The 128,102-nt window shown below is 40.9% G+C and overlaps 2 protein-coding genes across 6 annotated transcripts; one reads left to right on the top strand and one right to left on the bottom strand.

Annotated features, from left to right (window-relative positions):
* Positions 1-15,735: 15,735 nt before the first annotated feature.
* LOC124238449 (nuclear envelope integral membrane protein 2-like) lies at positions 15,736-39,257 on the top strand. 2 transcript variants are annotated; one of them, XM_046659419.1, is made up of 10 exons: positions 15,736-15,898; positions 23,794-23,909; positions 28,007-28,238; positions 28,376-28,448; positions 29,812-29,905; positions 30,728-30,842; positions 32,454-32,679; positions 35,886-36,062; positions 36,773-36,930; positions 38,914-39,257. In XM_046659419.1, the coding sequence occupies exons 1-9, from the start codon at positions 15,793-15,795 to the stop codon at positions 36,909-36,911; spliced, it is 1,278 nt and encodes a 425-aa protein (XP_046515375.1). In that variant the 5' UTR covers positions 15,736-15,792; the 3' UTR covers positions 36,912-36,930; positions 38,914-39,257. The 2 variants fall into 2 exon arrangements, with proteins under 2 accessions (XP_046515375.1, XP_046515377.1); XM_046659421.1 differs by having other exon boundaries at positions 36,773-36,934.
* Positions 39,258-42,691: 3,434 nt separating this feature from the next.
* Positions 42,692-114,380, bottom strand: LOC124238197 (major facilitator superfamily domain-containing protein 6). 4 transcript variants are annotated; one of them, XM_046658869.1, is made up of 7 exons: positions 114,311-114,380; positions 90,980-92,591; positions 63,388-63,485; positions 49,747-49,908; positions 48,721-48,819; positions 46,963-47,243; positions 42,692-44,970 (listed from the first exon to the last, which is right to left on the bottom strand). In XM_046658869.1, the coding sequence occupies exons 2-7, from the start codon at positions 92,536-92,538 to the stop codon at positions 44,770-44,772; spliced, it is 2,400 nt and encodes a 799-aa protein (XP_046514825.1). In that variant the 5' UTR covers positions 92,539-92,591; positions 114,311-114,380; the 3' UTR covers positions 42,692-44,769. The 4 variants fall into 4 exon arrangements, with proteins under 4 accessions (XP_046514825.1, XP_046514822.1, XP_046514823.1 ...); XM_046658866.1 differs by lacking the exon at positions 114,311-114,380 and adding an exon at positions 113,552-113,788; XM_046658867.1 differs by lacking the exon at positions 114,311-114,380 and adding an exon at positions 113,015-113,146.
* Between the last annotated feature and the right edge of the window lie 13,722 nt (positions 114,381-128,102).

Below are 128,102 nucleotides of genomic sequence, written 5' to 3'. Positions count from 1 at the left end.
CATTTATGGTAAGGTTTTAATCATTTACGGTAAGGTTCTAATCATTTATGGTAAGGTTTTAATCATTTACGGTAAGGTGTGGAAGGGGCTTTAACACAGGATCTTCCTAGACAACAGACCCTTTGCCTCTGATGAAAGTCCGACTTTCAAGTTCCAGTCACATCCCTGTCCTTTGGTTCCATGGGGGGCAGAATCTTTGGTTCTGGGGTCATTTCAGGTCAAGATTTTCTTCTCTTCATGTGCTCTGGCTATGTGACTTGCAAATTTTTGACTTGCCCCTGAAGAACCTTCCGTTGATAAGATGGGGTCAGTTTGGGTTTGGTTGAAACCCAAGGTTACACTCTTGTGGTTTCAAACTGGGGAACTCTTTAGGAGTACATGGTAATATGCTAGGAGGTACTAAGAGGCACTGGAGAAATACTCTAGGTCTCCTTATAACAGCAATTTTACTTGCTGGAAAACACTCTTTTTGCATTCAAATAGCACAGATACATTGCGAAGTAGAATTTAGAAGTTGTATGAATTTTAAGGTAAAATGTTATAACGTAATGGAAGACTCCCTGGAGGCATAGGACAGGGGCCTCCCCTCTGCTGCTCGGAATTCTTGGGAGCAACCATTTGAGAAGTGTTGCCACAAGCACCAGTAATGCTCTGACACTGTCCTTGCACACCTACCATGAATCAAAGCTACTCATGTCCAGCAACATGCAGGTAGAGCAATGCCACGTGGACTTACTCAGTGTGCTGCAGGTCACACAAAGCTCACTGTGAAGCTGATGTTAGCCAGCAGGAAAAGGGAGACCACAGGATCTAGAGTCCGAAAACCTGGGTTCAAATGCCACTCTGTCACATGAAGCCTCTAAGGTACTAGACGAGGCTCTTAACCAGACTGTGAGAGAGCTCTGCCTGCAGCACCTGTCACCCCATGGGTCCTCAAGAAATATGTGACTGGCAGAGCTTGCTAGGCAGGTTCCACTTCCTCCCATGTGCTGTGCAGGAATCTCTCCAAAGCTGAGCCCTCTGTGGAAGAATAAGGTGGAAGAGGAAACCCTTTACGCACAGAGGTGGTAAGATTCCTCCCACTAAAATCTTTAAATCAGGTCATTTGAGTCTTCTAAGCTCAATTTCTTTTTCTGAATAGTGGAACTCATAATAGCAATAACTCCCTAAGAGGGTTATTTTGAGGATGAAATGGGATAATAAATGTGAAAACCCTGTGTAAACACATCTCCTCTTTTACAACAATAAGAATTATTATTTTTTATAATATTCAACTTCTAACCTGCTTCATATCGAAGTTTTATATAAAGTTTGTTTCCATTAATACTTGGAACACCTCCTTTTTTTAACTGGTTCAAGGACACAGAAATTTTCTCTAAGTGTACCAGAAGTAGACTGAAAAATACACTGCTCTTAGAGGATATTATTACATTGAGAATACATTCCCTAAACCCTGCTGAAGTTATAAAAAACTTATCAAACCTTAGGAAGTTATTAGCAATTTATTATTTCCAATTCTTGTGAAAATGTGGATTCTTCTTAAAGAAGAGAATACGTTAAAGCTATTTGGCAGGTTCTGAGAGGATGACTATGCCAGCAGTGTAATTTTGGATCCAAATCTCAACATAAAAATACACAGAGCAAAAACAGCAAAATCAAAAATTCATAGACAGTGTTTACATGACACTAGGTGACAAGACTTCCCACAAACGTTAACATACATGTGAGTGAGGACAAATCAGCAAGAGCCACAAGACCTGAAGAGTATCAGCATCTGAGCAGGAAAAGATGAGAGAAGCACAAAGCTTGCCAGACTTTGACAGGCTTCAGAAGGGGAGAAAATCAGAGCAGCACTAACTCTTTACTGGAAAGCATGTGGGTAGGTTGTGCCCCATCCGGCAGGTGGTGAGTGCAAGGGTCTGTTATATAGACTGAAGGGGCGTGAGCAGAATAGGCCCTAGGAACTCTCTCTGGAGACTGACCCACCAGTCCTTCCTTCCAGGAGAGAGTGCCACCTGGAAGAGAAATGCTGAGAGGAAGACATTTCCTCTACCCACTCTGGGTCCTCCTGGCTGGACAACAAATTAAATTCAAATGAGACAGAATAATAGGAGAAAATTAAACAAAGCTTTATAACACGTATACATGGGAGAGACCCAGGACAACTGAGCAACTCACCAATATGGCAGAAGTTCTCATTTTAAATACCATCCTCAGCTAAAGACAAAGGAGGATGTTGGGGTTGGGGGAGTCACTTATGGGAGATTACCAGAAAATCACACTAAACAAGAGTAAGGTTATTATGCAGATTTAAGTCCTTGCCTTCCACATTGATAAAAGTTTCTAGAGATAAGGTCATCCCCCCTTCTTCCTGGTACAGAGAGGGAGACACCTTTACAGATGGAGATTTCCTTTACAAGTGTAAATATATCTTAACAAAGGGTAACTTCTACTTTTCAGAGTTTCTCTCATGTCTGCAGCTTTTAAAAGTAACCAGCCCAAAATAATCCTCATGCCAAAGAGACATATCTTGGGGTGGCCAATTCCAGTCCCCTACAGAGGGGAAGCAAAAGGGAGCTGGACCGAGACAGCAGAACAATGCATAGAGGAGGCCCTGAGAGAAGTGGGGGAAGAGAACAGACCGAGAGCTCGCATAAGCAAGCTGACCCTTCTTAACACCACATGAAAGCAGCAGAGGAGGGAGCTTGTGACGTTAGAAAAGCTACCCAAAACACATGTCCTACTAAAAGCTCTGGAAGACCATTTTCACATACAAATGAGAAACAGAAAAGTATTGAGGCCAAATCCATTGCAAAGTTACATCTAAAAGAAATAACGAGCAGAATAGCATCCATACACCAGAAAGACATGCTCACAGTACAAATCAAAACTATAAGCTTCTATCTCAAAAGATGCTGAAACATACTAATAAAATGGTACAAGACATGAAATGAAAACAATCAAAATTTTAAAAACTCAGAAAGTTTAAAAAACTCTCCCACTGAGGTGGCAGAACTCAGGAGACAATTGGAAATAAAAGGAAAATCATCTCAGAAGTGACACTAAACTAAGAGCACAAGAGGCAATAGAATAAAACAGATGTGCCGGAAGAGCAATCAAAGATAAAAGGAGGGAGTGTTTTTAAAGAAAAAATAAAGAAAAAGATAAAAATTTGAGAGAATGTGACAAAGACAGTGAGAGAAGATTCCACCACAAATACCTGGACTCCTTGAAGAAGAAATGCAAAACAGGGGACAAAACAGATACTAGAAACTCTAATTAAAGAAAGCTTTCCATAAATAAAAACAATATGAAACTACATACTGAAAAAGTTCACTATGTGGCTGAGAATATAGACCCAGAATAAGCGACATCAAGACATGTTTCTACTAAAATGAATGAACTCTAAAGAAAAACAAAATATTCCATTGAGTAGCCAGTCAAAACCAGCAAGTGACTCGTCAGGCATTTTTGTTTGACAGCTATGCTTTAAGTCAGAAGAAAATGGAATAATACATTTAAGAGGCGCAAGGAATAAAATGTGAGCCAAGGACTTTATATCCTGCAACACTTGCTTTCAACTACAAAAGGCACATAACATTTATCGATATACAAGAACTCACAGAATATTGTTTTTGTTAGCTCTTCCAGAAAAATCTTGCAGAGGATGAGTTTTTGACTATCAAACTGGTTAGAGAGACATCAGTGTAAGGACTGGTGGTATACATTAAAACATAGTTATCTGAAGAACAAATATTAAATGAGGATTAAAAGAGAGCAGAATATGTAAAGACTATATTCTCACATAATGTGGATGTGGCACAACTATAAAAAACAAGGGGAGAGTAGGGACAACCTGGGAAAAAATATTTTAAGCTGTTCTTTGTAATTATATTGGTAGTGGTGACGTGTATTGTTATTCTTTTTTTTTCAATTTTGTGTGTGTGTGTGTGTAAGAAAGATTGACCCTGAGCTAACATCCATTGTCAATCTTCCTCTTTTTGCTTGAGGAAGATTGTCACTGGGCTAACATCTGTGCCAATCTTCCTCTATTTTATGTGGGATACCACCACAGCAGGGCCTGACAAGCAGTGCTAGGTCTGCACCTGGGATCTGAACCTGCGAACCCAGGGTCCCCAAAGCAGGGTGTGTGAAATTAACCACTATGCCATCAGGCCAGCCCCGTGTACTATTATTCTGAGCCTGTCGTGTGTATATGTGGAATAATGTAAATGAGTAATTATGAGACATTCTAATTCCAACATCTACTATATCCTTGAGGAGAGAAATCTTATTATGGAGGAAAAGAGACACAGATGTAGCAAAAGTATAAAAAGGCTAAGTAAAAACCCCTGTAGTCCTGAATTTTAATTGGAAATATCAGGTATTTTATCTGTAACATTATATTTATATGTACCTTATCAATGGATAGATACATTTCCCAGCTCTGCCACTGAAAAAGCCCAGCAACAATAACCAACCCAGCAGCAATAAGCATTAGCACTCAGATAGCAGTCTTGAAATCATAAAAGAAGACAGGACTTTTGGAAACATGACTGATTCCATGTCCAGGGCAAGACGCATACAAGATGAACCCGGATATCTGATGTCAAATATCAAGGAAGTTATCAAAAATTACTAGGGTATGTCAAAAGGGCTCAGAAGTCAACCTGAAGAGAATCTTACTGGCCAAAGATAGGACAATTTGAGCTTCAATAAAAAAGAAGTAATAATTGCTATTGGTTGAAACCTTATCAAATATGTTGACATCATGAGTTCATCATAGTATTTTTAAAAACAGAGAATTGGTCACCTTCAGAGGAGAGTAAGGAATCAATTTATTCTCTTGAAAATTTGTAAAAGAGGGAAAGAACCAAGCACTTGTCCTACCTTTTCTATATGAACGGAACCACTGTGTAACCAAATAGTAGATGAGAAGATGTGTCTCCTTATAAAAGTATTCCAACTAAGAAGTGAAAAAGAAACAATGGGATTGGAATAGCACCATTTTGCAATTCCCCGAGGGAATTAGTAGACATCAATAGTTAGTAACATCACAAAAAGAGAATCAACCAGACATTATTTGCCTCCTCATGAAAGAACACAACATGACTATAGTCTTGCCCAAAGGGATAAGACTCAAGTCCAGGGAAGGCTCCGAATCCAGCTGCCAGTTTGAAGGAAACACCAAGGACAGAGGAATACGCCACACTGCCCATGAGCATGAAAACGGCACATCTCAGACTGTGGGAAACTCCACAAGTCACACAGCCTGGGTTCTTGAACAGATAAATCATAAGGAAGAGAAACAGTGTAAAGGTGAACCTGTAGAATGAGAAAGGTTTAAAAGACATATCCAAAAAAATATTAATGCACAAAAAATATAGCATCTATGTATGTGCACTTGGGTCGTATAACTATAAAGAAACACATGGAATAATTACTATGAAAATCAGGATGGAAGGTACTTTGTAGGGGAGGAAGGTGGTTTGAAATTGGGATGAGGTACATGCAGGGCTTCTGGAATAGCTGGAAAATTCCATTCCTTGATTTGGGTGTTGACAACAAGAATTGTTTGCCTTGTAATAACTCATTAGGGTATACATTTATTTTGCACTGTTTTCTAAATCTTTTATTTTATAATAGATATAAGGATAAAAGTAATAAAAACCTATTTAACACAAAAGATAGTTATCACACAAAGGAGGAATTTCAACACGATTCTCTCATGTATATTATTCAAGATTGATAAGGTATTAAAAAGAATCTATATTATTCCCAGTGATTACTATATCAGGAAGAGTAGAAAGAGGCAAAACCAGTAAAAGGCAATAAAGAACCAGGTAAAAAGGTGAAATGGAAGGCAAGAAGAGTAACCTCTTAATCTTAAAACAAATCCAAGAAATGCTAGTGGGTTTAGAGGAGCTGTTTTCTCCAAAGTGGGCTTAGGTTTGACATGGAGGAGTAAATCTCTATAAAACCCCCATCACTTGGAAGATCTGGCTCTTTGAAACTCAGAGCCTAAAAATTTCCTTGGCCTATTCTAACCTTGCTTTAGTTACTGCCGAGAGAAGTTAAAAGCCTTAAATACTTAGATGGATTATTCTAAACATTATTGTTAGGCAAGTTATCTTTAAATGAAAAAAAAGGGGTGCCAAGCTCTATGAACATGCATTTCCAGGGACACACCTGCAATGTGGTTAGGACGAATTCTAACCTGCAGAATGCATGCCTGAAAAAAGAGTCCCCTCCCTCCCCCTTTCTTTCTTTTTGCTCCAGGCTCTTCATGGAGCATCCTGCCCATCATTCCAAGTGGCCAACGACCTAGTTAGCTGAACTCCCTCCCATCAGACCGTCCAGATTAGTCACTGCTCAGTCTACTCCACCTCTCCTTTTTTTTCCTGCCTTCTTCTTTTTCTGCCATTCCTACTATCCTCTCCTTACTTTCCCCATTATAAGCCATACGCCTCTGTCTAATTTTTCTTCTCTTTCACTATTAGAATAGAAAATCTTTGCTATTTAGGAAATTGAATGCTTTAGAATAAAGATGTTATGTAAATGTACTAAACAAGATCAATAGAAGGAAAAATACATGCTTGGTATAGAAACAACTCCCATTTTGAGTTAATGTGTACATTGCAAAAAAGAAAACACATTTATCAAAGTTTAGAATAATGAATAAAACATTTATTAAGTCAGCATAAAATTTCAGACTGCCATTTTCAGGCTTTGAAGGCTTTGAGGAGCTGTCAAAAACATCACCACAGTGATTTTTTCCCCTGTCTGTTGCTATCTAGTTTTTGTCTTCTATGAAACCCCCTCCCACCATGGAGGCTGACAATGCCAGGCGCTCACTCCACCCTATTTAGCAAGAACATGGGCTAATCACTTGCTAATGGGACCCGTGCGGAGTCTGCTGAGAGGGTGAAGGTGAGAGCGTCTAAGAATGGCTTTCCTTCCCTAGTCAAGAGACGGAAGTGGAGTTAGTGCCCCCTGCCTTTGGCCACAGGTATATGGGACTGAGTATCAGCAGCAATGGTGACCTTTTTCAGTTACAAGGAGAAAAGCTTAAGGACAAAGTCCAGCAAGTTGAGAGTGGTGGAGTAGAAGGATGAAAGCAGTCCGAGACCTTGATCGCATGCTTAAGCTGCTGAATTAACCTGCGTTGGGACTTTCATCCATGTGACGTAATAAATGTCTTCATTGTTTAAGACACTTTTAGCTGCAAAGTCTGTTATTTGTAGTTGGAAGCATCCTAACTAAAACGTACTCTGATCAACAGGTAGACTTCTTTACCCTGTCAACAAGGACAGGGCCTATAAATCACAGTAAACAAATGTAACTGAGTGGGGGGAAAATTAACTGAAATGTACTAAATAATAATTGTTCTTTTTCATCTAGTTTTACAGACTTTGCTTATGCAAGCAAAAATATATCTAATTTCAGGCAGATAGACTTTATGGGCAAAATATGATTAACATTAGCAAAAATTAAAAGTATATTAGTTGAATTATTTTATACTTTCCATAAGTTCCATTGAAACATGACTAATCTAGAAATTATGATTTTGTTATAGAAACAGTTTAGAACAGATAGACTCTCTTGTGTCAATTCTCTTTCTAAAATAAAATGCTATTTTTATTATAAAAAGGAATTATAAATTTTTTCCCAAGGGTTGCTTACACCTTCTTTCCACTCCCTTGATCAACAGTAACATCCTGGAAAAATAAGCGAGTCAAAAGACTGTATAACAACTCCATAATACACTTGGTTCTAGTCAGATACAGAATACGGAGATACCAATATTGGAAACAGAGGCTATTGAGATCTGACTTAAAAGGAGAGACAGAGAGAGAACACGCAAGCAGAAGAACAAAATCTGAGACTGTTATATTTATCTCCATCTCCCAGCCCCCACATGCACTTTTAAAAAAATATTTGAGTTCTTTCCAAAAGCACATGAAAGAAAATAGATTGAAGAATTTTCTGGATAGACTGTGACCACTGGGGACATTCTGAAGTATGTGATCAGGAAGTGAAAGCAAGAGGAGAAAATCCCTTTTTTAACTGAATTGAAGGGCTCCTGAATCATACACAAATCTTTTTTGTTGTCAACACAAGACTAATCAAGACAGTTAAAGCATTTAAACTAAAAGGATAGCTGCAGTTTATAGCTTTCCCTGAAAGAAAAAAAGACTTTCAAATATAATTATTTCACTATTAATTGTTCTAATAGAAATTACTCTAGTCGGGGGAAAAAACCCTAGATTGTAGAGAATGGCCGATTAAGTAAAACTCTTCCTAAGAGTGTGTTGGCAGCGAAGAAAATCTTGGCAGAGGTTCTTCAGGACTCAAGGGGAGCGGAGCGGCAGGACTGGACAGTGTCCAGGTAAGAGAGAAAGTAGGGTCCCAGTGCCGGGAAAATGTATTTACAGTGCCATCCTAAGCTTACTCACAGCAATTTAAATCTATTTCTCTTTTGCTCTTTTCTTTGAAAACATAACAAATAACCAGTGACCAGTTTTCTGTATCCCAATTCCTTAAATTAGCTCTTAGAAAGCTGTAACTCTTCAACCTTCTTTTTTTCTGATCAACCAAGTACATCAGTCTATTCCCATAGATACTATTTTCCAGCCATCATCAACTAATCATCAGGCACTTTTGAATTTTTTTTCCCACCACTAATTCAGTATGGTCAAAAGACTGCCTCAGAATCATGAATGTAGATTTCCAGGCCATACACTGGACCTACTGACTAAGAATCTTTGGAAATAGGACTATCCACGTTGAAATTTGAGAACCACTGCTTTGTAGAATTCCACATCTCTCAATTTGAATTGAAAGATTTGAATGGAATTTGACGAATTAATTTTTAGCAAAAGCTTTAGCAATTTAGAAAACATATCTATTTCTTAATAAATGATATTTATTTTAATCCTTCTCAATGTCGTTTATTCATACTGAAAAGCTATCTACCTTTTAGTTTTGACACGAATTGTTATTAAAATTACTGAACTGGTGTATGGCAAGTCAATTTCAAAGTATTTCCGAAATGAAATATGCCAAGAAAAACATGATCCGACAGGTCAACTTCTACTTTCATTCTTTTCCTTTATGGAGAAGTCTTGAACAGCCTGGGTTTTTTCTCTTGATACGTCAAATTCTAAAAACGGGAACTTTCAAAAGGAAGAAATGATGACATATAGCCTCTGTAATCTTTATGGCATTGGCAAGTTTCATTGCAGTAACAGACTAAATCCTTCTTTATGAAAGAACCCAATGTAGTAGAACTTTTCCTATTTCCTTCTAATTCACTTAATTAAATGTTCTACCTTTCTAGAAACCAAGTGAAAGCTCCTAAACAATTTCTGACATTAGCTAAATTTTACCTCTGATTCATAATGACTGATTATAACCCTGGGACAGTTACGGAAAATTAATTAGTTATGAAGAGCAAAAACTCTAGAAATAAAAATGCAGAAGCTGAAAACTGAATTGTAATCTTTTTCACATCAAGTGGAAATAGCCAAATAGAATTAAAGAACTCAGGTCACTAAAATACTTTCAAGAAGCTCTTAATTATGCATTAATTTTTTTCAATAAATATGTCATATTATGGCAATAAGAATTACGTAAATGCACACACAATATTTTAGCTGTGATTATAAACTTGCCCCAAATGCTACTTACTGTCAAGTATGAAGCTTGTAAAACTCAAAGTTTAGTCCTAATGCTTTGGGGTCTCTTGGGGTGCATATCAAGAAGGCACATTTTGGGTTCTTCCCCAGGTGGACTGGATGAATCTCTGGTGGCTATGTCCTGGGAATCCGCGTTTTCAATGCTAAACATTTACTTATCACCCACACCGCTAGCATTCTAGCTAGAGTGCCAACTTCTCTGCTATCTATGAGATCCAGATCTCTCAAACTGTAGCGCTTCATTCTGTCCTAGAGACGGACATGGGGCATTTCCCAGCAGTCCACAGCTAAGATCTGTAGGCACAACTGGGCAACTGCTTCAAAAGGCAATGCATTTTGGTCTTTTTTCAATCTCTTTTGCTGTAGAAATTTATGGGCTGGTATTAATATCTGGTTACAATTGTCTTACATCACCTGGGCAAGTTTAATAGTGACCTCAACTACAACTTTCTCATCTCACTGACCAACTGATGAGCAAACTTTTTCTCTACTTTTTAATGGAAAGATAGAAAGCAAGTCTGCGTAATATCCCAGGAGGCTTTGGACAGAAGATTCTGCAGGCGTCCCGTTTATAAGGGATTTTGCCTGGTTTGGTGTGTTTAGTCAGTATAGTTCATTTCCTGGAAAGAGGCACACAAATGCTAGTGTACTGGAAGAACAATAGTCTGCAATAATGACAGTTCATTAATCCCACCTGCTTCTCAGGAGAAGGAAGCAACGTTCTATGATGATGTCAAAGGATCTAAGAGTCTTCCTAAATCTGACCACACTCCAGATTCTGTCTTCCTGTATTTCTCCCTCTCATTAGTGTCTTTTTTATTTCCTCATTGCCACTGTCACCACAAAGCTTGGATGTGATGCTCATCTGTTAACACCTTTAACACTCTGGCCTAAGCACTCCAAAACTGTTTATACAGCTGAAACTTGACTTTGAAATAAGACTTCACCAAAGATTAAGTGCAGTGTTTTCTAAACTGTGTATGCGTGGGATGTTAATAGGTTTTATTTGGGAAAAAGAATTTACAGGTTTAAATTTTGGTGAAGTATTGGAGCATAAACATAAACCAAACGTCTCATCCAGAATTCCTCAATACCAAGAAAGATCATTACAGAAACAAGACAGCATCAGTCGGGTAAAAATTAAGCAATCCCTGGGTCTAAACACTGGTTAGGGAAAGTTAAAATAGCTTTATATTAGCTATCTATTGATGCATAATGAATTGCACTAAATCTTAGCAGGAAAAAATAATAAACATTTACTATATTATAGTTTTTCAGGGTCAGGAACGTAGGAAAAGCTTAACTAGGTGGTTCTGGCTCAGAGTTTCTCCAAGCACTGCAATCATCTCAAGATTCTATTGGGGAATATCTGCTCACTCACATGGGTTTCTCCACAGAACTGTTCATAACACAGTAGCTGGTTTCCTCCAGTTCGAGTGATCCCAGAGAGAGTGAGAGAGAGCATCCAAGATGGAAGCCACAGTCTTTTTAGAACCTAATCTTGGAAGTGATATCTCATCACTTCTGCCATATACTATTCCCTAGAAACAAGTCAATATTTCCAGCACACGCTCAAGGAAAGGGGATTACACAAGGGCATGAATTCCAGGAAGGGGGGATCATTGGAGACCATCCTAGAAGCTGCCAACTGCAAATTTTTAAGTATTTAATATGCTATTCATCATTGTGAACAACTAAGGGGGATAATACAGTAAGCTGTATTTTCCAAACTATTCGATCTTGTACTCCTTCCATCTGCTTTCATTCTACCAATTTATCCATGGACCCAATGTTCTAAGGACCTAATGCTCACAGTGTGGTCCGCAGAACCACCAAGGACTTTGTTAGAAATGCAGAAACCTCAGGCCCTACCCTAGACCCACTGAATTACTAGTAATAACCTTGTTCCAGAGTCTACTTTGATATTAATATAGCCACTTGATTTTATTTTGATTGGTGTTTGTGTGGCGTATCTTTTCTCATCTTTTTCTTTTTAACTTATTTATTTTTATACATCAGGTGCATTTCTAGTAGATAGCATATAAATAAGCTTTTGCTTATTTATCCAATCTGATAATGTCTGCCTTTTAATAAGGGTGTTGAGACCATTTGTATTTAATGTACTTATTGACATGATTGGATTTAAATCTACTATCTTTTTAGTTGTTTTCTATTTGTCAATTTTTCTTTCCCATATATTCTTGTCTTCTTTTGGATTATTTCATTGTTCCATTTTATCTCCACTATTGGCTTATTAGTTATACTTCTTCTAAAAGATTTTAGTGATTGCTCTAAGTTTTACAATGTACAACTTTAATTTATCACAATCTAACTTCAAATACTACTTTATCACTTCATATATAGTGAAAGAATCTTACAATAATATACTTCCATTTCTTTCCTCTCATCCTTTGTAGTATTGTTATTTGTCTAAATTCTGCATATAGGTCCCACAGGGCATTGCAACTATTTTTCCTTTAGATGATTATCTTTTAAAGTGATGAAAATAATAAAAGCTTTCATTTTTATCATTTCTAGAGCTATTCATTTCTTTGTGTAGATCCAGATTTCTACCTACTATGATACTCCCTCTGCCTGAAGAACTTCTTTTGACATTTCTTGTAGTGAAAGTCTGTTTGAAATAAAAAAAAAGCTTCATTTGCCTTCATTTTTGAAAGGTATTGTAGCTGGGTATAGAATTCTGAATTGACAGTATTTTTCTTCCACTTCTTCAGAGATGTCACTCCATTATCTTCTGGCTTACATGGTTTCTGGCAAGAAGTCTGCTGTAAGTTTTATCCCTTTGTTTGCAACATATTTTTCTCTGGCTGCCTTCAAGATTTTCTTTTTGCTTCTGTTTTCATTAATTTTGGAAAATTCTTAATTTTGTATCTTAAAATATTTCCCCTGCCTCATTCTTCCTCTCCCCTCATTCTGGGACTCCATTATGTTTGTTACACCACTGGATATTGTCTCAGCTTTTGAATGGTCTGTCCTTTTTTTTTTGAACTCTTCTCTTTCCTTTTGTTTCAGTTTGGATAATTTTTATAGACCTGTATCAAGTTCACTGGTTCTTTCCTCAGCTATGTTCAGTCTTCTGATAAGTCCATTGAAGGAATTCTTCAGTTGTTTTTTTTAATTGATGTATAATTGACATATAACATTATATTACTTTCAGTTGTACAACATAATGATTTGTTATTGGTATACATTGTGAAATGATCACCAAAATAAGTCTAGTTAACATCCATCACCTTACGTAGTTACAAAAAGAAATTTTTTTCTTGTGATCAGAACTTTTATCTCATAATACGTTTTTAATTTCTAGCATTTCCATTTCACATTTTTAATAGTTTCCATTTCTCTCCTGAAATTCCTGATACGTTCACACACATTGTTTACCTTTTCCACTGGATCATTCAACATATTAATCATAGCCCAACATCTGGGTCATTTCTGAATCTTGTTCTTTTGATTGCTTTAGCTCCTGATAATGGATTCTTTTCCCCTGGTTTTTTGAGTATCTTATAATTTTTGATTGAATGATGGATATCATATATAGAAGAACAGTAAAGACTGAGGTAAATAATATTTATATCCAAAAATGGGCATGCCCCTTCTTCTGTCAGGTCAATAATGTGGGTGATTGACTCAATCTAGTCAGGAGTTGAGCTGAGTTTGGGTTTTTTAGTTGTTGTCATTACCTTTGGCATACCAGAGGCCTCAAATTCTTCTGCTATTACCTTGTGCTTAGTGTGGGGCCTGGAGTGCTGGAGAGTTTTTCTCAGTGTCCCTCAGCTTTCAGCAATCCTTGCACACTGTGTTACAGAGGAGATCTCTCCCCACACTTTTTCTCCCCCTCAGCAGAGACTAGTATTGCTTGTTACTGGTGCTTATCTTCTGGTGGGGCAAGGGGATTCTCCATACTCCAGGCTAGCCCTGCCTTAGGCAAGTGCTATGTACCTTAGAGCCTTAGAAGTGGGGCTTTCTCGGTATTTCTGTCCCCTTACCCACCGCAGCCAAATCCTGCCTTGCATCTGTGGTGTGTCTTGAGTGAGAGAGGGTTTCCCAGCAGTAGCTCACCTCTACTTTGTGTCAGTTCAGGACAATGAGCCCCAGCGTTTCCTGCTGCTCCCCTAGGGGCAGAGAGTTTGTGCTTCTCTCTCTCCCCCAGAAGCAGTGAGTCTTTGTCATGGCCCTGTTGGTGGTAGTGTTTTCTGCCCCTCCCCCAGTGGCTTAAGGTTTTCCTATGAAAGAAAGATTGAGGGAAGTGAGCTGGGGGTTTCATGATTGTCCACCAGTGACAGAGTTATCACCTTCTAATATTCTCAGTCTCTCTGGAAAAGTATTTATTGCTCTCCAGTAGAGACGAATGTGATGTTTCAATTTAGATTCTTTACAACATATTTATTAAGGATATACTATGTGAATGGCACTTTAAATGTTAATTTAGTACATTGCCCTCTGCTCTGTTATTTCTCTACCAGATACAGCTGCAGGAAAACACATTTGTCATTCAAGAATCTACCTGTTTCTTTTAGCCACTTTCCATAGTGCCATCCAAAACTCAACTAAATCAAAATGAATTTGGTTAGGAAAAAAAGCCGCTGTGCAAGAGGCAAGTGCACACCTCACACTTGGATCGGGGCCTCTGCTGTTTCTCTGGTGACAGTCTGCAGGGTCAGACAAGGTGAGAGCTCAAGTAGTAACAGTTTATTTGTAAAAATCATCCCCCTGAAGAGTCCCTTACAAGGAGATTTCTGAACTTTCTAAAAGCCATATATGGGTACGCATGTGGTGCCAGAAGTTTGAGGGCAGCTGGTTAAACCTTACTTTGAAGCCAGGGAAAGTCTAGCGAGTTCTACTCAGACCTTTGGGGAAAATGAGGCTGTGTTATTTTTAGAGGATGATTTCTGTCACAATTGGGTTCTCTGAGGTACCTCAGCAGAAAAACAGAATTAGAAAAGAAGAAATGACCTTTTGTTCTGGTAAATGTTTAGTATGAAATATTGAATCATATTAATGGGTTTCCAGAGCCTGAGAAGGGTCTGTTTTTTTTTTTTTAAAAAAGTACAGTATAATATTATGAAGGCTTTAAGTTCTGTACTAATTATCACTGTTAAGGCCACTCTATTTTTCCAGTTTTATTGAGATACAATTGACTATAACATTATATTAGTTTTATGTGTACAAAATAATGATTTGATATATGTATGTATATATTGCAAAATGATCATCAAGTTAATATCCACCACCTCATAGAGTTACAAAAAATATTTTCTGAGAACTTTTAAAACCTACACTCAGCAACTTTCAAACACACAAAACCGTATTGTTAACCTTAGTTACCATGCTGTACATGACATCCCCAGAATTTATTTATCTCATAACTTGAAGTTTGCACCTTTTGCCCATCTTCACCCATTTTGCCCACCCCCACCCCCTCCCTTTGGCAACCACCAATCCGTTCTCTGTATTTCTTTTTTAATGCAAGCTAATCTTAAGGGATAGTCTGTTACATTGGTGAGGGAACGTTTCAGAGCGTCTTTATACTACAATGTGCTTTGTTTATAAGCTTGGACATACAAGTCAGTGTTATTTAAGCAAGCAAATTGCCAATTTGCTATTGCTGTTACAAACAAAAAGGAAAATGAGAAACAAAGACAAAAAGTAAAATGACTTTTAGTTATAAAAGGGGAGGCTGCTTAAGGACCTTCCGTTTTCATGGGGTGTCACTGACGGGAACTCTTGAGAACCGAGCCCTGAAACCCCGCAGGCCACGGGTCAGGAAAGTTTTAGGCAAAATTCCCAGCGGAGCGGCCCCCCAAACCCCCCTGAAGCCCCCCCAAGTCCACGCCCCGCGCCTCCCCGACCCGCCGGCGGGGGGTCAACCGCCTCCGGGGGAGGACGAGGCGCCGCGGGCGGAGGCGGAGCGTGGGGCCCGGCCTCTTCCGCCCGGGAGGCGGGGCCTCGGCCTGGCGGGCTGCCTGCCCCGCTCCGCCTCCTCCTCCCTCGCGCCGTTCCGGCCCCTCTCGGCGGCGCCCGCCCTGGGGGTGGGCTGCAGCCGGGCCGCGCGGAGCTGAGCGCGGGCGGGATGCGGCCGCCGCCTGGGCCGTGGTGGCTGCTGCTCTGGCTGCCGCCCTGGGCCGCACGGCCCGCGGCCGCGGGGCGCGGGGAGGAGGCGGCGGCGGCGCTGTCAGGTAACCGCGGGCCCCGGCGGCGGGCGCTCCCCGGCTCCACGGGCGCCGAGGCCCGGAGGCGGGGGCGCGTCCCTGCCCCGTGCGGCTCGCCCCGCGGGTCGACCTGCCCCGGGGCGTGCCCCCTCCTTCCCGATCCCTCCCGGTCTGTCCCCGGCGCGCGGGCGCGTTAAGACGGTAGGCCCAGAAGCACCCGCCAAGTTCAAAGTCTGGCCCAGTTCCCGCGTTTTACCGGAGAAGCAGCCGAAGCTCGGAGACGTTTTGATTTGTCAAAGGTCACACAGCTAGTCACTGGGACGGCTGGCCCTAGTCACGGGGTCAACACGGGGCTTTTGTGCAGTACATCAATTTATGTGGAAAACCTTATTTCTCTGTCTAGCTGGTCCTTTGGATTTAAGACCAGAGGAGGCAGGCGCTTCGGCTTTAGAATCGGACCAAAATTCCCCCGCCCCTGACTGTGACCTGGAGCAGCTTAGGCTGCTGGCCACGTGCCAGACGGATGGTGCTGGCTCCCAGGCTCACTGATGCTTACCGTGTGCACGGCGTCTGATACATAGGACACAAGACGTGGTGGCTGCTCCGAGTGTCTGCCGAGGGCTCTCCGATCTGGCGTGAAGGGGAAGCGAAGGGGTCTAACTCTAGAACTGCTACTCATTTGCTATGGGCTTAGCATTTCTATTTCGTTTTTTCCCCATAAAATCCTTTAAAAGATTTCCTGGAGTCACTGTCTGCCAACTTCCCTTCATCTCACTGGCCACCTCTGGTTGCAAGGGAGGCAGCCAAGTGTGGTATTTTAGCTGGGCACAGTAGCCCCCGACCCCCTCCCAATAAAATCAGGGTTCTTTGTCTAAGGATGAAGGCAATTTAGCAGATCCTGCCAGAGCTGCGACTCAGGGCAATCTCGCAGTGAGTTACACCTTGGGGAACGGCTCTACCCGAGTCTTCATTGAACAGACATTGGTTGAGTGTGTGCTACGTGCTAGGCAGTATATTGAAAAGTACAGTTAAAAGTGCTTTAACTGCATTATCTTATTTAATACCCATAGTAGTCCTATGGGAGTAGGTACCATTTATGTACCCATTTTACAGATGAGGAAGCGAAGGCTTCGTAGTGACAAATTTACTGGTGAAAAAATAGATCACAGATCTATCTAAGAAGGGAGGTTTCTGAGCATGGCAGCGGCCAGAAAATTGTAAGTAGCCCTGGACCAACACCCAGAACCTTGAGTTCTTGTTCACTCATTACATCCAGTCACCCACTTGTAGAATTACCTTGGTCCAGGCATGTAATCTTTGTGGACCATGGTTTTCTTAGTAGTAAAATGAAGATGTTCTATTGCTGAATGGTTTCCAACGTTTTCCTCACCTTTTTCTTTGCCTCAGTGAACTCAGTGTTTTTCAAGATTTTGTGTTCCTACATTTTGTGTTAACTTTTCTATTTTGTTAATCAGAGAGACGGAAATGCTTATCAGAGCTTCCGTTCTGCCTGAGACTGGCAGGATGCCCACTGAGTTGATAAAATCCTAGCCCACAGCTAAGAAAAATGGCATCATCTGTGGTCTTATGGCGACACTTGCCATTCCAGGTAGACTTTACACGTGGACAATGAAGCATCCTACGTCCTCTGGTGTGCTAATGATGCCACACTGGAAACTCTGGACTAGACTAGATCTAAGAACCATCACTGCTCTAAAGCCTGCGGTTTTATGAGGAACTCTGAAATCAAACAGCTGGTATTTCCTTTCATAAAATAGGACCCATCTATAATGTGAGAAGGTTAGATTAGATGATGCTTCCTGTTCTAAAATTCAGTCTCGAACATACACACCCTTCCTTGGAATGGAGAACATCCAGACGGAGGCCAGCTTTCTGTCACCCTATTTGGAGGAAAGTCAGAGGCAGTTGACAGAGGAGGGGCAGGTAGTTGTCTGGCTGAGAAACTTCAAGCCAAGAGTCACTCGTAGATTGCTGCCAGTGGGTGAGGTCCCTGGCAACTGGGATGTAGTTGTGATCAAGTTTGGGCCACTGCATTGAATTCCCAGGCTGGAACAATAGCAACAGGCCGTGTGAAACCACAGCTTTCAGATTCATCTACGGAGAAGAAAAATCAGTACCTGAAATTAAAATCTGATCCAAATGTGCATTAGCACATGCTAATTTCAGTTTCATTCTCTATGTACTTCTTGGGGAAACGAAAATCAAGATTTTATTCAACTCAGGTTAAAAAAAACTAGGGTCAATAGAGAAGTTACCTTTGTAACTCCGGTGCTGCATGCTGACTCCTTTGAAAATGTGAATTTATATAATAATATCAAAATCCAGAAAATAATACCCAGAAAAGATCTTCTGTTTGAACTCTGAAGAGTTAAGGTTTGTTGGTTTTATTTTTGTTTTTCCTATTCTTCTCCCTCCCATTATCTCAAAAGAAAGTAGTTATAGCCCAAATGGAGAAAATGGCAGTCTAATAAGTGATTTTATTATTCTGTTATAGTTTCACCTGAAGATATTTTTTCCCCATGTGAGGGCCATTGAAGGTTAAATTTTCAGAAGGAGCATTGCTGAAACGTTTTTATGTTGCAGGTTGTTTAAGATCTGAGGAGTGTTTGTGCTTTTTTTTTTTTTTAGCATATTCTGTACATAGGTTTAAGCACTACCTGCCCTTGTCTGAGGTTTTGACTGCATATTTTTACCTTATTTGTAGCTAAACTCTTTTAACTTAAATATATATACTTATACAGTTAGGAAAACTAATAAATGGCAGCAGTACAACAAAGGAGTAACTTTAAATTTAATTTATTAGTTAAAGCAGGTGATATGCAGCTATCCCCTTTTTTTATGTGAGATATGTAGTCCTAAAATTGGATTAATTGAATATTTATAAATTGAGTGGTATTTAAAATGAACTAAGGGCTCTCATTGGTTAAGCTGACCCTGACTTGAGTCCTTTGGTAGTGTAAATAACTGTGCTTTGTCCTGGCCGCTTGGGCACAACTGAACGGAAAGGTGCTCTTCTCCAGAGGTCAGGTTTGCTGAAAGAGTAAGGGGAGCCTGCTGAGGACTGCAGGGAGTCAGGAAGGCGACAGGCATCTCATGGCTTAGAGACGCAGCCTTGCTGGGGTAGCCATGGTATGGGTGGCATTCAGGGTTGGTCCTGCAGGTATTGATAAGTGCTTGGGAGATCAGACATAGCTGGGACAGCCTGCACTTGCAGATCTTTCTTCTGATCTGAATCGGGTTTGAGGAAGTGACTAGCTAGGTTGTGGGGCACCCTCCAGGCTGGAGAAGTGTTCCAGCCTCTGGGGAAGCAGTAGCCCTCCCGAGGCAGGGATTATTCTCTTCTGACCAAGTGAACAATTATTATTACATCTTAGCGAATCCCTAGAAAGTCCCTTTTGTTTTCTGGACTGCGTTGTAAGGGGATTTTGTTGACGTGATATATTTGGATTTGCCTACATCTACCAACAGGAAGTTCCATCCTAACAGAATGAATCAGCAAAGACTAAGGCCACAAAAATAAATGACACCTGCAGACAGGCAGGCAGCCTCGCAGCCTTCCGTGTCAGGGCTTGAGCAGGCGAAAGAGTTCAGATGAGCAGTCAGGCTGGTGACATTTTGTTTCCCACCCTCCGATGGAGGTAGAGGAAGTAGAAGCTGAGCAGTGAAATGTGTCTAGAAGAAATTTGCTGAAGGGAGGAGAGGCCTAGGGAAGACACAACCTGTATGAACAATCTCGGATTTAAAGATCTGGTTCTCTTTAGGAAGGCAGTGGGCCAGCTGCGATAACAATCTTGATTGTTACAAGTCACCGGCTTGCAGCTAGTCCAACTAGCCCATGGCTTAAGGTTCCCATGAACTCACTTGGAGCTAGGCTTGTGGCTTCTTGTGGCTGTGAATTTCTAGTTCCTTAGATATTGAGGGATTCTTGTGTGGGTTGATTGAAATGTATTCACCTCAGGAGAGAGGTGATAACAATTAGGGCAGCTAGAGGACACCATGCAATGCCACCACCTTGTCTATAATTTCTCTTGTATTGTGTAAATTTGACATGACTTCACCTCAAAAGCCAGAGGCCACTCTGGAGAATTCCAGGGGAGACACTGCAACATGCTTTTAGTAGTGTGTCTGTAGGTGTCAATAGTCAGGGCAACCTCCCTCCATCTGTACTTTCCTTAATCTGGTTGAAGACTGAGGTGAAATTCAGAGCAAGTTCTTGTCTTCTAACTGGGAGGTCCTTCACTGATGTACCTTCTATGAGTAAAACAAAAACAAGCTTATTGCCACCTCTTGCTTCTCCCTGCTCTCCTCTGTCTGGTAAGGAGAAGGAAGAGGGTCCCTAGCCTGGGGATATTAAGGGTTATAGCTCTCACCCTCTAGGAGAGGGTCCACTGATGACCAAGTAGATAAGGGGAAGTGTAGCGTGTGGGTTCCGTAGGTGGGGTTCCAGTGGACCCGGCTGGACATGGTGTCCTGTTACATCAGGTTGCTTCAAGGGGAGGGCCAGAGTGCACTTCCTTTTGTGGTGCTGACTGGCACTGGCCAGGCTCTTACAAAGACTGGCCAGGTTTTTACTGGCTTGGCTACACATGTCCAAATAACCCACTATTCCTCTCAAATTACAACATACCCACAAAAGATAAATATTTAAATGCTGGGGATACAGTAATGAACATGCAGTGTCCCTACCTTCATAGAGAAGGACAGAGTATAAACTAATAAATACATATGTAAGTGAAGAAAAAGCAGAGTAAGAATAAAGCAGGTGAAAGGGGTTGGAGTGGGCCATCTTAGACAGTGGGGTCAGAGGCCTTCCTGAGGAGGTGACATTTGAGCAAACAAGTTATCGGAAGGAGCAAGCTCTGCCGAGATCTGGGGAAAGCGGGTTTGCAGGTCGAGGAAAGAGCAAGTAGGAAAACTTGAGGCATCTTGAGGTCAGGAGGGTTGGGGTGGCTGGAGCAGCTGAGCAGGAGGGAAAGCGGCAGAGAGAAGGGTAGAGGGAGCAGGTCCTGGGGAGGAGGGTAGATTTTATTATTGGTGCGGTGAGCAGTCATTGGAGGGTTTTGAGCAGGTAAATGATGTGCTCTGATTGATGTTTTTAAAAGATCTGTGTCCTGATTAGAGAATAGGTTGTGGGGGGAACCATAGAGGCGATTCTGGAAGCAGGGAGACCAACTGGAAGGCCATTGCAGTAATCCAAGTGCAAGAAGACTGGCTTGGACAACAGAGAGGCATTTACTCCTAAATTCAAACTATTGCACTCTACTTAAATTGTATCATCTTGCTCTTAAGATTTTCGGATATCAAATGGTTTAGGAGACAGTCTTAGAACCAAATGGGAAAATCTTCATTTGAAGGTAGCATTTGTTTGCAAAGCTCGGGCCCCACAAAGAGGATACTCCCTCAGACCACTAACCAGAGGGTAGTTCACTGTTCTTATGGGAATCAATTCAGCCCTTGAAGAAGTGGAGCCCAGCACGAGAGGGAATGCAGGGACAGCCCTGGAGACACCCACAAGAAAAGCCCCTAGCACTGGGTGTGCCTGTGGTAGGAGGAGGAGTAACCCCGCAGAAACAGCTGGCTTGGAGTTGAGCTTCTTATGACGGTCTGGGACTGCTGGCTCTGTGGACCTTCGACCTCACGCTTCTCACCTGCCCCACCAGGATGCACTGCCTTTCCAGAGATAGGGAGGAATTCCTTTCTTTTTGAGGAACCCCACTATAAACCCCACTCAACTCTAGTACCCAGTTCAGCCCCTGTTCCTGCTCAGAGAGCCCACAGGAGGCTATGCGGTGTCAGAGCGTGGGATTCCAGAAGGCCAGTCCAGAGCACTTCTAATCCCACCTGTGCTGCTCACTAGCTTTGGGCTTTTCATGTGTTTCAGTGTGTTCTTATTGCAGTTGCTCAGGCTCTTGCAGGTTTTACACTGCCTTCTTTGGCATCATCTTTCTACAGTTAACTGCCAGCCCTTGATGTCCTGGGAGCGTCCTCTCCCTTGTGCAGCCCTTGGCCAGGAGTCATTTACCCAAGTCTGTCTTAATGCTGAGGATGTTTTAGTCAGGACGGGGACCTATCTGGGCTTATTCAGTGTTATTCTCCAAATGAATGTGATCATTGACTAGTTATTACTCGTTACTCAGTCCTTCCCCAACTTTAGTGTAGCAGGCTGTTCTAGCTTCGTTTCAGGTTTTTCTGGAAGACAGCTGACCATACTTTCCTTAGAGGAGCCAGGGGCAGGGCATAAGGCCCATTTCCCTGTGTGTCCATAAGGTTCCCTGATCCTGTTTCCTGTTGACAGATGTGATGACACCCTATCCTGGATCCAGAAAGAATTATGAGTTTCTTCTCACTTCATTTTAAATTCAAATACAGTGGCAGCCACAGAATAAAATGAACCCCATTACTTTATCCTTTTCTTGTGGCATTTACCACATTTGCCCTCTGTAGTACAGCACTTGTCCCTCTATGTTATATTGTATTATGTTGTATTATATATTATATATTATTTACATATTACATATAACACAGACATATTTATACACTCATGTATGTATCTACCTCTGTCTCCAGCCAAATTTCTCCTGTGCAGCAGACCTGTCTATCTTCTCTTAGTCCCACCAACCAAAACTCACTGTGCCCGAAATCAAACTCATCCACCCTCTGCCTGCACAAGCTTATTTCGGCTCCGATGTTCCCTATCTGGGTGAGGGGCCTCACCATCTCTCCAGTCGCTGGAAAATTCCTGTCGTCTTCTTGCTTTCCCTCATCTAATGTTGATTCCGCTCCTAAGTGCTCTTTAAGCTGCTCTCTCTCCCTCCTGCGTGGTTCCTTTCTTGCTTAGATTACTTCAGGAGCCTCCTTCGTGGTTCTGCTTTCAGTCTTCTCTAAGATTTCACGTTCCTCATAGAAACCTCTGCATTCCTGTCACTTCCGTATTGACCTGGTTATTCTCTTTGTTCCTCCAGACCCATTCTCTGCCCTTCCCTCCCCTGCTCAGGGCCTAGAAGCTGACGTCTGTGGATTGCGTCTCCTGGGCTTCTTTGCCCTCTGGCCTCCCAGTGGCTTTGGCCAATGAGAGGCACTGGCGGGAGGGCAGGAGGAGAGGCTGAGGTGCCCATACCCTCACCCCACCATTCCACTGAAGTTTTAGTAGTGATTCCGTGAGACTTCTGTCCTCGGGGCTCCAGGAACATTGAGTCGCCTTTGCCGTTCCAGGCCTAGGGGTGTTAAAGGCTGCCTGCTGTTGGTGCCTGGGAACTTCACGGTGCCTTACTGTTAATGCCTTAACCCTGCCCACGTCCTCACTGAACGCTTCAGTTCAACCCTTTGGAGTGTCTGCAGTTTGCTGCGGAGACTTTGATACTCACCTAAAACCCCTGAGTGCTCTGCTTTCAGCACGAGGTCCATGCTCCTCAGTGTACTAGCGGCCCCTGCTCACCTCTCTGGGTGCAGGTGTTGGAAATCTTCCTGTATTCCCATACTCTGTCCTCAGGAATGGCTGAACCACTTCCACGGTTTCCCTCATCTCCGTGGTTTTACACACACTTGGTACCCCACCCCGACTTCTGTGCCATTGCCTCCGACTTATCCTTCAGGGCTTCGCTCATGTTTCCTCTTCGCCAGGAAGCTGCCGTCAGTTCTTGCCCTCTCTTCAAGATTGGAGTGCCTATTCCCTCTGCTCTTATAGTGCCCTCCGTATGTCATCAGAGGATTGACACTGAACTGTGATTTTTTTATCTTGTCTCCTGCTGGTTGGAAAGACTGAAGGACTATAATTAGTTTGTGGGAGAATTTATGGGTCAGAAAATGTAAAAATGGTTACCATTATCCCTGTGAAGAAAAAAGAAAAAAAGATCCTGGGCAATTAAATGTTTAGGAAATGTATTCCCTTTTCCATCTCTCAGCTCCAAGGTGTAAAACTCTGAAAGAAATGGATTTAATTAAAACTTCTGAACCAGACTGTTACTGCTACAATCAAAATTCCCAAATGGAATGGAAATACATATGGTCAACCGTGCAGGTAAGAGCCTACTTCTACATCATGTCTTAGGAACAGGGAATTCAAATGTACTATTTCAAGAGTAAAGAGTAGCTTTTGTGTGACGGAGAGCTGTGTATGAAAGCTCGCTTGGGGAATACGCACAGTGGCTGAAGGGGAGGCGTGTGTGGGAGGGGACATTAACTCTCCATACTTCTAATCAGCTCTTCAAACCACTCCAAATAGATATAGTATATAAGTGCGTACAATGTGCTTGCTTTTTAGACACAGCTCAAGACAACACCCTCTTGCCTGCTTCCCAAAATAATTGCTACCCCAAGCACCTCTATATAGAAATTCTGAAGTTACCTCTGATCCCAGGTGTAGCCAAGATAGTAGTTACTCTCAATAGCCTAGTACTTTCCTTCATTCAACATTTAACAAATATTTATTGATTACCTACTAAGTGCCGAGAACTATTCAAGGCTCTTAGGGTACAGCAGTGAACAAAACAGAACCGTGCTTGTGTGATGTTTATACTCCCAGTGGTGGTGGGTAGGATGGGGTAAGCCATAAATGTAAGAGAAGAAAATTATGAAACCAGTAAGTGCTATGAAAAAAGAAAATGTGGAGTAAGATAAGAAGGGAGAGATGGGGGACAAGTTATAATATTAAAAAGAGTGGTCAGGGTAGTTCTCATTGAGAAAGTGACATTTGAGGAAGATTTCAGTGAAGTTAGTGAGTTACCAAGAGAGTACGTGGGAAGGAGTGTTTAGGCTGAGGGAATAGCCAGGGCAGCATGGCAGGAGGCACATGATGTTGATTTGTACCGTTACTGATAGTTTACACCACTTGGATCACTTGGTTAAGGTGGTATCTGTCAATTTACAAAATTTTGCCACTGTAAAATGACTATTTTCCCCTCGGTAATAAATGAGTATTTTGAGGAAATAATTGAAACTATTCCTTATCAAACTTTTCACCCCCTAGTTTTATCATCCATTGATGATGCTTGTCTGAATCAAGTATCATCATGATGTTTATCAAATGGTGGTTTTCTGACTGTGTTATTCCTTCTACATTCATTGGCATTCTTCTATAGGGAAGACATTTTCCTCCTCCAATTTATCTTTATTCACATAGTCTCATGGATTGCCAGTTCATTCAGTAGACACTTGTCCTATAATTTGAGCACTTCTTTACCTTCTGGCAAACAAGATGTTCCAGGCTTATCTTGTAATTTCTTAGACACAGCTGTGGAATAATACATTTTTCCAAGGAGCATTTAGTGTTAGTTGTGTTTATTACTACTGGTATATCATTGTCATACGTGTATATACACACTTATACACCTGCACACATATCTATTTCTCTCTATCTGTTGAAAACCATGAGTTCTGATATCTCCAGTACCACTGGGTTCATCCTAATCTCCCTCCTTTCCATGTTTGTAACTTCCTTCTCTGATAGGGAGAATCTTGGTTCCCATTATCCTCAATATATTGATTTATTTGCCTAATTCTAGAAAACACTGAAAGTAATTTCAGAATTACTAAGCAATACTATTGTAAAAAATAAACCTAGTAACAGGAGTTCAATATATGTTTACAGTATGTTTTATCTTTAGTTTGAGTGTATGTAGTCTAAACACTGTGCTCAAAAGTTACTTGGGTTAATTCATTCCCACCCACCCCTCCTTCCGTGTTGTTATATTATTCATTTGAAATCTATTTGTTTTTATTCATTTCTGTTTCAGGATTTTCCCCCATCCTGGTTGATTTTATTATCATTATTTTTTAGTATGTACAATATTAATGTGGCTGAAAAGTCAAAACTCTACACAAAAGTATTTTCAAAGAAGTGTCACTCCCCCTCATTCCTCTACTCATTCCTACCCCACCCTTGTAGGTAGTCAGTCTTATTAGTTTTGGGTATATCCTTCCTGTGTTTCTTTTTGCAAAAGTAAGCTGTGATGCATATTTATAGATGGTGCTTAAAACCTTGTGACTAAGGAGTAAATTTAGATGGAGAAGAGAAGAGGACCAACGACTGAGCCTGGGTCAGTCTTGTAGTAAGAGGTCAGGGAGAAGGAAGGGGCGGGCAGAAGAGAGAAGAAGTAGCAAGTGAGGAAGGAGATGTCCAGGGAGCCCCGGGAAGAAAGTCTAACGAGGAGGAGGGAATAATTGGCAGTGCCAAGTGCTGTTGACAGATCCAATAGGATGACTGAGAAGGAATTTGCTCTTTGAATTAGCAACATGGAGGCCACTGGAGACCTTGTCAAGGGCAGCCTGTTGGGAATGGAAGCCTGATTGAAATGGGTTAAAGGGAGAATGGGAGGAGAGGAACTGGAGACTGCAGATATTGGCAACTTTTAAAAATAATTTTATTGCAATGGGAAGCAAGGAAATGGGGTCATAGCTGGAGGGGAAGTGGAGTAAATAGAAGGCTTTTTGGGTTTTTTTTAGTGGGAAAAATATCAACATGTTCGTATGCTGATAGGAATAGCGTAGGAGAAAGGGAAGAAGTTACTGGGGCGATGTCCTTGAGTAGGCACAGGGGGATCAGATCCAGTGCACAAGTGAGGGGCTTGCTTTTAGAATGGAGCATGTCAGTCTCTGTGGCAGAAGGTTCCTCCCCACAGGCAGGAAGCAGAGCATATGCCAGCAGATGCTGACAGGTGGGTGAATACAACGATAGGAGCTGGTCGACATTCCCTTCCGATTTCTTCCATTTTCAGTGACGTAAGAAGATCATCAGCAAGGAGTGAGGAGTGAGGAGGGAGGAAGTGTTGGGTGTTGAGGAAAGAGAAGTTGTGAAATCGTTGTTGAAGAAAAACTAGATAGGAATGTGTGGTATGATTGCCTGCAGCTTCAGGTCCCTCTTCAGGTCTCCAGTCATGGGTTTGAAGTGAGAGCACTGTGTGTTTCTCCGGCGCATTTGGTGGTGCAAATGCAAGATTGGAATAGGTGGAGGGTTGGATTTTGCTGGTGGGTGTGACAAAGCAAGAGGGGTGCAAAGGAGTCAAGGGATCATGCAAGAGAGTGATTTATGATTGATCATGGAATTTAGCTGGATAAGAAGGGGCTAAGGATATATCCCCTGTGAGGAGCAGGGGAAAGATGGGAAAGATGCTTGATCCGTGGTGGGGTCAAAGGCCTGCTGGGGTCGGGGTGCCAGAAGGGGCACGCTGGAAAGATAGGAGGTAGTGGTCAGCCAGTGGGACACGTGAAACGCAGCCTGTAAAGGGGCTGCAGTTTGGTACTGACAAGATCCAGGGTGTGGCGGCCATGGGAGGGATTAGCTGAGGTGGGTGGAGGACAAGGGCATACAGAGAGAGAGTTCAGGGAACCGAGAGGCCAGGGTGTTGGAAGGAGTTTGCTGTGTATGTTGAATCCCTGGAAGTGTGACAGGAAGTAGTATTGAGTGAGCAACAGTTAGCTAGGCGCTAAAGTCCAAGAGAGATGAGGGGTAGATAGACAGATGGACACATAGAGGGTGATATCACCTGCTGCCTGAGATTCAGAGGTGGTGCTCTCACTCCCCTTTCCAGGCTTGCCCTACTGGGACAAAGAAGAAGCAGAAAGGGACAAAGGCAGCAGAGAGTTGTCATACAATCATCACTGGGTTGTCACCATCTGCTTGGCACTATAGCTAGTGCTTTGTTGTGAGACTTGAATAGGACCTGAGGTTCTGGTCCTCCCTCAGGTGGCATGATGAGAGAAGCCGGAATTATGTATGCTCTGCTGATCCAGAAGAAGGAAGCGCTTTTTCTCAATTGCAGTAGAAAGTGGTAGAGATATAAACCCTATTCTCATTATGTTCATAATCAAATAGTTTGCCACCTATTACTTTCTATCTCATTCTTGTTATATGTCCCTTGGCCACAATAACTTGCCAGAAGAGGGAGTTAGCCACAACTTGGGAAGAAACATCCACTTTCAAAAGTGTGGTCCAGCCTGTGTTTGAAATAAACACACATCTGTTGGTCCGCTCCTGGGCTCAGAACCTTATCACGTACATCTGAGTGTTCTTTTCTCAGCCCATCTTGGGCTCCCTGTACTCCTCTGCTCATGATTTTAAGAAGCTTCTAAGAAGTTTTAACTGCTGTGTTTGTGAGGTTTTTTGTTCTTGTTTTGTAGATGAAAATTACCAGTTCAGGCCTGCTCAGTATTGTATACATCACAGAAAGACATAGTTGCCAGTATCCAGAAACCATTCTAGCTTTTATCAAATGTGTGATTCATAACTTTTGGACACCAACGGAGACTAACGAAATAACCCTCATCATCAATCCATATGGGAAGACCGTGTGCTTCTCTGTGAAGCCTGCCAGGAAGACATTTGTCTATACAATAAGTGTGACTCGAAACAGTAAGTCTGTTTTTGTTATACTTCACTTTCTGGATTCAGTTTTTCTGGAGTGACGTTTCAATAAGTGGACTTTTCTCTTCTTTCACTAACACTGCATTGACACAAAATCTTCGTGTGTTTGTGTCTTTTTACTCCAGCTGTGGATTTCAAACTCTTCCTTGTGTTCTTGGCAGGCGTTTTCCTCTTCTTTTATGCAAAGACCTTGAGTAGGTAAGTATTCATTTTTACTTTCTTAACTTTGTTAATGAAAAAGAGTAAAGGACCCTATGCTAAATATTTCCACACTAGTTTGTAGTTCTTGATTTACGTTTTGCAGACAATAGGTCTGAAGATACTGCTTGAAAGGCCTTTAAAACCAAGAACAGTTATTTGTATAGCGTGATATGTATATATCACACAGGGCTTTCACATACATTATTTTGTATTACATATTAATACGGTATACATTATTTTATTTGATCCTCTTAACAACTGTGTGAGCTCTGTATTATCGTTCTCATTTTATAGATGAGAAAACCAACATCCATAATCACATGACGTTCTTGCCAGGGCTGAGATTTACACTCATGGTTTCTGATGCCAGATGCCTGCTCTATTACATTTGAGCTGCCTCCAAGATTTCTGGTTCTGATATAGAAGGCTGAATTTAATAAATATCTGATTCTCAGATAAACATATTTTCCTGGTATTTTGTTTATTATAACTTCTTGTGAAAAAAGAATCTCTGGGGGGCCGGCCCCGTGGCTGGGTGGTTAAGTGCGCACACTCTGCTTCGTTGGCCCCGGGTTTTGCCAGTTCGGATCCTGGGCGCAGACATGGCACTGCTCACAAGGCCATGTTGAGGTGGCGTCCCACATGCCACAACTAGAAGGACTCACAACTAGAATATACAACTATGTACTGGGGGGATTTGGGGAGAAAAAGCAGAAAAAAAAAAAGAAGATTGGCAACAGTTGTTAGCTCAGGTGCCAATCTTTAAAAAAAAAAAACTCTATCCAATAATATTTTACTTTTTAGCTTGCTGTTCTTAACGTTGTTCATTTTCTTTGTAGTGTAATCAAGTGTTTTTAACATCATCCATGGTCTTTATAAACCGGATATTGCTTACATAGCCTGTGGAGTAGAGCCTGGACCCAGAGGAGCTGGGCTGCAAGCCTGAATCCTCCAGTTAGCAGATGTGGAAGATTGGGGAAGGAAAGTCGTTAACTTCTTGGTGCCTTAGTTTCCTCCCCTGTAAAATTTAGGCACGGATAGCTGTTTCACAGGGCTGTTGTGAATGCACAGAAAGCTTTCAGACAAGTGCTTGCTACATGATAGTGCTCACTAATTATTGTTGGATCAGATTCTGAGCATAGACTATAACTCAGACATTTTGTTTTGAGTTAGTGGCAAGCTATTTACCATAAATTTCAAGTACAGATTTCATTTTTAACAGTTTAGGATGTAATTAAAGCCACCATCTGAGTTTTTCTTCCTAGTATTCTTTATGGCTACTGTCATCAAGTTAAACATGTTTTTAATACCGAAAGTGTGATTTGGCATTTAAATGGCTTTTATCTGCTTGTCTTGACAGAAGCCCTATTTTCTATTACTCTTCTGGGACCGTGCTAGGAGTTTTAATGACATTAGTCTTTGTCCTCCTGCTGGTGAAAAGGTTCATTCCTAAGGTAGGCATACTATGTACAAATGAATAAAAAATGGAAACCGTGATCTCATAGACATGAAACACTGATCAAAATTAAGTCACATTGATTAGGACAGTTCCTAATTCAAACCATATTTCTACATTCTAGAAACTGGTTTTAAAATACATCTTTTTCTGGAGATTCCATTTTTATTTGTTACTATACACAGGCTTAACTAATTCTTAAGTTTTGGCAATACTTTTTCTGAGACCTTTTTATTAATTCTAGGTAATATGTTTTTCTTATGAGTGACAGGGGCTGATTCTGTGCTGAGTGGAAATTTATCTTGGCAGAGCTGAGGAATATCGTGATGCTGAAGCGTCGGGGCCTTGAATGACAGCATTGCTACATCTGGGGATTTCCTCATTATTCTTAGTTCCCCAGCACACCTTCAGTAAAAGGATGCCCTGCACTTAGTTGAGAATAAGTAAATACTAGCTCATGATGATAATGTTGCAGTTGCTCTGATTAAAGCTTGCAACACCAGCAATACTTTGAGATAAATTTCTTGTTTAGAACAGTGCTGCTCCAGCTTTAATGTACATGCCAGTTACCTGGGGATGCTGTTGAAATGCAGATTCTGAGTCAGGAGTCTGCAGTGGGGTCTGACAGTCTGCATCCCAGGTGATGCTGATGCTGCTGGTTCGTGGACCACACCTTTAACAAGACTCCAGAGAGTATCTTGAATTGACTTCAGTGCAGTTTATGTAGAAGTTTCTAATACAAATGGTTTATTTGTTTATTTCTATTTTTATGAGAGTGAATGAACCAAAAACTGTGTCATTTATTTTCTTCCACACACAGTATAGCACGTTTTGGGCTCTAATGGTTGGTTGTTGGTTTGCTTCAGTTTATGTTGTGTGCCAACTGATGGAAGATCTGAAGTGGCTGTGGTATGAAAACAGAATATATATATTAGGTAGGTAAATGTTTAAGAATACGGTCTATTATTGGTAAAGCTGAAAAGTACAACTGGAGACCTTCTTTTGACATACATTTCTCTCCAGCATCTACATTTTCATTTTAAACTAAGGAGAAGTGCTGTTAAAAGTAATATTTTATTTTCTTCCCATAGTTGGTGATTTCAGTTCATTAGATTTCATTTTAGACTATTTCCCTATGATGTCTTTCTTAGTTTTCTGTACTAATCATCAAAAGAGCAAAAAAGTATTTGTCTCTCTTCACTGCATATGCTTTTGAATTGTGGTTAAGCTGTCACCACATCTAATCTGTAATGAAAAACTTTCTCTAAAATATGGCTCTTCATTTCTTTATGTATTCAGTATGAAAAGTAAGAAATCCAAAATATAAATGACTAATGAAAACTTGACTTTTCAGAAGCAGGATATTAAGAAACTGCTTGTTCTTCTTGTTTCATATTACCAAAAACAAAAAACAACTATTTAAAATTGTTTGTTTTAATTGGGAAATAATGAAGAATGGAAGAATCTAGTTTCTCCTAAACCCTTAGCACCATATTTCTCACATAAGTCCACCTACCCAAAAGAAAAACAATCAATTTTTGTTTTACTTGAAGATTTTAGTTTTTAGCTCATTTTTCTTTTTATGCTAAAGTATTTTAAAGTATATTACAGATATCATCGTATGTTGCCTTAAATACTTTACTAAGCTTTTCTAAAGAATGAGCGTTCTCCTCTATAGTTAAATAACTATTAAATATACAAAAATTAATAATTACATAAAATCATCTATTACCTAGGCCATCTATTACGCAGACCATGTTCAAAATGTCCTTGATAGTTGTTTTGAATAAGCTAGGATGTGGTCGAGAGCCACAGTTTGCATCTATTATATCCAGTAAGTCTCTTTGAATCCATAACAATTCCTTTTTTATCACAGTGATATGCTGGAGAGACCAACCTAGTTGTCCTGTCACTTTCTGGATTTCTGTGATTACTCCTTTGTGGTATAATTTAACTAGTTTCTCTCTCCTCTGTATCTCCTAAACTGGAAATTAGATATGAGGCTGCTTAGATACAAATGAAACGCTTTTGGTGGAACACATAAGAGATGTGTGGGTCGCATTGCATCACGACAGGGGACACAGAATATCTCATCGTCCCTCCATTACTGATGCTGACACTGAGCGCTGGATTAGGAGGGTCAGCCTGATCTCTCTGCTGTACAATTACATTTTCCTTTGGTGACTAGAAAGTGAAAATACAAAATAAGGTTTGTAGCTGACGGTGATATATGCTGAGGCTTTTTCCTGAGCAAAGCAACCATGATGACATTTGCCCATCTAGGACTCTGGGCTGAAAAACAGACACACTTATACATCATCATAATTTATTATATACATGCTTCATTATTAGAGAAGACAGCCTCGTATCTCACATGGAAGTAATAACTAGCTCGACGTGCGTTTTTCAACCTGACTTCATTGGAAAACGAAAACAAAAATGAAGATTTCTTGATATGTTCTTAGCTCTAAGTCAAGGCTCTGCCAGCATTTGCACATAACTTTTCAAGTTCAGATTTATATTGTTTTGCATTCTTCTGCTTACAGGCTATGTCTTGATGGTTGGATTTCTCAGTTTTGCTGTTTGTTACAAACGTGGGCCCCTTGCTGACGAGAGGAGCATAAATCTTCTGACGTGGACTCTGCAGCTCCTTTCCCTGCTTCTCATCTATTGTGGGGTCACCGTGCCTCACTTCTCCTACGTGGTCATCACCCTCCTCCTGTGCTCCAGGGGTCTGCACTGCCCACTGAAAGCTTTCTGTTATATGAGGCGGTGCGTATCTTTTATTTTCCTTGTGAATGTGACACTTTGAGTTCTGGTTTTATTTATCATTTTGGGGGATATTTTGGACACATCATATTTAATCTCATAATTAACCACGTTTCATCTAGAGATTTCCCTCGGAGAGAGGGGGAGGCTAGAGAACTTACACATCTGATCCTATCTCCATTTCTGGTCCTCATTCGTCTTTCAGAGGTGCACTGCCAGCTCCTAGGTAATTACAGCTCACTCAGAATTCAGTAAAATCAGAGGCACAATTGCTTGGGCTCTGGGTTGCCCACAATTTCTACTTTTATTCTGCATTTCCTCTCATTATCAGGGCCCACAGCTGCCTTAGGGGTACCTGTTGTACTTATGAAATGAGTGAGGGAACAGAAATGAATCATAAATGATTGAAAGGTATTATTTATATTTAGGATTTTCTTTCCTCTTAGATTTTAACTTAAGGCTCAAGCCCTTCGAAAATACAGAAAGAAAGATGCGGTAACCTCTCTTGTCACAGCTTTATGATGTCTCCTCAGTCATTGAGTCCAAGCACCTGTTTTTGTGTCAGGTGCACAGATAAAGGAGAGGGTCCCTCCCCTTAAGTGTACTTGTTGAGTCATAGGCACACATTTCTATATCTTTGAAATGTTAAAATAGGCCTGCCCAGGGACTTTGGCATATAGAGAAAGTTCAGGAGAGGTTCTGGAGGAGCTATTACTGGACTGAATCTTAATAAATCAAAACAGCCAGATGAATAAATGTGGGAAGGACTTTCCTGACAAGGAGAAAGCCCAGTTTGGTACCATCATGAGGCAGTGAGCGAGGCGGGCATTGTCCAGGTTGTGGAGGCCTTGTAGGCCATGCTAAGGAGTCTAGTGTGATCGTGTACATGGTACAGGCAGGGAACCATTGTGCATTTTCACCAGCCCTCTCTGACTCCTGCCTAGACAAGTGTTATAAATCCAAATGCTTGGGGCCCCAGCAGGTACTGAGTGAGTCATGCCGAACAGGGGCGAGGCAGTGGGTCAATCATGAGGACTGTGGGAAATTCTACATTGGAGCCTCATTGAACAGGGTGCAATTACCGCTCAGCGTGAGCTGATTGTTGCCAGGTGAGAATATGGGCCCTGCCTTGCCAGATCTGTTGGTTTTCTAGAAAATCTGGGAATGAGGATTAGAATGTGAATTCTCATTATTTTTAAATGTTGAAAAATAGTCTGAAAATAAAAATACATTCAACAAGCAAAAATCAGAGCAGAGACCATGAACCTCATTGGGTGGCAGGATGTGGGCCCTCTGGCTTCTGGCATGGAGGAGGATGGTATAAGGGGAGGCTCTGGGGCAGGAGACCAGTTATCAGACATTGTAGTGATCCAGGCAAGAGCGGATGAGGGCCTGGAGGAGGACAGTGACACCAAGACTGAAAGAGGGAGTTAATATTTACGAGGTAAACGTGGCTCTGAGGAGGGAGAGTCTGTGGTTACTGGTAGTTTATGGGTCTGGTGACTGCCTGTGTGGCAGATGTCACAGGGTTAAAAATGCACCAGTGACAGGACAGGGCCCCTATGCAGAGGACGTTGGCAAGGCTGAAAGGCCCCAGCACCAGGTCGGAGGGCTGGTGCTGGCTGGTTCTCTTTGCCCCGTCTCAGAGGCATACAGTGACTGGGATTCCCCACGGTCCCTCTGCCAGGAGGAGGCTGGCCACTCCACGTCCTCCAGGCCTCTGCTCCTTTGCCAGGTTTGTGGGTGGGGGCAGGCAGGACAGAATTCCTTTCTCTTTCCCTTTAAACATCCAGCCGCCCTGCCAAGAGCAAAGTGTATTCTGTCACCTGCATGATGGTTCTTTTATGTACTTGCTGTGCATTCTGCTAACATGAATGTAATAATCAAAATGTATTATAACTTCCTCAACTTTTCATTTTGCTGGTGAATAATTATGTGAATAACTAGGAGGTAAAACAGGAACATATGGGTTAAATAATAAGCCAGAGAAATAGTACCTTGATTTGTGAAGTACTTTCTAGTTTTGCAAACAGCTGTTTGAACATATTTTAATAATATATGCTAGCTACTCTTTTGATTCTCCTTATTGCACACATACTGTAGGCTACTCACTGAACTAAGCACTTTGCTCACAGTACCTCGTTTAATCCGTCCAGTGACCTCATGAGGTAGATGTCGCTGCTTTCATTTGTTCATACGAGCAAAGTGAGGCTCAGAACTGCTCAGGAATTGCCCCGGTTGACACAGTGGGTAAGCCTCAAAGGCAGGACTGTGCCCGTCTTCTGTTCGGAGGCCAGGGTTCTCCTCTAGGGAGACGAGGCTGGGCATCCAGAAAAGGGGAAGGAGAGAATGTCAGCGGTTCCCTAATCCAGCTCATCAAACACCAGACAATCTTCAAACGAGAAAAGATTTTTCAGGTCCCAAACCTCAAGAAAACATATGTTTAAAAAACCTCCTGGTAACTCTGATGTTCACTCAAACTTGGGAATCTCTGGTTAAATTAAATTTAAAACCACACAATAACATTTTTAAAAACTCTGATAAATATATCATACATGTTTTAAAACCCTATCATCATTACTATTTTTACGAGATTTTCCCTTTGGGATTTCTCTGGTTGGGAAAAAATAGTGCAATCACGAGCCCCTCAGCATGTAGCAAAGGAAGAATCGTTAGCAATTATTGTACAAACACAACCTTGTACAATCTTGACTCCCTTTCCCTGGGATTAGTCAGCATCACCACCACTAGGGGGAGGCGATGTCCCACAAATCTGTGCTTTTCCGTCTAGAGAGGAGGTGGCGAGTGAGCCTACTGGGTCTCCAAAAAAGGACATCTCAAAGGCCAGCTTCTGTTAGTGCCCGAGAAAGTCAGCAGGCCAGGCATAAAGAAAGCAGACTTGTAACTGTCTGACTGTGTTTAGAAATCACCGAGGAAGAAAAATACAGTTAACATCTCTATCAGAAACTGATTCTCAGATGCCTTAGGACGTTATTCAGGATGGTCCAGGAAGAGGGGAAATGTCCCAGCAGGCTCGGCCTGCATGTTCTGTGTACCTCAGTCACGGTAATGGCAGTAAAAAGTGTATAGTATGATATAAAGGAAGTTAAAGATTACTGTCTAAGAAATGTATTTTTACAAATCTCAAGGGTTGACTTGACCAATCACATATGACCAGGAACCTAGCAACCAAATGCCACATGTTTTAGGAAAATGAAGAACTGGTTCACATCAGAAAAGCTGGTGGTTAAGCATCTTACTGAAGACGAATACAGGGAACAAGCCGAAGCTGAAACAACCAGTGCTCTGGAGGAGCTGCGCCAAGCCTGCCGCAGGCCTGACTTCCCATCGTGGCTGGCCGTCTCCAGACTCCAGGCTCCTAAAAAGTAAGCGCTGCTCAGCTGCTTGGACCACAACCTGGGTTAGAATTATGTAAAAATAATGTGATGGTTTGGTACAGATATTGCTGACTAGAAGCAGACTACTTCCCTAGATAACAGATGGTGTAGGAGCTGCCAGAGGTTCCTGTTGTTCTTGAGTGCTCTGACTTGCCCAGAATAAATATTGATCTGCTGCATTTTATAGGGCCGGCCATAAAGGTAACTTCCATATGGGAAGGAGAAAGGTGGAATGGGATGTGTCACCTGCTTCTCATTCTGCTAGTGTGGAAAATGACTTTCAAAGTTTACTAAGAAAGATCTCTCTGCCCCGACATCCTTCCCTTCTTTATAGCTTTATCCCAAGAACAATGCCTTCCAACTAAATATTGAAGGTGAAAAGTATTGACACCAACATAATGAATGCATAATAAATCTAAGAAGAGCGAGAGAAGAGAAGGCATTAAAAAGCAGGAGTAGGTATGTTTGGCAGTCCGCAGTGCTTAGGGGTTCGCCTGCTTCTCTGCCCTTCCCCTGAGTGTCTCCAGAGGGGTCGCATAAGCCTTTCCCGTCTTCACTCCCAGGGTGTAAATACCGTCCTCTGTTGACGCAAAGTCAAATTTAATTAAAGGGATAAGTAGCAAGGGAACGTGTTATCTTCCAAATAAACCCTTCTGTGATAACATTAACTTTATTGAAAACAAGAAAAAACTTATTAGGTTTGCAGACTTTGTTCTTGGAGGAAGCCACTTGTCGCCTGAAGAGATCAGTCTTCATGAAGAACAGTACGGCCTTGGGGGTGCCTTCTTGGAAGAGCAGCTCTTTAACTTGAGGACTGACAGTCTACCTGCGCACTGACTTCATTCCGGACAAGGAAGTGGGTAAAGGGCAGGGATCCTGTTAGTGGGCAGAACCGTTCTAGGGGACAGTGGCAAAAGCATTTGCTAGGGAGAAAAATCAAGTCATTCTGGAAAGGAAAACTGAAACTATACAATACTGAAGATAACTTATCATTCTTGGCCAGTTCTGCTACTTACTGTACCACGGGTGGCTGCCAAGATTCGTGAGAGTCATCACCACTTTCCTTGAATGCAGACTATCATTAGGAAAAAGGGAATCATGTTGTTCTTCAGGGGGCCAGTTAGCATGAATAGGTGCCTTGGCAACACCAGGGCATTAAATATTCTCTTAATCCCTAGAACCTATGTCAAAAGAGTGCATTGCTCTTCCCACGTGTTATCAGTATAGGTGCTGGAAGAGACCTGAGCTGTGCTGGACCAGTGTTTTCCAAAGTATAGTCCACAGGATGCTATTGAGTGTTACTCAGTGAAGGGATTCTGAGGTCAACTAAGATTGATACAAAGTTAAACAAATGTACTGCAGGACTTCTCAGAGCCTTTAATAATGCCAGCGTGCATTGTGAATCTACTAAAGAGAAATTGTGTGCAGCAGTTTCCAACTTAATTCGACCACAGAACCCTTTTTCATGACATTAATATTCCTTGGAACATGTTTGGAAAATGCTAATGATGGAGGAATTGAGGTTTGGGGCGGTTACATAACTTGTCCATGACCACAAAGCTATTGAGAGGCAGCACTGCGACCAGAATTCCAGTCCCATTGTTTCCTATGACTCAGGTAGAAGAAGAGACCTTTTGAGGTGACCCGAGGGGCCATCTCCCTACAGCCTTGCGTCTCACAGTATTGGTGACTTTATTTTTTTACTAATGGCCAACTAGCTATTTGATAACTGTGATAAAGAGGAACATTTCCTGAGATTGTATTTTAAAGTTTTGATAAGACTTTTATAGACAAATATAAGGATTAGAAATTAGAATTACTTTCTATATATTTTTGTACATTTAAATTAAGGGCACTCTTGGGACATTTTGAGTTGACTGGTCCATTTAAAAAAATCGTCTAGGGGGCCAGCTTCATGGCTAAGTGGTTAAGCTTGCGTGCTCCACTTCAGCAGCCCAGGGTTTCTCCAGTTCGAATCCTGGGTGCAGACCCAGCACCACTCATCAAGCCGTGCTGAGGGGGCGCCCCACATAGCAGAGCCAGAAGGACCTATAACTAGAATATACAACTATGTACTGGGGGGCTTGGGGAGAAGAAGATAAAAAAAAAAAAGATTGGCAATAGATACTAGCTCAGGGCCAATCTTAAAAAAAAAAATTGTCTAGTTATATGTTTGTAACAATTTCCTACGAAACAGATTTGTGATCTTTCTTACAGAGAACACTCCAGTGAAGTGAGGGACTAACCTGAGGAAAGGAGACCAAAACATATGTCTGAGACAAAATCTGACATGGCAAAGCTCCCTCAGGGCTAAGATGTTGCTAAGTTGATTCTCTTTAAGAATCTAACTCCGGCCTTATTGGTGGGATCCTAAAGAATAGAGGCGTAAAGAATGAGGAATCTCCTTTTACTAGAAGAAGGGTTGTGGAGCAGGGACATATAGATAATGTGGGCACTGCTTTCCTGAGCCAAATTTGGTAGAGTTTTTCTAAATTGTTGAAAAAGAGTGTGGCTACCCATTTGGAACTTTCTAGATTGACTTTCAAATGCTATTTTCTCTTTGAAGCAGAGTGTCAGTGTTGTACAGGTCTCTGTTTTTGCCAGACACCTTTTACTATTAGGAGCTTTGCTATTTTTGTGAAACACACTAAATTCAATCTGTGCTTTCACAGACACTTTGCTTTAAAAGAATCAAAGAAGGTGTCTTCCATTCAGATAGGTGATGATGATGTTGACAGTTTTAAAAGTGTAAACAGTTCTAGCATCATTTTGGTTATCGTTTAATCTGATTGTTTTTTATAATATTATATTTATTGATGATATATTATAAATGTATCAGATGCCTGTGCTCACCACGTTCACCTCCAAGAGGCAGTCTGTGAACCACAGCATGTGTGTGTGGATAACACACGAACAGTCTGCTCAGTCCCAGGGGACCTTCCAGCCGGGACAGCCACTGGGCTTCACCTGAGCCAGGGTGAAGTGATGCTGATGACAGGAGGAAGCAGCTCCTAGTGGGCCAACAAGCTAGGTGCAACCATCACAATAAAAACTACTAAGGAGAGAGAAAAAGAGCAACAGTCTTCCAGGATATTGTTTTTCATTTTATTTTTAGAGGAAATCATGAATTTGTCAGTTTCTGTTATATGAGTACTGTGAGAAGCTAAACAATTAAAAGCATTATTTGTGATATGGTTGGTGTGTTTCTGTTGTGTTCATTTGACTTGGGGTTTATTATAGCACTGATTACAGTTCTGATCCCCATCAAGCAATATACAGATAACTCCCCTAAGAGATCTGTTTTCTCTCTTCCTTCCTCCCTTTCTTTCTCTCTCTCTCCCCCTCCTCCCTTTCTTTATGTAAAGGCATTTAAATGGTTTAAATGACCTTTCAGTAAAATGTCTCTGCCCTTCACAGGTGGTTGGAAGTTGGATTTGTGCTTCACACTGCCATAGGTGTGCCATTATGGAGCATAACAGGACCCTTTGTTGTGGTATTGCTTACCCTGTGTGCCTCACAAAAGCTGACTGTTGTTAGCAAGTTGGACTATTTGACACCAAAATGTGTGGGTGACATGAGGCGTAGGTGGCCATGCTTAAACAATTGTATCATTCAAATGCTATTTTTAAAAGGTTTTAAAACACATTTTACTTATCACAAAAAATGCTTTGTGAATTAGTTGTATAGTTTGCCAATAATACTTAGGGCTGAGTTATTGGGGGGGGTGTCCATCTGACATTTAGGACAATATTTGAATTTATGACTTTTTTTTAAATCTAGAAATTTAAGAAGTTTTAGATTTTAACAGGTTTGGAATGGATGATAGGTTACATCAATAAGCGTGGATGAATTAAGACCTCTGAAATTATGTCAAGAAAAGATTTTATATTGTATATGATTATTCCCCAGAGTTAGAGAAGTACAGTTTTTTAAATCAGCTTTTTTTGTCCAACTGAAAGATCTTTTGCATAGGTAACATAATGGATGTGGCATTTTGAAGAAGCCTGCAGTAAGACAAGAGTATTTTTAGGTGACCCCAGGAGCAAGCTGCCTTCCGAGAGACCCCACTGAGTGGCATGACATTGATGAGTTAACCATGTGGTGTGACTCTTGGCCTTATTCAGAATCTGATTTTGGTCACTGCACTGTACATCTGTGAACCATTGTCTATGCCACACATCGCCTCAAGGCACCTGTGATTGGCATTTGCACAAGATCAGAAGATGTCCTCATCTCGAGTGATTTAGCCATGGGGCCATTTCCTTGACTAACTTTTTTTTTTTTAAGATGGCAATAAGGGGAGTAGAAAGAACGAGGGTCCTGGAAGCAGATACACTGGGGCTCAAATCCTGATTCTATCACTTGAGCCATATATGTCCTCCAGCAACCTTCTCTGAGTCTTTCCCCAGCTATAAAATCGAAATACTACTAAAACATACTAGGGTGTTGGGAGATTCAAAGGAAGAGGCATAGAAAGTGCCTCTACAGCACCCGATTGTTTCCAGTAATGCTGGTACTCCTCCTCTTTCTATTCTTGATCACTGCCTTTTTGGAAAATGGGCCAAATCTAAAAAGCAAACAGATCCCCTAAATTACTAAAACAACAAATGAAAGCAGCTATCCCACTGAATGCATTTCCAAGATTTATCCTGGCAAATATGCAATCATCCCAAATCTCTGGTGACCTATTAAGGCAGCACACTCAGGGACCACAGCAAAAGTACACAAAGTTTTCTTAAAAAGACACTAGACTCCTAAGCCAGAGAAAGACCAAAGATTTTAACATATCTGAATAAAGAACATGCCTACTAGAAGGGCGTGTGGAGGTTGGTCAACAACAAGATTAGAAAACAGCAGTCACAGAGGAAAAGTTGGCAGGCCGCATAAAGGGGTGGTCTTTGCCAGCAGACTGGGTATCATCACATCAGCAAGGCCGGCCCTCCTGGGGGATGTTTGCGTGAGACTTTTTGGCCTGATTACTTTAACACGAGAATTATATAGCCAGCTCCCTTTGTGCTTTCCGTCCACTGAGCAGCATGCTATTACAATCTGACCCCTCGCAGATCTGTCTTCTGAGTGGATCTGCTGGCCAGTGCTTTACCCCTTGACGGCTCTGTCACAGCCAGCCCTCACCTTCTCAGTGTAAAAATTTTTGTTATGTTTGTTTAGTCTTGTATTTTCAGAATAACGTAACTTTAGGGTCGGTCTAGCCCTTCATGCTGAAGATGAGGAAAAGGCCCAGAGATGTCCCACAGGTGAGCTCTTCCTCTGTACCTGCACTGTCCAGTCTGGGCACCATGAGCCACATGTGGCTATTTCAATAAAACGAGAATCCTAATTCCTCAGATGCGCTAGCCACACTGCCTGTACTTAAGAGCTGCCTGTGGCTTATGGCCACCATACCAGAGAGTGCCACCGTACAATGCCATTGCCTCGGGACGCCGAGCAGTGGGGTGTCTGCCTGCCCTTCATGATTCCTGTGGCACTGGTCCTCAGCATCCCGGCCAACCTCGGAGTTTTCTCTGCGGGGCTGCCAAACAATCCAGGTCACCTCCAGAGTGTAAGGAGCCTGGCCTTACAACTAACAAAGCATCAGGAGTTTGTAGGTGCTGGATTTCTAGGTATTTGGGGATATCTAGAAATCCAAATGGAAATACAACCACACGCATATGTGTATCGGGTACACAAGGTAAGGGTTCAGGCCAGGGCTGCTTTCTGGCTTGTTCTACCACAACAGAAGCAAGGAGGCTTCCCCACCTCCTGGGGTGCAGTAAGGTGCTGGGTGGACCTGGGCTTTGGCATCAGGCAGGTTTGCGCTTGAATCCTGGCTTTGTTTCCTTGGTCCCATAATGTAAGCTCTGTTAGCTCTAGAATCCTATTTAAAATAGGTGAACCGGCCCTGGTGGTCTAGTGGTTAAGAGTCGGTGCTCTCACTGCCGCGGCATGGGTTCGTTTCTGGTCTTGGAACCACACCACCTGTCTGTCAGTTGTCATACTGTGGCAGCAGCTCACATAAAACTAGGATACATGGCCACAGACTGAAGCTTTAAGAAAAATAAAACAGGGACAGTGACATGTACCACACTGGGTTGTAAGGACAAAATGATAATCTCATCAGCATACAAGGACCCAGGAACTATGGATGTGCTTCCCTTTTCTGGGATTCACTGCTAATTCCAGGTTGGCTTCAAGAGATACTGCTTAAGGAATGGTCCCAGCCCCACCAGCAGCCCCCATCCCAGCCAGAGGAGGAACTGAAAATCAGAGGGCAGCGCTTAGCCAACTATCCGCTTCATGTGGCCCACGGTAGGACTAAGAAGCCAGGAAAGCGGCATTGTTCTTCCTATGAATTCCTTAGGCTTTTCCTGTGGTTTACTGGCTGGTGGAGATAGATAATCATCTATTATTCTACTTAAGGCTTTGAGTAGTGGTTTAATAATGAGCAACGAGCCTCTGTGGATCCACACAAGCTGTGCACTCTGGAGGAACTCACTTTTTCTACAGTCACAGGGGAAAGAGTATGAAGTCAGTCACTAAGGCAGTGATTACCAGCCTGGCTTTTCACCCTGGGTCTTTCCAGGAATTAGAAGCAGGGTTATAAAATTCTCAAATCAAAATTTAATTTGAATTGACTTTAATATTTTATAAATGGCATATGGCACTTTGAGGACAGGAAGAAAAAGTCACAAAGTCCACGAAACCAAGAAGCTGCCCACTTTAAAAGGCTGGAAATTACTGCATTATTGAAACAGATCTCACGGTAGATATTTCCTAACAAAGGCCTGTTGAACTTGGTCTCATTCATTACAGAGTGAAGGACTTTTATTTGTTTGGTCACATCTTTATCATTTAAGAAATATTTAAAAATGGTATTTATTTTTATTTCAACATGTCAACTGTGCATTTCCAAAACAGCAGGCTTTTCAAAGGAATAAATCAGAGCTGTAAACACAAGATACAGTGTAAGTTTTTGACTTTCTACAGTCAGTTTCACAAATCCACATACTGTACATTCATAGATGAGGTTCAGCCCGTCACCCATTTCTTTATTTCTATAATTACATAAGCATAATAAATACATCTGATTTTAAAGGTCACTTAAAATGAGTCATGATAAGTTACAGTACAGTACGTTTCAGTTCAAGTGCAAAAATAACTATTTGCGTAATTCTATTTCTTCCTGTTATTTTATTTTTAAGCTGTGTTTTGTGGTGAAGCAAAACGTCCAGTGCAGAACTTCTTCTCCCAGATGCACTTTTGGGCAGAAGTGTGGTGTCATGGAGAAGCCCTCACTTTACAACTGATCCTGTCTAGGCAGGGTCAGAGGGTAAGGTGGGTTGCTCATTTTTAGCTCTGTTCTTCTCTTTCCTCTCGCCTTTGCTCATCCACAGCTGTTGTACGTGCTGTCCTTGACCTCATTCAGCTAAAGCGGTGTTCCCTTTTCCAAGCCCTCCCCAAGGCTTCCTACCAACCTCAGCTTTCATTTTTAGCAGCCAGCTTTGTGTGGTTCACCCCACCATTATTCTGACTGGAGCTGTAATATTTACAGTGGCACACCCTATCTGAGCTGTCCAGTGTCTGACCGTGTCTTCAGGGGAAAGGATATACTGAGATCTGTTTCTTTACTCATTGGAAAGTATAGTTCCTTCTTATTCCTGTCCTTTCCATTCCTGGTTTCTTAATCCCCACCTTTTCCCCTCACCAAAAACAAAACAAAAACTGACCCATTATGTAATTTTAAAAAATCGTATCCCCACCCCAGGCACTTAAATCTTATACTGTTGTTTGTAAATAGTACTGCTTAATTAAGGAAACCCTTAGGAACTCATTGATTTTTTGTTTGTTTTACTCCATCAGCTAATTGGAGCCCAAATCACTATAAAATTGTAAATAGTGATAGAGGCTATTTACAGTATCAATATATTTAGTACACCCTTCTCTATCAAGCCACAGGATACTGAGTTGGTTGGTTGATTTGAAATATTCTCTCCTCTGGTCTTAAAGCCCATTTAAAACAAAAGGCATTTTAAAGCTCAGCTTAGCTTGCAGTAGTCAATGACAGCTTTTGCTGCCCAAAGAATTGACTATTTTCATTCTATACCATCCACATAGAAAAATATACTTGCTGGAGATATGCCAAGTTTCTGATGAAATATTTTCCTTTTTTTTAAACAAAAGCATATATGCTACTAACTTTTATCTGGTTAATTTTTAAACCTGTTTTATAATTTTTTAAATGGCTCTCTTCAAGAGAAACAAAATTATAGATGTATTCTGTTTCTTGTCAGTTTGCATTAAGAACCAAATAACTAGAATAAAGCATCAGAAGAGGGAAATTACATCAGCATTCACCGTGAAGCACTTCTTCCCCTCCACCTACTTAGTGTAACTGCTGGTTTCAAGTCTTACTGCCCTGGCAGAGAAGTCCTGCAGTCCTTACCCTAACCAACCAAAGAATCCGTGCTCAACTCCAGCTCCCTCTGAGTCCAGCGGGTCACAGAAGTTTACCTTGTTTCTGCCAACATGTACTGTAGCTCCTGTGTGTGTGTGTTTCCATGTTAATGAGTTCAGGTATTTAGAAGCGTATGTGGTGCTATGCTCCTCAAGGCGAGGCGTGTCCTAGGTTCGGGCACCTCTCCCTCTGTCCTGGCAGAGAAGCCCAGTTCCATGCAGGGTGTGAGATGAGCAAGACCCCTCAGTGTCCTCCTGCGGCAGGCTGAGCCTGCTGGTCTTCCCTCTCCTCTGGGCGCTGGTCCACGCTAGGGTGAGCGGGGTTGCTCTGCGTCTGAGATGCTGCTGCTTGAAGGGATGGCTGGTTTCTAGATGGGTCAGAGTGAGTCTCACATGGGACAGGCTGGGCTCCAGCTGGAGAATTTTCCCGATTCTCACTGGTCCCCTGGAAGGATAAAACAGGAGATGCCCCACGGTCAGTGCTAGCAAATAAACCCAACTCTTTTATATGCTTTCAAGTAAGATACAGAAAACGTGGGGCAATCATTCCTGAAGTGACCATTTCAGGGAACAAGGAAGAGAGGAGTAAGGATAGAAAATCTTACCTTTCATCTCTTTTCCTATGTGCAACTGCCAAAGCCGCATGAAAAACACAAACACTATAAGCAGACGTATCTTGTGGATAAAGGAACATTACTACCAAAATGCCTGTTACTACCAGGAAAACAATTTACATTCACAAATATTTACAGAGCTCCCACCAGCCATGTGGCAAGTCACTGGGCAAGCAGCACAGAACTGAGAGTCGAGCCACTTGCTGAGGCCATAGGATTCAAGAGCTAGAAAGCACCTTGTCGAACAGCAGTAAGGAAGGCATCCTCAGCCTCAGAGATAGGGCCGGGAAAAGAATGTCCTGATGTGTATTCGGGACTCAAAGTATACACTAAAAGTTAAATAAGACAGAACATCCATGTAAAAAAGGGAACATACACAAGCACTTCCGTAACCAACCGTAAGGCCTTGAGTGCACACTCACTCCAGCACACCCCCCAGCATGTCTTGTCAAATGCCACCTGGCCACATTCCAGGCCACATTCCTGATTTTTACCAATCAGTAAATGTATTGTTGTTTTTTTTAATGAATCTTCCTCTGAATTAGCACCTATCACTTCAAATAGCTGAGCATAAAAAAAATGCTTTTATTTCTGTAACTGATCCTAAAATGTAAAAAAAATCTTAGTATAATGACTTCTTCATAAGAATAACTAAGGCATACCAACCAGTTTTGATTAATCTTATATCAGAAAGAAAATTCAATGCTACTTAAGCCTGATAGGCCTCTGTGAAAATGAGGATGAGTACCCAAAGTCACGAAAACACTGCTCCTCAAGCAGACGACCTCCTTTCTCCCGCTTCACGTCCTTTATACACTCCTCCCACACCAATATGCTCCTTCCTGATGAGCAGAGGAGTCCTGTGAGTTTATATCCTGATAAATAAACAGGATCATGCATGGACTGGGATGCATTATGGTTACCACTGAAGAATCAGATTTGGTTTAAACGATAGAAATATTATACATTAGTCTACAAAGTCATGATAAATTTAATTAAGGTAGTTCAAATTTTCTAAAACGGACATTACCCAAATTACTCTTTAAGTCTTTCCCTTTATTTTTTTTTTTAATGTGTCCTCTGAAGCTACTCTAGCTACAGAGCTGACATGACTCATCAAGTAAAAGGGAATGATACTATAAACACAGGGAAGTGGGCTCGTTACTTTGGCCAAATCGTTCATAGAAGTCACACGCTCATTTTCCAAAGGCAGTGTACACAGCTGTAGTTACAATTACCTACAGTGTTTTATCAACATGATTTGACTTTACTCAGGAGAGACCACACCTCTAGGGACAAGAAAATTCACATTTGTCATTTTTCAGGTGAAGCCATCAGCAAAACCACGCTTCCACTGAGTTAGGTGTCCTGTCAAACCTGTACAGTGGCTCAGGGTATTAATCAATACATTAACTCGTGAGATGGTTATTGAAGTCCTAATATACAAAATGTCCCCAGTAGGATTTTAGAATTACAGAGATTCATATATACGGTCCCCCAAGGCAAGAACCACACTTATCCTCACTGCAACTAGAATCCATCAACATGGAAACTTTAAAGAAATATACAAAATCAGAATGGACTTATTTGTTTTTTCTTTCAAGAAGTACCGTCTTCTCTGTGAAGCGTTCCTGAACTCCGTAGGTGGAGTTTCCCCTCTGGGACCTGGTATACACCTCTCTAACACACTTGTTCCAGAATACTGAACTTATTTGTCTGCACGTCTATTTCCCCCGCCAGACCCTCCATGAATCTTGTTGAATGAATAAGGGAATAACTAACACAACCGAGTCCACTTACAGTAGCCAGCAGAGGAACCTTACCTGTAAAGGCTGTATCTCAGAAGCCCGGTTGTCTCTTGTTAGCTGCATCATCTCTTTAATTTGGTAAAGAGCGTAGACAAAGGTCACCCAGGGAGAGGAGCTGACCCCCCAGGCTGGCTTGTTCACATCCTCCTGTTCTTCCTGGTGCTTGGTTTTCTTGGGCGGAAGTCTGGGCTCAATGCGTGGCATGACATCTTCCGTCTGTTGCTGTACCAAGTCGATGGTTGCTATGGGAACGGGACTTGATGGAACAGGAATCCTTTCTGCCAACATTGTCTTGTCTGGAGAGAAAGTCATGTTAAATTATTTTTTACAGTTTTTTACATATTTAAACAAACATAAAAATAAATAAATAAGTGGACAATCCCATAAGCCCATTCGAGTGTGCTTGGCAAGGTTAACACATCGCTATGTATCAGGGCTTCTTTACTTGGTACAAGTACTGAGCAAATGAACGTGATGCTTATCTTCCAGGGTCTCCTTATAGGGCCTAATGGACATTAACTTACATTTATTTATGAAATGTGGTGTTCATTTAATTTAGATATAACATCTCTGGGGCATGGGTGATAGGGAATGTTTCCTTAAACCCAATTGCAGGATTGAGATCTTAAAGATAAGCATCAAAACAGGACAAGCCCCATGATAACTGTTTTTACTGGCCTTTTACTGAAGACATGGACCAAGGCTGTGTGAGAGAGATGATCCAGTTAGGGTTATACAACAACAAGAGTGAGAAAAAAATCAGTATTCGTCTTTCTTTTTTTTGTGTGTGAGGAAGACTGTCCCTGAGCTAACATCTGTTGCCAATCTTCTTCTTCTTTTATTTTTTTCCCTCAAAGCCCCAGTACATAGTTGTATATCCTAGTCATAAGTCATTCTACTTCTTCTATGTGGGATGCCACCACAGCATGGCTTGATGAGCAGTGTGTAGGTCCGTGCCAGGGACCCAAACCTGCGAACCCCAGGCTGCCAAAGCAGCGCACACGAACCTAACTACTATGCCACTGGGCCAGCCACTCGTCTTTCTTTCTGTGTAACTCATTGCCATTAAAATCTGTCTCTGGGGTTTTGGAACAAGCTAGTTTTTCTCTTAACACAAGAATTTTGGGTATTTAAGGCGCATGCTCTCAAAGGACAAGACACCAAAGAAGATGAACCTCTTCTAAGACCCAAGAGCTGAATAAGAATGTTTCCGTTCTACTGGTTGGCTGTCTTCATAAAAAAAGTTGATTCAAAAAAAAAGTTGAAAACTTGTTCTCATCTACACATTATATTTGATATAACCTTCTTTCTATATAACAGTTTTAATGAAGGCCATGCCTTGTTGAGGGAAAACTTCAAACTGAAGCTTTAGACACTTTTTTCAATGAAGGTAAAAGCACAGAGATTATTACCACTCCCTATTCCTTGTAGTAAAATTTCTGTATAGCCTTATATGTATTTGACTTAAATTTTAAATCACTTTGGAATACAAGAGAAGTTTAAAAGCAATACTTCCCCAGTCCCTTGCATCATAAAACAAAACAAAAACAAAAAAACCCCAAGCTACTTAAAATGAGCTGTATTTTATCCAACACAGTAAGTGGCCTCTCTCCAGCAATGGTACAGATGAGTTCATCAATACACCACCAAGAAAATCGGGCCAAGCGGGTCTGTCATACCCTCTGTTACCAACTCTGGGTTTCTGAGGGGCATGTGGAGAACTCCCTGTGGCTTCGACCTTTAGAATCATTAAGGAATAATGGACATATTTACCTTCTTCCTCCTCTGGCACCGCCAGCCACTGGATCAGGGCAAAGAGCAGGAGGATCACCAGGCAGGCCATGCCAATTCCCCGGAAGGTTGCAGCGGCCCCTACGAAAACAGAGTGCTCGACAGAGCAATTCCAGCAAATGCAGATCGGCCTCATCCAAAAACTGTCAATGTTCCAAAGTTTAGGACAAAGGCACCAGAGCTTGGGGTAAACTACAGAATGGTGAATGACCATTAGCTTCCTACAGTGGAAGAAACACACGGCTGGGTGGGTGTCTGGAAACCCAGGTGCTGGTATCGGATCTGTCATTGGTCAAGTTTTAAAACTGTATTTATAAAGGACTGTCTCCGAGTGTCTTTCACTGAAAAATTCATTGGTATTCTCTTCTTCATAAAGACCTTTTACCTAATGATTAGACAACCCTATTGATCTGTAGTTGGAACAGCAGAGCTCAAATAGTGCTATAAATTCAGACATCCCGGGGCCCACCTTTCATAGCTGACTGCGCAGTCAAGATCCCTGAGCAGAATAATCTCATCTCCACCCCAGCCCCAGTATTTCCAATAAGGGAGATCGGACAGGGCAGATGGACTACGTTATCATAGATGTAGTGACATTATCAAAGCCAGCACATAGTTAGATTTTTCTGATTCAAAATCTCCTGATGGAATAACAATGATGAGTTTTCTTTCCTCTAGCATTATTATCACCAGGTTTAAGGCTTTTACTTCAAACCCAAAGCACCTGTGTATATTCACTGGCTCGGCTCCTTTGAGGCATCTGTGTAGCATCTCATTAAGCTGTCGGTCAGAGAAGTGTGCAGGGCTACAGGCTGGCTCTAATCATCTTAACAACCAAAGCACAATGCTCAATAATAATGACTACCATGAAAGCTACAAAGAGAATGTCAACACTGGAGTTCAGCTTCTGGCCATCTTTAGTAATACTTTGAGTGTCTATTGAGGTGTTGCTGAAAAATCATACGTTTTCATCAGTGAAGAAAGTAAAAAAGAGAAAGCCATTCTTACCAAAATAATTGACTAACACGCCTCCGATCATGGCCCCACAGCCTCTCCCCAAACCCAGGTGAAGGCCTTGCAGGATGCCCTGTGCTGACGTCCTCAGCTCAGGGGGAACCGCGGCGCTGAGGTAAGAAATGCATGCTGCCCAGATGGCGGCGTGCGTCACTCCTGGAGAGGAAAAACAGAAGACTGTCTGGTCAGCACGCCTTACGGTACTCTTTTTGGAAATGTGACTTACTTATTTAAAAGTATATGTAAGAAAGATCTGTATGTTATTCATTTATTTGAGGTAAAATATACATAAAATTTACCATTTGAACCATTTTTAAATGTTTGGTTTAGTGGCATTAAGTACATTCACATTGTCGTGCAGCCGTCACCACCATCCAGCTCCAGGATTTTTATCATCCCAAAGCGAAACTCCCTCTAGGCCTTGGGAGCCACCACTCTACCTTCTGCCTCTATGAGTTTGACTAGCTGGGTACTTCATATACATGGAATCATACAGTATTTGTCCTTTTGTGTCTGGTTCATTTCACTTAGCATAATATCTGCAAAGTTCATCCATGTTGTAGCAAGTGTGAGAATTTCCTTCCTTTTTAAGGCTAATATTCCATTGTATGCAGATAAAACATTTTGTCTATCCATTCATCTGATGGACATTTGGGGTGTTTCCACCTTTTGGCTATTGTGAATGCTGCTGCTATGAACACTGGTGTGCAGGACCTATTTGAGTCCCTGCTGTCAATTCTTTTGGGTATATACCCAGAAATGGAATTGCTGGCTCGTATGGTAATAACATGCTTAACACTTAGGACCTGCCTGTTTTCCACAGTAGCTGCACCATTTTACGTTCCCACCAGAAATGCACAAGAGATCCAATTTCCCCACATCCTCACCAGCACTTATTTTCTGTGTTTTTTTATGATAGCAATCCTAATGAGTATGAAGTGGCATCTCATGGTGGGTTTGATTTGCATCCCCTAATGGCTAGTGATGTTAAGCATCTTTTTATGTGTTTATTGACCATTTGGTTATCTTCTCTGGGAGAAATGTCTATTTAAGTCCTTTACTCATTTTTGAATTGGGTTTGGTTTTTTTGCTATTGAGTTGTAGGAGTTCTTTACATATTGTAGGTATTAATCTCTTTGTTGTTAATGCCGTCGAGTAGATTCCAACTCCCAGCGACCCCGTGGAGAGCAGAGCAGAACCCTGCCTGGTCTTTTTGCGCCATCCTCTCACCTTCTGGTGCTCCATCAGACAATGCTCTCCTGCTATTGATAACGTTTTTATGGCCAATTTTTTGGGGGGAAGTGGTGGCCATGTCCTTCTTCCCAGTCTGAGTTTGGAAGCTCTGCTGAAACCTGTCCACCATGGGTGACCCTTGTGGTATTTGAAATACGAGTAGCGTAGCTTTCAGCATCACAGCAACACCCAGCTGCCACAATATGACAACCCACAGACAGGTGGTGTGGGTCCCTGACCAGAAAGCAAAACCAGGCCACAGCAGTGAAAGCACTGGATCTTAACCACTAGACCACCAGGGCTAGCATTAATCCCTTATTAGGCACCTATTTTGACATTAAGATTATTACCAATTTTTTTTCCATTAGAATTATCACAATGATTAATTCTTTTGAAGATACAGCTTTTTTACATATCTAAGATTAATTCTCCAAGTGGGGTTAATAATTCAAAAGCTATAACAATTTTTATGCATTTTAATACATATTAGTTCCAATTTGTTTTCCAAAAGAGTGTAGACATCATTTACAAGGCTTCATTACCAGTTTCATTACACTTTCACCATTTGCTGGGGGAGGCGGAGGATGAAGATAACAGGTGGAAAACTTTGGCGATTATTTTAATGTGTAACAACTGTGTATTGTCTGCATTTAAATCTTTATTAGAGCACTGCTTTAAATGTAATAAAAATATATTGTCACAACAGGTTTTATAGCTAGAAGGGATTAAGAAATCATCTGGTTCTGCCTAGATTAAGTCATGGGCTTGCTCCCTGAAAAAATAATCTCATTTGCAGATAATATCATCAGAAACTCTTAAGTTATGTTTTGGAAAATTAAACTAAAAGATTAATATTCATTTAAGATATAACCTGACATCAGTCTGCTTCTAGCCGAAACAGAGTAACAGGGACTGGATTTACCCTCCTTCCTGAAACAACTAAAAACTGGACAAAATACATGAAACAATAGTTCCCAAGATGCTGGACACAGCAACAAGGACAGTGGTCCCTGAGAGATGGGAAAGAAATGAGTAGCCCCAGCTGCCTGCCTGGTCAGAGTGTGACAGCTGCAGAGCACAGCGGGGACACACTGGGCTGAGGAGATGGCGCCGACAGGATGAGGAGACCCAGGGCAGAGCACCAGAGCAGAGAGAGCTGCATGGAGAGAAGGCTGCAGAGGGCCCCCTCCGGAATTCAGCGGAGCAATGGTCCGCAAAAGCACGTGGCGAAGGTACCCAACGCCAGGGAAAGAACCACCCAAAACATTACGGACAACAGTACTCAGAACCCAGACAGGGCCAGGAACAGGACCACTTTCAGCGGCCAGACTGGAAAAGCTCAAGATTCCTGGGACTGGTCAAGTGCTGGAAAGGCTCTGGTGTTGGTATTATGAGAGAGTCAGCCCTGGTCTAAGCGCTGCCCTGGTCCCACCTAAGTAGCCTTTAAAAGCAAGACCCAGAAGGAGCATACTATTTTCAAGTAATTTAGCTGTGTGCCAGAACAAAGCTGACGAACACTTATAGGAATACAAAAATATCCAGCCCCCAACAAGGTAAAATTCACAGTGTCTGGCATACAAGCGAATTAGCAGGGATGGTCTTAAGTAGATCCATAAAGGAATAAACACTATTTTTACTGGGTACCTTAGATTAGATGCCCTATAGTTAACAGAGAAACATCAAAATATTTTTTCTTAGGCTTATATATATTTCAGTAATCATTTCAACTAGGTTATTTTTTAACTAGATAGATGGATTAGATGATTAGAGGTAGTATGCACACAATTAATTTCCATGGAAGTCAAATACAGTATTTGCTTTATCTGGCTAAACAATTACAGTACCTCAGATAATGTCAGCTTACTCAGAACTGAATAACGCCTGGATAGAGTCTTAATTAAATTTTGACACAGTAGTGCACCATGGAAATATTTTTAAATATTTTCATTAATATTATTAAAGATGCTGCTAACTCTCTTTCTTTTCAGATATGTACAGTTTTTCATTAACACCACTGAGGAAAAAACTCAAAAATATTCCAATAAATAAAATGAATTTACTCAAAATTAATTAGATTCAACAGTAACATCCAACATAGGTTTTGGAAATCATTTCTTAAAGATGAATCAAAGAGGTGAAACCAAATCAAATGGTTGTAAATTAACTTTAATGGTGATGCCAAATCTATTGTTATGTCTAAGTCTGAGCAATCAATCGCAGGATTTACAAGTAGACAAAGATGGGCCTACGTGTTTATGTGACCAAAACATTAACAAATATATTTGTCCTATAATTCTAGATCAAATATAATTCTAACAGTTATTCTCTTAAGTGTGAAGGCCCCGGGGACACAAAATCTTCCAGTAATAGAGTTTCTTTCTTTCTTTTTCTTTTTTCCCAAAATTCTAAGGGTTTTCTAAAACTTTGAGTCTTCTGAGATAATTAAAGCATTTTCCAGCAGGATGGCTTAAATCAGGATGCTTTTAAACCACTAGAATTTGTTGGATGGTATTAAGCGGCAGTTGTAAAAGTTCCCTATAGTTAGATTTCTAGACTTTCCTTATTGCTTTTTGGGACTGACTAGATAATTGGCAACTACATTCTTTAGAACAACTCAGCATATTAACTGAAAGAAAAAATAGTAAATGACACAGTAAAAAATTTTTCTCCAGGACTAAAGACAGGAGAATGAAAGCCACTCTACCTATATGCTCCAACATTTTCCAGGGCAGAAACGGAGAGAAGCCTGCAGAGGTCTGCAGAGGGCCCCCTCAGGGATTCAGCAGAGCGCTGAGCCGCAAAAGCGTGTGGAGAAGGTACCCGACACCAGGGAAAGAACCACCCAAAACATTACGGACAACAGTACTCAGAACCCAGTTTCTCTGAAATACCTTATTTCAAAATATGTAAATAGAAGAATCCATACCACTTCCTAGAAAAGAAACCAGCAAAACTAAACAAGCCACAAGAGGGGACTGGGCTGGTAACATCACCTTTGTGTACAAAAGACGGTGGTGGATTTGTGGTTCTTCTTCTTAAACTTGAATGTGCAACCTTCTAATAATCCTATTAATAATCTGAAACTCTTGCCAATGGTTTTACTACAATTGTGTTGTGGTCTACTAATGTTAAAATATTAAAAAAGCAATCTTGGGGCCAGCCCAGTGGTGTAATGGTTAAGTTCACAAGCTCCGCTTCAGTGGCCTGGGATTCATGGGTCCAGATCCCAGGCATGGACCTATACCACTCATCAAGCCATGCTGTGGTGGCATCCCACATACAAAAATAGAGGAAGATTGGCACAGATGTTAACTCAAGGCCACTCTTCCTCAAGCAAAAAGAGGAAGATTGGCAACAGATGTTAGCTCAGTGCCAATCTTCCTCACCGAAAAAAAAAAAAGCAATCTAAAAATGCTCCACCATTTTCCACATTTTAGGACAATTGTGCTACCTAAAACAACTTTCCCATAAAATTTAGGGGGTGACAGATATCATAAACTCGGGAAATAAAATGCTTCTACTTTTTTTACTCTTTATTAGAGAACTGTGAAAACGTAGTAGATAATTATTCTCTGTGATGAAATATATAAGCAAATTTATTCAGTGGCATGGTAAATATGCTTACACTAGAGCTACAATCTTTTAAACTTTTTAGTATGAGATAACTAAGTCAGTGGATCAAACAGTAAGAATAAAAAGAGGTTACTCCCCTAACTGATAATAGTAACTGAAAATACAGGCATACACATCAACTCTCCTTGCAACATGCATTAATCCTTCCTGGGCTACTTGTCACAAAACTACTCATATTTGTGAGCGGTAAGTGACTAGCAACTCAGATACAAGGTGCTTAATAAATATGTTAACTGGCAAGGAACGACTCTCAGAGACCACAGAGGTCGCACAAACTTAGCTTCTCAGTCCTTCCTTTCCTTTAGTGGGGTCCCTCAGGATCATCTTCAAGGCCTCACCGAAACACAGGTGTTTTCACACTACCTACTGCTAAGACCTCAGCGGTTTAAGAATACACCACATTTGAATAACCTAGAATCACTCGAAATATTTGTGATTAACATTCCATTTTTTTCATTATTAGTATTATTACAGCCGCTTACTCCACCAGGAATTGTGCTAAATGTTTTACAGAGATTATCTCATTTATTCCTCCCAGTAATAGGTACCATTTCTTTCTTCATTTTTCAAAAAGGAAACTAAGGCACAGAGAAACTAAAGCATCTTGTCCAAAGTCACAGGATCCGAACCCAAGGTGTCTAAGTTCAGAAATTTAGTGCTTAAATAATACACTACACATTCTCCTAATAACTATTAAAAGTATTTTACAGTAAATGTAACCATCTACTTTGAGAGGTTTTGTTGATAATATCAAACATGCCCAACGATCTACCAATTTTAAAAAAAATCTATATTCTTACTACCTTCTTCCCCTCCGTCCCCAAAGATCTCACATTGTAAATATTAGCAAGTTATTCATATGCCCCAAATAACTCTTTATCTTAAAACATTCAACACGAGACTCTGATTCTGCAAAATGCATTTCACGATTGTTCAGTCTTGGCCCACAAGAACGCTTAGTGCAATAAATCGCACGTACGAGCAAGAGAAAAATCTTTTCTTCCCCAATAGACAGCTGCTCTTTGTAAAATGCTGCCTGGCTTGGGGAAATCACCTCATAATGGCTGAGGGGTGAGAAGTGACAATCAGAGTATTGGGGAAATAGGATTTTTTGTTTTGTTTTTCTTGCTTCGGCCACTGACTTGTGCTCACTGAACAAAACATAAGTATTCCCCCAACACTGGCACACTGAATCGATTGTAACACATCTTTTCGGTTGATGGACAAAAGCATACATTTCAGTTAGTTCAGTGTACCTGTAAATGCTGGGATAAAAAAAGCTTCTGAAAGATCAACCTGGTGAAAATCAGTTAAGAGACTATTCTTCCTAAGAAAAGGCCTCTGTTGGGCAGGCAATAAAAGAAGGTGTCTGGATTGGTTAAGGTAATGTTAGCTGTTGCGACACTAAACCTTGGAGTCTTGGTTTCACAGATTAGATGTTTTCTTTTCTTGCTCATATAAAGTCCAGTGGGCATGGGACAGGAAGAGGAGCAGCTCTGCTCCACATAGTCATTCAGGGACCCAGGCTGCACAGACTCTGCCGTCTTCAACACCTGTCACCCTGGGTACCAAGATCCAGCTGGCAGAGGAAGGAGGAGAGAATGGCACAGGGAAATTTTAAGGGTTGGGTTTAGAAGTGACTCACATCATTTCTGCTCACATTCCACTGGGCAGAATCAGTCATATGGTCATACCTAACTACAAGGCAGGCTGGGAGACAAAGTGTAGCTGTGTGTCCATGAAGAAAAGGAAACAGCAGGTGAACAGCAAGCCAGTATTTCTGCCAAAGTCAGGGCCACCAACAGCAAGTAACCTTCCAGAAACAGCAGAGGACCCTACAAAGAGCAACGGACCTAGCAGCAGCTGAATGAACCTTCTGTGTGTCACATGAAAGAAACTCTATATAAGTTTCGACTTATGTACTAACTGATATAACTAAAGTAACAACAACTATTGTTAAAGACCAACGCTCCTGCATCCACCAATGTATGGCACCACAAGAATCTCCTTTACGCCTTCATCTATCAGTACTTACGGAGCACCGAGACCATGCGCCAGTACCCTGCTCTGCTTTGAGAATATGATGACATACAAAACGTGTCCTTAACCACCATGGCGCTTACAGTGTGACAGGTGAAAGGCGCAGGATTTACCTGAAGGAGCAGACTGAGCTCCCTGAGGAGAATCAGCGTACCCGCACCTAGCCCAGGGCTTGACACACACGCGCAGCTGAGCACGAGAAAGCTGAACTGAAACTAAGTAGGCAGTGGTCTGCATGTTGGGATACAAGGGAGCAGCACTTGGGGATAAAAGGTGCCCTGGGTAAGGTTGGAGAGAACTTCAAATCCAATGTGTGAATAGAAATAGAGGAAATAAGCTTCTTTAAGCTGCACCTTGCAAAGTAAAAAAGACACACAAGTTACTTTAAACAAAGGTCTGTAACGGATACAATAACGTTTTGGGGGCCCTCGTGAATTTCATATGCAGGCATCATGCCTTCGGCGTACCTTAAAGCAGGCTTTAGGACACTGCCACCCAAAATTTTTAATGTTTAATGTCAAGACTCAGCGACACCGTACACTCCATGCTCAGTGTCCCCCATACGAAGCCACACGTTAGAACAGCTTTTATATCAAAGCCAGGAAAAGTTTCACTTCCCCAAAGATAGGTTAAGAACAGTGTGCACTGCCTAGTCTTAATGGCCAGGCTTTCATGCATAATTGAAATTTAACCTCTTAGAGTAGAATCTTCTAAATCATATTCCCCCTGGTCCTGATTTTTATTTATTTATAATTTTTTATTTTACTTTTATTGTTATTTTTAAATTACTTAACATTTATTTAAGGCTATGTGCAGGCAAATACTTCACTAAATACTTTGCATGGGTTAGTTTAATACTCCTAGCAGCCTATTCTACAGCGCGAGTCTGAGACTTTGAGAGGTTACTCATCTTGTCCAAAGACGCAGAGCTTTTAGGCTGGGGAGCTGGAATACAAGACAGTCTAACTCAAGCCTAAGCACTTTATGGTTTCCAGAGCATTGCCTATTTTGGTAAGCTGCCTCAAATAATTTATAGAATGAGGTGAGAGCATAAGTAAGTAAATGATTAAAATACACTGATGTTTCTACAGATGTGTAATGGATGGCGAGATGGTATCCTAGGAAAAAAGCTATAATACTGAAGCTTCAGCTTTCAAATTTAGTTTTCAAATGTTCTTTATATAAGTTTTTGAGCTAGAACTTCCTATATTATTCAAGAGCTTCAAAAATTAGAAAATATCGACTATGGTACATTTTGCAGGAGTCTGTAAAACCCATCAGACAACAAGCATGTATAGTACATCTTCCTGTGTACATGTCTCTTTGGAGAATTCAAAAAGTATAAGGCATGGTCTTTGCATTTAAGAGTTAAAACTAAGTCAGGAAGTAAAACTTAATTGGGTAGGAATTAAGTGCTAAACTTGTAACATAGTCCATAAATTGGAGAACAATGCAGAAAAGGAAGAGCTAAGTGTGGGATGCGATTGCCAGAAAAGGATTCTTGGAGCAGAAGACATTTAAAATGATTTCTAAATGGTCAAAATAATGTCTATTTTGAAGGAAAGATTTTATAAGAACTTTTAGTAACTGTAAAGTGACAATAAAATCGCTCTATTACAATTTATAAGACTAATCTGATTAAAAATTAATTTTAACAGTAACACCAATGACTTTCACATGTCAACTTATCGATTGAAATGGTGAACTCAGAGCATTTGTCTATCTTACGTATTTGCGTGGCAAGCTACTTACATTTGAAGGGTTAAGCCAGACAGAAAATTTCCAATACAGATAATAACAGATTGGAATCATGTCTAGAATTTCCACTGTCAGATAAGGGCTGCACAGTAATCCTTTCATGATTTTTCCATGCTCTTCCAGAACATAAGAGGAAGGAAAACATAGTTCTTACTAGCTGAACAGGCATACTAGGTAAGAGAGCAAAGCTTCATAAATGTCAGCTCAAGCCTTCCTAGTGGTGATATTAAAAAACCATCTTTCATCAAAATCTTAACCTGGCTCCCACTGATCCAGCATCCTGCAGAGATGGACCCTGACACAGACCTCATTTTCATCCCTCAGTGCTTGAGCCATTAATTCAAGTGCCTCAGAAGGACCTCTTCAGTTACAGCAGCCCCAGGCTGGCCTTACTCTCCTCAAACACATTTCAATAGCAGGAATAATTTTGATCACATTCATCCCAAAGTCTTGCAAGGATTCATGACCAATACCCACACAGGAAGGAACGTAACATATTTGGGCTTGATTTTTATCACATGCGTATACTGCTGATCAAAATCATGAATGCTTTAATGCTTCTTGGACAAAACCAAAGAAGAAAATTCCTATGGGTTTTTAAAATGAGATCTTGAGAAATAAATTTGAACTATCCCGCGTCTGTCACTCCACCCAGTAATGTTTTCAGGCACTTTTAGACTCACTGTCTCTTTTTCAAATAAAATGTAGGCTCCTCGTGGGCAGGAAGTCTGTCTTCTGCTTCCTTACATGGTGCCAGCAGTTACCTACAGAACAACATGTTTGCTGCAAAGGGAGGCTGAACTGCAAAAAGGATAAGGCTGAAAGAAAATATCGGCTACTAAATGTGAAAAAGATTATGGGAAAGAAACATCCTCAAAATTCCCAACAGCGTCCAACAGTCTTAGTTTGATCCCCACATAGATACCTGCATGGCCTCCTTCCTGGGGGCCTCAAGAGGATGAAATTTGCTTCATCCCCATCCCTTCTGCTAATTCTTACCAACATGACGTGAGGAGATGAATGCTGAGACAACGATCAAGAGCTCCAAGGAATGAAAGATAACAAGGAGTCTTCCTCCCTTAGTTACACGCAACTTCAAGGAGGAAGAGATGGGCAGCCAGAGATATGGAATAAGCACAATCCCTTGTCTCCTCCACTTCAGTTGCCCACTAAGGTGGTACTAGTTCTCATGGAGTTTGGGGATAAGGCAAGAGGTGATAGGATGAAGAGACAGAACTCAACTCTATTTTTTTTTTAGGAAGATTACCCCAGAGCTGACATCCACTGCCAATCCTCTTTTTTTTTTTTCTTTTTTTGCTGAGGAAGATTGGCCCTGAGCTAACATCCATGCCCATCTTCCTCTACTTTATATGTGGGACGCCTGTCACAGCATGGCTTGATAAGCCGTGCATAGGTCCACACCTAGGATCTGAACTGGTGAACCCTGGGCCACTGCAGCAGAGCATGCGAACTTAACCACTGCGCCATCAGGCTGGCCCCTCAACTCTATTTTTTAAGAGGATCCTCTTGTGTAGCACTGGTTGGGAATCAAAGAATGAAAGTGCTGACTCTTCAGCGTCAAGATCATCCATGATGACAGCCAACATCCCACTCCCCAACCCTCCCTCTCAAGTCTAGGTCTTTAGTAATCATCAGGCAGCAATCCTAGTCAAGGAATTAAGGGGCATCTATCCTGACAGTGGGCTTGTCCTGGAGTTAAATCATTCAGTGTTTCGTCATCATTATTTCTTGTCTTTACTGCATTCTGAGTAGGGCTGCTTTAAGCACAGGGACTTTAAAGTCATTTGGACAACACTTGTGAAGGTGGAAGAATCCAGACTGGCAAAACAAACCTTTTCAGTCAGAAGTGTATTCCTGTGACGCAGGTCTTATTCCGCATGGGTGATCCGCTATTTTCCACAGGGTGGGCATGGGTCAGACAAACGCAAGCATTTTGTTATTGTTGTGCAGCCAAAACACTAGCACTTACTTCTGCCAGGAAATGAAACCGTCTCCTCCAGTTTTAGACACAAAGAGCTCTGTGGAAGCGGTCAGAGAGCCCTTGGTTAGACAAGGAGACTCTATGTGTTTACAGCTGCCCCTTTTTACTCGCTTCACATCAGTAAGTAGGTTTCTACTGGTATCACAGAACAAAATGAATCACACGGGTATAAACCGTAGCCTGCCACAGAAGCAGAATTCCTGTTTAGTTCAGAACATGGCCAACTCCCTCAACCCTGGGATGATTGCCCTGAGGCGTACGTAAGTATTATAAAAATATGTCCTGGGTGGCAGCTTGGGATGATAAAGCCACGGCATACCACTGAGGTTCGCTGAAGATGCCCTTCTTCTTTCCAGATCTGAGCTCTGGCACACGGCTCTTCTCTATGCCAAAACGCCCGCTCTCTTTAGGCCACCTGGTGGATTCCCATTCACCCTTCAAAATCCAGCTCACATGTGATTTCTTTGGGGAATCTTTCAATAATATCTTCATCCTCCCACTCCTGCTTCCCAAAGCTAATCATTCCTTTCACGGAGCTCCTTCTCTGTTACCTGGCACATTTTTCTAATTCCATCTCACACACTGTGTAGCAATTATGTGTTGACACATCTGGCTTCCAGAACAGATGGTGAGACCTTGGGGCCTAAGTTAATACATTGTTTTTTTTTATTACATTCCTAGTACCCAGCATGCTGCCTGACTTTTAGTAGCTATTGATAGATCTTTGATAAATTAACAGGAAAAAAGAGTTTTTCGATTCACAACAGCATTTGTTTTTTCCTCTCTTATAAATTTCTTCTGTTATTCCTTTAACCATTTCATTAAAAAGCTTCTCTCTTTTGTTATCTCTTCTTGAGTCACTTATGCAAACTGTCCTTTTCCATCTAATTCATATTAAATTAAAAGGAGAGAAAGGTGTATGCATATATAATTACAATATACTTTCTTCTCTGAAGGCACGCCAGTTTTTTTAATCGAGTCTGCACACTCTGGCCTACCAGTAAATAACACAGTTAAGTCAGGTGAGACTAGGATAGGAAATGGAGGTGGGACGTTCTAAGAACTGTGTTGCATATTGCACAATTCTTTCCTGTAGTTCACATTTAGTGCTTTGTTATTCTTAAACGACACAATGCTGAGATACAGGCCCCACCTTAAGACTCTTCCAGAGTTCTAATTATTACAAACAATAATTTCTTGTTTTAAGACCGAATTTCCAATTTCTATATATTTATAAATAAATCTCCTTTCATGAATTACACCATTGCATCAGACCTGAGAAAAGCACCTTTAAAGTGTGTATATATTTGAATTTTATCATTTTAATGTGAATATAAATTATATCTCCTTTCAATTAGGATAGATTTTTTTTTCATTGCCACAATGGAATTTGATGAATGAGCTTGCATTTGGTACATTTTGTTTAAATGTATAATTGTGAGTCTTTCATCTTAGATATCATGATAAGAAATTAATTATATTGATTATGCTGTATTTGCATCCTCAGGGTTAGGGAAACTGATAATTGCAACCTATAAAGCTAATGAAATTGTATATAATCACAGACTGTTTAGTATATTTAATGATTTAGGAGCCTAGGCTGCCCCAGAAGACCTCAACTTCAATGATCTTGTCCCAAACCTTTACTTTAATCAAACTGCCATCCACAAAACGGTTAAACAAGTTGCTAAGAGGGGTTTACCAGATATAGTCTGGATTATATGAGCTAACCTGGGAGTGAGCTTTGAATAGAAATCCATGTTTTCACTGCTGGTGAGAATGTAAACTGGTGCAGCCACTATGGAAAACAGTATGGAAATTCCTCAAAAAACTAAAAATTGAAATACCTTATGACCCAGCTTCTGGGTGTCTACCCAAACAACTTGAAATCAACAATCCAAGGTAACATATGTACCCCTATGTTCATTGCAGCACTATTCACATAACATGGAAACAATCCATGTGCCCATTGACTGATGATTGGATAAAGAAGATGTGATATATATATATATATATATATATATATATACACACAATGGAATACTACTCAGACATAAAAAAAGACAAAATCACCCCACTTGCAACAACATGGATGGACCTGGAGGGTATTATGCTAAGCAAAATAAGCCAGACTGAGAAAGACAAACACCATATGATTTCACTCATATGCAGAATATAAACAACATATGGACAAAGAAAACAGTTCAGTGGTTACCTGGGGAAGGGGGATGGGGGTTGGCACAGGCAGTGAAGGGGAGCACTGGTGTGGTAACAGACAAAAATAATGTACAACTGAAATTTCACAATGATATAAACTATTATGGATCTCATAAAAAAAAAAGAAAGAAAGAAATCCATGTTTTCATTGCTTTTAAGAAACATGGACGAGTCTCCTAGAAATTTTTTCAAAGTTATATGTTGAAGGGGAAACAGTCCAGTAAAGAACTGGAGAAAGAGAAGAACTCAGGTCAGGGTATTTGAGCAAACATTTTAAAGGTTCAGGGTAAAACAATAGCCTGACTATAAAGCTTTAGGTATAAATCACTAGATGTGATAAAAGTAACAGAAGAAATAAAATATGACAACCTTTTTTCAATAAGTATAGTTAACCTACCAAAACGAAAACATCAAAATCTTTAAAAGAGAAATCCTCTTATATTTAAAACCACCTTTGGATGTGTATGCCTCACAACTGTACGTAAGAATTCATTCCAGAGTGCCTCTTTGTTTAATCACAAGGGTGTGGGTCAAATCCAGCTTTGTTTAGCTCAACAAACACAGAACCGCACTCAGAGTAATTGAAGAACCAGCCCCATGATGTCACCTCTTCCTTAACAACCACTTCAAAACCATATAAAACAGTAAGTCCGCCCTTCCTTGGTAGCATCAGATGCTAAAGGCCACTGAACTTTACACACCCACAGCTCAGTCAGGTAGAGAAGTACTTCTAACTCCAGCTGTTAACATACCTTGAAGAACTTCCATGGGGAGGACAGTCCAGGCATTTTCCAGGTAGGAGATATAAATATAGCGAGCCGTATTGCAGGCCAGGCCAATGTACAGAACCCTAAAAAAAGCAACAACGAAAAATAAGTTGAAGCCCCAGGATGAGATACAAAACATGCAAATACTACCTAGTTTTTCCCATGCCCAAACCATGCATCATCCAGCACAGTGTTCCAAATGTAGGAGAGGGGAAGCTAAAGGACAATTAAATTTAACCATGAACTCTTAGGAATAAGAAGATTGCTTCGAACATATCTGCCCTCAGCCTTTTCAAAACGCTTGTTAATATAAAAGCGAACATCATCCTTCCTGAAACTTAATTAGTAGCAGAGACGATGCTTTTTTAAGATAGTCTGGGCACACTGCCATCTGTAATGACATTGCTGGCTTCCTTCCAGGTGGCTGTAGGGTAAATATGCCTGGGATTGTAGCCACTTCCCTATGCTGGAGGAAGGATAGGATAAAAATGAGAACATGTGAATATGAATGTGGCCTCACTTGCAATACCCAAGACACCAAGCATTTTACAAGGAGCCTCTCAAGGTCGTCGAATACTATCATCCAATGATGAATGATAAACTATTCAGAAATCAAATGCATTTTTCCTATCAGTTCAATTAATACATGTTCGTTTTTTTTAAATCCTTGATATCACATGCTTATAAAACTGATAAATATATATCCACGTCTCACAATCACTATCATCAAAATTATAAGTAAAAAACAGACTAAACAAAGGCCTAAAGTGGTACATCCAAGCATAAGGTTACCATCTCTCTCTTTCTGAACTGGACGGGCTGATTTGGAAATGAATTGTGGCTGCTCCTCTGTACAAAACACAACCTGATGGCAGGGGTTTTTCTTTCTCGGTTGTTTTCCATTTTCTGTTAATTTTCCTAACCTTAATGCTTTTCTTGTTTTCTAAATTCAAGTGGAGGAAAACTAGAAAGTAAAAGAAATAAACCAATATAGGAAACCAGTGGTATCTTCCTAATCTTGTTCAACTATATTTTTATATTAAAATCATTCCTATAAACACTGTTCCCTTTTTCCAATATTGGATCAAGAAAAGGAAATGCTTTGAGGCATCCGGCTGGCATTAACCACAATATGGAATCGAAGGATGGGGGAAAGGGTGACGGGGTGGGGATGGAATAGGAAATGGATAGTAGAAGGGATTCAGGAGATCCCCACCATTGAAGAGGTCCGGGTTATCATATTCTGTGGACAGCATGTTCTTTGTACTTGTATGTTTTGAGGAAAAAAGCGGATGTTTCAATCCTGTTTGATAAAAAAATCTGTTGAACAAACTCGCTACAGATGGATCAACCAGGGTCCCTCTGCTAGGGGGAAAAAAAAAGCCCACAGGAAATTTAAAATTCAAAATACACTACACAAACACACAAGTTACACAAACCTGTCTCCTTTTAAAGTTCTAAACCAGCTCTCTTGATGACCTTGACTTAACCTAACTCAGGGGTCAGCAAACATTTCCTATAAAGGGTTTTACGGTAAATAGTTTAGGCTTTGTACGTCTCTTGCAACTACTTAACTCTGCTGTTGTAACATGAAAGCAACTATGGACAAAATGTAAATGAATGAGCATGGATGGCTATGTTGCAATAAAATCTGAATTATGAACACAAATTTAAATTTTATATAATTTTCATGTATCACAAAATATTATTCTTCTTGGGATTTTTTCAACCACTTAAACTGTAGAAACCACTCAGTTCATAGGCCATACAAACACAGGCAGCAGGCCAGATCTTCCCCGTGGGCCACAGCTTGCCAACCCCTAGCCTAGCTCATTAGTTCTTTTTCTTTTTTTCTCCCCAAAGCCCCAGTACATCATTGTATATTCTAGTTGTAGGTCATTCTAGTTCTTCTAGGTGAGCTGCCGCCACAGCATGGCTGACAGACAAGTGGTGTGGTTCTGTGCCCAGGAAGCAAACCCGGGCAGCCAAAGTGAAGCACGCTCAACTTTAACCACTAGGCCATTAGAGCTGGCTCGCTCATTAGTTCTTATTCACTTTGGCTGTACATGAGATTTACTGGGGTGATTGTTAAAAACTACAGATGTCGAGCCCACAGCCCTCTTAATAAAGATCCGTAGGGTTGAAACCCAGGTACTGTGCTTTTGAAGACTTCCCAAGTTATTCAGATACTAAGCCAGGGTGAAGACCCACCGGTCTAGCTCATTCTAAGCAGCTCGCAGTAATACTTTCCCATAATCCATAAAAAAAAAATTCATAATACACCTCCCTTGTGTTCATATTGTCTATCCTGAACCTTTCTTTTCAGCCCACTTCTGAATCAGGGTTACCATGACAACCGTTATTCAATCCAGGCCATAGTCCAAAAGTCTGGCCTAAAGTAACCCAGAGTCAATTGGCCCAGTTTAACAGGTAGATTGGGCTATGCCTTCAAACATCTACCAGTGTGGAATTCAGTCAGTGGAGTTCAAACTTTCCGGGACCCTTAAGTCTTGGATTGCCACCAATAAGTCCAGTGGCTATGAGCTTGACATAGCCTTCACTTCTTTCCCACATTCCTCATCTCACCACTGATAGTCCTTCAAGACCACACAGGTGCCTTAAAGGAGAAAAACTAAAATAAAAAGTATAAGGGCAAGTTACCTCATCTCTCTGAGCCTCCATTTTCTTATATATCAAGTAGGGATAATAGTATCTACTCTGTAGGCTTGTTGTGATCATTAAAATACTGTAAAGTTGCCCAGAATAAGCACTCGATAACTAGTAGCCTTGTTATTATTTTAAAAAAAGTATCCCAGTACCCTTTTGTTTATCCCAGAATCCCCAAAGAGAGAGAAGTACAAACACTCCTTCCTCAGCAACCATTCTGGGGAAGCCAGTGGCTTCAAGAAGTCAGCGAGGCTTAAATCAGGAGCAGAAAGGAAGGCGGCATTTCGATCTATGAAAAGGGAAACTAAACACATATGTATTGAATAATCACTGAAAAGTAGTTCAGCACCCTGAAAGCCTGACAATTTCTTTAACATCTGAATGGGACATTTAAAGCGCCCTTCATTCACTGTTATGGGCTGAATTACGTCCTCCCTAAAACTCATATGTTGGAGTCCTAAATTCTAACCCGCTAGTACCTCTGTGTGACTGTATTTGGAGAGACGCCTTTAAAGAGGTGATTAAGGTGAAATGAGGTCATATGGGTGGGTCCTAATCCAATATGGCTGGTGTTCTGATACGAAGAGGAGATTAGGACAGACCAGCACAGAGGGCAGACCAGGTGAAGACACTGGCAGACGACAAGCCCAGGAGAGAGGTCCTCAGAAGAAATAAACCCTGCCAACACCCTGATCTCGGACTTTTAGCTTCCAGACTTGTGAGGAAAGAAATTTCTGGTTCTTTAAGCCATCCAGTCTGTGGTGCTTTGTTATGGCAGCCCCAGCAAATGAATACATGCACAGTCAGGAAACTAAGGATATGCTAACAGAAAGGAATGTATGCTATGTTTTATTACATCATCTTCTGGACAATAGAATTCTTTAGATGCTGAATATAGAGCACACATTTGGGATCCTACAATGTCCCTGGGCACCATGAGGTCTGAAAATACAGAAGAATAGTCTGGAAAATGCCTCTCAGCGAGATACAGATACAGATATCGAATACCTACAATGAAAAAGCTCAGAAACGACTCGATGCTTTCCTATTTCACAACGGGAAGTCAGTAAGTACGAAAGTAGGCAAGAAATAAAGGCAATTTTAGAGCAAGCAGTGTTAAGTGAACTTAATCTATACAGAGGAACACAACTGGTAAAGAGCAAATGATTTCACAGAAAACAATGCACCATGGAAACCCCAATCACTCATCAAACACCTTGATTCTGTATTTGAGCAAAATATAAAAGCAGGAGAAAAAGTGCTTATGAGATTTCAGCTTCTTATTCAACCACAATTCACAGTATTGGCAGGGTAAGTTGGTTGGTGATTATCTCATAATGAAACTGGTATTTTTTTCAGACAGACAGTATTCAAGATATAGATACAATTAATTGGGAGTCATTTGCAATTCCTACCAGAGTGTAGGTTAGTCATGATGCCCTACCATCTATAACATGGTTAAATGCCCCCTGGAACATGAACCCACAAGGAACATGAATTTCACTCAATAAACATTTATTGAGACCCCACTAGGTACCCTATACTATGCTGGACTCAAGGGGAATAAGAGTGAAGAGAAATCCTCTTTGCCTTCAAGGAACTTACAGTGTAGTGGGGAGACATATAAACAAGTAAGTTAAATAAAATACTCTAAGAGGTATGCATAAAGAGCTATGGGAGCACAAAGGAGAGGCCTTTAGCTACCCTTGGGGGCCCTGGGACACCTGGGTTAGAAAGAACTGGACAAAGAAGGCCAGAAGAACATCGCAGGCAGAGGGGACAATGGGAACAAAGGCTAACCATAACAGCTCAAGCGTTTGCAGACAGAGAGGCTGCCTGAAAGATCTAAGGATCAAAGGCTACAGATTTATAAAAAGATGAGTGAACTTTTCCAGTCCAGATCCAATCCGGAAATTATTCTTTATTCCAAAGACAATACAGCATATGAGCAGCAAAAAGAGCCCTGAGCAGGATTATCCTGCAGCGCTCAGATCTGAGAGACAAAGGCCCAGCAGCACGCAGAGAACCCAGCCTCAGCCCAAGGAACGGGCAGCAAGCATTTTGCAGAGCCTCTACTGAAGAAATATGAAAGTTCCTCAAAAAGGAAGAAACACTGGATAAAAACAAAATACCCTGGACAAAGACTGTTGTTCAGAAGTGGAGTATCAGCAGAGAGAGACTGAAAATGCTCTGTAATCTGTGTTACAGCCCTCATATAAGGATGCACATGTTCCCATGTGTACAGGGGCTGCCCAAGGGCACAGTGGGAGATGAGAGACCAGCAATAAACCAAGATTCAGAAAGCATCCTTTCCAACAGGTTACAGAACACTTGGACATTTCCTCAGCTACACCTGGCTAGAGTTTCTACCAGTTCCTAAGGAGAGAGAATTGGTCGCTAATACCAGATACCTGGAGCACAGTTTAGTCCGCCTCACAGACGAATCAGCTTAGGTTTTCTGGATGGTAAACAGCATATGGCCTCACCCTTAAGTTGGGTTCCATTATTCCCAATCATCCTTTTCCAGTCTATATAAACTTGTCAGTAAAAAACTCCATCAGATATTGTTACAGATGTCCTTCTAGACCAGGCAGACACCAGCTGCTCATTACAGTCAAGATTCTGGAGCTGAATGTAAGCTTTCAGTGTAAGCAGTGCCTTCCTCCCCAAGAATAAAGCTTATTTCCAACATAATCACCAGTTCATACTGTTGACCTTAGGAAGATGATGTTGCCTATAGTCGGTTAAGAAAGTAGGAAAAAATATATCCAAACTCTCTAGAAAATAATTAAAATATAAGGTTTAGGCCTTGAAAGAGTTAAATTTTAGTCTGGAAAATTTCTGTTTTCTCCTCCCAACCAACCTCCATGATGTAATGTGACTGTGGGTGAGTCCTGCCAGGATTTCTCTGCCCCTCTAGCACAACAGGGTTTTACTGTAACTGTCTGGAATCTCTTGTCCTCCCTCCCTTTCTTGTCATAGAGAACATGGCATTTCCCGCCATCCTGTGCCGCACTCCCAGGGCTGGCTGGTTAGAAAGGATCATAGGTGGCATTCCTCGGAATTCCTACCCCAAGCAAGTGGCCCAAGCTACCATAATGGTAGGCTCTTCTAATGCCACAATGGTAGCAAAAGCAGCCAGACAGAGGAGAGGAGTCTGGCCACAGAGTCAGCAACCTGAGCAACACGTGGTAGGAGCTGCCACACCTCACGCTCAGACCAAATGCTTAGCTAGAAGTGGCAGAGCTGATGACATACCACTCCCTTTTTCCAAGACACACTCCTGGCACTGGTACCTCTGACGGTGACAGTCCTATCCTGAAAGGGTTCATCTCTTCCAAGAAACCTCCCCACATGTCTCCAGGTATAATTGATGCTATCTCCCCCAGTTCCTCTGTTACTCTCTTGGTTTTCATTAGAGTTCTTGTCACAGTCTGCAGCTGTTGCACACAGAAGATTGTGACTTCCAGGGAGGCAAAGACTGTGTCTGCTTCATCTTTGTAGTCAGAAAGAGCCTGCCTTGCTCAAGGGCTCGATGAAGCTATAATAATGTAATTTAATATAATCTTACAGAAACTGATAAACCATGAGGGCAAAAAGAAGCGCTCATGAAAAGAACTCAATGAAAACTTTCTCAATGGATCACTATTATTTTGGATGGCACAGTTCTTTATTGCAGGGGACTTACCCATTCATTTCGGGATGTTTAGGACCCCTAACCCTTAGGCACTAAATGCTAGTCTCTGAAACAACTAAAAATGTCCCTATACACATTTCTAAACACTTCCTGTTGGGAAGCCCTAGATGAGTCTCTTAAAACAATGGCTTCCTGGTCACTGTTATAAAATATTGTGTGTGTGTGTGTGTGTGTGTGTGTGTCCATATTCAAGTTATATTAGCACATAAACAAATCTAGAAGAAGACAGATACCAAACCATAACCGATGGTTATCTTGGAGATTTGTGATTACAGGCTCCTCACTGTCTAAGGAGTGTTTTTCTGTAGATTTTGAGTTTATATAGTGAGTTACGTACTTTTTGATAATCATATAACAATAAAGATTCAAAAGGTGGGGGAAAAACCTGTCACACTAGGCGTGGGAAAGACAACCATAAAAAATTTGGATTAAAACCTAAAAGAATTCTGCTCTCACATTGTTTTCACAGTATCTTTAAATTTGTGTTCCACACTAAAGAAATCAAAACCGATGGAAATCATAGATTACAGGTGTGGTTTAACCCCAATCAGCAGAATTGTTTTCAAAGAAAAGATTTGGCCTTAGATCAAAAGATCAGCAAACGTTTTATATTTTTTCATGTTTTATAATGTTTAAGTTGTATGTTATGTTTTATCATTAATCTACCAACCACTAACTACTTTATGCTGTCACCTAAAGCAAGCTACAAGTCACTGCAGAACAGCGAGCACTGTATCCTAATATTCATGTCAGAAAAGGAGAGCCACATATACTCGGATGTGCTCAGTGTGAACAGAACATCTCTGGAAGGATCCACTAGAACCTCGTATCACTGATGGTCTCTAGGGAGGGGAGGTGGGGGACTGTCCCAGGGGTGGGAGAGAGACTCCACAGCATATCTTTTAGTACTCTCTGAATTTTTTCCCACGTGTATATCTACTTTCTCAAGGAATGAATAGAGATCAGTCACTGTGTTTCATGCAGCTATAAATGGGCACAATGAATGATGTATGACACTTGACCCATGGTTCTCCAACCTGAAGAGATCATTATCTGGGTTTCTGTTTTGCTTAAAAACAGTATGAAATCCTAGCTATGTTAATATTCACCATATTTCCTATCTGGTGAATCTGTTGTGAGATTGGGAGCAAGTATGTCGTATAGTTATATACATAGTTAAGAAAGGAACATGAGGGGCCAGCCCGGTGGCACAGTGTTTAAGTGCACATGTTCTGCTTCGGCGGCCCAGGGTTCGCCGGTTCAGATCCTGGGTGCGGACATAGCACTGCTTGGCAAGCCATGCTGTGGTAGGAGTACCACATATAAGGCAGAGGAAGATGGGCACAGATGTCAGCTCAGGGTCAGTCTTCCTCAGCAAAAAGAAGAGGGTTGGCAGCAGTTAGCTCAGGGCTAATCTTCCTCAAAAAAAAAAAAGAAGAAAGAAAGGTACATGAAATTGTGCAGCACTGCCAAAGTCATATTCCTTCCAGACAAAGAAAATGGCAGTCTGTAGAGACAGACTTAAGAAAAGTGCTCATGGGCCAGCCTTGGTGGCCTTGTGGTTAAGTTTGGCATGCTCTGCTTCAGCAGCCCACGTTCGGTTCCTGGGCACAGACCTACACCACTCATCTGTCAGTGGCCATGCTGTGGTGGCAGCACATGTACAAAAAGAGGAAGATTGGCAACAGAGGTTAGCTCAGGGAAAATCTTCCTCAGCAAAAAAGAAAGAAAGAAAGAAAGAAAAGTGCTCATTTACTTCAAGAGCCACCTGGATCCCCAGAAGGTACATGTAACACAATGAGAACCTTTGAATCAAAATTGCTGACAGAAACAAGATAATGTTATGAATCATCTTTCCTTGTAGCCTATCTAGTGTGTTCTACCTAGTTCTCTGTCCTCCAGCCACATGAATGCCAAATGTACCGACTGGGCCACGGTCCCCACCCATCCCTAATTGTGTCCCGATGTCCTACTCCCCCTCAGATCTCACTCAGCTCCTTTCTATGTGATCACAGCATCACGGGCCCCTCCTCATAACTCTTATTAATCTCAGTTGTAACCACGCATCGACACCCTGACCGTATGCTCCATGCAGAGTGAGGACTGTTTCATATTACGTTGCCTCAGCTTTATCTCCAGTGCTTGACTTGAACAGACACTCAATAAATATTCATGGACTAGAGGGAAAATATGAATACTTCAAACAGAACATCATTCAACAAATATTCATTAATTTTTTTTTTTTTGAGGAAGATTAGCCCTGAGCTAACATCTGCTCCCAATCCTCCTCTTTTTGCTGAGGAAGACTGGCCCTGAGCTAACATCTATGCCTATCTTCCTCTACTTTATATGTGGGACGCCTACCACAGCATGGCTTGCCAAGTGGTGCCGAGTCCACACCCAGGATCCAAACTGGTGAACCCCGGGCCACCGAAGCAGAACGTGCACACTTAACCGCTACACCACTAGGCCCACCCCCAACAAATATTTATTGAATACACTTTGTGCTAAGTGCCAGGGAGACAGTGGTGAACAGGGTGTAAATATCAACTATTCACATTTTATACTTGTAACTATATGTGCGTATGTATACATACATGTGTGTACACATATATTTATTAAGGTACCTGATTAAGGTATCTGAATAAGTGATGGTATGTGAAAGAATGCACTGAGACTTATAAAAGAGGCCTAGAACTAAGATGATAAAAAAACGGATGTCCATATTTGGAACCATTTTTGCTTTTTTTTTTTTTTTGAGGAAGATTAGCTCTGAGCTAACATCTGCTGCAAATCCTCCTATTTTTGCTGAGGAAGACTGGCCCTGAGCTAACATCCATTGCTTGATTACTATTAATAGGTTACAGTTGAAGATAAATATTAAGTCATGTACGTGGACAAGCAATAGTTCATTGAATAGCTGACTACACTTTGCTTCCTTGGGGCATCCTGAAGCACCATGCAAGGGATCCGCAACACATGTGCACAAACAGATAACAGGGTTCTTGGGTGCCCACAGGCCTATCTCACCGGAAGGGTAAGGTTAGCATACAAACCACAAAGCTCAAAGGATCAGTGGTACTTCTATACTAAGCACAGCATAGCCAAGGGGATCACTAATGGAGACCCGAGAAGCCACCAAGCTTCTATCACCAAGCAGGTGTAGCCAGCCACTGACTCATGCTTGTAGAACAGAGTATAAGAACCACACTGTAGGTCAGAAGAGTGAATGCGGGGAAGAGAACATTCATTTAGTTGTGTATGCTCAGTGAAGCTACCAATACTTCCTTCCATTTTTTCTGCTAGAAAAAGAAAACATAAAAGTAGAGTCTGAATCTCTGCTAGTCTTAAGTCATTCTTTATTTTGCTGCCTTCAAATCTTTCCTCTCCAAATGGCTGATAAGCTAAGAGCAGTTATGGTAACCATCAGCCGGGTCACTGTGCTGGTTCCTGGCCATGTTTACACTTCTCCATATTTCTTTTAGTTTATCTGTCTACTTTTTCTTAGATTGTGTATAACTCCAGGTAGAAAAATAAAGATGTTTAAAATAAAATAGAACCTTGATTAATGGAATGCAACCACTTGGAAGACACAATACGCTATTTGTTGACAGTTTCCCTCTAGGTAAGAGTCAAATGACCAAACACACACACACACACACACACCGACTTTGTTTAAAAATTTACCATGAGATGGCCTGAGATATATATAAAGTACAAATTCTTTAATTTCCAGACAAGAATCACTGACATTTGTCTTAGCAATCAATTTGAAAAAGGCCTTAAGAGTTTTAGTTGACCCTAAACTACATTTGAGGGAACTAAACAAGTTTATCAAAATTCAGGCTGAGGGAATATCATGACCAAATCAAAAGGAGATAATAATCCTACTGTTCTTGACTTTGGCCAGGCCACAGCAGGAAGTAGGAGCAATTAGGGGATCACTGACCAAAGAAGAAAGGAGCCAGAATAAGGAGGGGAAAGATAAAACGGGAGAGTCTGGGATGAGATGTTCTGGGAACGTCCCTGAGGGAATTGGAGAAGCAAGCTTGGAGGAGAGACATTCAAATACGTCAAGGGCTTTTCTCCTTAAGAGGGAGTGGGCTCTGTTAGCCCAAAGTCAGACCTGCCGGCAGTCAGGACAATAGATATTGTTGTTTTAGTTGCTAAGCAGAAACTAAGGGAATACAGCATTCTCTCTTTTCAGCTGGACTCGATCCTGGGAACCGATGTGCCTGGACTGCCTGGGACCTCCAGGGCAGGCCTGGGAATGAAGCCTACCCAACAGGAGACAGAGCTAGTAGACGGACAGAGCCAGGTTCTGATCACATCATTTGAGACCTACACCTAAGCTACACCTAAGACCATTTGCTAGATTTTTCAGTTGGACAATACATCCCCTGTTTTGCTTAAGCCACTTTGGGTAAGGTTTTCTGCCACCTCAAGTGAGAGAGTCCTAAGTGACACAAGATCTTAGCTACCTTGTGAGGTAGCAAGTTCCACATCCCGAGAAGTGTCCAAACAAAGGCTAAGTAAGCGTCAGCCAAGGATTAGGGGCAGGGAACCTAAAGTGGGATGAAGCCAGGCCTACGACTGTAGTAGGGTGCTAGGGCTACTGTTACACTACCACACCCTGGGGCTTAAACAACAGAATTTACTGTCTTACAATCCTGAGGCTGGAAGTCTGAGACCAGGTGTCAGCAGGAGCAGTTTCTTCCGAGGACTCTCTCCTTGGCTTACAGGTGACCACCTTCTCCCCGTGTCTTTGCATCGTCTTCCCTGTGTGTGTCTGTGTCCCAACCTCCTCTTCTCACAAGGACACCAGTTCCATCGGATTAGGGCCCACCCCAGTGACCTCATTTTAACTTAACCACCTCTTTAAAGACCCTGTCTCCAAACGCAGTCACATTCTGAGGTACTGGGGCTTAGGACTTCAGCATTTAATTCAACCCACAAAAATGACCTCCAAGGTTACTTACCACTCCAACATAAAGCAAAATTTAGTAAAGAATGCCAGTGTTTTCCTTGAGAGCCATTTACTCCGCAGACCAGAAATAGAACATCTGACACTAGTGGCGGCTTCCCTGGGCCTCTGAAGTCAGAGTGAGGCTATACTCTTAGAGGAGGATTGTTAGCACTTTGCACAACCCAATCCAACTATATTTACTCATTTATGTTATCTAGCGGACTGCTATTTACTTTTCCAGTGGTTCACATAAGATGAAAAGCTTTGGCAAACAGTGCTAATTAACACGTTTTCACAACGAGCAACACAGTGGGGCATCCGCAGCACCCTGGCAGAAGTGGTGGCATCCACGGCACAGGGACACTGGGAGAGGGCTTTTCTCAAGAATGGTTGTAACTGGGGCCGGCCCCATGGCTGGGTGGTTAAGTTTCTGTGCTCCGCTTTGGCAGCCCAGGATTTCGCTGGTTCGGATCCTGGGCGCAGACCTGGCACTGTTTGTCAGGCCATGCTGAGGCGGCGTCCCACATAGCAGAACTACACGGACCTACAACTAGAATATACAACTATGTACTGGGGGTCTTTGGGGAGAAGAAGGAAAAAAAAAGAAGATTGGCAACAAATGTTAGCTCAGATGCCAATCTTTAAAAAAAATAAATGAATAAAATAAAAAAAATAAGAATGGTCATAACTGTCTTAGTTATACTACAGGGGTTTTGGAAAGATCAAATAAGCATGTAAAGAAAAACTGCAAAACATTGTCCAAATGTGTAAGCTACCATTAAATAAAATGCAAATATTTCAGCAAGAGCAGCTAAGCCTTTTACAAATTCTGTCCAAGCCAGTACATGGAGAAATGCCTCAAGTTTAGGGTTCTAACTTCCATTCAAGTCAACTGGCTTCGAAGGAAGAAAATTCTCTATACAGATCCCAGTGACCGCCATCATAAATCACATCCCCTATCACTGGCTAGACAGTCTGTTGTCACAGCATGGCCTGCATGAGTTTGCATGAGTGGCTTTGGGCACATTTGTGCACATTTCTAACCAATCAGCAGAAACCATTCAAAGTGTGAATCCTTGGAGGAGCAGCCAGGAAGGGGTGAGGTGTGATGTGTGGTTTTTCACATACAAACACAACCCAAGTTGAAGTTGGATCATTAAAGTGAGAACTGAAAGAAGGCACAGCATCAAGTCCAACCCACTTATTTTACAGAGACAAGGAAACAGAAGTTCAGAGAGGTAAAGTGGGGCCATAATTGGTTGGTCAGTGGAAGGTCAAGGCCCCTGCCCCCTTGCCCCACAGTGCTCTTTCAAGGGTGATAATAGTGTGCTGTGGGCCTACTCCCAGGTCCCTACATGAAGTCAAACCAAGACAAGGGCTTGAAGAACCGCCCCCGGATGGGACCAGCGGAGGCAGGGACTGGCTGCGTTAGCATAGTTACCCTTCTAGCAACAACTGTGAATTCAGATTAAGGACACGGGATGTATGTTTGAGTTGGCTTTGGAAGACGCTTAACATTTTAAACTTTGATGAATCATTAGGAAGAATGAGGTAAGAGGAAAACAGAAAAGCAAATGCCACTTGACAGCCACCCAATATCCTGGATCACAAATGAAAAGTTTACCAAGAAGCAAAATTTTGTGTGATGAGATGAAATGGGGCCAAAAGCGCTCTTCTGCTGAGGTAGCCCCAGAAATGTCAAGTGTCAACACTGGGGCAGGACGCACAGTGAGCCAGGATTTCTGCCCCGGACCCTGTAGGCTGGACCTGGGCTACACTAAGCAGGCAGACTTTGAAATCAAATAATCAGGAGTTGAATGTATGGCTAGGGCGGGGTAAGGAGCAGAAAGTAGGGAGGGGCACCACAAAAACACACGCACACACGCATGCATGCACACACACACAGAGCTAGCAAGATTGTGAGGAGAGAGCAAAGACAAGGGCTGTCCAGGAGTCCATCCTAGATAGGTGTGACCACAGGCACAGGCTGTGTTCATCAACGCTGCAGGTCTCCAGAGCAGCCTGGGAAGTCTCTGAGACGGGCTCGCTCTACCAGGGAGTTGAAAGGAGGCTTGATCTCTTCTATTCCTGGATCTCTGCGGTGGCTCCACAGAACTCACTGTCAAGAGTCTTAACTACTCCAGCAACGCTGGTTGTGGGGTCATCTTCCTCTCTTTCTCTCTTTCTGGAACCTTCACTAGTTTTCAGACTTAATTCAATGTGATCCTAAATCACAATGCTAAACATCTTTCCTGAAGTGAAAATTAAGTTATGGATTTTTCAAGTAAGGAAAAAAATAGTGCAAATACAGTTACAATAAACTCTTGACCGAAACTTGTCAACTAGTAAACTTTTATGACTAGAAATTCTGCCCTATTTAATAACTCTGCAACTGAATAACAGATTTTGTTCAGACGATTCCTGTTCTTTTTGTGACATTAAGGAAGAAAACAAACATCAGCGGTCTTGAGACCTCTGCTTGCTGCAGGTCCCTCGCCGTGCCCATCCCCCCATACTAACATTTCTATAACGTCCCCCAATTGTTTAGCATTTTTACCCACTTAGTATCTCATTTACTTCTGCCAATAATCATCTCAAATAGGAAAGGCAAGAGTTATCATTAATTCTGTTTTACAGTTGAAGAAATCAAGGCCCCGAAAGGTTAACTAAGTTGCCAGGTCATACAGCTAAACAAACTTTGAGGGAAATTTAAAAGGTGTTCTTTTTCACACACACACACACACAAAAATTAATGACCACTCTAACTTAACAATTTTGTTTCACAAAGATTTGCTATATCTGCATTTGAATCATATTAGATTTCTAACAAAATCTCATTAACAGAACTAAGAATAACTTAATTAACAGTAATGAAAGAGTAATAGTAATTAATAATAACTTGATTAAGAGTAACGAAACAGCAATGATACTAGTCTTCACCTACTTTAATGAAGATCAACATTACTGTCTTATATACTGAAAACAGCATGGGATTTATTAGCTAGAGGCCCTGGGTTGGGTCCCCACTCCACCACTAAGGAGGAAATCTGTTCCTCCCTAGGCTTGCATGGTGGATCCGCCCAACCAGCCAATGTCCATGCTACCAGGAATGCGCACACATGCAGAAAAATAAGTTTGCCACTGCTGGACTCACTCCTACACACCTCCGCACTCACTCATCCCAGTGTTAGGCCACAGGTCTCAGCTCTAGTGTCCTCTGGCTCCTAGAATCTTTGGACATCCTAGCCCTCCACAGGCTCTCCTTGCTCTATCTGTTTAGACACATGTCTTAGCTCAGGCTGCCATAACAAAATACCACAGACTGGGTGGCTTAAACCACAGAAATTTATTTTCCCACAGTTCTGGAGGCGGGAAGTCTGAGATCAGGGTGCCAGTGCTGTTGGGTTCTGGTAATGATGGTCTTCCTGGCTTGCAGAGGGCAGTCACTGTGTCCTCACGTGGCTGAGAGAGGAGCCAGAGGAAGCTCTCCAGGGTCTCTTTTTATAATGGCACTAATCCCACCATGAAGGCCCCACCTGCATGACTTCATCTAACCCTAACTACCTCCCAAAGGCCCCGTATCCAAGTACCATCATACTGGGGGTTAGAGCTTCAACATATGCATTTGGGGGGACACACAATTTAGTCTAGAGCAACACGCTTCTCTACCCTTAATACCCACACTCTCGAACACAATTAGGAACCCCGGCTGCAGGTTCTCAGGTGCTCCACCCGAGACCCCCAGAGAGTCAACATGGTCTTTCCATCAAAGGAGAATATTCGGCTCTCATCAAGCCACTATAAAATATAATAAAACTTAACTATTTTGCAAGGTGTTGTATCAACAAAAATATTTACAAAAACTGTACAAACTGTAAAGCCTTCAATAATATTATTCCCATTTACTTTTACTGATGATCTTGAAATTAGATGGAAACAATGATTTTCTGACTAAGCCTAATTAGCAAACTGAGCATAAAATTGTTCTCTGTAAAAGATACACGAAGACTCTGTGGAATTAAAGTATATTCCAGCTGTGAGTAGTAGCATTCCTGAGATAAGGAAATAAAAACAATCCTACACTCAGGCACGTGTGTTAAAAAAAATAACTGATTTGTTTGCTGGTCTAGTCTTCGTTGGTTTTCTTTCTCAGTTTACATTGCACTTACCAGATGAGACCCAGACACAGAAGATCTCACCTAAGCCACTAGGCTATTTGGGGCATCAGATTCCCCCCAGTGCTGCGTTTCTCCAGCCACACAGAAGTGCAGGGGCCACCATTCCTAAGGGTGAACGGAGGCTCCCTCTAGGCTGAAGGCCTTGAGTTATGAGTGAAGAATATCAAGGGGACATTAGCAGTATATTCATCAAGACTTCATGTTGGAGCTGAAGGACAAAATTTTCATCCACATCTTAGAAGTACTGAACGGTCCTGCTCTATGGCACCGCTTCCAGAAGGAACACTGATAGCAACACGTTGCTTGTTTGAGGTCAACGATTTCCCAAAATGGATTTACTAGATGAAGGGAAGGGAGGAGAGTAGGGGAGGAAGACGGTTACAGATAACTTCAAATCATGGGATGGAGCTAGCTACATTTCCACCAAGTTCCATACTGCGGTATCCTCCTCCCCTACCTGGAACCGATACCGCGCCCTGGACTCCCTTCCTTGGTGAGTGGCATTGCCACGCATCTGGTATCCTGTTCACAAAATAACTCTTCTCCCTGACTCTGGCTACACTAGGTCCTGCTCAGAAGAACTCTCAATTTTATTTGCTTTACTCTATTCCAGCTCCCAATGCCTTAGGTGCCTAAATTAACACTTTCGTAGCACCCAACAGTTTCTTTCTGTTGTATTGTCTTCTACTCCCTACGAGAACATGAACTCTGTGCAAGAGGGACCTTGTCCGTCTTGTTCAACACTGTATCCCTAAAACAGAACCTGGTCATTGACTAAAGGCTTCTTTAAGAAACATTGAATGAACACAATATTTAATTGTGAATTAACTCCTTCTATGTGATACACGGTCACCATTAGCAACATTCATTTTTGCCACTTATATTCAGTGTGCGTTAGTTTAATCACATTACTCTCATCCTAACACTGCTTGAGTATTGCTGGTCTGGAGGACTGAGAGTAACAGGAATAATTTGGGAGAGGGAGGCATTTTAGAGGAATGGAGATCTTACCAGGAAGACACAGGGGGGTCTTGTGACAGCTGAAAAATTTGTACCAGACACTGGTCACTCAGAGCAGAAAGGAGGAAGACTAAGACATGAGACTGGGCTGCATAGACAAAATACTCCCCAGTCTGACTCTGTGCCTACGAACCTATAAGGGGGCTGAGAACACGGGTTCTGGAGTCTGAGTAGCTTGGATTTGAATCCTGCCTCTGCTATTTACAAGCTGTCTCACCCCGTGCAACTTATTTAACCACTCTGAACTTCCCCTCTCTAAAATGGACACGCCAATGCCTAACTCTAAGGTGTTAAAAGGATTAAGGAAGGGTTTGGAGGTAAAGCATTTAGCACAGTGCCTTTGTAACCACTTTTATGTAATAAGCGCTCAAATGGTATTATAACAACTATTATTATTTTTACAATATTATCCTGTAATTACATTTTTTGTTAAGGTTGGAGATTTTTTTAATTTTTATTTTTTGTTTATCCTCTAGATTCTATGGCTATTCTGAAATTTTGAAGTTGCTAAAAAAAACCCAAAACCTTCATCCAGATTGGTGGCAGGCACCACATCAACAAAGGAAGTGCACGAATCGCCAGCTTTATGGCTCAAGAAAAAAAGAACTCATAATTTCTCTGAAACTCAGAGAATGAACTAAAATGGCACCTTTCTAAAGTGGGGCAAGGTAAATGACGATAAATTCTCCACCCATGTAATTGTTTTAAAAAACATAAAAGCAGAAGTCTGTTGGTGTCACCCTTTGCTCAAACTCACCGATGGCTTCCCACTTCTCTTAGAGTAACATCCTCTCTATTAGCGTGGTCCTCCAGGCCCCGTGGGATCCCTGCCCGCCTCGCTGGCTTCCTGTTATTCCTCACCCTCTAGCCCGGCCACTTACACTTGTGGTTTCCTCTGTCCCTCAAGTCATCACTGGGTGGCTTCTTGTCAGAACTCTGCTCCAATGTCACTTCTTCAGAGAAAGCCTCCCAGCCTACCTAAGCTAAAATGGTCACCTCTCCTCAGTCACTCTGGGACCCGTCATCCTGCATTATTTTTGCCATATAGCACTTGTCATTATCAGAAATAAAATCATCTGTTTACTGCCTATTGTCTACCCCAATAGAATGTTAGTCCCATGAGGACTGGCCTTTCTCTATCTTATTATGCACTCCATATACCCCCAGGGCCTAGAAAAGTGCCTGCTGCCTAGTGTGTGCCTAATAAATACTTGTTGAAGCAGTGAATTAATCATAGTAATAATACCACCTACTGTTTGTAGTTGAGCAATTATTATGTGCTCTATATTATCTCATTTAATCTTAATAAAATAACAATGCTAGGAAGTTAGGTACAGATATTCTCCGCATTTTACAAATGATGAACGTGAGGCTTAACAAAGATAAACTGCTGACTTACCCAAGGTCAGACACATTTAAATGTGGGATCTGAACCCAGGTCAACAGCACAAGCGTGCACACACACACACACACACAGACACACACACACAAGTACTCTCTATAGGTAAACTGGCCAAAAGAAGAATAAAAGGAAACAGGATAGCCACCAGGCTACCTTCCACTTCTACCAGGACTTGGGAAGATGACTGGGTCAAGGCTAGACCAATCTGCGCCCTTCTCTTTCTCATTCTCCTAAAGGGAATGAAATGCCTGGCCAGCATCCCACAGTTATAACCAAGGACCATGGCCAACACTCCATCACTGAGGATTCCTCACCATTGTCAAGAGTCAACCATAACACACAGTAGCATGGTTCAAAGATATGGTACTCAGACAAACGAAACCTAACATTGATTCTTTCTGATAATGTCTGAGCTTCAATCTACACGTTAGCTTTTTAAAGGAAAGAAAAAATTAGCAAGTTAATGTTTGTCTGCTTACAGATTACTATTCAAAGACACTGTTTTCAGTAGAGAAAAGGCAAAGAAAAGATGCTTAATACTTCAGAAATAAGAATGGAATGGTATTCCTCCTTCCAGCTGGAAAGGTTTTAAAGACAAGCTTCTAAGAAAATTTCTTTTCTTATCCACTCTTCAAAGTATCCCACAAAATTATATAATTGCAGTCTACTAAATATTTCCATGGATAAACAGAAATATAATTAGCCAGATTACTTACATTTTCGACTTGTACCAGAAAAGGCAGTAAATTGACACCATATGACTCAAGATAATTAAACAGCTGATATAAACACTCATACTTGCTTGAACTCACTGCCAGTAATAAACTTTATGATCTTTGGGACGTCACTTGGCTTTTTGGTACCTTGATTTCTTTTTTTTTAAGATTGGCCCTGAGCTAACATCTGTTGCCAATCTTCCTCTTTGTTTTCCCTCCTCAAAGTCCCAGTACATAGTTGTATATCCTGGTTGTAGGTCATTCTAGTTCTTCTACGTGGAATGCTGCCACTGCATGGCCTGATGAGCCATGTATAGGTCCACGCCCAGGATCCAAACCCACGAAGCCCAGGCCACCAAAGTGGAACACACACACTTCACCACTCGGCCACAGGGCCAGCCCTCGATTTCTTTTTATATATAAAGAAGTATTATATTTACTACCCAAATCAGGGTTGTTTGGTACAGTTTGATATTAAGTCATAATGAGATACTATGAATTTGCACCTGATTTCATTTTTTAAAGACAGGGAAATAAGACCTGAGGCCACAACAATTATATAAAGTAGACTTTTAATCATTTATATTTATGCCACTTAGGGAAAAATATATGGATAATGTACATATCAGGGGCACAAAACCTCAATGTTTACCTGATATATTTGGATACAATGTCTCTTTAAAATATACACAGCTACACACACACACATACACATATATATGTGGTTCTACAGGAGGATAATTATATTGCTCCACTATAAGTAGACTTAAGCTTCAAGCTATCTCCCAAGAGAAAATACAAAAAGAAAAACTGTACAGAATATGTACATCTATCACCAAAAATGGAAATTCTGAATATTTTGCCATATTTCCTTAAAGAAATAAAAGATTACAGGTAAAGTAGAGGTTCTCCTTGTCCTCTTTGCTCCCCATCTCAGTCCCCTTCTCTTTATATCTTGTCCAGAAAGATAGGGCTAATATGAGTTTGGAATGAATTCTTCCTCTTCAAATTTAAATATCTTTCTACACATATAGGTGTATCCATAAAAACATGTATAACTTTTTACATGTTTTTTGCTTTTTTCCCATTCAACATCAGATTTTTGAGAGCTTTCCATGCTAACATATTGACCTAGTCCATTCCTTTTTAACTTGTGCATAATATTCCATTTTATGACTATACCATACTAAACGTAGCCATACCCTACTTGATGAATATTTAAACTGTTCCTCTTTTTCACTGTGAGAAAGCTGCAGTAAGCAAGATTCTTGTACATGTCTTTCTGAATATGTGTAAGAGTTTTTCCAGAAGGGTATATACCTTAAAACGCAACTTTCAGGCCATAGGAAATGTCCAACGTGAGCGTTACCATGGACTGCTGATTTGGTCTCCACACTGGCTGTCTAGGTAATAAATTTGTAAGAGCTGTTTTTACTCTAGTCTGGTGCACACGTCCACGACCACCACCTGAGCCGATGAATTGGTGAGGGGGGTTGCCTGCAACCACAAAAGCTACAGTTCATAGGGAGTTAGTACTGCTCTCTTTAAGCCAGTGAGTGCCCTGGTCAACCCAGCCACCGAAGGTGGAAGAGAAAACAAACAAAATATGACACCAACAACTGAAATCCCTGGAATTCACGTACACTACCTTGCAACAACGGCCTTTTGTTCCCAACTATGAATAACGCAATTATCAGTAATGCTGTTACTAACAAGTCAGCCTGGTAGCTATGACACAATATGGTAATATATTTCTTTGCAAAGATGTTCTTTTCAAGGGACTATGAAAACCAAATTACTTCCTTTCAACTCTTGGTCATAAATTCTACTTTTTAGACTCTACAGTTTACAGTTTAATAATAAGAATCTATACTTGAAATAGCTCTAAGAGGCTTTTCCTTTAAAAATTACTATCAACATCTTTGAAGGCAAAATGGGAAAGGAATAGAAAAATAGAAATCTACCCACGTATAACAATAATAGCTACAATTACAATCATTCTGTATGACAGCTATTACAGACATGGTAGCTTATAGTCACCAAGCCCTAAAACGTGGCACTAACGAGGACACAATCAGCCCTGTGTATCTAGAGGTTCCACATCTGGAGATTCAACCAACGGTGGACGGAAAGGCCTATGATGGTTACATCTGTACTGAACATGTACAGACTTCTTTTTCTTGTCGTTATTCCCTAAACAATACAGTATAACTACTTACATAGCATTCACATTGTATTAGGTATTATAAGTAATCCAGAGATGACAAAGTATACAGGAGCATGTGCATAGGTTATATGCAAATACTATGCCATTTTATATAAGGGACTCGAGCATCCGCGGATTTTGGTACCTGCAGGAGTCCCGGGTCCGGTCCCCTGCAGATACCAGGGATGATTGTATTAACAATGTATAGCCACCATAAATTAGGGGAGAAAACCTCAATTTGACCAAGATGTTTTTGAGGAGGAATACTAGTTATTTTGAAAAACACAAATATCTTAACTTTGCAGCTTTATTGATCTGTACACTTCTGATAACGTACTAAGTCACTGTATTTTTATCAGATTCAATGGGTCTTGTAGTTATGAGCAACATAATATATCATAAGATTGATAAAGTAATAATTTAGTAAAATCAACTGAACTTCTAAATATGCCAGTCACTGTTCTAAGCAATTGCTGTATTTTATCTCATTTAGTCTTCATTAGAAAAACTAAGAGGTGGGGCCGGCCCCATGGCTGAGTGGTTAAGTTCTCGTGCTCCGTGCCAGCAGCCCAGGATTTCGCAGGTTCGGATCTCGGGCGCAGACATGGCACCGCTCATCAGGCCATGCTGAGGCGGCGTCCCACAGGACACAATCAGAAGCACTCAAAACTAGAATATACAACCATGTACTAGGGGGCTTTGGGGAGAAGAAGAAGGGGAAAAAAAGAAGAAGAAGATTGGCAACAGCTGTTAGCTCAGGTGCCAATCTTTAAGAAAAACACCCAAAAGAAACTAAGAGGTAGGTACTAATAGTATTCTATTTACAGATGACAAAACTGAGAAACAAAAAAATCACAGAACTTGTCCAAGGCCCCACAGTCCCAAATGGCAGAGCCAGGCTCTGAACCAGGCAGTCTGACTCCGAGCCCGCACGTGTAACCCTTCACGAATAAGGACAGGGAGAACCCTTCCCCCAGAGAGAGCAGCTATTTCCTTTCTCCACCTTTCTCTCTTTCCCTCTCTGTTCCTCATATGCCCTCTCCCTTGCTTACGTCTAGCTCCACTTATAAATGCTCACGGAGGCTGCCTGGCTCAGGTGATGGCATTTAAGGGGTGCTCAGAAAGTCATTTCCTCCCGAAGAGAGGTGTGGATCAGGTTACAGTAAATACCATACACACAACTCCCCACAACACAAAACATTCTTAGACATGAGGATACTCTCTTTAAGCAATAAAACACAGACCAACACTTTAATGAGAGCAGAAACTTGGAGTAAAATCTTGGAGACAACCATAATTGATTTTCTCAGCCCATTCCTCTCCTTCAACCACAAGATTTCCTTGTTGATCTTATCCGTGTTCACGGTTTTATCTGTCCCAAACCTATATCCCCAATCCTAAACTTGGGGATACAGCTTAAGCTTCAGGTTTGTAATCGTTTACCGTCTGCTGGACATCCCCATCTAGATGTTCAAACTAAATGAACCCCACACTGAATTCAGAACTCCCAGGTCTGTATCTCCTTCCTGAATTTCCTACTGGATTTAGTGGAACCACCATACCAAAGCTGGAAACGTGGGGTCTCCACCCTACTTCCAACATCCAAACCATTCTGTCAACTTTACCTCCCAAATCCATTCCTTCCCCCAAATACTGTTGCTACTGCTGTTAATTCAGGGCTGTGTCACCTCTCCCTTGGACTATTTTAAGAACCTTCTCAGTGGGCTCCATGCTTCAAAGCTACCCACCACATTGCAAAAAAAAATCTGCGCCCCTCTCCTGCTTTGAACCTTGCAATGGTTCCCTAGAGCTTCCAGGAGAAAACTCGGGCTGCTCATCCCAGCATCCACCTGGCCTGCAGTCTCCCCTCTTTTCCAACCCACATCCTTTTAGTGCTCATCCCTGCACCCTATTAATTTGGGATTCTCTAGGCCTAAATATCGGTTTTATTAAATTGAATAGGCAGCATTTTGATTTTTAAATAACACAGAGTGATACTTGCTCCTTTAGAGCATATATAACATAATTTCAAATTTACTATGAAAATTGTCTTTAAAAACATTTTTTTGTTGTGGTAAAAGTCATTTTTAAAGGAGAAATAATCCTTACTTAAGAAATGAGAAAGGAGCCAGCCTGATAGCCTGGCAGTTAAAGCTCAGCGCTGACAGCTTCAGCCGCCCAGGTTCGCTTCCTGGTCGCGGAAGCACAGCACCCGCCTGTCAGTTGCCACGCGCTGGCGGCCCACATAGAAGAACTAGAACAACTTACAACTAGACTAGACAACCAGGCGCTGGCGCTTTGGGGAGAAGGAAAAAAAAAAGAGGAAGACTGGCAATAGATGCTAGCTCAGGGTGAATCTTAAAAAAAAAAAAAAAAGAAAAGAAATGAGAAGGGAAAAAGTTGTTTAAGGTCTACCATCTTTCTGTATTTTAATCAAGACTTGTGATGGAAGATGGGTGATGGAAGAGCTGAGAAGCCGGAGCATGCTGAGAGAACTGCAGGCAGCCTCTACAAGGTCCAGGTTAGAAGGATGAAGGGAGAAGGCCATGTCACCAGAGCTCAGGGTCACCCCCAGCGGGTGGAGCCACAGTGAGATACAGCAGCTATCAGGGATGCTGGCTTACAGGGCACAGAGGTCTCCAGAGTTGAGGAGACAGGGCTGAGTCTGGGGAGCAGGGCGGAGGACTGGAGCAGAGAGAGCCACAAAGAGAGAAAGCTGCAGAGGGGTCCCCTGGAGTCTTCAGCTGAGTACTGATCAGCACATGCCTTATGAGGAAATCCAGGGAAAGAACCACCCGAAAGGGTTAGAGAGAACAATCTCCAAAGCTCACATAAGATGCTGCACAAGCTAAAAAGAGAGAAAGAAAGGCCCTGGAAATTTTTCCCTTCCTCCCTCCCTCTAATCCTCCACCTGTGCCGCTCATCAGCTCGGTGGTTATCAACCTTGGCTGCACATAGGAATCAACTGGGCAACTTTACAAAGTACAAATGTCTGGGCACACCCCTGGAGAGCATGATGTAATCGGTCTGGGTGCAGCCTGAGCATTAGGTGAGTTTTAAAAGCTCTCCTGGTGAGTCTAATGGTTGAGAACCACCGCAGGAGAGACCAGGTCCTGAGGGAAGCAGCCCGCAGAAATCGACGCCCTGCCACACAGGGTGAGGAGAGGGTCTGAGAGCCAGTAGATCTGGGATCAGCAACTACGGCGCAGAGGTGGGTGGAATAAGGGAGAGGATGAGAAGAAGAAGAAGAAAAGAAAAAAACATAAATGCGATCTTCTCTAAATCCTTCAGTGACCAGCTCAAATTTGGCTGCCCCCGTGAAGCCTTCCTTGATTACCCCAGCAGCAGTTGCCTCCCTCTTATAATGCTGATTGCTACTCCTCCAGTGATATTTCTCACGCACTACCTCCCATGTGTGCTCAGCTGGGAGCCCAGCATCTTGCTCTCTTTTCTAGGTCTTCCTGCTGTGCCCTTTCCCAAACTGACTGGCTTGTTCATTTGGATACTTAGCTGCTATTAAGTAGTAATTAATGGCTAATAATGGTTAATATATTACCCCTTCCAGCTAACATTTGCATGGCAAAACTGACCTTGAGTGTGAGAATTTCAGGGCAAGTCAGAATTGACTGAGTAGATTTTTGTGTGTCCCTTAAAACATAAATAAATTTAAATCAAATAACATACGTGATGGCCTAATATTGGATAGCAAAGATTTACAAATTTACACATAATTAATTGCAATGTGTTTTTGTCACAATCCTCCTAATGGCTGTTGAAACATTCAGCAAGGTGAATGTGCCCTTAAGATAAATTCATACTTCTAGTCAAAGAAGTCTAGGGGGCCAGTCTCGTGGCTGAGTGGTTACTGTTCCACGCGTTGTGCTTGGGCGGCTGGGTTCACAGGTTCGGATCCCAGGCGTGGACCTACTCGACTCATCAGCCATGCTATGGAGCCATCCCACATACAAAATAGAGGAAGACTGGCATGGATGTTAGCTCAGGGTGAATCTTCCTTACCAAAAAAATAGAAGTCTAGTTAACATCTTTACATAAATTAGCCTAGAAATATATCTGCTGTAAATTCCAAAGTCTTGAGATTTCAAATAAAAAGAAATTTACTTTTTTAGTAGAGATATTAAGCATTATTCTATTGGCCTGAGAAAGCCACTTTCCTGAGAAGGATAAAAATCTAAGGTCAAAATTAGAAATCATTTACTCTGTGCTTATGTGGGTATAGGTGTGTGTGTGTTGTGTGTTTAGAGTGATAGAACAGATAGATCAGGTTATTCCCTGAAAAACTGGGCCCAAACTGTAGAACTGTTAAAATGCTAAGTGATTCAAAATTGGACATGCTATTTTAAAAACCTGTTTTCTGGTATGAATTTTTCTTCATTGTGAATCTATATAAAGAATTTGTGGGAAAAATCCACGTTTGATTACATTAAGATATTTCTAATTTTTATGGTAGTGTTGACTCCTAAAAATAAACTCCCGATAAGACAGTCACAAAATATTGAAAAAACATACACGCATACACAAGAGCCAGAGACAGATCCCTCCTTGCGATCTGACAAGGAAAACACGAAGACAATGAAGTCATAGGAAGATCATTCTCTTCATCGACTGTTTAACAGATGATATTCTTCCAATGAAAAGTCTACACTGTCATCGCCACACCTGCAAACCCCCAAACCTCAACCACCACCACCTGCCTGGGCTCCCAAAATTTTCATCAAAAGAAACACAGCCCTGCTACCTCAATATGTGGGCAATAATCTCACTACAGCTATCAGAACCTTTTAAAAGTAGTTAAAATAATATATTTTAATGAACAGAATTAAAGTCTAAAAGAGGTGAATGACCACAAATTGATGAAATCCAATAGGCTCTTGGGAGCAACAATGTGACCACAGAGCTGCCTTCTTCATTATATCATTAAATAAGAAAAGGAAGGTGAGTTTTGTACATAAAACCAGAAAATTAAGGTTAACTGAGCTTTAGGTTTTTAAGTAACGAGTAACTAATAATACTCAGGGAAGAAAAACAAGTATAAGCTCATGTAATTACCAAAACTAGTAGTAAACCTGCGGGGATTTTACCATGAAAATATATACCTCAGACAAAAGGCAGAGACAGAAAGGAAACTTCCTTTCTTAGCATGTGAGAAGAACCTACCAATTTCTTTGAAAATAGAACCTATACGCATACCCTGTACTGAGTCAACATTCAATTAATGCTACTGAGGGATTAAATAACGAATTCTAGGAACTCCAGTCACTGGTAAGACCTAACTTGTTCCCTTCTGGGAATAAATGGCTGTGATTCTAACAGCTGAGGTGAGATCCCACTCACACAGCCAAACTGAAGAGAAGCGTCTAATTCATCACGGTCGCTCTACACAGCTCAGAGAATGTAAACATGACCTGGACAAGGTTAAAGGACATTCCATGTCCTTACTATTACAGGACTCTCTTCAGACTTGTCCCCATGAACGTGCCCTGGGGACTGTGTGGGTCTGGGAACCATCCGCACAGTGCCCGACTTTGTTTACTGACAACAAAGGGGTCAAAGATTTGAAAAAGAGAAAGAACAGGACAAGCCTCCCAAAGCAAAACCAAAACAAGCAAGAAAAAATATTCACAATTGTTTTGGAAAAAGAATAATGCTAGGATGAAACTGTAAATTAGAGAATATTTTCTTCAGTTAGTAAAAGGGAAATTAAAGAAAGATCAATGTTTCTCAAATCTTGTCAGTGTCTCATTCTGTTTTTTAGTTTCTCATAGAAACAGCAGATTTAAAGATTACCACAAACACACAAACACACACAGTTGCTTTCTTTTAGTTACGGCAACTTCATATTTTAATGACAATGACCTCAATAAAACACATACGCACACAATTTTAATGACAGGCATGCCATACTTTCCTATGACGTAAGAATGCTTAAGTCTGGCTGGTCTACATTCCAGAGCCAATGACAAAACAGAAAGACTTATAAAGAGCAAGATACTGTTCAATGATGTTCAGACAAATATTAATGGTCAAAAACATCACACAACATGAAACACTAGGCATTTACAGATTTTTTTCGACTAAAAAGATTACACGGGAAATTTCAGGTAGAAGGAAAATTTTTAAATGTCCCATGTCTTCATGGCAGATAAAAATGCAGAGACTCATGTAATAATCAGGAAAAAAGTTATATAAGGATCTCTTCCACGTACTATCATGAATTAGGGATTATGGTGGGTCACATCTAAGCTTCATTAAACATAATGGATATCTTCATATACCATGTATTCAAGCTCTTTCTGTGACAGTTAGTGGCTGAGAATAACTGAAGGCTGAAAAAACTTAATCCTCTTTATCCACTTAAGCCTTCCTTCATAAATGCCTGGGACAGGCAGACCCTTCAAGGTCCAGAGAATAATACAGCTCCCTAAACTGGTGCTCCTATACCTGAAAATATTTACTGTAAGAGTCTCTTCTTAGTACACAAAGAGGAAGCAGCATATTTTGTTGGTTTCTTTTAGATAATCCAACTAGGTTCACTACTTCCTTCCTTTTGTTTCTATTTTAAAGAGAAAGAGCAACAGAAAGCCCATGCCCACCCCAATCCCACCCCAACATAAATTATAACACCCATAATGTCCTCAAAGGAGCTATAAACTAGGAAAAGATAAGGTTCAACTGCTGAGGGGCAGCAATAGTAAGCACATTCTTACCTGATATGGCCGATCAATTCAATAAGCTTGTGACTAAAAAAATAAGCTGTCAGCTCAGACACATGACTCAGGACTGAACAGACCCCAAAGAGCGTTGTAGTTCCATTCAGGTCTTCCAAGTGCCAGTAGAGAAAGGTGAACACGAAGCCGTATCCAAAACCCATAAACCAAGCCACGAACAACACCGAGCCATACTGCACACTGCAGAGCAGTCTGATTAAGTCCCAAAAGTTGAAGGCCTGCGAGTGACTCATGGTGGTTGGGGTCTCCTCAGAGGACTCTGTGGAGTTGTACCTCTCCACCTGAGGGATCTCCACCTCTTTCCCTTTATTTTCATTGTTTTTGAAGTGGTTGTAGCGGAACCGGAACTGAGTAGCAACAATCAGGGCCATGGTCATGAGGACTCCAAAGACAATGAAGACGATCTGGTAGTTTCGGTACTCGGGGGGTTTACACCCCTTTCCATCGATGAGCACTTCCATGTGGGTGTAGTCAATCCCGATGCCCACGGACAGCATTGCCAGGCCCCAGCCCAGGGAGCCCCACATGCGCTGCAATCCATAGCGGTCTCTGTGTTTTCCCAGATACTGGAGTGTTACCGTGTCCACAATTGTGACAGAAGAGGCACTGAAAAATTCTCCTATTATGACAACCATCAAGATCACCAAGAATATAGCTTCGACTTCTTGTTGATCATAAACAAGAGTGACTTGGTCAGAAGGTAAAGATTTGGTGGTAGTGACAACAGTAGTGGTTATCTCCCTGGTTACACTTCCTGGGTGGGCAGGGGTTGCCGTGCTTGGGTTGGAGGTCAAGCCCATAACGTGGTCAGTAATTTCATCTGTTGGAGGCTGCAGAGTGGGTGCACTGGTCTTGTTTGCAGCTGTCGAAAAGATGACAGTTTCTGTGATATTGGGCTCTGCCTCTAACATCATTGGCCAACTGGAAGAAGGCAGGTTCCTTTTCTCACGCATTCTTGGTGACGTGGTAATGGAAGAGAGAAGGGAAGCATTCGTTGGCAGGACAGTTAACAGATGACTTGCGTTGGTGGGGCGAGCAGTGGGGGGAATCTTTGGTACACATCTCAAGGTAGCAGGTTTGACAAATCCGATGCCCAGGTTGAATAAAACCCAACACAAAAGAGAAAAGAGGAGAACAATTTTGCCTTTTTTAAAGCGATCTGCAATGACACCCCAAAAGGGGGCACTGCAGAATTCAATGAAGTATCGAATACCTACTAACAGTCCACTCTGGCTTGGTGACATGCCCAGCTGTTTATAGTACACAGGCAAAAGTGGGTAAAGAGAGCCATATGCAGAGTAAAAGAAAAAATAAAAGACCTTGGAAATCAGAAGATCGTTGTTTATTTTAACACAATGCTTCTCCATCCAGTCTATTTCCTCCTCAGGAACAGCAGCCGTTTCTGTGGAGGAGGGTGTTTCATTTGACGGGGCTTCTGGATCCCTGGAAATACCATTAAAGGGATCAGCAAGCACATATTTTCTCTTCTGTTCCTCTTCATCATCTGTTAAGATGGCAACTTTATCATCTGTCGCCATGGCTTACCACCACCATCAAAAAGTTTATGACCTTCCAGATTTTGACTGGTGATCTGTAAAGTAAAATTTAAAAGACACCTTAGTATGAAAATGGTAACATTTAAACATAGAGCTTCATCTCGCAGGAAACGGAGGAGTTCCAAACCATAGCAAAAATAATAATCGTGAGAGAGAAGTTTCACCATTTATCACTTGCAGCCACACAATACTGATAAACAAAAATTCCTTTCAAAAAATCAAATACTCTTTGTGGCCAATGACTGACTAATTATATTTTCTAACAACAGGTTTATAGCTCAGGTTCTTCAATCTTTTCATTGATTCCTAGAGAAAATGTATAAATGATAGGGATTATGTCTAAACCAAATATAAAGAATTGAAAATAAATAGTATTTATAGTTTCTAGGTTTTCCTTTTCAAACAAATCCACTGCACTATGAAGTCTACAATTTTTAGAAAATATTGGTAGCTGAAACCATTCAGTCTCTAGACAAAAACAGAAATAAGCTCTTAACCACGACCACAGTATAGTGAGAGAGCAGGAGCCAATTGCACACTTGCAACTGGAGTTGGTCACTCAGCCATGACAAAGATACCCTGGTAAGGAAGTAGTCTTTATGCTTATATTGCATACATTTCTCCAGATATGCTTTTACGGATTGCAGTTTAAGAAAATGTCAGAAAAAAATAGCAGATAGCATTTGCTGAGCACTTACTGATAGCATTTGCTGAGCGTCAGGCAACATTCATAGATTTTTATATGTATTAATTCATATTAATCACAATATCCCTACTATCTTCTCCATTTCACAGATGAGAAAAATGAGATGTGGTGAGCTTAAATAACTCATAAGTGGCAGAGTGAGGATTTGAACCCTGATATTATGGCTTCAGGACGCATGTTCTAATACACCACACTTAACTGCCAAATCTTGCATTATACATAATAAAATACTATTAAACCTTTTTATGAGACAGGGTATTTCAGATAACAGATAAGGAATATATCAATGGTATAAATTTACAGGAACTGTGCCACATTCTACCAGAATTTCCCTTTCTTTTATTCTACAAATGATCAAAGAATCAAAAGGTCTTACTTGCATCAAGATTTGTCAAGTTGCAATGAATGGATTCTGATGTAGGAAGTGTATTCACTAAACACTTATTAATTCCTTTCACCTTCTATACCAGAGAGACATAGCTTCACTTGCCACCCCATGGAACAGATCTTGCTCTCTCTTTTCCCAAAATGAATAACTTTCTGAAAATCGTCCAGAATCACACTTATAAACATTTTTAAATCTCTACATAACTCCTAGGCAGACAATAAAAACACAACTTAATGAGGCCTCTGTAATCAGTCAATTCATCTTTTACCCCCCAAAAGCCAGGTGTCTACATAGCTATAAGCTTTCAAATGTTCACGTGGATTTTTTAGATTTAAAAAGAATTTTTTACTTGAGGTAAAAATCCATATAACACAAAATTAACCATTTAAAGTAAACAACTCTGGAATTTAGAACATTCACAACGTTGTGCAACCACCACCTCTATCTAGTTCCCAAATCGAGTTTTTCTTAATGGTGAAAAGAAAAACCTTTTTTCTCCACAAAACTTGGAGGAAAAGCAAAATCCAATCTTTTGCTGCCCAGCTGAAAGATTTTCCTCAATGTTCTATACTTATTTTTCTTTCATCATTAGTGCCATCACCAACCAGGTCAGCAGCTCCAATTCCATTTCATTTCCTGAAAAGGACAATAATTCTCCTTTGGACTTATTTTCTAAATTAATCTCCATTTCTGAGCTCAAATCTGAAAGAATTACTTGTCGTTTTTAAAATGTATAAATCTATATTACACTTCTAGGTGAAGATGGCAGACTGAGTGCATCTGGTTTTACTCTATCCCTAAACCCACTAAGATGACCACACACACTTACTTTTTTAAAGTCACAATCCAAGCTAGAAAAATTAAAGAGCACCTAATAGCAACAAAATAAAATTCTGGAAGCCAGAATGTAGTTAGATAATTGGTAATTAACTTAGGAGATCTGAGAAAACTGAAACCTGGGTTGACAGTGGGGAAAGCCAAGAGCTAACACAATTTATTACTCAGAACCCCTCAAAGGCTCATGGGTCGGCCATATTAGGTTTATCTGCAAGTAAGAGAGTGTGTGTGTGCGTGTGTGTGTGTGTTTGTGTAACTGAGCCGGAGTGTGCTGTCAACATACAGTTGATTAAAAGTCTGAACCTCAACTCAAAATGCCCAAGCAATCCCCTTCTCCACTCCACATAGCTAGCCAAACAACTAGAGGTTCTCTCCTCTGGAGAGGATAAACAGAGGTTCCGCAGTCATGGAGCACTAGGCAGAACTGAGAGGAGGGGTACCATACTGAAAACAGGGGCAGTAAGTGAACATACGCATCCTGGATTCTGAGCCCTGGCCCTGCCCCCAGCCTCCATCCCACTTCCCTCACTAGGTTCCCAGAGGCTGGGAAGGCTTTCACCCTCCAGGCAGGAAACTAGAAGGTTCTTCTCTGGAGAATCTGATTAGTCCAAGAGGAATGACCTCCAGATCCTGATAGTGAAGCCTCCTAAACTAAACAACCCAGTGGAATCACTCTCCACAGGAGTGCAGCGTCAGCAACCTCTGCAGCCCAACGTGAGCAGTCACCAAGAATTGGAAGACACTGAGGAAAGTCTCTTACACCAAAGATAGCCTCCAAACAGAAAAAAAAAAATCACTATGGAAAAAACAGAAGCTTTGGGAGGAGGCAAACACTTCTTAAATATATCAACTAATAACTTCAGAAACAGGAAAAAAAATGCAACTGTGAAACAAAAATAGAATAATATATATTTTTAAAGAAGGAGGAGGGGGGAATAAAAGGAATGCTTGAATGAAAAAGAGCTATGGAAATTTTTTATGGAAAACAAGAGCAATAAATGAAAAATTAAGAGATGATGTAAAAGAAAAATTTGAGGCAACTTCTTAGAAAAAAGAAGAAAAAGAACAATAATAAATAGATACCACTACCTTACATCAAACACAAAAATCAATTCCAGATGGACTGTGTATCTAAAAGTAAAAGACAAAACAACTTTTAGAAGAAAACATACAAAAATACCTTGAAGATCTTAGGATAGAAAAAGATTTATTAAATAGGACATAAAAAGTGCTAAGCAGAGGCCAGCCTGGTGGTGTAGCAGTTAAGTTTGCACCCTCCAGTTCAGCGGCCCAGGGTCCCCCGGGTCAGGTCCTGGGCGCGGACCTGCACACTGTTTATCAAGCCATGCTGTGACAGGAGTCCCACATATAAAGTAGAGGAAGATGGGCATGGATGCTAGCTCATGGCCAATCTTCCTCAACAAAAAGAGGAGGATTTGGTGGCATATGTTAGCTCAGAGCTAATCTTCCTCAAAAAAAAAAAAAGTGCTAAGCATTAAGGAAGAAAAAATAAATTGGACTATATTAAAATGAAGAACTTCTGTTCACAAAAAGACAACATTAAAGATTAAAATGGCAAGCCAAAGAGTAGAAGGTATTCTGGTAAGGGTGAATGTTATATATATCCGACAAAAGAACGTATCCAGATATATAAAGAATTCTTCTTAAAAATCCATAGGAAAGTGTCAGGTAGCCCAATAGGAAAAATGAGCAAAAGACTTGAACAGGCACTTCACAAAAGAGCTTAAGCAAATAGTGAATAAATATACAAAAAGATGCTCAACTTGATTAAAGCGGGCAGTGAAAGCAAATTAAAACCAGAATGCAAAAATGCATTCTGCATTTGGGAATCCCCAAAATGGCTAAAAATAAATAAAACATAATACCAAGTGTTAGTGAGGATGTGGAGCAACTGGAACTCTCATAGACTGCTGGTGGGAGTGTAAATTCATACATTACTTTGATAACTATTTGGGAACAGCTATTAAACCTGAGTGTATACCCTATTAAAACTACTAGATATGTATTAAATAGTAATATATTTGCCAAAAGACATCTACAAAAAGGTTCACAGAAGAATTCTAATAGCCCAAAACTGGGACCAACCTGTCTATAGCAGAATACACAAACTGTTATATGCATACAATAAAATACTATACAGCAGTAAAATGAACAAATTAAAACTACATGCAATGACAAAGATGAATCTCACAAACACAATAAGGACTGAGTGAAACATGAAGCAAAAATGTATATACTATATGATTCCACTTACATAAAATTCAAAAGCAGGCAAAACTAATTTATGGTATGAAAAGTCAGGGTAGACTTCTGCTTCCGAGAAGATGAAGTAGACATACTTTTCCCTACTGCTCCTACTAAGTACAACTAAAAATCTTGGACATTACATATAAAATAAACACTGAAGACTCTGAAAGGGAGACAGAAGAAGGCAGCCCGGTTAGGGACCTTGGTACCCAAAGAACAACATGAGGATGAGTGAGCTGAAGAACTCAGAAATACAAGTGAGTGCAGAACCAAAAAAGAAAAAAAAGGCCTCTTTAGCCATAGGACCAGCAAAGGGGCAGCCTACAAAAATAGAAAACTTTAGATAATAACTGCTGTACTCCAGTCAAATACCACAGAAAAAAAATTTGTGGCCCCACTTCCACCCCTGCCAGCAAAGTCCAAATGGAGAGCCTAGACTTCCACCCTCACCAGGCTACAGCAGGCACCCCAACTCCTCAGCCGAGGTGCTGTCAGGGAAGGCGAAGCAGGGGACTTGGCCCTTCATCACTGTGAGGCAGTAATGAGGCCATATCGCCACAACAGTGTCAGTGGAGGCCACACGGGGAGCCTGGACTGCCAAACCCACCTGTCAGTAACAAGGTACCCCACCCTTTCCCCATTGGGGCGGTGTCAGAGGAGGGCAAGGGACAGTCAGGACTTTTAGCACCACCCAGCAATAACAAGGTCACTCCCCCTGTCCTCACTGAGGTTTCAGTAGAGGCCACGTGAGGAGCAGTAATGAGGCACTCTTACCCCTCCTAGACAGGGAGGTATCAGTGGATGCCTAATGGTGCGCCAGAATATCCATCTTTACTTCACAGTAACAAGGAGCCCTTCTCCCTCAGGTATCAACAGGGCCTGAGTGCAGAACCTGGACTTCTACCTCCATCTGGCAGTAATGAGGTAGCATCTCCCATTCCCTTACCAGAGTAGGGTCAGAAAAGTCCAGCTAAAATAGAAGGTCCAGTGTCTCATAACATAATACCCAAATGTCCAGGTTTCACTTAAAAATAATGCATCATACCAAGAACCAGGAAGACCTCATACTGAATGGAGAAAGACAGATGCCAACACTGAAATAAGACTGTGAGAATAACCTAACAATGATTTTTAAACAGCCATCAAAAAATACTTCAACAAGCAATTACAAACATCCTTGAAACAAATGAAAAAAATAGAAAGGTGAAGTACAGAAACAGAAAGACTCAGCAAAGAAATATACAAAGAAAAACAAAATGGAAATTTTAGAACTGGAAAAATACAATAATCAAAATATATAAAAAAACTCAATGGATGGACTCAACAGTAGAATGGAGGAGAGATAGGGAAGAATTAGTGAAAGATAGAATAACAGAAATTATACAATCTGAACAACAAAGACAAAATAGATTGAAAAAAACATTAACAGAGCCTCAAGGACCTGTGGGACTACAACAAAAGATTGGCCATTCATGCCAACAGAGTCCTGGGAGAAGAGGAGAAAAAGGGCAGGGCTGAAGTACTCAAAAAAAATAAAAGCTGAAAACTTCACAAATTGGCAAAAGACATAAAGCTACAGATTCAAAAAGCTGAATGAACTCCAAACAAGAGAAATCCATGCCAAGACATATCACAGTCAAACTTTGAAAACCAAAGACAAAGAAAAAAATCAAAGAAAGCAGTGAGACAGGAATCATAACAGAAGAAAAAATCAAATTACAGCAGATTTCTCATCAGAAACCATGGACAGCAGAAGGAAGTGGCACAATATTTTTTAAGTGCTGAAAGAAAAGAATTCTCAACCCAGAATCCTATATCGAGAAAAAACACAGTCCAAAAGCCAGAAAATACAGACAAATATCCCTTATAGAAACACAAAACCCCTTAGCAAAATATTAGGAAAAAAAATCAGTGATATATAAAAAGAATCGTACACTATGACCTAATAGAATCTATTCCAAGGATGCAAGTCTGGTGCAATATTTGAAAATCAATTGATGTAATCCACCATATTAAGAAGCTAAAGAAAAAAAATCATGATCTTATCAATTGATGTAGAAAAAGCATTTGACAAAATTAAATATTCATTAATGAAAAGTCTCATAAAAATAGGAATAGAGGGAAACTTCCTCAACTTGATGAAGATCACCTATAAAAACCTACAGATAACATTACACTTAATGGTGAGGGACTGAACACTTTTTCTCTAAGATAAGGAACAAGGTAGGACTGTCTTCTCACACCACTCTTATGCAACATACTGCTGAAGCTCTAGCCAGAGCAATAACGAAAGAAAAGGAAACAAAAGGCATACAGATGAAGGAAGATGTAAACTCTCCTGCAGTTGACACGACTGTCTATGTAGGAAATCTCGAGAAATCTCCCAAATCTTCTAGAACCAATAAATGACTTTAGCAAATTCACAAGATACGAGATAAACATACAGAAAATCAATTGTGTTTCTATATACTAGCAATGAACACGTGGACACTAAAATTAAAAATATAATACCACTTATAATTTCTGAAAAGAAAAGAAAGGAAATATTTAGGTATAAACTAACAAAACCTGTGCAGGATGCTGATGAAAGAAATCAAAGATCTAAGTAAGCGGAGAGACATACCATGTTCATGGACTGGAATGCTCAACACAGTAAAGTTTTCAATTCTCCTCAAATTTATATACAAGATTAATGCAATCCCTATCAAAATCTCAGCAAGATTTTTTTTTGCAGATGTAGACAAGAGTATTCTAAAACTTACATTAAAAGAGAACCAAAATAGCTAAAGCAATTTTTTAAAAGATTTTTTCTATAGCTACACAGTAATAAGATTGTGTGGTACTGGCAGAAGGCTAGACAATAGATCAATGAACAGAACAGAGAACTCAGGAATAAATCCACATAAAAATGCCCAAATGATTTTTGACAAAGATGTGAAAACAATTTAATACAGAAAAGGCAACATTTTCAACAAATGGTACTAGAGCAATTAGACATCAATTTGCAAAAAATGAACATCAACCTAAGTCTTATACCTTATAGGAATATTAACTCAAAATGGATCATAGAGTTAAATGTAAAATGCCATGCTGTGGAGGCATCCCACATAGAAAATAGAGGAAGACTGGCACAGATGTTAGCTCAGGGTTAATCTTTCTCACCAAAAAAAAAAAAAAAGGAATACAAGCTTTTCATTTAAAAATATACTGCTGAACATCAAAGTAATAGTCTTAAAAGCAAAAGAAAGTAGCTGCCTCTGGGAGAGGAAATGAGGAGGGATGGCATAGAATGTTTTTTCGGTTTTTGTTCTTTTTTTAAAACAAGGTTTATAAACTTGTTCATTTTTTTAAAACTTTGTAGATGCATAACTCTGATTTAAAAAATAAAAATCAAAACTAAAAAAGAAATAAGCAGGCATATGAGCTTTGTCTTCGTAAAAGACAATTAAAAGCAGCTACTAGTATCCTTCTATCACAGACTAAAAATAGTTTTCGGAATTGTACAGAATGAATTCTGACTGCATGAATTCTAATCAGGTGGCCTTTAATTACTTAACCTTCATAAATCAACAGCTGAGTCTTTATCAAGTAGGTCAGAGAAAGACACAAAGTCCTCTTAAAAAAGCATAAGTCCCTGAATTGTCCAAGTGATGATGAAGAACTGATGCCCAAATGCTAACTCAAAGACGCAAAATATCTTACATTAGGATGTTGATTTAAACCTTGATGAGTGACTTTCTCCCAAGCCATTCTTTCTTCTGCATCTTACTCAAATGATTTTTGATTATCATAAGGTTACACAAAGTTTCTCAAGTTACATGAGTCTCAAAGTAGCAAAAAATGCAAAGTAGTTAAGGAAATGTTCCTGTAATATAACATTCAGTACCTTTTATATGAGTGTCACATTCAGTAACTTTTCTATGAATTTCAAATCTAAAAATACAAACAAAACTTTTAGTTCTAATTCAGGACATTAATATTTAGACAACATTTTCAGGTCATATTTAGATTTTGATGAAAAGGAACTGAAATAATCACATTGCAAACATAGCAAAAAAATAAAGTGTAACTATAGTCATCTGTGTGATCACAAGATCAGGGACAATAAAACACAAATGAACCGATATAAACTCAATATTTTAATAAAATTAAACTATGTCCCAAAGTAGGTCATGCTTTGAATGCCTTAGATACATTTAATTTGCCATAAGATTGATAGAGCAAGAATAAAGAGCAGTAAAACTATTTACATGCTGGATGAAGTACTTAATCTGAGTAGTTCACCAACGTGAACCTATTAAGCTAATAGTTTGTTTTAAACATCTGAGTTTTAGAGACTTTTTTAAAGGAAAATTTAAAAAAAAGAGAGAAGATGGCATTTCAAAGAATACACAGAAATAAATTTGTATACTTCTCTGGGAAATCTTTATTACAGGTTTTCAGTCAATGTTAACTGGATAAGGACTTTGTTTCTTTTTAGAAGTTTTCTCACCTAGCACTATTTAATGATAGTAATCAACACCATTAGTGTGAAAATACCACAAAGCCCTTTAAAACCTGGAAAGGCATTCTAGCAGTACCCACACTGAGTCATTCAAATAGCAGGTATTTCTGAATTACTGATGCGAGGCGGTAACATCATCCTTGTTAAAATTGATAGCTTTCTTCATTAAGTATTTAAATTAAAACTGCTCAAACATATACCAAGTTATCCACAAATATATGAGGATGGAAATGGATTCAACTTTTGAAGGAAAAAACCCTTAAAACTGAATATATTATTTGCAATAATAATTGCCAAAGGTCAGATTTACAACCACTATAACATAGCATCGACATAACTATCAGTGATGGAGAAGAAACAATCCTGGATAACACGGAAAGGACACTCCTGCTGCTGCCATTGCCATCATAACTCGATATTGCCCAGGGACCAGCACGGAAGCTGCCAAGTGGGGAAATCCATTTCTTCATCCTCAGCACTAGGTCTATGCTGTCAACTGTTACTGGCCATTCTCCATGCCTGTGAGCAATGGGAGTCCCAGAGCAGGACTCTAACTACTGCTGCAGTTTATTACCAGCATAGACACAGAGAAACAACTCTAAAGGAGCCTTAGAGTCCTGGTATTCACAGGCTACACTCTTGAACATTCTGTTCAACCCTCAGAATTTTCCAGGAAGAGCTTTCCTCAGAGGCACAGCGTTCAGTGTCAAATCTAACAGATCTTTTTTCAATAAGGATCGCTTTAGCATCTGGTAGACATTTAGCCAATGTCATGAAAAAGAAGTATAAGGTAGGTTTTATAACAGCAACACAAGCTACAAGGGCATTAAGGTGCACAACGGTGAACGACTATTTTAGAATCTTCCTCTTCCTTTTGGAGCATTTGGAAATGGCTCCTTTATGGCTATACCAAACTGTGAAAGAGTCAAAACTTGTTCTAGTCCTGTCAGCCCAGTTTGATTCTCCAGCGTCCAGTCTGAGCCCTCCAGGCACTCAGCGCTGCCCAAAAGCTCCCCACAGCTGCTACTGACAGCATTCCACTTGGACTGAAACTCCTCCCAGACCCCGGAACCTACCATCCTTGTCATTCTTGGTGGACCTGTCCCAGGCTCACAGCAAAATGTGTCTGCTAGGTGACAGACAAATTGATCCACATAATGGTTAATGCGGCCCCTGTGGTTGCTCATCTTGACAACATATTTGTATTTCAGTAAGGGCTCTGTGGGCTCTATTATAATCACTATTATTACTAACAACAACACAACAACACTTAAGTAACACTTGCTATGGGTTTAACATGTATTAACTCATTTAATCTTCACCACAGTTATGTGGGTTGAGAATGACTACTTTCTCCACTTTATAAACGAGGAAACTGAAGCACAGAGAAGGTAAATAATTAGCCCAAGGTCACATAGCGAGTAAGTAGCAGACCTGGGATTCAAATCCAGGCAGCCTATGCTCTTAGCAGATACTGGGTCTTGATGCATTATGCAAGCTATACTAGACAGGGATGTCAAAAACTTAGTCTTGGGCCTCAAAGACTTGCTTTATAGTTGAAAAGATGAGCCCAAAACCCAAGGAAGATCTAAATGACAAGTCGGAAGAATAATAGAAGAGAATCCACATAGCACCGTATAATTAACAAAAAACGTTACAGACAATGGGGTGCTTCCGAAGTTCAGAGCAGAGAGCCCAAACTTCAGATAGGGGTTGTCAAGAGAATGAGGGACTTAACTCGAACCTTGAAAGATGTGGAGGATTTGCCTTAGGCAAAGAGGAATGGGAAAACTATTCTAGGATGTCACGATGGTAGAAAAGAAAAGACAGCAGGAGATCCTGAAAAGGTTAATACTGGGGTTGAAGGGCATATGAGGCTAGCAGACAGCATCAGATTAGAGAGGGCCTTTAATATGAAGCTGAAGGATGATAGGAGAGAACATAAAATACTACATTAGAGAGTTATATTGAAAATAAAGACTTTTTTTTTAATCCAACAAATATAAACTTGGCACCCACCGTCGGATGGGATGCGTGCTAGCTGATCAATAATTCAAATGGTGAAGAAGATGCAGGCCCTTCTATCAAGTCCAGTGGCGAGAAAAAGACCGGGAAAACACAGCCACAACATACTGTGCTCAGGGTTAAAACAGGAAAAAGCCGGGGTGACATAGGAATCTCTGGGTGGGACCTTAGGGGAGTTTTAAAGGATGAATAAGAGTAACCACAGGAGGAGCAAGCGAGGGCCAGATCAGGAAGGGCCTTCTACACACTACTGACTAGGGGATGAGTGTGGAATCCTAGCCCTGTCAGTGCGTAACTGTGGCTTTGAGAAAGCTACTGACTTCTCTAAGTCTTAGTCGCTTCATCTGCAAAATGAGGAACATAGCGATACTTTTCTGTTAGTGTAGCTGTGAGGATGAAAAAGCATAATACATGTTAAACTCTTAGCACAGTGCCTGATATATAATAAGAACCTGTAGGTATGATTTATTTTGAGCACAATGGGGAGCCACTGAAGAGAATGAAACAGGATCATACAATGGCCACATCTGTATTTTACAAAGATCAATATGGCTTCAGTGCTGGAAATAGATTGACAGGGTTTTGCCACTGCAACCCCTACTAAACATTTCCTAACATTTGACCTTTTATTTTAGGGTACTAGTCTTAACACAAATTATAAGTACAAATATCCTGTGATGGAATCATTTTAGACAGTACTTTATGAATCGTATCTAATGCAATCTTTCATAACACCTGGAAATAGACTAACCTTGTAGTATTTTCCTGACTCCACCCTCTACTTCTAGAGATTGCTCTCACTCCTCAGCTTCTGTAGGATTTATGGGTAATTTTATTGCTCTTTTTATAGATATTTCCTGTCTGCCCAACTAGGTTATAAACTCCCTGACGGAGGAATCTAGTACTTAGCATATTGCCTTTTACTCCTCTAAGCTCTTAATGAATACTGATTATTTTTGACAAGCACCTGATGGCAATATACATATAAGATTTTACTGAAGTTTAATGTGACAGAGATTAATTTTAGGAAATGTAGAGAGAAGTTCCAGTTGCTCTCCTGGCTTTGACAAATCAGTGCCTCTTTGAGCCTCCCTTTCCTCATTGTAAAATGGGGATAAAAACACAAACCCAAGTCAACTAACTCACAAAGGGGTGATTTATGTATGCTTAAATGAAATGTACGGAAAAGCATTTTTCTAACTCAAAAGTAACATATGAACATTTCTTGGTGGTGGTGGTTATGATCTTATTCTAGGGCATAATATTTCATTAAAATGCTGGGCCTTATTATGCAATTATTCCAAAAGCCTTCTTCCTAAGTGAATGTTCTAGAATTATTTTGCACCACCTCCAAACTAGGCTAGCATTTTATAAATTAATGTTCATGAATTTATGTTCACATCCATCTCCACATCCACAGCCTAATTTGGGGGGAGTACACTGGTTCCCTAGAGAAGACATTGTTGGATTATGGACTAGAATGATAATTAAGTATCTCCAGACAGAAATAACTATTCACTGAAAATATAGTCCTCTGTACTACCAGGGGAAAGGTGGGGTGGGGGGTGGACACAAAGGGTGAAGTGGTGCACGTACAACACGAATGACAAACATCAATGTACAACTGAAATTTCACAAGATTGTAACCTATCATTAACTCAATAAAAAAAAGATGATCAAAAAATATATATATATAGTCCCCTGTAGGAACATTTTAATTATATTTGTAACATAACAAATGTGAAAGAAAGGAGCTGAAATCCTAACATATATTCCTTCAAACTGCTAAGAGGGTAAAAGGAACAAATTATTTTTACCTCTTAAGGGTGTGTGGGGGAAATAGCCTTTAACCCTAAATGTGGCTTTAGTAATAAAAACCAAGTGGATTTTCACTTTCACTTTCACTTTGTGGAAGACATAATTAAATATCAATAAAAAATTTTGTAACTTAGGTCCTTAGACCTTATCAACCATCACGGAAGCAGATTCCCATTCATTTCTTTTTAGACTTTTGATTAAATATTGTGCCAACAGCTTATAGTATAAATTTGAAGCAGGCCCTAGAATCTCATTTCCTTCTACCTCTCGAACTTCCTGTCTGAAAACAAGCCCAGTGTGAGGAACAAGTAACAGTTCATATTACAGAATGAAAAAAAATATTTTTTAAAAGATATTCATATCTTTTGAGTTTCTCCAAAAACAAAAAATCCAATAAACGTTCAAAACGGGAAGTGAAATTAATCGAATATGCTGCTGCTGATACTCCGCAGTTATTTGTCCAGAAAGAAGACAATGCAGGGATTTAAGGGGGTCCCAGAACCTTTGCAGAAGTAGAACCAATGCACAGTCATCTCTCCCTAAACAAAGATCAGTAGCCAGACACAGCAATGAAATCGATTGTTTAGGATAACCAAACTAACGGACAGGCTGGGTTTCCAATATTCACTGCACTTCAAGTGCTGAAGCGTAGAAACCATTTCCCGATTGAAATAATATTTCAGATAGTGGTAGCACCCATATTACTGAACCAAGAGTACTAAAAGTACCTAAGCGTAACAGAGCACATAACTTTTAAATTAGGGGAATTCTGGAAGCCACCAACACATCTCCCAGGACAGGCCCACCCAGAGCTTGCCTACTCACTCCCCTCCAGCCATGAGCCCCAGCAGTGGGCATGGAATCACAGGTGGCTTGCTTCCTCCAGGGCAATGGTTCCAACCTGTGGGAGCCACAGAGTCACTGCCAGTGATCTTTGAAGGCACTAAATAAATGTGTCACACACAATGTGTTTCAAATGTGTATTGTTGCTACCACCAGACATATATTTCTCTAATAAATGCTAATGCAATTCTTATTAGCTTTCTATCATTATGCATTTTCTCAGATAGGGGACCCTACAAGCACAACTATTTTCAGGTGGGAGCCTGGGAAATCTATCAATACTGAAAAGGTGTCTTCAAACTCCTTCTAGGTAACAGAACAGGTACAGGGTTAGACAGGAGAGAAAGAGGGGAGGATGGCACCTGGTCAGCACCAAGCTGCAGTGAAACTGGGAGCCACAGCAAGTCAACACTTCCCATTTGAGAACTGTCTGTATTATCAAATTATTTACTATTTTAACGAACATAAATGCAATCTTTGTTTCTTTGCCAAGAATGCAACATGGAAAATCTCAGACTTCTCTTTTCAAAGCATAAAACAAAAGATTTTTAAAAGGTTGATATTGAACACAGTTATTCGCTTAAGGTTTAAAAAAAGATTTTCCTCAATAAATCAATGCCGCCTATACCTTAGAAGCAATTTATACAGAATATATATTAGCAAAAAATTAAAAGACAAATTACAATTCTATTAAAATGTTTTTTGGTTTATTTTTAAACCTGGTTATATTAATCCCTGTTTTATACACACAGATGCATAAAATTTTTTTTCAAATCTTTTCAGAAAAGGACTGACTCAGGTAAACACAATTAGTATAGGAATATGGGTCTAAGATCTAAAAATCCTAGGAACACAGAAAAAGCAGACTGTGGAAAAATAAGAATTATAATGAGAAACAAAAACACAACTCCAGGTATTAGTAATATAACATAACAGTGGGCTCTGGTACAGGTATTATATATATAAAATAATGCTATATTTACAATGAATGCTTGATAAATGCTTATTTAATAAAAGATGTGTTATTAATCGGCTATTCTGACACTATTAGACACTGAGGAAGCTAAGAGAGTTAAAGAAAGAATAATCTATCCATAAGACAGGAATTTTAAACAGAAATTCATAAGTGCTTCTTTTCCAGACATAACTTTTATGTGTACAATTTAGATCAAAACATAGACTTCAAGGTTTAAAATACATTTTTCTATAGACAGGTAGCTACTATCAATGATTTTTGCTTATATGCCCTAAATACACTATAGTCTAAAATAATTTCTATCCTAAGCACATTCCAATCTATGTAATCTAAAACTGTTTTGTTCCTTATGCTGTTCAGACTGATAAACTGAGAGTTACCACGTACTATCCATTTCTTTCAGAAAAAGATTCATTACCCAGCTCACTAAAGAAAAAAGATACTTACTATACGAGCCATACCAATACTTTTGAAAATAAAAATACTCAATGGTGGTAAACATGAAAATTGACAGGCACTCATTCACTGAGAGTAGAAGTATAACCTTTCTAGAAGGCAAAGATTCAAGTGTAACTATGTTTCTTTTAGTAGTTTTCATAATAATCAAAACTGAAAGAAAGTAAGTAATCAGTGGAGTTGAATAAATTACAGCATAGCCATATGAGACAAAAATAGAACCTTATATCCACAGGAAGGAAAAATAGAACTTAATTAATGAAACAATAAAACAATTAAATAGAATGTATAGAATACGGGGAAATGCTCGCGACCTATGCACCACATTAAGTGAAAAAAAGCAGGACACAAATCTCTACATACTGCAAGAGTTTATATCTGTGAATCTATGTACTTCATACTAAACATATGTCAGAAAAAGACTTGAAGAAAATAACATCAAAATGTTACCAGGGGTTATCTCTGAGAAGTAAAATCAAGAGTTACCTTAATTTTTTTTTCTTATATTTCACTGGCTTTTTCTTCAGTGAGCATTTATCACTTTTAAAGTACATATGAAAAATGCATTATTTTAAATACAAGGCATTTGAGTGACAGTCAGGACACCCATGATCTTGGAGTTCCTGAAAGGTCCTAGGAGTTGCTAAATAGAAGTCTGCTTTTCCTGGTTCCCAGGAACAGCAATGAAAGGGCCTGTGATCAGGGCTCTGAGACACTCTCAAAAGATACTACACCTTCAAAATGCAGGGAGCCTCATTATATAGGAAATAAAATTAAAATGTGTGTCATTTTTATCCTTTTGAAAGGATAACAATAAAGCCTTTTATTCAAACTTCCTCATAAAGGTGAATTTGGGTTCTGAAATTATTTTGAAATAGAATTAAGAGTGCACTCCACAATAGCTACAGAAGCTTGACTGTGCCGGACCAGATCAGAGCGTTTCTTTAAAGTCACAGATGCTGTGCACGTCACTCCATAGGGTTCTGTTTCACATGTTTGGTGTGGGGGCTTTGGGCTTGGCTCTGTGGAGAGAGGCCTTGTTTACCTTGGGCTCCAGTGTCTTCTACCTTAACCTTGTCCCGAACAGTGCCCACAGCAGTTATAAGAGCAGAACTGGCCACATGGCTCCTAAGGACTCCCTCCTCCCCTGTCCCAGGGCTCGGAGCTCCTCTGGAGTCCTGGGCCCTGCTGGCCACATCTTCACTCCTCACCCTGTACTGCAGCGGGCCCCCCGCTGAGGCGCTGATGAAAGTGGAGGGCCCCTACATGACCACCTGGGCAGCTAACCACCAGCCCAGGCTCCTCACTCACTTTCCCTTGGCACAGTTAACCCACAAATCAGGCTTGTTGAGACAACACCAGTTCCTCTCTCTAGTTCTCCTTTTATCCTCCGCAAAGCCACAGCAGAGCTCCCTCCAGCCACTACTGACTCACGATGTCCCGTCTCCTCCTCTTCCCTATCCCACTCTTAATTTCAGATCAAAACACTTCCTCAGAGTCATTCAAAATTGCACTTTCCTGTTTTCTACTTGCAGAATGTTCCCTGAGTTGGTCTCCCCTTCTCAAACACATGCCAGAACAAATGTCAAGAAAGGTGTCTTGGCCCTCCTTTGGTCAGTCCTCTTTCATACCTGTGGAATATGGTTTACCCAAGAGCCCAGATTTCTTCCCATCTTTGCCCCATTCTCTCCCATTCCTAAAATGCAGGAGGACCACCAGGTCATAAGGGAATACGGAGCTCTCATTGACACTTCCAAACCTGAACATCCCTTCAACACAATCATCAACACATCTACAGCTCAGCCACATTTACATTACACTGGACCAAGGCACATGGAGGCAGCTTTTTCTTTTTTCTTTTCTTTTTCTTTTTTTGGTGAGGAAGACTGGCCCTGAGCTAATACCTGTTGGCAATCCTCCTCTTTTTGCTCGAGGAAGAGTGGCCCTGAGCTAACATCTGTGCACATCTTCCTCTATTTTGCAGGTGGGACACATCACAGCATGGCTTGATGAGTGGTGAGGATCCATGCCCATGATCTGGGCCGCTGAAGCTGAACTTAACCAATACGCAACCCAGCCAGCCCAGAGGCAACTTTTAATCCATACAACACTCACGGTACTTTCTGCTAGTGCTGAGGTAGGGGTGTACTCGTGTGCTACTTAGAGTCACAAACTAGCAACCAGAGTTCTAATATCTACAGCAGACATATATTAATACATAGGCTCAAGGTTTAGGTGTTTCACATTTTTTTTATTTGCTGTGGTTTGGTTTGGCTTGGTTTTGGGCTCTGCACCAATAAACCATTGTCTTAGCAAATGACTCTGATGGTTTCCGAAAGCTGCCTGACCAACTAACTTAATTTAGACAATGCCACTTTACAAAAAAGTAAATTAGTATCTTCTAAATACAGACAACGAAAAACAGCTACAAAGCAAATGTCACTGAAATCCAACAATAAGGCTAAGTACTAGATAACCCGTCATTCAGGATTTAAGTCAACGAGTCAGCTGACACAGGCCCAGCTCACCTTCCAAAAGGCTAGTAAAGTATAGTAAATGGCCACAGACAGCTAATGTTGGATAAACAACCACACAGGAATTATACCTAAATGGAATGTTCCTGATGGAGACATGAAGATGTTTTCATTGCCCCTCACAGAATTTGCTTTAGATATATACGTTTGCTGTGCCCTGGGAAATGCCACATTTGTTTTGCTTTGAGTAAGAAGTTTTACCTAAACTGGCTTTGTGCTAGGGTAGGATTTTGCACTTGATTTCTGGGTTTAAAGAGAAACCATTGAGCAACAGAGCTTCCTAAATCAAAAGACTGAGATTTCCCTTTCCCAAGACAGAATTAGAACCTGAAATGAAATGTTGGATGACACCTAAAATTGTCAGAATATCTCTTCTGCAAAATAATTTTCCAATTACCTTTTTCTCAGGATTGCCTATTGCATTTATAATGAGCCAACCTTATTCAGATTTCCTTCAAGTACAAAACACAAGAAGCATGTGTTTTCTTGATTCTGAATGTATTTGGCTCCGGATTTCTAAGTCTGAGCAGGGAAATGTATTAATTTTTAAGGGTTCTAAGCAATGCCTTTTTTAATATTACATAAAACTAAGCAGAATTGTGGGATTGTATATAATAAATATATATACACATCAGACTAAATTAACTTAATGATAACTTGCTCCTCCTGAAATTATGTTACTAAAGATAATTGCACCTAAAGTCACGCAGAATGCCATAATCTCATGAAATGACACAGCAAGTCAATTTATTTCTCCTACTCCTACCTTCTATGTAAAGAACAGTCATGCTTCCAAAGACAGCCACGACCAGCAAGACCAGGAAGAAATTCTTATCGCCCTAGCCTGGCAGATAAATTGCGGTGCGCACCAAAGCATTCTTATTGACGACGAAAATTGGGGGTGCTGTAGAACACGTTAGAGATACTTTTAGAAAAGGTAAAAATCAGTCATCTAAGACTCTCCACCCTTTGCTCCCATACCTGGAATTCCCAGAATATCACCTTCCTCTTTGATCTCTTGAGTCTCCTTTCACTTCCCTAATGTTAGACAGTTTAGGCACTTTCAGTTTTTTTCCTATTTTCGATTTTTATTAAGTGAATCAATTCTATTCTTTTTGTTTCCATTTTTAGTTTATATAATAAAAGAACAAATGCTTGTTGCAAAAATTTTTTTAAAAAAGCCAAAACGTACTTTATAAATAAAAAGTAAAAGCGCCCTCTTCTCTGCACCCCCTCCCACTTCCTTCAGGCAGCCTCTGGCAACAGTTGAGGGACAATGAGGTACAGCGATGCCTGTATGCAGGTTTAAGTGTATGCATACAAATCTCTTCTACAATTTCCTTTTTTCACTTACTATATCTTGATTTTTCCCAAGACAATATACCAAAGCAGCTAACAGACACGTTTACAGTTACTGCATTTCTTCCTTTCGCTAGAATAAGATGGTTAAATCGAGATTTACCGAATATCAAAAGAAGTAAAAGGCTAATACTAAACATATCTTTGGTTATATTAGTTTTTACACTTACCTTCAATCTAAAAATGGAGAGAACAAATGGGTAAATATATATGCGTTAATATACACGCACTACAAATATACAGATTATCCCACGTAGAAAATATTAACAAATATATGTACGCCGAAGCAACATTAATTTTCAAAGTTCAGAAGCACCACCCTGCGTAGGTGGTGAGGCTGAACAGGGAGGCACACCATGTGGAAATTTCCTAGGCTCTGGAGCCAGAGACACGGGGTCAAATCTAACTCCACCTCTCACTGATTATGTGGTTTGTAGAAGTTCCTTAACCCTTCCGAGCTTCCTTTCCACCATCCACAAGACCGGGGAAAAGACTTACCTTACAGCAATTTAGAAATTACATGTTTAAGATGGTGCTTACACATAGTAAGTGTTTACAAAGTGCCTTATTACTGTTAAAATTCCAGAAACTATATACAACAGACTTAGCGATCCAATACCTCAGACCACCAGCTACCTGCAAAGGTGCTGTTTTGCTTATCTTTGTGTTTCAGTTCGCCTTCACGTTTTTATATTTACCTTATTTCTACAGACACGGAAAGTGCCTCCGAAACAAATTACAGTAAACACTCTTAGCTGCTTTAATGCATTCCCGAAATATGATCCTCTCTCCTCCCACTCCCCCAGTGTTTTGCTCTGGGCACATTAGCAATCTCCCAGACTCCTCCTAAGCAATCTTAAATTTCACTTACAACTTGTGATGAACACAAGCCACCTGATTATCACTAAGTAACTGAAAATATCTTCCACGTCTGCTGATGACAGCAACTTAAAGCATCAAAAGCTGACCTCCCTATCCTCTCCTTTTACTTAACAAGGCCATCAATGATGCATACACCTTTAGCTGGCTGGTGGCCATGTCTTGGGGAAGCGATGCTCTGCAGACACCAGGCAGCTACCAAACACAGACCCGCTTTTATCACATGTTGTTGGTCAACTGTATGTCCACCCACCCTTTATGCTCATTTATATTGAAGAGCTTAGATTTCCACAAAATCCTAAACTTCTAGAACAATTAGGGGTAAGGCTGGCCACTGTACTAGCCAGTCGTCTCTTTTTACATGTGAGAAAGCTGAGACAGAGGAAGATGTGACATGCCCATGGACATAGAACTATTTAGACACCAGTTGGGCTTAGAACCTCAACTCTTTAAGGTTCCTTCCTACTATTAATAGGCAAGATTTTATCTGTTCAGGAGCTCTGCATGGTATTTACTAAATATTTTTAGATGAAAGGAAATGTTTGTGGTTGCAAATGTGTGTGGGAGAAGCAAAATGCACCATATGCCGGCCTTAAGGCTAATGAATCCACCTGTCTGTCGACGTGGGGATGGAATAAATCACCGGGAAAGTTGCTTTTGGAATTTTTCACCAACCTGCTTGAATTTACGGGGGGCTGTGTAGGGAAGAAATAGGACCCAGAAGGACTAGCAACCGGCATCACCACCTCAAAAGGGCTCTAGGGACGTGTTAGACCAAATGGAAGTCAACAAGCACGAGGAGGGGCAATTTTTCCCAGGATGGCAGCAGGCAGAGGGAAGAGGTATTTTTTCCGTATTTATTCACCTGGGGAGGCAGACGCTGTCAATTTCTTCCTCTTGCCACACAAGTGGCCACGACCTTGTCACTGGGGCTGTCTGGCGGTTCTCGCCACCCCCTTTCTCCCGAGGATGTTTATGGCCAGGGCGCGCGCGGGGCTGGGCCGAGAAGGGCCTGGACCTCGGGGCGCAGCCCTCACCCCACGCCCGGCGCTGCGGGCTCCGGGCCAGGGCTCCCCTGGGCAGCGCCTTTGTTTTCCCGACTCCAGTTACGTTTGCGGAAGTGCTGCCCGCGCCCGGCGAGCCCGGGGTGCCGGCTGCAGCTCGCCCGGCACCCCCTAAAGATGACAGCTGACCCGGAGGCCGAGCGGAGGGGGCAGCGGCGGGCGAGCAGGGCTGGGAGCGGAGACACCCCTCCCCCGCCCTCCCCGGGGCCCCTCCTCTGAAGCCCCCTCCCGACAGCAGGTGTGCGCGCCCCAGGGGCCTCCCTGCCCCGAGGCCCCGCGCGGCCCCCACGGGGGAGGCCAGGGTGGGGCTCCCGGCCGCCCCCGCAGGGCCGACTCACCTGCTGCGGGCGGCGGCGGCGCTCAGCGGCGCGGGGCGCGCGGAGCCCTCTCCCGCGGGCGCGGGGCGGTGGCTGCCGGCGCCAGGGCGGCGGCTGTCGGGGCGGCGCGCACCATCTCGTCCTGGGGGCTGCGGCGGGTGGGGCGGGATGCGGCGGAGGGATGCGGGCCGAGCGCAGCCGGCAGCGCGACCTTGTCTCCGCTGCCGCCTCCTCCGGCCCGGGCCTCTGCCGCTCTCCGGCTGGCCCGGGTCAGGTCTGGGCGCTGAGGACCCACCGCCAGGTGCAGCGCTCCGCCTCCTGCGGCGCGGCGGATGCGTCGGCAGCCGCTCCTCCCGGCCTCCCGCCAGCCCTGGCGGCCCCTGGGGACCGGGCGCCCAGCCCCGCTCCGGAGGCGCGCTGAGGAGGGGAAGCGACCGCGAGGCTCTATCCCCGCATCCTCCGACCCCCACCCTGGCTCGAACCCCCCATCCCCATCCCCCTACACCCTCATTCCCCGACACCCCTTCAGGCAAATGATGCAGGCCTAGCTCCGGGGGGAGGGGGCGGGGAGTAGATGGCCGCCTGGTTGAGAATAGTAATAGTAATAATAATAATAGCCATCTTTTATGGAACGCTCATCAAGTGCAGGTACAACGCTAATGCTATTGATGCGTTCTCTGTGTCTCTAGTCCCCGGCCTTGGCAAACTGTCCTCACTTGACCCGGGAGAGAGGAACGGGGCGGGGGACCCGAGGCAAACAGCCGGGGTCTCAGGACTCACCAGGGAAGGATTCACCAAGGCTAAAGCACCCTTTTAAATTGGGAAGGTGCTACCGAGTTATCTGGCGCCTTGCTAAAGAGGTAACCATGTTTGTCGCACTAAGAACGTAATTGAAGTTGTATTTCTGGTTAGACACGCAGAGAGGGTGGGGAGAGTGGAGTGGGTTGTAAAAGATATCATTCCTACAGTAAGTATTTTTGGGTGCCTGCAATGGGCTCTGGGGGCGCCAGATCTGTTCTCAGGGAGCTTGTGGTCTTGTTCTGGCAATAACAATAATAATAATGGCAGCCGATATTTATGAACATTTCTTATATCTGAAGCACTGAGTACCATTTAAGCCTTATCATAATCCTACAGGTATAGGTAAATGATTCCCATTTTACAACTGAGAAAACCGAGGCTGAACTTTAATGTGACCTATGCAAAATTACTAAATAGTAGAAGAGAGAGAAGTCGTCTTTTATCTCCAGGGCTTAAGCTCTTAACCAGAAATCATATGGATGAGAATTTTATGGGCCCTGAAGCTTGAGCATTTGCAGTCCCTCTTTAGGAAAAATCAAACAAAATTATAAAGACAAGGTTGCTATGCCCCAGCCCAGCCCACAGCCCCCCTCACCACCCATCCGGGCCCTAGGAACCGTCCCTGAAGCTTAAGCTGCCTTTTCCTCCTGATAAACCCACTTGCAACACTGATGCATAAAAGCAAACCAGTTAAAGGCAGTGAGTGCTAAGGTTTCAAATGAAAGAAGTTAAGGTGGTTGTTGGACTCAACAACACGGAAGACTGAATTGGGTCTCACGTGGCCTCGAGCAGCTTCCTGTTGAATTGTTTGGGACTGAACAGCTCACAAAGTACCAAGCTGATAGCTGTCACGATAGAAATACCAATCTTCTTATCTGTCCAGCTATTAAAAGGAGCAACCTTTTCAGAAAGAAAAGGAAGAAAGTCTACCATGGTTCAGGTTCTCTCCTACATGTGAAAGGAGAGGAAAGAGAGCACGAACAACTTTAGAGAAAAGAGGGTAGATCTCGACTACAGCTGCTCCAAGGCGGCCCCATGTTGAAAAGTGAAGCCAGATCATCCTGGAGATTAAAGCTGGTGTTTCTGTTTCAAACAGGACGGGGTAGCCTCAAGGGTCGGCACAGCAGAAAATGTTTTAATTGGCCTTATTAGGGCAGGAATTTTTTCCTGGAAGCCCCTTCCCTTTTCAGTAGAACTAAAGAGAAGCTGCAAACCCACATAAAGAAAGAGCGATCTGCCACTACTCCCACGTCTCCCGACCCGCTGCGAGGTAACTAGTGGGTGTGGCGTGGGAAATTAGCTTCCAAGTATACTGCCAGGCACGCTATCCCAGGAGCCATTGCACTGAAAGGCTCAAAGACAAAATGAAGATGTTGAAATCACGTGGCTGTTTGAATCGATTTAAAATGCAGAGTAAGAATCCTGGGGGAAAGAGAGAGGGGAACTTAACACACTTAGGATAAGGTACATGCAGGTGAGTATATTTTGTGAAATATGGGTAGAACCTGTACATCCCTCTCCCTCCCCCCCCACCCCACCTTCTCCCCCTCCCCTGCCTCCTTCCCTCCCTCTCCTTTGTATTCTCCACTTGGGTTTTGTTCTAGGCCTTTCTTTCCTCTGTCTTTTCTGTGATTGCTCTCACCCACTCCCTTGGCTTCAATCACAGAATATTTGAGGATGCCTCTGAATCTTTCTCTCTGGGGTTTCTCTCCTAAGTACCAGATCCATACAGCCAATTGTCCAGTAGGCTGTTTCACAGGCACCCCAGCCTCACTAAGTCCCACATCAACGCTTCATTATCTTCTGCCCCTCCCCTACTCACTCTTAACTTCCAGATTCCCAAACCGCCCATGATCTACCCAGTTGTACGAGGCCCTATATTCCATGCTCCCTTCACCCTTACCCTCCTACCCAGTATATTCACTTCCTATTGCTACTATAACAAGTTACATCAAATTTAGCAGAGTAAAACAACACAAATTTATGATCTTACAATTCTGAAAGTCAGAAGTCCAAAATGGGTTTTCCTGGGATAAAATCGAGATGTCTGCAGCGCTGCATTCCGTCTTTATAGCTCATCGCTCTAACCTCTACTCCAGTGCTCACATTGCCTTTTCTGTCTCTGACCCTCCTGCCTCCCTCTTGACAAGAGATTTCCGCATATTGAGGTGTATGGGGTAACTATTTGGGTTCAAAACTGATTTGCGTTGAACTAAAGAAGCCTGACTTATGGCCTGTCAGACATACATTGTACATCTGCTTTAGCCATTAAAGAATGCACTCTCTTAAGATAAGAATGCATACTTCCCCTCCTATGCCCCGTCTGTAAAGACCGTGTTTGTCCTTTTCCCCACATCAGGGGCATGTTGCCCTGCTAATTTGCAACTGAATACCTCTTTGAAACTTTGATGAATATGTATTCTGGGCGTGTTTAATGTATGTTCTTTGTTCTAAAAAGTTATAAAACTACTGAAAACCATGCTTCTCCGGAACACTTTCTTCCTTTTTGAAAAAGGCCTTCCTGGGTTATAATCCTCACTTTGACTCAAGTAGAACTCACCTTATCTCTCTTATCGACAGAATGGTTATTGGCTGTTTTGCCTCAACACTCTTATAAGGACCCTTGTGATTACACTGGGCTCACCTTGATAATCCGGGATAATCTCCTATCAAGAGCCTTAATTTTTGTAAAGTCCCTTTTGCCATGTAAAGTAACATATTCACAGGTTCCTGGGGTTATGGACATCTCTAGGAGGCAATGACTTGCCTGCCACACCCAGTCAAATGCCAAGTGTCTACTTTTCAAAATATCTCTGGAATTTGTCCTCTTCTCTCTATCCCTGTGCTGTGCCAGTCGTTGCGGCTCTCCTCCTCTGCCCCATAACAACCATTTCTCTGGCCTCTCTGCCTCAGTGTGTTCTCTCATCCAATCGGTTTTCCAAATTGCAACCAAAGTAATCTTTAAAAATGTCTGTCCATGTCACTTCTCTGCAGTCCTACAGGGTTGCACAACACCACGGGGCCTCCTGGTTGTGCCACCAGCAGACCTTACTCCTCTACTTAAAACTCATCCAAGGCCCTCTTTACTGTAACGAAGAGATTCAAAAGTCCAATAGTTAAGTAGGATTCAAATTTTTTTCTCATATAACAGTCCACAGGTAGGCAGTCCATTAACAGTCCACAGAGAGGGTGGCCCACCATCCACACAACACACGGATTCCATGTCTGGTCCAGGGTGATGGCCTCAGGTCCCACCATTCCCAGCACATGAGATGGCGAGAGTATATGCCCAATTACTCAAAGAGAAGCCCTAGTGTTTGCACACATCACATCCATTCATATCCCCTTGTCTAAAATGGTTACATGTCCACATCTGCATGCAAGGGAGGGAAACAGTCTTTAGCTGATCGCTTGTATGCCACTCTATTACTACACAAGAAAGGGCGAGTGGATTCGGGGAGTCAATTAGCAGACTTCCACAGAAAGGAAAACAAGGTGCCATGCAAGAGAAGAATGGAGGAATATAATTTAGATTGGAGGATAGGGAAGACCTCTGAGGAAGTAACAGTAAACTGAAACCTGAGGCATAAGAAAGAGATGGCCAGGAAAAGAGCTCTGGAAAGACCTTTCCCCACAGAAGGAGCAGCCTTGAGGCAGCAAAGAGCTAACCTTTGGTGACTGGGGCAGAATGAGTGGTGAGCTAAGGAGAAATGTCAAGAGAAGAGCTTGGAGAAGTGGGCAGGAGCCAGGTCAGACAGAAACCTGTGCATCATGTTAAGCATTTTGCATTTTAGCTTACATTCAATGTGATCCATTGAAGGACATTTAAGAGATCCGATTTGTACCTTTAAAAAATCACAATGGCTGCTGTGTGGAGATTGGCATGGTGAGGGCAGAAGTGGAAATGAGGCTCAGTTAGACAGTGACCATCAGCTCAGTTAGACAGTGAGGAGAGAGATTAACAGTGTCTTGTACCAGAGTGGTAGCAGTGGTGATGGAGAGAAATGGATGGATTTGAGAGAGAGTTTTTGGAAGTGTATCAGCACACTTGGTGATACATTGGGTGTGGGAGGCAAGGGAAAGGAGGTGTTAAGAATGACTCACAAGTTTCTGGCTCAAGCAAGTGGTTGGATTGTGGTAACCTTTACTGAGAGGGAGAAGACTGTGGGAGGCAGGTCGGAGGGAAGAAAGGAAGAGTTCACATTTTGGCACAATAAGCTTGAGATGCCTGTGAGACTTGCAGGTGGAGCTGTGAAGTAGGCAATTAAATATCTGAGTCTGAAGCTCAGAAGAGAGGGCTGGACTTAGCAATCATCAACACTGAGGTACTATTTACAATCATGGGGGTGAAGGGGATCACCCAGAGAGAGACTATACTGAGAGAGACTTGAGATGGGCCAATATTTACTGGTTGGTAAAGAAGGAGGAACTAGGAAGGACCAGCCATAGAAGTAGGAGGAAACTCAGGAGGGTGTTGTCACTGAAGCCTACAGAAGAGTTTTTTCAAGCAGGAGTGAGTAGATAACACTCCACCCCTCCTTTAGATCCCAAATAAAACGTTATGTCCTCCACAGATGAGGCTTGTTGCCCTTCAATGGCTTCATGTACCATGTGCCTTCTGTCATGGCACTTATCAAATACTATGGTAATGACTTGTTTGTGTTCCATGCTGGACTGTGAGCTACTTAAAGGCAATAATACACACCTAGGCTATATGATACTAATCTTATGGGACCACGGTCATATATGTGGTCTGTCATTGACAGAAACGTCATCATGTGGTGCATGACGGTGTTTGTATCACTTTGTGTTATTTGTATTAGTTAGCATTATATAGCACATATAGTGGTTTAAACAAGATAAAAGTATATTTCTTATACTTATACTTATTTCTTATTCTTATACTGGACTTAAAAGATGTCTTAAAATGTAAATAGGAAGAAGGAAGTCTAACTTAGAAATCTTTTATTCTGATATCTTTCTGCTTAATTTTCTTGAGTTTTCCAAGTGGATGATCATAGCATCCTACAAATAATGATTCTGTGGTCTCTTTTCCAATATTTATATCTACTTTTGAAAATGTTATTACATTCACCAAACAATTATACATTCACAGTGATTGATAGTTGTCCCTTTGTCTTATTACTTTCTTTTCTATGGGTGCCTCTCTTGTTTACTACTGTGTATGAGGCTAGCTATTGCTTTGAGATAGATGATTCTTTATTATGTTGATAAAGTATCCTCCTATATGATATTGAACCTCTTAATCTCAAATTCATATGCCTGATGCACAGTAAGCCAATCACTGAGACATAGGTGCTTGGAGATGGAGAAAGCTTTATTCAAATTGGCCAAAATGAGAAGGCAGGAGGATACGATCCCTCAAATCTGCCTTAACAAGAGAAGAAAGCAGGGGTTTTTATAGATCTAAGGGGCTTGGCAGGAGGAGTTTCAGAGAAACAAAGGCGGTAATCCATGTTTCTTTCACTCCATATAAGCCCTTGGGCAATCTGACTTGTAAGGTCAATGGCGGCTAGAGCCTGGTTTTCTGGTGATCCTAACTTCCTTGAAGTCATTCTTTTTCTTCTGTGAAACAAGAAATCCTTGTTTCATAAATCCTTGTGACCCTTGAATGACCCTACAGTTTAAACAAGAAAACAGGAATTGACAAGATTAACTTTTTTTCATCTATGTCTATGTTGGGAACAGCATTGAAAGGTAACCATGTTCTTATTGAGTATTTACAGTAACCCTCAGGTACCTGGCTTCATATATATGATTTAATAACAGTTTTTAAAAATTAATAACAGGTGTTAATATAATTTCCTTCATGTGTTTTCTAAGATGTTTTCTTGTCCATTCCTAATCTAGTACCACATCATATGTTGTCATTGTCTTCTAATTATGGCCATCTTAAATGACAATAAATCTACTATAGTGGAACAGAGAGTTAAGCCTTGGATATATAAGGAAGTATAAAATCAAGTGCTTTCCATTAAGAGGCTTGTAATTTACTAGCAGGAAACATGGCTATAAATAGATTGATTGTAATAGAAAGTAGCATATGCTATGCACGGTACACAGATTAACTTTTCAAAAATATCACTTTCATCATGTTCCTCCCCTCTAAGGAAAAATTCATTACATCCTCATGGCCTAATACATAAAGTTCCAAATCTTTATCACCTTCAGTCAAACACTAAGTCTTGCCAATTTTATCTCCTCTGTATTTCTCTAATTTGCTCTTCTTACCCATCCCTACACACACTACTCTAACTAAGGTCCTAATGCAACAGTCTCCATAATGGCTTCCCTGTTTCCAGCCTTGCAAATCTGTCCAGCACAAACCAAAGCACTTAATATGGATCTCAGTTACATGATTTTTAATAATACACTTATTTTTTAACTTTTAAAACTTTTTATTAGAGTATGACATACGTATTGAAAAGTGCACAAATCTTAAGGGTAAAAGTCAAGGAGTTATAATAAAAATAATAAAAACTCTGTGTAATCATCACCAATGGCAAGAAATTGAACATTACCAGTACCCTAAATGTCCATTTGTGACCCTTATAAATTATTTCCCCAAAGGTAACTCATTTTGACTTCTTACCCCATAAATTGGTTTTGCCTGTTTTGGGACTTTCCATAAATGCAATCAAAGAGTAGGTACTCTTTTATATTTGATTTCTTTTATTCAAAATTACATTCCTGTGTGTAGTTATTTCTATACCAATATACAAATATACCACACTATTTTTTTTCATTCTCCTGTTGATAGACATTTGGATTATTTACATTCTTTGGCAATTACAAATAATGCTGCTATGAACATTCTTGTACTGCCTTTTGGTGCACATATTTATGAGTTTCTATCATATAAACCTAAGAGTGTAATTGCTAAATCATAAGATATGCAGGTTTTCACCTTTATTAGCTAATACCAAATAGTTTCCCAAGGTGGTTGTAAGAATTTATACTCCTAATGGCAGTTTTTCTGGTTTTATATCCTTGCCCTCACTTGGTATTATCAGACTTCTTTTTTTTAAGTCTTTTATTCTGAAATAATTTTATACTTACAGAGAAGTTGCAAAGTTAGAACAGAGAGCTCTCACACCCCTCACCCAGCTTCCTGCGATATTAACATCCTACATAACTGTAGTTCAGTGATGAAAATGAAGAAATTGACATTGCTGTCAATACTCTAACTAAACCCTAATACAGGTCCTATTGGATCTCACCAGTGTTTCCACCAGTGCGCTTTTTCTGTTCCAGGATCTAATCCATGATTCCGTATAACATTTATGTTTCTTTAGTCTCCTCCAATCTGTGACAGCTCCTGGGCCTTTTTTTGTCTTTCACAACCTTGATGCTTTTAAAGGATACTGGTCAGGTAGTTTGTAGAATGACCCTCAATTTAGTTTTACTGATACTTTCTCATGGTTAGATTGAAGCCATATATTTTGGGGAATAATGTCACTGAGGTCATGGGCCCTTCTCAGACCATATCAGAGAGCACACACATCATATATCCCATTACCTGCAATGTTAATCTTGATCCCCTGAGAAAAGTGGTGTCTACAAGGTTTCTCCACTCTGTGGTCGCTATCTTCCCCTTTATAATAAACAATATTTGGGAAAAGACACATTGATACTGTGCAAATGCTCCATTTCCCCTCAAACCTTTATTCATTCAGTTTAGCATTCATTGGTTGTTGTTGCTGGCATCTGTTGTTACTGTGATGTTTTCATCAAGATTTTCCATTTTCCTTATTATTGCTACATTTGACTTAAAATTCAATATTATCATTATTTAGTTTCTTTGTCAAATTGTTCAATATTTTGCCATTAGATGTTCTTTCAGGTTGACTTCTCTGTCTTTTTTCAGAGTGGAATTTGAGTATAATTTATTAATTTCAGCAGAATTCTAAATATATAAACAGGATAATTTTGCCATGAATTTTGCCAAAATATCTTCTAAAATCAGTTCTCATATTAGTTGCTTCATAAACTCATTTTTTAAAATTGTAAAAAATGCATAACAAAATTTACCATTTTAACCATTTTTAATTGTACGGTTCTGTAGCATTAAGTACATTCACATTGTTGTGACACCATTCCCACTATTCATCTCTAGAACTATTTCATCTTCCCAAACTGAAACTATGTACACGTTAAACAATGACTCCCATCTTCCCCTCCCCTCAGCCCCTGGAAACCAACATTCTACTTTCCGTATGAATTTGACTACTCTAGGTACGTCATATAAGTAGAGTCATATGGGGTTTGTCTTGTGTCTGTCTTAGTTCACTTAGCATGATGCCCTCAAGGTTCATCCATGTTGTAGCATTTGTCAGAATTTCTTTCCTTTTTTAAGGCTGAATGATATTCCAGTGTATGTATATAGTACATTTTTGTACATTTTGTATCTTTTTGATATGCCTATTTATTTATTTATTTAGGAGCTTTGGTATCACAAGATGCTCTGAGCTCATCTTATATATTCTCTGCCCCAACATTAGAAACAACTCCTTCTCCAAGGAGCTCTGGTTGTTTTAATGGGAAGATGGTATTTAGAAACCAACTGATTGCACTCATCGTCACTGGGATATCACCACTTCCAGCCCCTAACGGTGGACAGAGTAGGAAATGTGTGTATGTATACTAATCCATTTATACATACATAATTATATTTATTTCTGTACCTAACTGTATGTATAATTTAAAACAAAACAAAACATGAGTACATACTGATACCTTCAACTCCAGTCTAGCATCATAGGATTCATTCTAGCTTTCTTCCTTTGCTTATTTATAATTCTTCTCTACCAGTGAGAAGCCTGGCTTGCATTATCTACAATGTATTTACTTATTTGTTCAAACCCAGTATACATGTCAAGTACTTTCCGAATTCCTCACTAATATCCCTATGAGAAATAAATTTACCAACTAGAGTACAGTGTTTTGGAATTTTCTTTTAGCCTAACAATATCCAGTCAAAACACTGTTTTCCAAAGCTACTTAGGTCAGCTCCTTTCTAACCCAACCCTTCAATGTGGTCACTCATGTGTAATGCAATAAGATTAATTTGTAATGCAATTAGTCATTTGCCAAAATTCTGCATTTCATCTTAATTCTCTCTCCCACATCCTGTCTGATTATTTTTTATTTGCATACAATAAAATTCACTGATTTTTATGTATTTTCCTGTGAGTTTAAAAAATACATGAAGTCATGTATCTATGAGCACAGTCACACAAAGTACAGTTCTATCACCTTAAAAATTCCCTTGTGCTGTGCCCCTTTGTAGTTAACACCCCAACTCCTGGCAACCACTTATCAGTTAACTGTGCCTATAGTTTGCCTTTTCCAGAATGTCATCTAAATGGAATCATATAAATTGTAGCCTCTTAGGTCTGACTTCTTTCACTTAGCAATATTTGTTTAAGATCCACTGATATTGTTGTAGGAAACAGTAGTTCATTTCTTTTTATTGCTGAGTAGTATTCCATTATATAGGCATAGCAGAATTTTTTATCCATTCACTGATTGAAGGAGATCTGGTTGTTTCCAGTTATTGGTTATTATTAATAAAGCTTCTATAAACATTTATATACAGGTTTTGTGTGAACAAAAGTTTTCAATTCACTTGAGCAAATACCTAAGAGTGAGATTGCTGGGCACATGGTAAACGCATGTTTCATTTTATAAGAAACAGCCAAATTGTTTTCAGTGTGGCTGTTTGCATTCCCACCAGCAAATATATGGCAGCACTGTGCTAGCACTTGTTATTTACAGTGCTTTTTTTTGTTTTGTTTTGTTTTGTGTGAGGAAGATTTGCCCTGAGCTAACGTCTCTGCCAATCTTTCTCTATTTCTTATGTGGGCCACCTCCACAACATGGATGAGTAGAGTAGGTCTGTGCCCAGGATCTGACCCTGTGAACCTGACCACTGAGCAGGAGCGAGGGAACTTTACCACTTGGCCACAGGCTGGCCTCTATTTACAGTGTTTTGATTTTAGCCCATCTAATAGGTGTGCAGTGGTGTGTCATTGTGGTTTTCATTTGCTTTTCCTTAATGACTAAAAATATTGATCATCTTTGCATATGCTTATCTGACATGTATCTCTTCTTTAGTAAATTGTTAAGATCTTTTTCCCATTTTTATTGTATTGTTTATATTCCTTTTTTTTTGTAAGATTGGCACCTGAGCTAACAACAGTTGCCAATCTTTTACTTTTTCTGCTTTTTCTCCCCAAATCCCCCCAGTACATAGTTGTATATTTTAGTTGTGGGTCCTTCTAGTTGTGGCATGTGGGATGTCACCTCAGCATGGCCTGATGAGTAGTGCCATATCCACGCCCAGGATCCAAACTGGCGAAACGCTGGGCCACCAAAGCAGAGTGTGCAAACTTTACCACTTGGCCATGGGGCCAACCCAGATTGTTTATGTTCTTACTGGTGAGTTTTGAGGGTTCCTTATATGTGCTGGGTGCAAGTGCTCCACCAGATATGCGATTTGCAAATGTTACCCCAAATCCATGGTTTGTCTTTTCATTCTCTTAATAGTGCCTTTTGCAGGGCAAAGTTGTTTAATTTTGATGAACTCCAACTTATCAACTTTTTTTATTTTGTGAGTTAAACTTTTTGTGTCATATCTAAAAGATCTTTGCCAAATAAGTAAAATTAAAGGCTGGTTCTTTGAGAAAGATCAATAAAATTGATAAACTTCTAGCCAGACTGAGCAGGAAATAAAGAGAGAAGATACAAATTACCAATATAAAAAAAAAATGAGAGAAAGAATATCACTACCAATTCTATTAAAAGGATAATAAGAAAATATTATGAACAATTTTATACTAGTTTGTCAAGTGAAATGAAATGTACAAATTCCTTCAAAGATATAAGCTATCAAAACTACTTCAACAAGAAATAGATAACATGAATAGGCATATATCTATAAAAGAAATTGAATTTGTAGTTCAATACTTTTCCACGAAGAAAACTCTAGGCTTAGATGGCTTCATCAGTAAGTTCTGCCAAACATTTAGCTAAGCAATAACACCACTTCTATACAAACCCTTCCAGAAACTGAAGAGGAGGGAACTCTCCCAATTCAATATATAAGGCCAGCATTACCCTGATCTCTAAACCAGACAAAGATATTATAAGGAAAGAAAACAAAGGCCAATATCTCTAACATAGATGCAAAAATTCTTCATGAAATTTTAGCAAGTTGAATCCAGCAATATAGTAAAAACCACAATACGCCATGACCCACTGGGGTTTATTCCAGGGATGCAAGGTTGGTTTTACTTAAAATTCAATCAATGTGATTTACCATGCTGGCAGAATAAAAGAAAACATTTGATCATCTCAATAGCTGCAGAACAAACATTTGACAAAATCCAATGTCTATTCAGTATTGTATTAGAGGTTCTATTTGGTGTGATAAAGCAAGGAAAATAAATAAAAAGCATCCATATTGGAAAGAGAAAGAAGGAAAACTGTCTTTATTCACAGATAGCATGTTTTTCTATGTGGAAAACCCTAAAAAATCTATAATAAAAGCTGCTAAGACTAGTAGAAGTAATAAGTGACAGTATCAAGTTAGCAGGATACAAAAATTAATTTATAAATCAATTGTATTTCCCTGTACAAGCAGTGAATAAGTAACTTAAATTTATAAGACATTACCATTTACATGACATCAAAAATATAAAATACTTGTATTTTTGACCTGTTAAAAACTTTTAGTTGAAAAAACTTTTTAGTGTTAAAAACTACAAAACATTGCTGAGAGAAATTAAAACCTAAGTAAATAGAAGTAATCTACCATAATACTGGATTAGAAGGCTCAACATTATTAAGATGTCACTTCTCCCCTAGTCTATAGATTAAATGCAATACCAGTCAAAATCTCAGCAAGCTTTTTGGCGGAATTGACGCACCGATTCTAAAATTTACATAGAAATGCAAAGGATCTAGTATGCAGAACAACTTTGAAAAAGAACAAAGTTGGAGGATGTCCACTAGCCAATTTCAAAACTTATTATAAACCTACAGTACAGTAGTCCCCCCTTAACCACTGGGATTTCATTGCAAGACCCCCAGGGGATGCCTGAAACTATGGATAGTACCGAAGCCTATTTATACTATGTTTTTTCCTATACATACTTATGATAAAGTTTAATTTATAAATTAGGCACAGTAAGAGATTAACAACAATAACTAATAATAAAATAGAACAATTATAAAAATATGCTGTAATAAAAGTTACCGTAGATCTTAGCAGCCTCAGCATAGGATGTTTTTTCTTTGCTTATCGGGTTGAGAACTTGCACCTTTTCACCTAAAGGAAGCACTTTATAGCTTCTCTTTAGCATATCTGAATTGCCAGCCTCACTACCTTTGCACTTTGGGACCATTACTAAATAAAATAAGGATTACTTGAACACAAGCACTGAGATACCCGACACTCGATCTGATGACTGAGAGGGCTGCTAAGTGACTAACAGGCGGGTAGCGTACACAGCGTAGATATGCTGGACAAAGTGATGATTCACATCCTGGCCAGAATGGAGTGGGATGGCGTGAGAATTTATACGTTCCTTATCTTGACTGTGGTGATGCTTATGGGAGTGGTTTATAAAAACTTATCAAAATGCACACTTTAAATATGTGCAGTTTATTGTACGTTAATTCTAACTCAGCAAAACTAGGGAGGCAGGGAGGCTGTGGCTCATGTTCTGTGTCAGTGAGTAAGTCATCCCTTCCCTCCCGGCCACTACTGACTGGACCACATCTTATTTTATAAGCCAAATGCAACTCTGCAGTTCTGGACTGCAAGGAAGTCAGTGCCTCAGAGTAGTCTTGATTTAAAACTCCGCTCAGCAGGAGTGCCCCATTTTGGATGCTGGCAAAGGACCAAGATATTGTACAGCAAATTAGGAAATTTCCTTTCCTTGCTATATAAAGTTGCTGTTTATTTTTGTAATAAACTCTCATTACTAAGAATAATCTGTCCATGTTAAAGAGACGAAAAGTACGCCTACTTCCACTCATCCTCCACACGCTTCCTGAAGCATTCTTCCAGAACTTCTAGCCAATGCAATGAGAAAATAAAAGATGGGTTAAGTTTGAAAGGAAGAAACAAGTCATATTATTTGTACTGTTTGATTGTATACCTAGAACATTTAGGAGAATCAAACCGAAGATTTATTAGAATTAATAATGGGCTTATGTAATATGGCAATTTGCAAAATTAATATACAGAATTCAGTATTTCTCAAATATCATTTAAAAAACAAACACTATAGGGGCCAGCCCGGTGGTGCAGCAGTTAAGTTCGCACGTTCAGCTTCGGCGGCCTGGGGTTCGCCGGTTCAGATCACGGGTGCAGACAAAGCACTGCTTGGCAAGCCATGCTGTGGTAGGCGTCCCACATATAAAATGGAGGAAGATGGACACAGATGTTAGCTCAGGGCCAGTCTTCCTCAGCAAAAAGAGGAGGATTGGTAGCAGATGTTAGCTTGAGGCTAATCTTCCTCAAAAAAAATTAAAAAACAAACACTATAAGATGGGGGGGAAATGACATCATTCGGAGTAACAAGAAAATCTTCATTATTTTGGTCAGTTCCTCTGAACATTTTCTAGTTCTTCAGTATCCTTCTCAAAGTGTTACCCTGGGAATCAAGTGAAATGTATTTATGATCATTATGCCTTTCTAGAGAAGCTATCACAGTCGTGTCCAAAGTGGCATCATTTCCTC

Source organism: Equus quagga, chromosome 4 (assembly GCF_021613505.1).
Source record: "Equus quagga isolate Etosha38 chromosome 4, UCLA_HA_Equagga_1.0, whole genome shotgun sequence".
Lineage (NCBI taxonomy): Eukaryota > Metazoa > Chordata > Mammalia > Perissodactyla > Equidae > Equus > Equus quagga.
This window is presented reverse-complemented; position numbering and strand designations above follow the sequence as displayed.

Bases quoted from the DNA above. Each gene is read 5' to 3' on its own strand.
- LOC124238197 (XM_046658869.1), bottom strand. From the start codon at position 92,538: ATGGCGACAGATGATAAAGTTGCCATCTTAACAGATGATGAAGAGGAA. The intron at 63,486-90,979 runs GTAAGAATGTGC...TGCTTTTTTTAG, and splicing joins GAATTGATCGGCCATATCAG to GGTTCTGTACATTGGCCTGG. The intron at 47,244-48,720 runs GTAAATATGTCC...CTTTCTCTCCAG, and splicing joins GGTGCCAGAGGAGGAAGAAG to ACAAGACAATGTTGGCAGAA.
- LOC124238449 (XM_046659419.1), top strand. From the start codon at position 15,793: ATGCGGCCGCCGCCTGGGCCGTGGTGGCTGCTGCTCTGGCTGCCGCCC. The intron at 23,910-28,006 runs GTAAGAGCCTAC...CTTGTTTTGTAG, and splicing joins ACATATGGTCAACCGTGCAG to ATGAAAATTACCAGTTCAGG. The intron at 30,843-32,453 runs GTAGGTAAATGT...TTCTGCTTACAG, and splicing joins AAACAGAATATATATATTAG to GCTATGTCTTGATGGTTGGA.